This window comes from Salvelinus alpinus, chromosome 18, assembly GCF_045679555.1.
Source record: "Salvelinus alpinus chromosome 18, SLU_Salpinus.1, whole genome shotgun sequence".
NCBI classification, from domain to species: Eukaryota; Metazoa; Chordata; class Actinopteri; order Salmoniformes; family Salmonidae; genus Salvelinus; species Salvelinus alpinus.
The window spans coordinates 24,330,189-24,439,773 of record NC_092103.1 but is presented as its reverse complement, the minus strand read 5'-3'; the positions used below and the strand labels follow the sequence as shown (position 1 = coordinate 24,439,773).

Sequence of the window (109,585 nt, the reverse complement as noted above, 5' to 3'; positions counted from 1 at the left end):
CCTCCCTCCCAGCCATATGATATATGTTTCTGAATGATCCGTCCTTCTGCCTCCCTCCCAGCCATATGATATATGTTTCTGAATGATCCGTCCTTCTGCCTCCCTTCCTCCCAGCCATATGATATATGTTTCTGAATGATCCGTCCTTCTGCCTCCCTCCCAGCCATATGATATATGTTTCTGAATGATCCGTCCTTCTGCCTCCCTCCCAGCCATATGATATATGTTTCTGAATGATCCGTCCTTCTGCCTCCCTCCCTCCCAGCCATATGATATATGTTCCTGAATGATCCGTCCTTCTGCCTCCCTCCCTCCCAGCCATATGATATATGTTCCTGAATGATCCGTCCTTCTGCCTCCCTCCCTCCCAGCCATATGATATATGTTTCTGAATGATCCGTCCTTCTGCCTCCCTCCCTCCCAGCCATATGATATATGTTTCTGAATGATCCGTCCTTCTGCCTCCCTCCCAGCCATATGATATATGTTTCTGAATGATCCGTCCTTCTGCCTCCCTCCCTCCCAGCCATATGATATATGTTTCTGAATGATCCATCCTTCTGCCTCCCTTCCTCCCAGCCATATGATATATGTTTCTGAATGATCCGTCCTTCTGCCTCCCTCCCTCCCAGCCATATGATATATGTTTCTGAATGATCCGTCCTTCTGCCTCCCTCCCTCCCAGCCATATGATATATGTTTCTGAATGATCCGTCCTTCTGCCTCCCTCCCTCCCAGCCATATGATATATGTTTCTGAATGATCCGTCCTTCTGCCTCCCTCCCTCCCAGCCATATGATATATGTTTCTGAATGATCCGTCCTTCTGCCTCCCTCCCTCCCAGCCATATGATATATGTTTCTGAATGATCCGTCCTTCTGCCTCCCTCCCAGCCATATGATATATGTTTCTGAATGATCCGTCCTTCTGCCTCCCTCCCAGCCATATGATATATGTTTCTGAATGATCCGTCCTTCTGCCTCCCTCCCTCCCAGCCATATGATATATGTTTCTGAATGATCCGTCCTTCTGCCTCCCTCCCAGCCATATGATATATGTTTCTGAATGATCCGTCCTTCTGCCTCCCTCCCAGCCATATGATATATGTTTCTGAATGATCCGTCCCTCTGCCTCCCTCTCAGCCATATGATATATGTTTCTGAATGATCCGTCCTTCTGCCTCCCTTCCTCCCAGCCATATGATATATGTTTCTGAATGATCCGTCCTTCTGCCTCCCTCCCAGCCATATGATATATGTTTCTGAATGATCCGTCCTTCTGCCTCCCTCCCAGCCATATGATATATGTTTCTGAATGATCCGTCCTTCTGCCTCCCTCCCAGCCATATGTTATATGTTTCTGAATGATCCGTCCTTCTGCCTCCCTCCCAGCCATATGATATATGTTTCTGAATGATCCGTCCTTCTGCCTCCCTCCCTCCCAGCCATATGATATATGTTTCTGAATGATCCGTCCTTCTGCCTCCCTCCCTCCCAGCCATATGATATATGTTTCTGAATGATCCAACCTTCTGCCTCCCTATCAGCCATATGATATATGTTTCTGAATGATCCGTCCTTCTGCCTCCCTCTCAGCCATATGTTATATGTTTCTGAATGATCCAACCTTCTGCCTCCCTATCAGCCATATGATATATGTTTCTGAATGATCCGTCCTTCTGCCTCCCTCCCAGCCATATGATATATGTTTTTGAATGATCCGTCCTTCTGCCTCCCTCCCTCCCAGCCATATGATATATGTTTCTGAATGATCCGTCCTTCTGCCTCCCTCCCAGCCATATGATATATGTTTCTGAATGATCCGTCCTTCTGCCTCCCTCCCTCCCAGCCATATGATATATGTTTCTGAATGATCCGTCCTTCTGCCTCCCTCCCAGCCATATGTTATATGTTTCTGAATGATCCGTCCTTCTGCCTCCCTCCCTCCCAGCCATATGATATATGTTTCTGAATGATCCGTCCTTCTGCCTCCCTCCCTCCCAGCCATATGATATATGTTTCTGAATGATCCGTCCTTCTGCCTCCCTCCCTCCCAGCCATATGATATATGTTCCTGAATGATCCGTCCTTCTGCCTCCCTCCCTCCCAGCCATATGATATATGTTCCTGAATGATCCGTCCTTCTGCCTCCCTCCCTCCCAGCCATATGATATATATTTTTTGAATGATCCGTCCTTCTGCCTCCCTCCCTCCCAGCCATATGATATATGTTTCTGAATGATCCGTCCTTCTGTCTCCCTCCCTCCCAGCCATATGATATATGTTTCTGAATGATCCGTCCTTCTGCCTCCCTCCCTCCCAGCCATATGATATATGTTTCTGAATGATCTGTCCTTCTGCCTCACTCCCTCCCAGCCATATGATATATGTTTCTGAATGATCCGTCCTTCTGCCTCCCTCCCTCCCAGCCATATGTTATATGTTTCTGAATGATCCGTCCTTCTGCCTCCCTCCCTCCCAGCCATATGTTATATGTTTCTGAATGATCCGTCCTTCTGCCTCCCTCCCTCCCAGCCATATGATATATGTTTCTGAATGATCCGTCCTTCTGCCTCCCTCCCTCCCAGCCATATGATATATGTTTCTGAATGATCCAACCTTCTGCCTCCCTCTCAGCCATATGTTATATGTTTCTGAATGATCCAACCTTCTGCCTCCCTATCAGCCATATGATATATGTTTCTGAATGATCTGTCCTTCTGCCTCCCTCCCAGCCATATGATATGTGTTTCTGAATGATCCAACCTTCTGCCTCCCTATCAGCCATATGATATATGTTTCTGAATGATCTGTCCTTCTGCCTCCCTCCCAGCCATATGATATGTGTTTCTGAATGATCCGTCCTTCGGCCTCCCTCCCTCCCAGCCATATGATATATGTTTCTGAATGATCCGTCCTTCTGCCTCCCTCCCTCCCAGCCATATGTTATATGTTTCTGAATGATCCGTCCTTCTGCCTCCCTCCCTCCCAGCCATATGTTATATGTTTCTAAATGATCCAACCTTCTGCCTCCCTATCAGCCATATGATATGTTTTTCTGAATGATCCGTCTTTCTGCCTCCCTATCAGCCATATGATATGTTTTTCTGAATGATCCGTCTTTCTGCCTCCCTATCAGCCATATGATATATGTTTCTGAATGATCTGTCCTTCTGCCTCCCTCCCAGCCATATGATATGTGTTTCTGAATGATCCGTCCTTCGGCCTCCCTCCCTCCCAGCCATATGATATATGTTTCTGAATGATCCGTCCTTCTGCCTCCCTCCCTCCCAGCCATATGTTATATGTTTCTGAATGATCCGTCCTTCTGCCTCCCTCCCTCCCAGCCATATGTTATATGTTTCTAAATGATCCAACCTTCTGCCTCCCTATCAGCCATATGATATGTTTTTCTGAATGATCCGTCCTTCTGCCTCCCTCCCAGCCATATGATATATGTTTCTGAATGATCCGTCCTTCTGCCTCCCTTCCTCCCAGCCATATGATATATGTTTCTGAGTGATCCGTCCTTCTGCCTCCCTCCCTCCCAGCCATATGATATATGTTTCTGAATGATCCGTCCTTCTGCCTCCCTCCCAGCCATATGATATATGTTTCTGAATGATCCGTCCTTCTGCCTCCCTTCCTCCCAGCCATGTGATATATGTTTCTGAATGATCCGTCCTTCTGCCTCCCTCCCAGCCATATGATATATGTTTCTGAATGATCCGTCCTTCTGCCTCCCTCCCAGCCATATGATATATGTTTCTGAATGATCCGTCCTTCTGCCTCCCTCCCTCCCAGCCATATGATATATGTTCCTGAATGATCCGTCCTTCTGCCTCCCTCCCTCCCAGCCATATGATATATGTTCCTGAATGATCCGTCCTTCTGCCTCCCTCCCTCCCAGCCATATGATATATGTTTCTGAATGATCCGTCCTTCTGCCTCCCTCCCTCCCAGCCATATGATATATGTTTCTGAATGATCCGTCCTTCTGCCTCCCTCCCAGCCATATGATATATGTTTCTGAATGATCCGTCCTTCTGCCTCCCTCCCTCCCAGCCATATGATATATGTTTCTGAATGATCCGTCCTTCTGCCTCCCTTCCTCCCAGCCATATGATATATGTTTCTGAATGATCCGTCCTTCTGCCTCCCTCCCTCCCAGCCATATGATATATGTTTCTGAATGATCCGTCCTTCTGCCTCCCTCCCTCCCAGCCATATGATATATGTTTCTGAATGATCCGTCCTTCTGCCTCCCTCCCTCCCAGCCATATGATATATGTTTCTGAATGATCCGTCCTTCTGCCTCCCTCCCTCCCAGGCATATGATATATGTTTCTGAATGATCCGTCCTTCTGCCTCCCTCCCTCCCAGCCATATGATATATGTTTCTGAATGATCCGTCCTTCTGCCTCCCTCCCAGCCATATGATATATGTTTCTGAATGATCCGTCCTTCTGCCTCCCTCCCAGCCATATGATATATGTTTCTGAATGATCCGTCCTTCTGCCTCCCTCCCTCCCAGCCATATGATATATGTTTCTGAATGATCCGTCCTTCTGCCTCCCTCCCAGCCATATGATATATGTTTCTGAATGATCCGTCCTTCTGCCTCCCTCCCAGCCATATGATATATGTTTCTGAATGATCCGTCCCTCTGCCTCCCTCTCAGCCATATGATATATGTTTCTGAATGATCCGTCCTTCTGCCTCCCTTCCTCCCAGCCATATGATATATGTTTCTGAATGATCCGTCCTTCTGCCTCCCTCCCAGCCATATGATATATGTTTCTGAATGATCCGTCCTTCTGCCTCCCTCCCAGCCATATGATATATGTTTCTGAATGATCCGTCCTTCTGCCTCCCTCCCAGCCATATGTTATATGTTTCTGAATGATCCGTCCTTCTGCCTCCCTCCCAGCCATATGATATATGTTTCTGAATGATCCGTCCTTCTGCCTCCCTCCCTCCCAGCCATATGATATATGTTTCTGAATGATCCGTCCTTCTGCCTCCCTCCCTCCCAGCCATATGATATATGTTTCTGAATGATCCAACCTTCTGCCTCCCTATCAGCCATATGATATATGTTTCTGAATGATCCGTCCTTCTGCCTCCCTCTCAGCCATATGTTATATGTTTCTGAATGATCCAACCTTCTGCCTCCCTATCAGCCATATGATATATGTTTCTGAATGATCCGTCCTTCTGCCTCCCTCCCAGCCATATGATATATGTTTCTGAATGATCCGTCCTTCTGCCTCCCTCCCTCCCAGCCATATGATATATGTTTCTGAATGATCCGTCCTTCTGCCTCCCTCCCAGCCATATGATATATGTTTCTGAATGATCCGTCCTTCTGCCTCCCTCCCTCCCAGCCATATGATATATGTTTCTGAATGATCCGTCCTTCTGCCTCCCTCCCAGCCATATGTTATATGTTTCTGAATGATCCAACCTTCTGCCTCCCTCCCTCCCTCCCTCCCAGCCATATGATATATGTTTCTGAATGATCCGACCTTCTGCCTCCCTCCCTCCCTCCCTCCCAGCCATATGATATATGTTCCTGAATGATCCGTCCTTCTGCCTCCCTCCCTCCCAGCCATATGATATATGTTCCTGAATGATCCGTCCTTCTGCCTCCCTCCCTCCCAGCCATATGATATATGTTCCTGAATGATCCGTCCTTCTGCCTCCCTCCCTCCCAGCCATATGATATATGTTTCTGAATGATCTGTCCTTCTGCCTCCCTCCCTCCCAGCCATATGATATATATTTTTTGAATGATCCGTCCTTCTGCCTCCCTCCCTCCCAGCCATATGATATATGTTTCTGAATGATCCGTCCTTCTGTCTCCCTCCCTCCCAGCCATATGATATATGTTTCTGAATGATCCGTCCGTCTGCCTCCCTCCCTCCCAGCCATATGATATATGTTTCTGAATGATCTGTCCTTCTGCCTCCCTCCCTCCCAGCCATATGATATATGTTTCTGAATGATCCGTCCTTCTGCCTCCCTCCCTCCCAGCCATATGTTATATGTTTCTGAATGATCCGTCCTTCTGCCTCCCTCCCTCCCAGCCATATGTTATATGTTTCTGAATGATCCGTCCTTCTGCCTCCCTCCCTCCCAGCCATATGTTATATGTTTCTGAATGATCCGTCCTTCTGCCTCCCTCCCTCCCAGCCATATGATATGTTTTTCTGAATGATCCGTCTTTCTGCCTCCCTATCAGCCATATGATATACACTGCTCAAAAAAATAAAGGGAACACTTAAACAACACAATGTAACTCCAAGTCAATCACACTTCTGTGAAATCAAACTGTCCACTTAGGAAGCAACACTGATTGACAATAAATTTCACATGCTGTTGTGCAAATGGAATAGACAACAGGTGGAAATTATAGGCAATTAGCAATAAAGGAGTGGTTCTGCAGGTGGTGACCACAGACCACTTCTCAGTTCCTATGCTTCCTGGCTGATGTTTTGGTCACTTTTGAATGCTGGCAGTGCTTTCACTCTAGTGGTAGCATGAGACGGAGTCTACAACCCACACAAGTGGCTCAGGTAGTGCAGCTCATCCAGGATGGCACATCAATGCGACCTGTGGCAAGAAGGTTTGCTGTGTCTGTCAGCGTAGTGTCCAGAGCATGGAGGCGCTACCAGGAGACAGGCCAGTACATCAGGAGACGTGGAGGAGGCCGTAGGAGGGCAACAACCCAGCAGCAGGACCGCTACCTCCGCCTTTGTGCAACAAGGAGCAGGAGGAGCACTGCCAGAGCCCTGCAAAATGACCTCCAGCAGGCCACAAATGTGCATGTGTCTGCTCAAACGGTCAGAAACAGACTCCATGAGGGTGGTATGAGGGCCCGACGTCCACAGGTGGGGGTTGTGCTTACAGCCCAACACCGTGCAGGACGTTTGGCATTTGCCAGAGAACACCAAGATTGGCAAATTCGCCACTGGCACCCTGTGCTCTTCACAGATGAAAGCAGGTTCACACTGAGCACATGTGACAGACGTGACAGTCTGGAGACGCCGTGCAGAACGTTCTGCTGCCTGCAACATCCTCCAGCATGACCGGTTTGGCGGTGGGTCAGTCATGGTGTGGGGTGGCATTTCTTTGGGGGGCCGCACAGCCCTCCATGGGCTCACCAGAGGTAGCCTGACTGCCATTAGGTACCGAGATGAGATCCTCAGACCCCTTGTGAGACCATATGCTGGTGCGGTTGGCCCTGGGTTCCTCCTAATGCAAGACAATGCTAGACCTCATGTGGCTGGAGTGTGTCAGCAGTTCCTGCAAGAGGAAGGCATTGATGCTATGGACTGGCCCGCCCGTTCCCCAGACCTGAATCCAATTGAGCACATCTGGGACATCATGTCTCGCTCCATCCACCAACGTCACGTTGCACCACAGACTGTCCAGGAGTTGGCGGATGCTTTAGTCCAGGTCTGGGAGGAGATCCCTCAGGAGACCATCCGCCACCTCATCAGGAGCATGCCCAGGCGTTGTAGGGAGGTCATACAGGCACGTGGAGGCCACACACACTACTGAGCCTCATTTTGACTTGTTTTAAGGACATTACATCAAAGTTGGATCAGGCTGTAGTGTGGTTTTCCACTTTAATTTTGAGTGTGACTCCAAATCCAGACCTCCATGGGTTGATAAATTTGATTTCCATTGATAATTTTTGTGTGATTTTGTTGTCAGCACATTCAACTATGTAAAGAAAAAAGTATTTAATAAGAATAGTTCATTCATTCAGATCTAGGATGTGTTATTTTAGTGTTCCCTTTATTTTTTTGAGCAGTGTATGTTTCTGAATGATCCAACCTTCTGCCTCCCTCCCTCCCTCCCTCCCAGCCATATGATATATGTTTCTGAATGATCCAACCTTCTGCCTCCCTCCCTCCCTCCCTCCCAGCCATATGATATATGTTCCTGAATGATCCGTCCTTCTGCCTCCCTCCCTCCCAGCCATATGATATATGTTCCTGAATGATCCGTCCTTCTGCCTCCCTCCCTCCCAGCCATATGATATATGTTTCTGAATGATCTGTCCTTCTGCCTCCCTCCCTCCCAGCCATATGATATATGTTCCTGAATGATCCGTCCTTCTGCCTCCCTCCCTCCCAGCCATATGATATATGTTCCTGAATGATCCGTCCTTCTGCCTCCCTCCCTCCCAGCCATATGATATATGTTCCTGAATGATCCGTCCTTCTGCCTCCCTCCCTCCCAGCCATATGATATATGTTTCTGAATGATCTGTCCTTCTGCCTCCCTCCCTCCCAGCCATATGATATATATTTTTTGAATGATCCGTCCTTCTGCCTCCCTCCCTCCCAGCCATATGATATATGTTTCTGAATGATCCGTCCTTCTGTCTCCCTCCCTCCCAGCCATATGATATATGTTTCTGAATGATCCGTCCTTCTGCCTCCCTCCCTCCCAGCCATATGATATATGTTTCTGAATGATCTGTCCTTCTGCCTCCCTCCCTCCCAGCCATATGATATATATTTTTTGAATGATCCGTCCTTCTGCCTCCCTCCCTCCCAGCCATATGATATATGTTTCTGAATGATCTGTCCTTCTGCCTCCCTCCCTCCCAGCCATATGATATATGTTTCTGAATGATCCGTCCTTCTGCCTCCCTCCCTCCCAGCCATATGATATATGTTTCTGAATGATCCGTCCTTCTGCCTCCCTCCCTCCCAGCCATATGATATATGTTTCTGAATGATCCGTCCTTCTGCCTCCCTCCCTCCCAGCCATATGATATATGTTTCTGAATGATCCGTCCTTCTGCCTCCCTATCAGCCATATGATATATGTTTCTGAATGATCCGTCCTTCTGCCTCCCTCCCAGCCATATGATATATGTTTCTGAATGATCCGTCCTTCTGCCTCCCTCCCAGCCATATGATATATGTTTCTGAATGATCCGTCCTTCTGCCTCCCTCCCTCCCAGCCATATGATATATGTTTCTGAATGATCCGTCATGCTGCCTTGCATGACTATCTGTGGTGGCACAGATACTAGTTTGATTTGAGCAAGGCGTTACGCCATCACTGGTTTAGACCGGTCACGTGGCGGGCCATAGCCTGGTGAACCCCATTAATCTAACTACCCCATTGTGTGTGTACACATGCTCTGTTCTCTGGTTGGTGGGACCTGTGATTATATCTGATGGGGCAATACAGAGAGGCCTTTCTGTAAGAACTGAGTGAGGAAGAGCCCTGACTGTCAACTGAATAGCTGGATCCAGCACACCGACGTCCTCAGATTGCTGTAATGCACACCTCCCATAGTTAACCTTAAAGTCTTCCCTCACTACAGACAGGGATACAAGTGAACACCCCTCACACACACACACACACACACACACACACACACACACACACACACACACACACACACACACACACACACACACACACACACACACACACACACACACACACACACACACACACACACACACACACACACACACACACACACACACACACACACACACACACACACACACTTGCATGGTGAGTGGGCTGCCCTGTCCGTCTGGGTCCCTCCGTGATAGTGAGGGATTCACTGGGATTGGAGATGCTGCATTTCTCATCAAGTGTACTGGAAAAATATGTTATCTCCCCTGATTTGGCCTCCCCTGATTTACATTTCAAAAACACACTGAAACCACTTTATAGGTCCAATGCAGCTAATATGAAATAATTTCTGGGTAACAATTAAGTACCTTACTGTGATTGTTTTTAATTAAACTGGTCAAAAAGAAACAAACAATTTCTTAAGCAATAATTTTGCTATGACTGTCTGGGAGTGGTCTGAGTGGGGAGGGGAAACATTTAAATGAGGTTTGGAACTCTTTCTTATTGATCTATTCAGGCAGGCTAAAACTCTGTCCCACCAAAACAGGCTGAAATTTCAGGCAGCCTTTTCAAACAGCTCTTACATTAAAAGGTAATTATTCACAATTTCACAGTATTATTCCAACCTTTTATAGTGTGGAAATGTATTGAAAACACAGGAAAATCACATTTCTGACTGCACTGGGCCTTCAAGATTCAAGTAAGCGGTTTGTATTGTTCTTGTCCATTTCAGTTCTACTGATAGTATCTACTGTTGGTTGGGTAGGCATACATGATTGACAGTAGGCTCAATTTGGATCAGGCAGTTCGAGCCTTTCTTTGTCTCGATTCAGTTTTGAAATCAGTGTCTCCTATCTCTTACATCTGTAATGCAATGTAGGCTGCGATTCCATTCCTCCAGTTACAGGCTTCTTCTCCGTTTCCCTTTAGGGGGAGACATTGTGCCACATAGTGATAGTCCTGAGTGGGGGGAGGGACAGGGAGAGAGAAAGAGAACGAGATGAGGATGTGTAAAGAGCTTGTTTTTTTCCTATCATAGTGCAGGTTGGTGTAATGTGAGGATAAAACGGGCACCGCCGAGGGAGAGGTTTCACACATGTATCACATGATATCACACTGTTATTGATGTGTGGTAATGAGGTTTTTCACACTCGCCTCCCCAGGGACGAGGGGAATTTGATGAGGATCTGATGGGGAATTTGGGTCAGAAAGAAGAGAGAGGGAGGGAAAAGGGGAGGAGAAGAGATGGAGAGCAAGCAGAGCGGATGACCTAGACAGGATCAATATGTCAGAGGAAAGAAATCAGAGGGTGAAACGTGAAGGTATTAAAACAGCCAAATGAACAGTCAGTTATGGGAAAATGGGGGTTTGGGGGTCCATGATTTTTGGAAGGTCATGCTTCATGGTCATACATTTCTCTCTCACGCACAGACTTTTTGAACTGGGACACAGATGACTTAAACAGGTAGGTGGGTCACTGCTTCAGGTATTTTAATACCTCATTCTGACGCATGAAGACAAATATCGAAACACAGACCCATTCACCCTCAATCACTCACCTCCTACACAGACATTGTCACTTACAGTATGTCCATATGTTTACATGCAAGTAAACTCCCACACACCTCCTTCTCTATATTAGTCTTACTCACATAATCGCCTATGCACCATATTCTGTTCAGTTTAAACCAAACCATTTTTGTTTTGAAGGTAATTAATAGGTTTTTAATTTCAGTCTAAATGTTGGTCATTTTTCTTGGTTTAATTGTGGTGTTGATTATTTTACTATTGTGTGCTTCAATCTTTCTCGTTTAATCACAGCAATTGTTTGTGTGTAATTGGTTTTTATCTGTTCTATGTCCTACTGCAGTTCCCCTTCTCAGGAGTTTGAATGGAAAAAGTCTATTTCCTAACAAAATGAGTTTTGATTAAACAATGTGCCAATGTTCCGGCATACACGTCTGAACAGATACAGTTTGGCATAGAGGAACTATGTCACTGCCTACGTCACTGCCTTGTTTCCCACATCCCCCAGACACAAAATAGTAGCTAGCAAGATGGTGATAATGGAGGTTATTTTTAAACTGTGCATTTTGTAAGTGCCTAGTTGCATCAACTATCTTCACTTAAACCACCTCAGGTTTCACCTGCAAACTTTTTTTGAATCGTGATGTTCTGGCATGTCTGCCTCATGATTTGTAGGGGGAGTTGTCTGTCCGAAGTGGACCCCCTCCGGAAATGCTTTTCTTCCCCTTTTCGAAGTGACCAAGAAAGTCTGTCATTAATCCCAGACTCCAGTCACTGCTTTTGCCAAGAGTCTGAGTTTTCTGAAACTAGCTATCGTTAAAAGGGGAAAAATAATCTAGTGAACTAACTTGATTCTTCTTACATGTACTACTAAGGTTAAAAACATAGGCGAGAGAGAGTTTCCTTCAACCATATTTTTTGCACCAGTCACGGCACTATTGCTTTTAAATCCAAATCACATTGAGATTGACTTTATAATTTAAACCTAACCTACAGTATGACCTGACTCATCATCGTATGTATTACTGGCCCCCCAGTTGCAAGAAGTGACATCCCCAAAAAACACACAAAAAAAACACAAATGTCTCCTAGCCTCCTACGCTTTCTGTCCATAACACTAAACTAAACATGTAACTCAGTAATATAAAAATGAAACAGAAATATTTTTATGCAACTAAAACAAAATAAAAATGAGCAAATCAGGTCTAAAAACAAACTGAAACTGTCACACCCTGGTCTGTTTCACCTGTCTTTGTGCTTGTCTCCACCCCCTCCAGGTGTCGCCCATCTTCCCTATTATCCCCTGTGTATTTATACCTGTGTTCTCTGTTTTTCTGTTGCCAGTTTTTTTTTCTTCCATGAAACCTACCAGCGTTTGTTCCCCTGCTCCTGTCTGTTCTTGCTCCTGTATTCTAGTCCTTCCCAGTTTTGACCTTTCTGCATGCCCTGACCCTGAGCCTGCCTGCCGTTCTATACCTTGCCCCACCTCACTAGATTATTGATCTCTTCCTGCCCTGGCCCTGAACCTGCATGCTGTTCTATACCTTGCCCCACCTCACTAGATTATTGATCTCTTCCTGACCTGGCCCTGAACCTGCATGCCGTTCTATACCTTGCCCCACCTCACTAGATTATTGATCTCTTCCTGGCCTGGCCCTGAACCTGCCTGCCGTTCTATACCTTGCCCCACCTCACTAGATTATTGATCTCTTCCTGCCCTGGCCCTGAACCTGCCTGCCGTTCTATACCTTGCCCCACCTCACTAGATTATTGATCTCTTCCTGCCCTGGCCCTGAACCTGCCTGCCGTTCTATACCTTGCCCCACCTCACTAGATTATTGATCTCTTCCTGCCCTGGCCCTGAACCTGCCTGCCGTTCTATACCTTGCCCCACCTCACTGGATGATTGACCTCTTCCTGCCCTGGCCCTGAACCTGCCTGCCGCTCTGGACCTTTTGCACCCTCTCTGGATAACTGACCTCTGCCTGCCTTTGACCTGTCGTTTGCCTGCCCCTGTACTAGAAATAAACTTTTGTTTCTTCGACACATTTGGGTCATACCTGAAACCTGATAGAAACTAAACTGAATTTCAAAGAAAAAGAAAGAAACAAAATAGTAGAAAGAAAACATACGCCTCCCGAGTGGTGCAGCGGTCTAAGGCACTGTATCGCAGCATCACTACAGCCTGGGGTTTGATCCCAGCCGTGACCGAGAGTACCATAGGGCGGCGCACAATTGGCCCAGTGTCGTCCAGGTTAGGGGAGGGTTTGGCCGGTGGGGCTTTACTTGGCTTTACACGCTCTAGCGACTCCTAGTGGCGTGCCGGGTGCCTGCAGGCTGACCACGGTCATCAGTCGAACAGTGTTTACTCCAACACATTGGTGTAGCTGGCTTCCGGGTTAAGCGGGCGGGTGTTAAGACGCACCGCATTGCGGGTCATGTTTCGGGGGACGCATGACTTGCCCTTTGCCTCCCCCGAACCCGTTGGGGAGTTGTAGCGATGAGACAAGATCGCGATTGGAGAGAAAAAGGGGGTAAAAAAAATAGATATACATTCTAATAAATAATATAAAACCCCAAAACTATAAAAACCTTGGCGTATGCGCTTGCCTGCGCGTGTTTGTTGGCACACTTACTCAAGGGAGGATTAGATGTGACATTTCAAAAGATGCAGACTGACTTCAAGGAGCTTTGAGTGAAATTGAGCCTAGGCCCATAGTTAAGGTCGGCTGGGAAAGTCACTTCATCTCATCTGTAAGATTTAAACATTGTCCTCTGACAGTTCATCTGACAATCTGCCTGCAGACTTCTGTGCAGTAAGACTCTCTCTCCAAGTGTCTCGTTGTGTCCCAAATAGCACCCTATTCCAAAGTAGTGCACTATGCAGGGAATAGGATGCCATTTGGGACACAGCCTTATTGTCTGTATTAGTGATAACATTTACATTTACATTTAAGTCATTTAGCAGACGCTCTTATCCAGAGCGACTTACAAATTGGTGCATTCACCTTATGATATCCAGTGGAACAACCACTTTACAATAGTGCATCTAACTCTTTTAAGGGGGGGGGGGGTTAGAAGGATTACTTTATCCTATCCTAGGTATTCCTTAAAGAGGTGGGGTTTCAGGTGTCTCCGGAAGGTGGTGATTGACTCCGCTGACCTGGCGTCGTGAGGGAGTTTGTTCCACCATTGGGGTGCCAGAGCAGCGAACAGTTTTGACTGGGCTGAGCGGGAACTGTACTTCCTCAGAGGTAGGGAGGCGAGCAGGCCAGAGGTGGATGAACGCAGTGCCCTTGTTTGGGTGTAGGGCCTGATCAGAGCCTGAAGGTACGGAGGTGCCGTTCCCCTCACAGCTCCGTAGGCAAGCACCATGGTCTTGTAGCGGATGCGAGCTTCAACTGGAAGCCAGTGGAGAGAGCGGAGGAGCGGGGTGACGTGAGAGAACTTGGGAAAGTTGAACACCAGACGGGCTGCGGCGTTCTGGATGAGTTGTAGGGGTTTAATGGCACAGGCAGGGAGCCCAGCCAACAGCGAGTTGCAGTAATCCAGACGGGAGATGACAAGTGCCTGGATTAGGACCTGCGCCGCTTCCTGCGTGAGGCAGGGTCGTACTCTGCGAATGTTGTAGAGCATGAACCTACAGGAACGGGTCACCGCCTTGATGTTAGTTGAGAACGACAGGGTGTTGTCCAGAATCACGCCAAGGTTCTTAGCACTCTGGGAGGAGGACACAATGGAGTTGTCAACCGTGATGGCGAGATCATGGAACGGGCAGTCCTTCCCCGGGAGGAAGAGCAGCTCCGTCTTGCCGAGGTTCAGCTTGAGGTGGTGATCCGTCATCCACACTGATATGTCTGCCAGACATGCAGAGATGCGATTCACCACCTGGTTATCAGAGGGGGGAAAGGAGAAGATTAATTGTGTGTCGTCTGCATAGCAATGATAGGAGAGACCATGTGAGGATATGACAGAGCCAAGTGACTTGGTGTATAGCGAGAATAGGAGAGGGCCTAGAACAGAGCCCTGGGGGACACCAGTGGTGAGAGCACGTGGTGCGGAGACAGATTCTCGCCACGCCACCTGGTAGGAGCGACCAGTCAGGTAGGACGCAATCCAAGCGTGGGCCGCGCCGGAGATGCCCAGCTCGGAGAGGGTGGAGAGGAGGATCTGATGGTTCACAGTATCAAAGGCAGCCGATAGGTCTAGAAGGATGAGAGCAGAGGAGAGAGAGTTAGCTTTAGCAGTGCGGAGCGTCTCCGTGACACAGAGAAGAGCAGTCTCAGTTGAATGACTAGTCTTGAAACCTGACTGATTTGGATCAAGAAGGTCATTCTGAGAGAGATAGCAGGAGAGCTGGCCAAGGACGGCACGTTCAATAACATGACACCAATGTGACAAAAGCTGATTGCAATGTTTTCTTCTGAGAGGATGGGTGTATTGATTTGCCTGTTTGCCTCAAGACAGAGTCCATTCATCTATAATAGTGCATGGTTCTGTAGACGGGTGTAGCTTGTTCTGCTGCTGTTGAGGTTCCCATTTGTCTGCAGAGTTCAATACTTCACTTCCATTAGATGAAAATGTTGTGGAGTAGACAGCGCTTGACTTGTGGCAGGAGCTCACCGGAACTGAGTACCGGCACCTCAAATGTTCTACTGCTTGAGCTCCTGTTCATCTTAGAATATTATTTCAAAAGTATTGTGGAGCTCCTAAATATAAACAGTACTGGCACCCAAAATGATTTCCATATCCTATTTCAGTCCAAGTCAAGAACTGAGATTAGATTAGTTGGCAGTGAACATATCTGTATGTATGTATATATGTTATGCTGGTGAATGAGGACCCAAAAGCGACTTAATAGAAACAGAGTCTTTATTCCAGTCTTAAACAAAAAACGATACTCCTGGATATTATCCTAGGTAAATCCAAAACAGGAAAACTGAAATCCTCTCGTCAGTAGAGAGGAACGACTGGAGACGCGACCACAGACTGCAGGTCGCTTCGGGAAGGCACAGGCCGTAGCTGACATAGACACCTGCTCACACGCAGCATCTGAAGAAGGCAAAAACACGACAGGGCGGAACAAGGACACAGAACAGCAAACATCAAATAAGGATCCGACAAGGACAGAAGCGGAAAACAGAGGGAGAAATAGGGGACAGGTGTGAAAGAGTAAATGAGGTAGTTAGGAGAATGAGGAACAGCTGGGAGCAGGAACGGAACGATAGAGAGAGAGAGAGCGAGAGAGGGAGAGAGGGAGGGGAGAGAGAGGGATAGAAAAAGGGAAAGAACCTAATAAGACCAGCAGAGGGAAACGAATAGAAGGGAAGCACAGGGACAAGACATGATAATCAATGACAAAACATGACAGTACCCCCCCACTCACCAAGCGCCTCCTGGCGCACTCGAGGAGGAACCCTGGCGGCAACGGAGGAAATCATCAATCAACGAACGGTCCAGCACGTCCCGAGATGGAACCCAACTCCTCTCCTCAGGACCGTAACCCTCCCAATCCACTAAGTACTGGTGACCACGTCCCCGAGAACGCATGTCCATGATCTTCCGTACCTTGTAAATAGGTGCGCCCTCGACAAGGACGGGGGGGGGGGAGGGAAGACGAACGGGGGCGCGAAGAAAAGGCTTGACACAGGAGACATGGAAGACAGGGTGGACGCGACGAAGATGTCGCGGAAGAAGCAGTCGCACAGCGACAGGATTGACGACCTGAGAGACACGGAACGGACCAATGAACCGCGGAGTCAACTTGCGAGAAGCTGTCGTAAGGGGAAGGTTACGAGTGGAAAGCCACACTCTCTGACCGCGACAATACCTAGGACTCTTAATCCTACGTTTATTGGCGGCTCTCACAGTCTGCGCCCTGTAACGGCAAAGTGCAGACCTGACCCTCCTCCAGGTGCGCTCACAACGTTGGACAAAAGCCTGAGCGGAGGGAACGCTGGACTCGGCGAGCTGGGACGAGAACAGAGGAGGCTGGTACCCAAGACTACTCTGAAACGGAGATAGCCCGGTAGCAGACGAAGGAAGCGAGTTGTGAGCGTATTCTGCCCAGGGAAGCTGTTCTGCCCAAGACGCAGGGTTTCGAAAAGAAAGGCTGCGTAATATGCGACCAATCGACTGATTGGCCCTTTCTGCTTGACCGTTAGACTGGGGATGAAACCCGGAAGAGAGACTGACGGAAGCACCAATCAAACGACAGAACTCCCTCCAAAACTGTGACGTGAATTGCGGGCCTCTGTCTGAAACGGCGTCTAACGGGAGGCCATGAATTCTGAACACATTCTCAATGATGATTTGTGCCGTCTCCTTAGCGGAAGGAAGCTTAGCGAGGGGAATGAAATGTGCCGCCTTAGAGAACCTATCGACAACCGTAAGAATCACAGTCTTCCCCGCAGACGAAGGCAGACCGGTAATAAAGTCTAAGGCGATGTGAGACCATGGTCGAGAAGGAATGGGAAGCGGTCTGAGACGACCGGCAGGAGGAGAGTTACCTGACTTAGTCTGCGCGCAGTCCGAACAAGCAGCCACGAAACGGCGCGTGTCCTGAGTAGGCCACCAAAACCGCTGGCGAATAGAAGCAAGCGTACCCCGAACGCCGGGGTGGCCAGCTAACTTGGCAGAGTGAGCCCACTGAAGAACAGCCAGACGAGTAGAGACAGGAACGAACAGAAGGTTACTAGGACAAGCGCGCGGCGACGCAGTGTGAGTGAGTGCTTGCTTTACCTGTCTCTCAATTCCCCAGACAGTCAACCCGACAACACGCCCTTCAGGGAGAATCCCCTCGGGGTCGGTAGAAGCCACAGAAGAACTAAAGAGACGGGATAAGGCATCAGGCTTGGTGTTCTTATTTCCCGGACGATAAGAAATCACGAACTCGAAACGAGCGAAAAACAACGCCCAACGAGCTTGACGTGCATTAAGTCGTTTGGCAGAACGGATGTACTCAAGGTTCTTATGGTCAGTCCAAACGACAAAAGGGACGGTCGCCCCCTCCAACCACTGTCGCCATTCGCCTATGGCTAAGCGGATGGCGAGCAGTTCGCGGTTACCCACATCATAGTTGCGTTCCGATGGCGACAGGCGATGAGAAAAATAAGCGCAAGGATGGACCTTATCGTCAGAATGGAAGCGCTGGGACAGAATGGCTCCCACGCCCACCTCTGAAGCGTCAACCTCGACAATGAATTGTTTAGTGACGTCAGGAGTAACAAGGATAGGAGCGGATGTAAAACGCTTCTTGAGGAGATCAAAAGCTCCCTGGGCGGAACCGGACCACTTAAAGCACGTCTTGACAGAAGTCAGAGCTGTGAGAGGGGCAGCCACTTGACCGAAATTACGAATGAAACGCCGATAGAAATTAGCGAAACCGAGAAAGCGCTGCAACTCGACACGTGACTTAGGAACGGGCCAATCGCTGACAGCCTGGACCTTAGCGGGATCCATCTGAATGCCTTCAGCGGAAATAACAGAACCGAGAAATGTGACAGAGGAGACATGAAAGGCGCACTTCTCAGCCTTCACGTAGAGACAATTCTCTAAAAGGCGCTGGAGTACACGTCGAACGTGCTGAACATGAATCTCGAGTGACGGTGAAAAAATCAGGATATCGTCAAGGTAAACGAAAACAAAGATGTTCAGCATGTCTCTCAGTACATCATTAACTAATGCCTGAAAGACAGCTGGAGCATTAGCGAGACCGAACGGCAGAACCCGGTATTCAAAATGCCCTAACGGAGTGTTAAACGCCGTCTTCCACTCGTCCCCCTCTCTGATGCGCACGAGATGGTAAGCGTTACGAAGGTCCAACTTAGTAAAGAACCTGGCTCCCTGCAGAATCTCGAAGGCTGACGACATAAGGGGTAGCGGATAACGATTCTTAACCGTTATGTCATTCAGCCCTCGATAATCCACGCAGGGGCGCAGAGTACCGTCCTTCTTCTTAACAAAAAAAAACCCCGCTCCGGCGGGAGAGGAAGAAGGCACCACGGTACCGGCGTCGAGAGAAACAGACAGATAATCCTCGAGAGCCTTACGTTCGGGAGCCGACAGAGAGTATAGTCTACCCCGAGGGGGAGTGGTCCCCGGAAGGAGATCAATACAACAATCATACGACCGGTGAGGAGGAAGAGAGTTGGCTCTGGACCGACTGAAGACCGTGCGCAGATCATGATATTCCTCCGGCACTCCTGTCAAATCACCAGGTTCCTCCTGAGAAGAGGGGACAGAAGAAACAGGAGGGATAGCAGACATTAAACACTTCACATGACAAGAAACGTTCCAGGATAGGATAGAATTACTAGACCAATTAATAGAAGGATTATGACATACTAGCCAGGGATGACCCAAAACAACAGGTGTAAAAGGTGAACGAAAAATCAAAAAGGAAATGGTCTCACTGTGGTTACCAGATACTGTGAGGGTTAAAGGTAGTGTCTCACATCTGATACTGGGGAGAAGACTACCATCTAAGGCGAACATGGGCGTGGGCTTCCCTAACTGTCTGAGAGGAATGTCATGTTTCCGAGCCCATGCTTCGTCCATAAAACAACCCTCAGCCCCAGAGTCTATCAAGGCACTGCAGGAAGCAGCCGAACCGGTCCAGCGTAGATGGACCGACAAGGTAGTACAGGATCTTGATGGAGAGACCTGAGTAGTAGCGCTCACCAGTAGCCCTCCGCTTACTGATGAGCTCTGGCTTTTACTGGACATGACATGACAAAATGTCCAGCAGAACCGCAATAGAGGCAAAGGCGGTTGGTGATTCTCCGTTCCCTCTCCTTAGTCGAGATGCGAATACCTCCCAGCTGCATGGGCTCAGTCTCTGAGCCGGTGGGAGGAGATGGTTGAGATGCGGAGAGGGGGAACACCGTTAACGCGAGCTCTCTTCCACGAGCTCGGTGACGAAGATCTACCCGTCGTTCTATGCGGATGGCGAGTGCAATCAAAGAGTCCACGCTGGAAGGAACCTCCCGGGAGAGAATCTCATCCTTAACCTCAGCGTGGAGTCCCTCCAGAAAACGAGCGAGCAACGCCGGCTCGTTCCAGTCACTGGAGGCAGCAAGAGTGCGAAACTCTATAGAGTAATCCGTTATGGATCGATCACCTTGACATAGGGAAGCCAGGGCCCTGGAAGCCTCCTTCCCAAAAACTGAACGATCAAAAACCCGTATCATCTCCTCTTTAAAGTTCTGATAACCGTTAGAACACTCAGCCCTTGCCTCCCAGATAGCTGTGCCCCACTCCCGAGCCCGACCAGTAAGGAGTGATATGACGTAAGCGATCCGAGCTCTCTCTCTTGAGTATGTGTTGGGCTGGAGAGAGAACACAATATCACACTGGGTGAGAAAGGAGCGACACTCAGTGGGCTGCCCAGAGTAACATGGTGGGTTATTAACCCTAGGTTCCGGAGACTCGGAAGACCAGGAAGTAGCTGGTGGCACGAGACGAAGACTCTGAAACTGTCCTGAAAGGTCGGAGACCTGAGCGGCCAGGGTCTCAACGGCATGACGAGCAGCAGACAATTCCTGCTCGTGTCTGCCGAGCATTGCTCCCTGGAACTCGACGGCAGTGTTGCGAGAATCCGTAGTCGCTGGGTCCATTCTTGGTCGGATCCTTCTGTTATGCTGGTGAATGAGGACCCAAAAGCGACTTAATAGAAACAGAGTCTTTATTCCAGTCTTAAACAAAAAACGATACTCCTGGATATTATCCTAGGTAAATCCAAAACAGGAAAACTGAAATCCTCTCGTCAGTAGAGAGGAACGACTGGAGACGCGACCACAGACTGCAGGTCGCTTCGGGAAGGCACAGGCCGTAGCTGACATAGACACCTGCTCACACGCAGCATCTGAAGAAGGCAAAAACACGACAGGGCGGAACAAGGACACAGAACAGCAAACATCAAATAAGGATCCGACAAGGACAGAAGCGGAAAACAGAGGGAGAAATAGGGACTCTAATCAGAGGGCAAAATAGGGGACAGGTGTGAAAGAGTAAATGAGGTAGTTAGGAGAATGAGGAACAGCTGGGAGCAGGAACGGAACGATAGAGAGAGAGAGAGCGAGAGAGGGAGAGAGGGAGGGGGAGAGAGAGGGATAGAAAAAGGGAAAGAACCTAATAAGACCAGCAGAGGGAAACGAATAGAAGGGAAGCACAGGGACAAGACATGATAATCAATGACAAAACATGACAATATATACAGTGGGGAGAACAAGTATTTGATACACTGCCGATTTTGCAGGTTTTCCTACTTACAAAGCATGTAGAGGTCTGTAATTTCTATAATCGGTACACTTCAACTGTGAGAGACGGAATCTAAAACAAAAATCCAGAAAATCACATGGTATGATTTTTAAGTAATTAATTTGCATTTTATTGCATGACATAAGTATTTGATCACCTACCAACCAGTAAGAATTCCGGCTCTCACAGACCTGTTAGTTTTTCTTTAAGAAGCCCTCCTGTTCTCCACTCATTACCTGTATTAACTGCACCTGTTTGAACTTGTTACCTGTATAAAAGACACCTGTCCACAAACTCAATCAAACAGACTCCAACCTCTCCACAATGGCCAAGACCAGAGAGCTGTGTAAGGACATCAGGGATAAAATTGTAGACCTGCACAAAGCTGGGATGGGCTACAGGACAATAGGCAAGCAGCTTGGTGAGAAGGCAACAACTGTTGGCGCAATTATTAGAAAATGGAAGAAGTTCAAGATGACGGTCAATCACCCTCGGTCTGGGGCTCCATGCAAGATCTCACCTCGTGGGGCATCAATGATCATGAGGAAGGTGAGGGATCAGCCCAGAACTACATAGCAGGACCTGGTCAATGACCTGAAGAGAGCTGGGACCACAGTCTCAAAGAAAACCATTAGTAACACACTACGCCGTCATGGATTAAAATCCTGCAGCGCACGCAAGGTCCCCCTGCTCAAGCCAGCGCATGTCCAGGCCCATCTGAAGTTTGCCAATGACCATCTGGATGATCCAGAGGAGGAATGGGAGAAGGTCATGTGGTCTGATGAGACAAAAATAGAGCTTTTTGGTCTAAACTCCACTCGCCGTGTTTGGAGGAAGAAGAAGGATGAGTACAACCCCAAGAACACCATCCCAACCGTGAAGCATGGAGGTGGAAACATCATTCTTTGGGGATGCTTTTCTGCAAAGGGGACAGGACGACTGCACCGTATTGAGTGGAGGATGGATGGGGCCATGTATCGCGAGATCTTGGCCAACAACCTCCTTCCCTCAGTAAGAGCATTGAAGATGGGTCGTGGCTGGGTCTTCCAGCATGACAACGACCCGAAACATACAGCCAGGGCAACTAAGGAGTGGCTCCGTAAGAAGCATCTCAAGGTCCTGGAGTGGCCTAGCCAGTCTCCAGACCTGAACCCAATAGATCACCTTTGGAGGGAGCTGAAAGTCCGTATTGCCCAGCGACAGCCCCGAAACCTGAAGGATCTGGAGAAGGTCTGTATGGAGGAGTGGGCCAAAATCCCTGCTGCAGTGTGTGCAAACCTGGTCAAGAACTACAGGAAACGTATGATCTCTGTAATTGCAAACAAAGGTTTCTGTACCAAATATTAAGTTCTGCTTTTCTGATGTATCAAATACTTATGTCATGCAATAAAATGCTCATTAATTACTTTAAAATCATACAATGTGATTTTCTGGATTTTTGTTTTAGATTCCGTCTCTCACAGTTGAAGTGTACCTATGATAAAAATTACAGACCTCTACATGCTTTGTAAGTAGGAAAACCTGCAAAATCGGCAGTGTCTCAAATACTTGTTCTCCCCACTGTATATACTGTATATATATATATATATATATATTACAACGTCAGCTTTAAAATCATAACTGTTTATTTTCTCTTTCTTGAGATACAGATAGTTGTTTGCATAATTTCTTGTTTTATATTATATTTTTATAGCTTATTTTATTCATTATTATTATTTTATAGCATTATGGCCCAGGCCAAAGCACTATAAAATTTGTTACAACTTATCACCAGACTTTTGCTGTTGTCCATTATGAGGCCCAGCAGCCTGCTCTGTCTGCTCCATGGATTTGTTGTGCTGCAGGTAATTCAAATTGACTTACATTTTTGACTGGATTCAGATCTGTTCGTTAATTTACCTGAGGCTTAAATAAGCAGGATACACAGTTCAATGATGGGATGTTTTTGTGTGTGTGTGTGTGTGTGTGTGTGTGTGTGTGTGTGTGTGTGTGTGTGTGTGTGTGTGTGTGTGTGTGTGTGTGTGTGTGTGTGTGTGTGTGTGTGTGTGTGTGTGTGTGTGTGTGTGTGTGTGTGTGTGTGTGTGTGTGTGTGTGTGTGTGGCGTCAGTGTGCATGTGTGCGTGTGCTATGTGTATGTGGGCATATGTAGTATATGTGTGTTGGGATGTCACTGTAAGTACAGTATGTGTGAGTGTGTGGGTAGAGTCCAGTGTGTGTGTGCATAGAGTGAGTGCAAGAGAGTTAGTTTAAAAAAGGGTCAATGTGCATAGTCCCAACAAGTTCTTACAATCTCAAGTCAGAATTAGATGTTTCTTAAATGTCAAATTCCAAAGTGTTTAATGTTAAGTTTAGGCATTAAGTCCGCATTTTTAAGGTTAGGGTTAAGTTTAGGCATTAACGCCAAAATCTTAAAGGAAGAATTCACCCAAAACCACTCATTCCTTTAATTTGCAGTCTTAAATAACACTATGTGATAACAATATTTTTTGTGAACGAATGTTTCATAAGGTTAGTAGCAACATTGAAAATCCTTGTGGAAATACTTATGGAAATCTGTTGCAACTCAAGTCGACTACAAAATCCACAATGCAATGCTCTCTCTATGGGCTGGCTGGCGAGCTAGAGAGAGCATTGCATTGTTCGTACACAGATTAATCAATCCCAGAGCAAACCTGCCTCAGTCTGAGCTCAGAGGTGTGATTAGGTCATTACTGGACCAGTTATTAAAACATTAAGAACACCTGCTCTTTCCATAACATAGACTGACCAGGTGAATCCAGGTGAAAGCTATAATCCGTTATTGATGTCACTTGTTAAATCCACTTCAATCAGTGTAGATGAAGAGGAGGACACAGGTTAAAGAAGGATTTTTAAGCCTTGATACAATTGAGACCCGGGTTTTGTATGTGTGCCATTCAGAGGGTGAATGGGTAAGACAACAGATTTAAGTGCCTTTGCATGGGGTATGGTAGTAGCTCCCAGGCACACTGGTTTGTGTCAAGAACTGCAACGCTGCTGGGGTTTTCAGGCTCAGCAGCTTCCCGTGTATATCAAGAATGGTCCACCACCCAAAGGACATCCAGCAAACTTGACACAACAAGCATTGCAGTCAACATGGGCCAGCATCTCTGCGGAATGCTTTCGACACCTTGTAGAGTCCATGCTCCGACGAATTGTGTGTTCAATATTAGGAAGGAGTTCCCAATGTTTGGTATACTCTGGGTATATCCCTCCTCTTTCTAGATGATGTGACAGGGCACTGAGTCATCATCATAAAGTAGACCCAGAGATTCTACAGTTTGACCCTGACCTGAAGCAACTGTGCAGTAAAGCAGCCAGTGTCAGGAACCTTGACTCCCAGGTCAAGCAATCATTTCACCCTCATAAACAGCCTGTCTTATTCAACTTCTGTGTTTTTTGTCTGTCTGTACGTCAAATCCAAGTAGTAATGGTATTGCTATTGATTTATTGATCACCCATTGATGAATTGTAAAATATTTTGCAGGTCAAAGTAATATACAACGGATGACGGGTCAGTTAAGAAACTGTTTCTCTACATGGTCTGTATTTATATATTGTTTTTGCTTGAAAGGAATTCTTTCAGTAGGTTGTATACGGCCAGATGAGTGGTGAAACTATGTATTCTCGCATTTCATTTCCTCTTTATTCAGTCATCTGATTTCACCCTAGGCAATGACCAACAGTATTCAGAAAGCTAATGATGCAATGCTCTCCCTTATGGGAGTAGATTAGAAGTAAACATTTCAAAAGCAACTCTCGTTGAGTAGAGAGCGAGAAAGATAGAGGGAGAGGGGAGAGTTAGAGGGGATAAGGAGGGAGACAGATTTAGAGCCATGGAGAGTAGAGAATGACAGATTTGACCTCACAAAAACAAAGTGACTCAGCATTGAGCTCGAAATGGCTGCCTTGATCGCGTCCAGTTTGTTGTTTATGTCCATGCAGACACAATTTATAGAGGGTTATGCTGTAGTTTTTGAAACAGTACTACTCTCTATCTTCTCCTTCATGTAGTATCCCACATTATCGTTTATATAATACCACTGCATCCCCTCATGTTAGTGTTCAGTATTTTCTTTGTTAGATATGGACGACAAGTATTTCAACTGACATATCTTGAGCAAATTTTTCCGTTAACAGTGTAAACTTGATGACACTGGGATTTATTTCATGGGTCTTTGAAGGTTTCAGTACCATTTTAACCCCATTTCTGTGTGACCTCTAGTGACACTTTGATAGGTTAAATAATTTTGTACAGTTGGCTATGGCTGGTTGTATACACAGCACAGCAGTAAGCCTTATCAAACAAGTATTTTCTAAGAGAGACCTATTTCTTTTGGCATCCTTTCCAAAGTGGTTTCTTCAAATCAATGTTGCAATGAGTAATGCCTGGTCCCCTGTGGAGATGTGATGAAGACAAGTTGTCTGATGTCTCCATAGAGACCAGTAGAACACTTTGCACAGAGGTTCTGCTAACACCCATGGAGCAGTTCTGACTCCACAGAGAGTCTATAAACTTTTGGTCTTGTCGAATAACTTTCATCACCCATTTAATAGTGATGAAAGTGAAGGTGATAGGAAGGAGGAGGGAGGAAGGGAGAGAAAGAGAGTGTGAGTGTTTGGAAAATTAAAGCTAGATGAGATGAGAGTCAGAGTTACTGATTGATCCGGAATTAGAGCTGGTGGAAGAGTGTGTGGTGCTGGGAGGCTAAACTAAGCTCCTGGTTGGTTATTTCTACCCACTGGTGTTGCTGAGGTGGGTGGGAGCTCGTTCTTGTCGAAGTGCGTCACTGGGATTCAGGAGCTTCTAAATACGGAATCTCTTTCTATTACACAAAAGGCACCTTATTCCCTATATAGTGCATTACTTTTGACCAGAGCCATATGGTAAATAGGGTGCCATGTAGGACGTACTCACTGATATACACAAGCACAGACAAACATAGCATTGAACTCTGTCAGGAACACAGCATAGGCCCAGACACACACACACTGAGCCATGTGCATTAAGGCCTACACTCATCGTTTTTACTTTCTTATTTGACTTTTGCTTGCACAGCTCATGGAGTTTATTGTAAATAGCTAAAGCACTTTTCCCAGAACAATATTAAAAGGTTGATATGATTGAAGAATGAGTTCGATGTATTAATATGCATGTCTATGACATGTCATGGCCTGTATAATGCAAATAAACTACACTAATGAATATACCAAGTATGTAGTTCGACATGCCAGGTCAATATGATAACCTTTGTACAGCAGACCTGGATTCAAATACTATTTTAAATAATTTTAAATACTTTATCTGTGCTTGATTAGGCTTGCCTGGATAATGTATCAATAGAATAGTGCCAAAACCAGCAAACCCTGCCCATTTGGCTCTCCAGGCATGCTAGAGCAAACCCTGCCCATTTGGCTCTCCAGGCATGCTAGAGCAAACCCTGCCCATTTGGCACTCCAGGCATGCTAGAGCAAACCCTGCCCATTTGGCTCTCCAGGCATGCTAGAGCAAACCCTGCCCATTTGGCTCTCCAGGCATGCTAGAGCAAACCCTGCCCATTTGGCTCTCCAGGCATGCTAGAGCAAACCCTGCCCATTTGGCTCTCCAGGCATGCTAGAGCAAACCCTATTAGTATTTGAACCCAGTTCTGTTGTACAGTATGTGTCACTGTCAGACATGGCTTCCTGTAGGGAGTTGTCTCTCTCTATGCCTGTAGACAGGTACTGTATACTGTATGTCTGTGTCCCAATTGTCACCCATATTCCTATTCCCTTTGGGCCCTGGTCTAAAGCAGTGCACTATATAGGTAATAGGGTACCATCTGTGTGCAGCCAGGCCAAGCCTCAGGGTCTATGGGACTGGACAACCAGTCACCCCCAGTATCTCCCATATCTCATGCCCCTGACAGCCCAACGACCACTCATTAATCTATCTCTCTCGCTCTCTCTCTCTCTTTCATCCCTCATTTAATATGCTTCTCCATTCATCTCCACTCTGGATGGCCTGTCACCAGCCATCCCATTCCCTCCATTATTCATTTCTCTATGCTGTATATCCCGCTCTTCAGCTGACTGGACCATGTCCCTCTTTCTTTCTTTCTTACGCTTTACTTTCTCTCCTTCTCCTCGCTCTCCCACTCTACCTCTCCCATTCTACCTCTCCCTCGTGCCACTCTTTCTGTCTGCTGCTAGCTTAGAACCCATTTGAATCACAAGGGAAGAGGGAGAGAGAGACATTCGGTCAGAGGGAGTCAATGTACAGAGCGAGACACTGTAGACAGAACTGGCCTTTACCGGTGAGCGGAGCGTTGAGGCCAGGTTTAATCGGATCACCGTGCCCTTTGTCATTTCCCTGTCCTTCTTGTCCGCCCCTCTGCCTGGAGAACATATCTGGGTCAGCACAGACATGACTTCCTTTGTGCTCCTTTGGTTCTGGATCTGTCTCATAGTATGCTCCCAACAACATTATCCCCAAAAGAACATGCTGTTCTTTATGGACCCTGTACTGAGTCCCCAGTTCTATGTGCCCAGGGCAAAAAGTGTGCGTGTGTGTGTGTGTGTCTCAACACATGGAAAATCTGAGTTTTTCCATGTGAGTCAATGGGTAGCCGATATCTGATGATGTCATCAAGCTCCATTTCAGCCTTAGCTGCCAGGTACTCACACACAAGGAAATGTGTTTACTTCTGTTCCAGTCAGAGTGAATGTTTGTCTGGGTAAACAGAGACAAACAGACCATAATAAATCTATCAACATGGAAGGACAGCCAGCCAGCCACAGTCACACAGCCCCAGCAAGACTCCACACTGTGGCAGGGCCCATTCACACTGGGCAGGACCATCCAATAGCAAACTAATCACTGTCGTCCTTTACCAATTAACAGACAGGACACAGCACTGGCAGTGAAGATGCTTAGAGAGGGTTTGTCCTTATAAAGGAGAGAAATACTGGAATTAGAGAAATTATCGTTCACCTAATCTTCACCCAAACTGTTCATAGACAGCTAAATTCACTTCTCACCATCACCATCATCATCTACCCCTCCTCTCTATCTCTTTACTATGCCTCTCCATCCACAGTCCTCTCTCTCCTTCCCTCCCCTGACTGTTCCTTTTCCCTCTGGTTCACCTCTTGGAGAATCAGGCCATTTCTTCCCAGCCAACCGGTGAGCAGTAGAATCTAATAAGAGAGGGAGCGGGAATCCTCACTGGAGAGCCAATGTTGGGAGAGATTTAGTGGGAATTGAGGGAGGAGGAAGGAAGGAAGGGCGCTGCAGTGGCAAGGTGAGACAAGGTGGGGATAGGCATGGACGTCACGTATTGTGAAGGCCTCCCTCTCACACACACGCTGAACCTAAATCCTCGGCGGGAATGTCATTAATCCCAAGTGATGGCAGTAATGAGATTGGTGGACTGCCTTAGAGTTATGCTGCTAACAATGCTGTAAATGTAGCTTATTCAGATCAGGATGTTTTTATCTATGTTCACAGACCTTATAACTTATTCTACATCACAGAATATAGTGACTGAGGGCCATAAAGGAAATGCATGCATTAGAGCCATACGAATATTTTTTGTGTACTTAACTCATACAGGAAAAAATTACATTGTCACGTTCCTGACCTTGTTTTCCTTTTGTATAGTTGTGTTTAGTGGGTCAGGACGTGAGCTGGGTGGGCAGTCTGTGTTTGTTCTATGTTAAGTGTCAGGTTTAATTGACCTTGTATGGCTCTCAATCAGAGGCAGGTGTTTTACGTTTTCCTCTGATTGAGAACCATATATAGGGAGGTTGTTTCACATTGTTTGTTGTGGGTGGTTGTATCGCGTGTCTGTATTCGTTACCACACGGGACTGTTTCGTTTGTCGTTCATGTATGTAGTCTGTTCCTGTTCGTGCGTTCTTCGTCTATTGTAAGTTCTCAAGTCAGGTCTGTCTACATCGTTTATTTGTTTTGTAGTCTGTTAAAGTGTTTGTGTTTCGTCTTACTTTATTAAAACTCATGTCATCATACCTCGCTGCACATTGGTCATCTGATCCCTCTCTCCTCGTCCGAGGAGGAGGAAGAGCTAGAGAATCGTTACATACATTTATGTTGATGAAATCCGAGCACGGGTAGCATTCCAGAGAGACATCAGGGATTGCAACGTGCTCTGCTTCACGGAAACATGGCTAACTCAAGAGACGCTAACGGAGTCGGTGCAGCCAGCTGGTTTCTTCATGCATCGCGCCGACAGAAACAAACATCTTTCTGGTAAGAAGAGGGGCGGGGGGGTATGCCTTATGATTAACGAGACGTGGTGTGATCATCATAACAACACACAGGAACTCAAGTCATTCTGTTCACCTGATCTAGAACTCCTCACAATCAAATGTCGACCGCATTATCTACCAAGGGAATTCTCTTCAATCATAATCACAGCCGTATATATTCCCCCCCAAGCAGACACATCGATGGCCCTGAACGAACTTTATCTGACTCTTTGTAAACTGGAAACCACACACCCTGAGGCTGCATTCATCGTAGCTGGGGATTTTAACAAGGCTAATCTAAAAACAAAACTCCCTAAATTCTATCAGCATATCGATTGTGCTACCAGGGCTGGAAAAACCCTAGATCATTGTTATACTAATTTCCGCGACGCATATAAGGCCCTCCCCCGCCCCCCTTTCGGAAAAGCTGACCACGACTCCATTTTGTTGATTCCAGCCTACAAACAGAAACTAAAACAACAAGCTCCCGCGCTCAGGTCTGTTCAACGCTGGTCCGACCAATCTGAATCCACGCTTCAAGACTGCTTCGATCACGCGGATTGGAATATGTTCCGCATTGCGTCCAACAACAATATTGACGAATATGCTGATTCGGTGAGCGAGTTCATTAGGAAGTGCATTGACGATGTCGTACCCACAGCAACGATTAAAACATTCCCAAACCAGAAACAGTGGATTGACGGCAGCATTCGCGTGAAACTGAAAGCGCGAACCACTGCTTTTAACCAGGGCAAGGTGACCGGAAGCATGACCGAATACAAACAGTGTAGCTATTCTCTCCGCAAGGCAATCAAACAGGCTAAGTCCCAGTACAGAGACAAAATCGAGTCGCAATTCAACAGCTCAGACACAAGAGGTATGTGGCAGGGTCTACAGTCAATCACGGATTACAAAAAGAAAACCAGCCCCGTCGCGGACCAGGATGTCTTGCTCCCAGACAGGCTAAACAACTTTTTTGCCCGCTTTGAGGACAATACAGTGCCACTGACACGGCCCCCTACCAAAACCTGCGGGCTCTCCTTCACTGCAGCCGAGGTGAGTAAAACATTTAAACGTGTTAACCCTCGCAAGGCTGCAGGCCCAGACGGCATTCCCAGCCGCGTCCTCAGAGCATGCGCAGACCAGCTGGCTGGTGTGTTTACGGACATATTCAATCAATCCTTATCCCAGTCTGCTGTTCCCACATGCTTCAAGAGGGCCACCATTGTTCCTGTTCCCAAGAAAGCTAAGGTAACTGAGCTAAACGACTACCGCCCCGTAGCACTCACTTCCGTCATCATGAAGTGCTTTGAGAGACTAGTCAAGGACCATATCACCTCCACCCTACCGGACACCCTAGACCCACTCCAATTTGCTTACCGACCCAATAGGTCCACAGACGACGCAATCGCAACCACACTGCACACTGCCCTAACCCATCTGGACAAGAGGAATACCCATGTGAGAATGCTGTTCATCGATTACAGCTCAGCATTTAACACCATAGTACCCTCCAAACTCGTCATCAAGCTCGAGACCCTGGGTCTCGACCCCGCCCTGTGCAACTGGGTCCTGGACTTCCTGACGGGCCGCCCCCAGGTGGTGAGGGTAGGTAACAACATCTCCACCCCGCTGATCCTCAACACTGGGGCCCCACAAGGGTGCGTTCTGAGCCCTCTCCTGTACTCCCTGTTCACCCACGACTGCGTGGCCATGCACGCCTCCAACTCAATCATCAAGTTTGCGGATGACACTACAGTGGTAGGCTTGATTACCAACAACGACGAGACGGCCTACAGGGAGGAGGTGAGGGCCCTCGGAGTGTGGTGTCAGGAAAATAACCTCACACTCAACGTCAACAAAACAAAGGAGATGATTGTGGACTTCAGGAAACAGCAGAGGGAGCACCACCCTATCCACATCGACGGGTCAGTAGTGGAGAAGGTGGAAAGTTTTAAGTTCCTCGGTGTACACATCACGGACAAACTGAATTGGTCCACCCACACAGACAGCGTTGTGAAGAAGGCGCAGCAGCGCCTCTTCAACCTCAGGAGGCTGAAGAAATTCGGCTTGTCACCAAAAGCACTCACAAACTTCTACAGATGCACAATCGAGAGCATCCTGTCGGGCTGTATCACCGCCTGGTACGGCAACTGCTCCGCCCACAACCGTAAGGCTCTCCAGAGGGTAGTGAGGTCTGCAGAACGCATCACCGGGGGCAAACTACCTGCCCTCCAGGACACCTACACCACCCGATGTCACAGGAAGGCCATAAAGATCATCAAGGACAACAACCACCCAAGCCACTGCCTGTTCACCCCGCTATCATCCAGAAGGCGAGGTCAGTACAGGTGCATCAAAGCAGGGACCGAGAGACTGAAAAACAGCTTCTATCTCAAGGCCATCAGACTGTTAAACAGCCACCACTAACATTTAGCGGCCGCTGCCAACATACTGACTCAACTCCAGCCACTTTAAAAATGGGAATTGATGGAAATTATGTAAAAATGTACCACTAGCCACTTTAAACAATGCCACTTAATATAATGTTTACATACCCTACATTACCCATCTCATATGTATATACTGTACTCTATATCATCTACTGCATCTTGCCATCTTTATGTAATACATGTACCACTAGCCACTTTAAACTATGCCACTTTATGTTTACATACCCTACAGTACTCATCTCATATGTATATACCGTACTCTATACCATCTACTGCATCTTGCCATGCCGTTCTGTACCACCACTCATTCATATATCTTTATGTACATACTCTTTATCCCTTTACACTTGTGTGTGTGTATAAGGTAGTAGTTGTGGAATTGTTAGGTTAGATTACTTGTTGGTTATTACTGCATTGTCGGAACTAGAAGCACAAGCATTTCGCTACACTCGCATTAACATCTGCTAACCATGTGTATGTGACTAATAAAATTTGATTTGATTTGAAATATATTTTAGGATAAATTTTTTGGGGAAATACATGAAATATTAGAAATTGGCCAAATAATGTATTTTTTATTCATTTCAAAATGTATTTAAATACATGTGAAAATATACTCTAAAATAAACAAAATGATGTATTTCAGAATGTATTTTTAAAAACATTTTCCACTGCATTTAACATATATTGTGATATACATTTTACATACATTTATATAGTATATATACATGTTAAATACATTGCATAATATATGTTCGAATGTATTTATAAACTTATGTAAAACATTTTTTTTTCAGTATTACTTTAGTGCCTTGTTGCAAACAGGATGCATGTTTTGAAATATTTGTATTCTGCGGAGGCTTCCTTTTTTTCACTCTGTCAATTTGGTTAGTCACAAAATGTAGAATAAGTCAAGGGGTGTGAATATTTTCTGCATTTAAATGTATTTGTAAGAAACATTTTTTTTAAATTAAAATGTATGGCAAATATAAATATTGGCCAAATCATATTGTAAAGAAATGGTGAATGTCTTAACAATTACACTTTAGTAGGCTCTTTGGTATCACATGCTCTTATGTCAGTCTCATTAAGACTGCAGAACACGTTAACCTTTAATCACAGAACAGAACATAACACATTAACTGGTGTCACAATCAAGCCAAAAAGTAAGAAAGCCACGCCCCCAACAAGACACGCCTCCAAGTCTTCTAATAGGCTGCCGTGGCTACAATATATTTTGTCTAAATGCATTTTTATTGTGTTTGACACATACCAAAAGCACTAACATGCATTTAAATTACTACAAAAATTACTGCAAACATGATACATTATTGGTCATGTACAGTAGGGACTTGTGATATGGCACTCACAAACAAACTTGACAAGAGCATTGCAACCAACATCCAACGCGCAGAACCTAACAGGCTGACCACACCTCTCACGTCGCGTGTGCGAGCGTTGCAAAATATATTTCGAAATCTATGTTATTAAATTATTGCACCCACACTGCTCGCGTGCGCCAACGAGCGTGGGCTAAAATAGAAATCAGTTCTATTTCTGATCGCGCTGCAAGTCCTGCCTCTCCCGTCTCCTCATTGGTTTATAGAAGCAGGTATCCACGTGCCATCTTCTCATTGGTTATACCCACGTGGGTGACTGAAAGACGAACGAGGTCGGTGGCAGTAATGCACCTAATTTTTGAAAGTTGCCAATCGCAATATAAAGACAAGAGAACAAAAAGCTTGGAAGGAAGAGAGATGACTCGAAACGATTCGGTTGACCGTTTTATGTGTGGATTAATTGGCGGAGTAGAGGACCTTGTGTATTTCAGGTAAAATAACAACTCGATGTTTATATCCCAGGACAAATTAGCTAGCAACAGCAAGCTAGCTACATAGGACAAATTAGCTAGCAAGTGCAAGCTAACTAGCTAAATTGCCATAAATGCTTTATGCTTTTTGACCTGTCCCCAAATTAATATAAATGGTTCAGAGTTTGTTTTGATATTTTAACCTGCGTGTCGTGATCGTGTTTGGTGTGGGGGGACAAAATAAATTTATGCACGATGACCCACGCACGCGGCCGGTTTGGGTTCCGTGTAATGTGTACCGGGGGTGCATGTCAAAATGCTGAATTTTGGCACTTTAGCAAGTTTTTATTCATATTGAAAATTAGATTGATTAAATTCTTCATGTGGTCTATATTAAAGTGCACTTCCAATCATATAGCAGGCTTTTCTACTTAGTATATCAAAGGGACACAAAATACACTCATTACGTGACTTCTAGGAATATTTTATCTCACTAAACTCACTATTTAAGGTCAACACTGTTACATGAATTTAACTCTTGTTTTAATATGGTGAAACTATTCCTTTTAACATATTTCTTTCAAAATAAACATGAGTCTAATAGTCAAATCATAGTGTAAAAGCAGGGAGTCTGGTTCTACTTTTTTGGTATTTTTCTGGTGTTTTGTGGTGGAAAACTGAGTGGGTCGAGCATAACACATCAACCCTGTTACCCATAGATAGACAGGCTAGAAATGTTTTAACAATTCAACAATTTTTGTGAATCTTGCATTCAATTGCGCATCCCCACTGCACACAACAAGGTTCCATTCCCCCTGTCTCAAGGGATCATGGATGATTTAACTAGTAATTACCAGTTGGAGTGCCATTCAAGTGGATTTTTCCCAGATGTGGTAAATTCTCACTTCCCACTTAGTTACGAACGCACCATAATACGGCTAACTATCCACTGTAGCCATATAATACCACTCATAGATTTTTTCATTATTTAATTAGGCTGAAGAGAAAAATAGTTTTTTATGAAGTTGAACATGTGCTCTTTATCTCAATGTTAAAATTAGGTGAAATCAAAGTTGCTGTTTTTTACTCACCATCACAATTTAAAATCACTGCCAAAGTTTTGGTTTTGTGGCCCAAAAAAGTATCTCCATTGACCAATATGTAAATAATAATTTAAGTAGCTGAATTCGGAACCACTTTGGCCACCCTGTAGACTAGATTTCATAGCCATGCATTTCTGTAATATTGTCAGGCATTACATGCAATTTTAGTAAAGATGCAAATGTATTTACATGTATCTGAAATACATTTTACATGACATTAAATATATTTAAATGTATAATTTTTTTCGTATGGAAAGGGTGAGTTAACTTTTGCTATGTAGACAGGTGTGTATGTCTTGGTGATGTGAACCAAAGTTCCTCTATACAAATTTTGTGTTAATGATGTCACCTCTATTCTCATGTATGCTCATGTATGCACAGTGTCATAATTGTCTAGAAACACATACACACAGACATAAACACAGTTTTAGAACGCTATCTGTTCTGTTGAGAGATCGTATTTGATATGAGACAGAATCTAATTGTGTGTGTGTGTGATGTTATAGACAGTAGATGGGAGAAAGGCTTATTTGGTACAATGTGTGTCAATGGGAGGTGGTCATGAGTAACTATGGTAGCTAAAGATTCAATCAGCCCCTCTACCTGGCCTAGCCATACATCCAGTGTACGTCCCAAATGGCAACCTATTACCTATATAATGCTCTGCTTTTGACCAGGGCCCTATAGTCTTTGACATACTCTCAAAACATAAGGAATAGGGTGCCATTTGGAACGTAGCCCCAGTGAGTAACAGCTGATATTGTCCTGCAGGGCCTCTCCATTACTGGACCTGACACATCCACGCAATTGAACCCCTCCAAGCCCAACCACTAATCCACACACACACACACACACACACACAGAGGTATTGATAGGTGTTGTGCTGTTAATAATCTCAGGGTCTGTGTGTGAACGTGTGTGTTTCTGCCTGCCGACGTGGTGCGTTGTGCCAGTGTCTATATCACTTGATTTTGAGGCGCGGAGAAGACAGAGTGGGAATACGAGTGTTGGGGCGAGGAGAAGTCTGAGTGGGGATATGAATGTTTGACCTTACCTCAAGGAGCTTAGCCTCTACCCTGAGTTTTATCCTGTTTAAAGCAAATCCCTATTTAAAGGGATCTTAATTCTACAGTACTGTATGTGATAAAAATGGCATCCTCCAAAATGGCACCCTATTGTACCCTATTGTACCCTACTTCTGACCAGAGCCCTATGGGCTGTGCTCAAAAGTAGGCCATTATATAGGGATACAGACAAAGACAGAGTTCCAACTCGCGTGGTAAGTAGAACTCAGGTTCAGGAGGGGAATCCTGGGCTTTGTCAGTGCTCAGCAGGGCTGTGGGCTCTGTCAGTGCTCAGATGGGCTGTGGGCTTTGTCAGTGCTCAGCGGGGCTGTGGGCTTTGTCAGTGCTCAGCGGGGCTGTGGGCTTTGCTCTCTCATCATGAGAAGCAATTTAGACCTTTAACCACCCTCATCATCTCCAGGACCTCCAGCCCATCCACCACTGTCACACTGGAGAATATCACAGGGAGGCGGAAGGACAGGGGTTGTCATGACTGTCCAAGAGAATCCAAATGGGTCAGATCAGGTTTGCAATGAATAACTTCAATCAGATCCCCTCTCACCCTAGAGAGGGAAGTAAAGAACTAGTGGGGGTCAACAAATCCCACCCTGTTGTAAATCAAGGGAGAAGATTCAAGTGTGCGCTCTCATGATTCACCAAAGGAATGTGCTTGTTTCAACAGACTTTTTCCTGCTGAAACTCTAACATGTTACTGCGAATACTGGAACAATACTTCTAACATAGAACTTGGGGAATGATCAGATGCAATCTATAGAGCACTAATGTCATTTTGTTTGTTATTTTGTGATGACGTTAAAAATGTTATAAAGGAAATACTGTAACTTGGAACATATACCCACTACATGTATGAAGTTTACATACTCTGTGTTGTGCATATAAAATGAAAAATTATGAAAGGGTTTATGTTAAGAGAGGGATGTGATTTGAGAAGCTATAAGAGATAATTGTGTTACCTAACCTTGCACAGTGAGTAGTTACCGCCTGGAGTGAGGTCAGGGAGGGTGTCAGCCTGCCGGAACCGCCCCTTTTGAGCAAAATGTATAAATGATGGGTTAAGAAAAAAACACATCAGACCAGAAAGACGTGAAGCTGCAGCTCCAGGTTTACAGTGGTTTGAACTTTGAACTTTTAATCTCAACACGAGGTGGAGACGATAAACTCATCTCCAGGACGATCACTGGTATGGCTGATTAGCTGTCCTAAGTAAAGTATCTTTGAAAGGGAATTTAAGTAGCACTATCCTGTTACTCTGCTCAAACTATCGATACGGCTGGCTAGCCTATCTTCAAAGAAGAGTGAATGGAAGGAAAGTCAACTCTGTAGTTCTGTTCAGGACTACACATCAAGTCACCGGATACCGGACAACCACAAAGAAGGACAACAGTAGAAGACTTGTTGGAACCATTTCGGACAATCAGAACCTTAGAAGCGTGCCGCGAAACGGCCCAACCCCCTTTCCAAGGCTGCCCTGTTCACCGAGAGATCCCCAGCAAACCCAGGCATTTCACGTAAATACATTCATGATTTCTTACTCAAAGCAGGCGGCGGTTCGTGTGCAAAGTATATGGTTACTGTAGGTGAGAGTAGTTTCTGAATGTACCAATGCTAAGTGTCTCTGTCCCTCTCTTTCTCCCTCTCCATCTCTTTTGTAATAAGCAGCCATGTTGTTGTCATTCTGCTAGGGACCTGTTTTCAGCGTATTAAGTCTACAGTCAATAACCGGTGCAAAGTGTGTATGTTTATCCTGTGTTCCCATTTAGTTAGCTAGTAAATAAATAATTAAACCAATTTGTGTAGTACTTAATCATAAGTAAGGCTGATGCAAGGAAGTTACGACTGTTCAGAATTATGATATGATACGAGGTTATGATTAATATATTGACTGTTTATAGATGTGATAAGTAAAGACCTTTCTGAGTGTAATTCGGGAGATGGTAACTCTTTAAAGAACCGCTCTTGTGGTGCCCCAGATCCTAATGAGTTAATTGTTAGATGATTAATTTAATCGGGTAACAATTAAACATAGTTAGTTAATTAGATAAATAACAGTCTTCAGATGAATGTTAAAGTCAAGTCACGACAGGGGCGAGAGGGGGATTCCTGTTAACCCACCCAGATTTACAATTATCTGCCCACCACCGTGGCATTCTGCGTAAGAGCATGAGGGATTAAAGGAGAGGGGGAGAGGATTGCTGGGTGGAGGGTGTAGAGGGGGCGTAGGGAGATGACTCACCCAGAAGAAGGACATGGGGCTGGTGTAGGATTGGCCTGGTCAGTGTCAGTGCTTAGCCTTCTAATGAGGTGGCTGTCCATGAGTCATAAATAAATGTACCTGTCTGTCCCAATGTGGGAATCACATTCTGGCACCACATCACGACACGGCTGAATGGGGCATGTGAACAGCGGGCACACCACACACTCCTTTATCTATAAAATACCTTTCACCCCTTTAAGCATTTCTCTATTCCCTATCTTTCTTTCTACCTGTTCATCTCTCCCTCTTTCTCCACCTGTCTCGATTTCAGTCGGTCCCATAGAGATAGTTAGAGGTTGGCAATTTACTACCACCTGCAGTTATAGAATGTTTGCTCACAAGTATAATTCATAGGCTGATCCCTCCTGATAACCTGGATGGAATTAAGCCATAGGAAGTCCCACCCAATTGACTACTTCAAAATAGTTACAGTCCTAAATGGCACTGCCCATGCTAAACGGGCTTTTGGGCAGTAGAGTCTTCTATCTATCTCCATGATTGGTCACTCTCTCTCCCTCTTTCACTTCCAGTTATCCTCTCTTTTGATCTCTTTCTTTTATTCTGTTCTTTTTCCATGTCTTGGGTTCAACTATCTTGTCCTAATTGTGGCTCAGTAGTCCAGCAGGATTGTACTCTGCTAACCTCTCTAAGAGTCAAAGCCTGATCCGCAGTTCCACATGGTCAGGTCAGCTGAGGCTATGGCAGGCCTATCTATCGTTGATGAGTAGGTCACCCCAGCATTAGTATTCATCATAAAAAAACATCACAGTTAAATGATTTCCACCTGAGAGAAGGCATCTCCATCCCAATCCAAATCCAATGACAAAATCGAAATAAACTACTGACTGACACATTCAATTAAATCAAAAGCTTGTCTCGATGACATTAACATAATTGCCAATTATTTGCTTATGCAAATCAAACGGTTCATTGGGGTTATTGGCAGCTTGTCTGACTCAGTTGGTAGAGTAAATACTAGAAGGTTGACATCTGGTCCAGCCCAGAGAAAGACAGAGCACTGAGAGACATTGTGATACTGGCAGATTATGCTGCATAAAACCACATCAGCGCTTCTGGATGTGCTCATAGCAGTTGATTATCTACACTATGCCTGGGCACTGTAATTACATTCACAGCAGCCTTATTACAGTGAGATTGATGCCATGGCTAGGCCATGCTATCAGGGGAAGTGGATGATCCTGTGTTCAGGCTATTGGCTGACCTGGTTTAGCTGTTTGTTTTCTCTAGCAGCTTTGGCACGATGGAGAGGAGAGCAGGCATAGCCAGGGAGATGAGACCAGCCAACCAGCCCTGTCTCCTCTACATTCACCAATGCCTTCTCATATTACAGAATACAGATGGAAAGTGTCTGTGTGTGCACGTGCGTGCTTCCGTGTGTGTTTCTGCATGTCATTCCCTTGTACTTTTGACTGTTGATTGAGGAAGTAGAGCAAACATACTTGAACAGATGACAGGCCAACTGGAAGCATAGAATTATGGCTCCATACACACACACACACACACACACACATACAGTGCATTCGGAAAGTATTCAGACCCCTTCTATTTTTCTACATTTTGTTACGTTACAGCCTTATTCTAAAATTTGATTAAATAAAAAAAGCCACATCAATCTACACACAATACCCCATAATGACAAAACGAAAACAGGTTTTTAGACATTTTTGCAAATTTGTGAAAAATAAAATACAGAAATACCTTATTTACATAAGTATTCAGACCCTTTCTATGAGACTCGAAATGAAGCTCAGGTGCATCCTGTTTCCATTGATCATCCTTGAGATGTTTCTATAACTTCATTGCAGTCCACGTGTTAAATTCAATTGATTGGACATGATTTGGAAAGGCACCCACCTGTCTATATAAGGTCCCACAGTTGACAGTGCATATCAGAACACTAACCAAAATAATTGTCCGTAGAGTTCAGAGAGGATTGTGTCAAGGCACAGATCTGGGGAAGGGTACCAAAACATTTCTGCAGAATTGAAAGTCCCCAAGAACACAGTGGCCTCCATCATTCTAAAATGTAAGAAGTTTGGAACCTTCAAGACTCTTCCTAGAGCTGGCCGCCCGGCCAAACTGAGCAATTGGGGAAGAAAGGCCTTGGTCAGGGAGGTGACCAATAACCCGATGGTCACTCTGACAGAGCTCCAGAGTTCCTCTGTGGAGATGGGAGAACCTTCCAGAAGGACAGCCATCTCTGCAGCACTCCATCAATCAGGCCTTTATGGTAGAGTGGCCAGATGGACGCCACTCCTCAGTAAAAGGCACATGACAGCCCACTTGGAGTTTGTCAAAAGGCACATAAAGGACAATCAGACCATGAGAAACAAGATTCTCTGGTCTGATGAAACCAAGATTGAACTCTTTGGCCTGAATACCAAGTGTCACGCCTGGAGGAAACCTGGCACCATCTCTACGGTGAAGCATGGTGGTGGCAGCATCATGCTGTGGGGATGTTTTTCAGCGGCAGGGACTGGGAGACTAGTCTGGATAGTCAGAGATCCTTGATGAAAACCTGCTCTAGATTACTCAGGACCTCACACTGAGGCAAAGGTTCAACTTCCAACAGGACAATGACCCTAAGCACACAGCCAAGACAACCCAGGAGTGGCTTCGGGACAAGTCTCTGTCCTTGAGTGGCTCAGTCAGAGCCCGGACTTGAACCCGATCGAACATCTCTGGAGAGACCTTAAAATAGCTGTGCAGCAACGCTCCCAATCCAACCTGACAGAGCGTGAGAGGATCTGCAGAGAATAATGGGAGAAACTCCCCAAATACAGGTGTGCCAAGCTTGTAGCATCATACCCAACAAGACTCGAGGCTGTAATCACTGTCAAAGGTGCTTCAACAAAGTACTGAGTAAAGGGTCTGAATACTTATGTAAATGTGATATTTGTGTTGTATTTGTTTTACATTTGCAAAAATGTGTATGTTTTTTTTTTTGCTTTGTCATTATGGGGTATTGTGTGTAAATTGATGAAGTAAAAAACTATTTAATCAATTTCAGAATAAGGCTGCAACGTAACAAAATGTGGAAAAAGTCCAGGGGTCTGAATACTTTCCGAATGCACTGTGTACACACGCACAAAATCACTTTCTCACTCCCTGCCCGCCAATTGCACTATCCATCATGTCTGAGAAAATCTTCCCTCCTTGGGCACACTTCGTTTTTATCTCATCCCTCCTTTTCTGTAATTTTACCTGCTGCCATCTATCTCCTCTGGCCATCCCCTCTCTCTTTCCCCTGTCAGGTGATCTCTGCCCTCTGAGAGAAATACATCCATAGTTCTCTTTTATCTTGCTGAAGGACCATTTAACTGCATTCTACCTCATTTATGATGATGTAGATTTCTTCATTTGCATCCTTTATTTCTTTCTTTGTGATATTTCTTATAAGAAGAAATAGCAGAACAGAGGAATTGAACAATAAACAAAACCAGACAAGCCATCAACAAGGTAGACAGCCTCCCGGGTGGCGCAGTGGTCTAGAGCACTGCATCGCAGTGCTAGCTGCGCCACCAGAGTCTCTGGGTTCGCGCCCAGGCTCTGTCGCAGCCGGCCGTGACCGGGAGGTCCGTGGGGCGACGCACAATTGGCATAGCGTCGTCCGGGTTAAGGAGGGTTTGGCCGGTAGGGATATCCTTGTCTCATCGCGCTCCAGCGACTCCTGTGGCGGGCCGGGCGCAGTGCGCGCTAACCGAGGGGGGCGGGTGTTTCCTCCGACACATTGGTGAGGCTGGCTTCCGGGTTGGAGGCGCGCTGTGTTAAGAAGCAGCTTGGTTGGGTTGTGCTTCGGAGGACGCATGGCTTTCGACCTTTGTCTCTCCCGAGCCCGTACGGGAGTTGTAGCGATGAGACAAGATAGTAAGTACTAGCGATTGGATACCACGAAAATTGGGGAGAAAAGGGGATAAAATTTAAAAGAAAAAAAGTTTTAAAAAATCAACAAGGTAGACATATATCCTGTTTCTCTCCAACACTCCCACAGGACCTCAGAGATTTGAACTCTAACTTATGCTGGTAAGCATGGCAGTTCATAATTAATGTCACACTCTCTGGCACATGCTTCTTTACACCACAGTCTGTCTTTTGAGTCTTTTTCTCAGTCTTTTCTAATTCCATACACCTCTTTATTACCTTCATTTAAAAAATACCCTCTTTTACAACTTCTGCTGATACTGTCCTAATATGAGCACATACTCTTCAGAGACTGTCCTAATATGTAAACCATACTCTTCAGAGACTGTCCTAATATGGACACAATACTCTAGAGGATCGCTTTGTTAGCAACTAAAGGACAAGAACCTTAATGTGCATGAGCAGTTCCTCTGAGTGAAATAGAGTGGTGGCGCTCTGGTGCTCCTAACCTATTAAAACTGCCAGGAGATCAAGGTTGTCCTTGTTCAGTCCTGTGGGACTCATGCCACTGTCTGTCAGAACACCGTGTGGCAGGCATGCACTGACAGTAGAGTAGCTATCAACATGCACTGACAGTAGAGTAGCTATCAACATGCACTGACAGTAGAGTAGCTATCAACATGCACTGACAGTAGAGTAGCTATCAACATGCACTGACAGTAGAGTAGCTATCAACATGCACTGACAGTAGAGTAGCTATCAACATGCACTGACAGTAGAGTAGCTATCAACATGCACTGACAGTAGAGAAGCTATCAACATGCACTGACAGTAGAGTAGCTATCAACATGCACTGACAGTAGAGTAGCTATCAACATGCACTGACAGTAGAGTAGCTATCAGCATGCACTTACAGTAGAGTAGCTATCAGACCTGTGTGTATTGTTTCAGCACTACGGAGAGCAACAACTTTTCTCCTAGTATTACGTTTGAACTTTGATGTTTCAGGACCATGGAAAGAGTGCCACATGTTCTCCTAGTGGCACATCTGAACTGATGTTTCAGGACCATGGAGAGAAAAACACATTTTCTCCTGGTGGTACATCTGAACTGATGTTTCGGGACCGCAGAGAGCGACATACATTCTTTCCCCAAGTCAGTTAGACCTGTTGTTTCAGCACCATGGAGAGTGACAGCAAATGCTGTGAGACTGGAAGTAGGGCTGTCTGGATTTTGTTGGGAAATTGTCTTATACTTTCTTTCTTCCAGTCTCACAGCATTTGATCAAGTAAAGAAATGCATCTGCTCTTTCTTTTCAGGACCGCGGAGAGCAACATATAATTTCTTACTGGCAATGAGATCATCTCAGCTCTCCCAAATCTAATTAATATGGATGGTTGAGAGCAAGATTTTCCCCATAATTTCTGATCATGTTAGATCTGAGATCGCCTTGGCTGAAGGAGGAAGGATGGATGTCATTTCAAAGTTCTCAATGGGGCAGAGTAAAGTGAGAGCGACACTCCAGCCATGCACTAGGCTGGTAGAACTACTCGACACAGACTCCAATATTGATCAGCAATTGCTTCAGTCAAACACTGAGTGGTTTTGGTGCCAAAGGATATACATATATCTCTGGCAGACACATACATGTCTGCTTTTAGTGAAAGGTGTGGTGTCGGTCAATGGTTGAGGCCAATACAGTAACTGTCTCCTCTTTTCCTTTTCTCACATCTTTCTTTTCTTTCCTCCATTTGTCTTTTCTCCACACACGCACACACACACACACACACTCCGCACACACACACACACACACACACACACACACACTATCTATTTTCTGCTCGCACTTGTCAGAGCCACACCCCTGACTTTAGACTGTCTTTCCCCTTCAGTCATCTCTCCTATTTCCTCCCTCATCTGCTGCTCCTCTCTTTAGTGTGTGGAGCCTTTTCTTCATTCATCCCTCCGTTCCCACCTTCATCTGCAGTCGGTCCACATGCTGCCGGCCAGGCTCCTCACAGCTGCCTCACATTATTTACTGCCTAACTGCCTTCAGAGCACACTGATCTGGGGTGCCTTGATCGAGTGATTGATTTATTTCTATCCCTTTTGTCTCAGTGTGAGTGTGTGTGAATGCATGTGTGCGCGTGTGTGTGTAACAATGACTGAAATTCAATCAACTCCCAAGGACGAGGACGTCCAGTGCCTTCATGTGTTTCGCTAGCAGGTTGATTTGTGGATTGATTGATTGATTCGTTTTAGAAGGCTGATGGCCCGTTACTTGCTGCTTTGTCTGGTGGCTATGTTTGCTGTGTCTGCCAGTGGAGTGTGTGTTTAGACAACCACAATTCCCCAGTGTATCCTTCCCTGTGGGTTAACAATTTGTATGTCATGTCAATCTCTCACTTTGTGCTAGCTAGAAAGCCACTCAACTAAGCACAAAAACATATACTTACAGGACTTGTGCAGACCTTATATCTTGACTTTAGACACCTTAGAATTTCACTCAAATGTACCAATTAAAATGCAGTCCTCTAGGGACAATGCACTTGCACACACCTGTATGTGTGTACATACATGCTTATTCCTAAGGAATTCACTGTGTGTTGTGGGGGGTGACAACTCCTTATATGGCTCTGCTCAGTTTCCTGTCTACTGCCGCCACCCCTGCCCCTCCTGGACACACACACACACACACACACCTGATGATGACAAGCAGGAGTCCAACCCCCTCCCACCCCATTTTCTCAGTTTTTATCAAGGAAGAGAGAGAGCACTGTTGGCCGCTTGTCTGTGTATTCTTTCAGTACTGGGTTACCTCACACATGCACTCTTTAGACACAGTAGGGAGAAGAAGCGCTGAATCTATTGTTTTCTTTCTGAGAGAGCGCTCTGCAGACCGTAAAACACAAAGATTCCTGCCGTAGTGGAATGCCTGTGTCTGTCCTGGATTTCCTTTAACGTTCTAGTGTTTTCTCGCCGAATTTCTCCATCCTTGGTTTTTCTGGAATGAGCTGTTTCCTGCCTGCGTCGTTTCCATGCCAGCATGGGAACTGTCGTGTCTAAAAGGAAGAATTTAAGAAACGATGCGATATCTTCCGTGGCAGCAAAAGTTAGGTGAGTGTCCTGCCCTCTTTCCCGATCGACCACCCACCAACAGACTAGCCTATCAGTATTGCCGTCCTACTGTAGCAGAGATCTGCTATGCTACCAAGTTACTGAACATAGTGTGACATAATAGTGACATTTAGGATTTGTCAACGAATTTGTGTAATTGCGCGTTTATAAACGCCTCAATCTATTCATGGTGGGTCCTCCAGAATTCTTCCACGTAACATCGTCCGTGCAGGACAGGCAGGCTACAGCTTATAACCATCGTGGAGCAACATCAACCCGTCGCTGCGTTTGCAGCTTGCTCGACATGACTTGGTTGCACAAATAGCGTGGAAGAATCACACAATTTACCGCTTTTGATGCCCAAAGTTGTCTTTGTTCTTATCATTGACGCAAGCAAGTCTCCAAGTGTGCATCATGACGGTGAATATTTCACTGATCCTGCAGAGCTGTGTGGTGCAGTGCAATTTAAATGCTCTGTCTGGATCTTGTTTACAGACAAAAGTTACATTACCACTATAGCATAACCTCTTGAAGGTAGCCTATTGGTTATTGTGCCAAATTCAAACATGATATGCAAAAGATGGCAACATCGCCTAACCCATGTAGGTTACTGTAGCCTGTGTCCCACTGCCCTGGTGACTTGTTTCTACAAATATAGGCTCCAACTGGATGGATTAGATATGAAGGACACATTTACCGATATCTTTATAGAGAAACAATATTTTAACATATCACACAAATTGCAAAATGCTATGATACGAATTCATAACATATCTCACGAAATGGTTGACGTAGTACACAATTGGATGACGTAGTACAGAACAAATGGGGACCTGTTTTGGCTCGTGAGCACCACTTTCAAAAGTACTGGCTGAAATGATAGAAAAGTTAGAGAGTGCTACCGTTCTTGGATGCACTGGTGTTGCATCCTGCGGGCAAATGATTGCGCTATCAATTTATCAATCAGCCGCAATTGACTCGGACACCTTCGGTGATCAGCCATCACAGTGAGTGATTGCACCGGTCGGAGCAGGGCAACAGAATGCCTATAAACGCCACCGTTAAGTTATTCAGCAAAGGAAGCAAAACTAATCGTTACTTCTCATGTCCCGTAAACACAGGTCGTTAATCTTGGAGATTTCTGACACCCCCTCACCCAGGCTATAATGTCAAACAGCACCGCAATAACATTTGTTCTTAAATTGGCTATGCGCAGGTTTTCTGTGTTCACTGTCTGGGTCTATCGAGCGGAAGAACCCACAGTTTTCTCAATGCATGTCGTCTGCTTATGGATTCCCAAGAGATGGATAGGTCTGGACTCGATTTGGCCAATAGTGTAATCAATGTGATGGCTCCCTTGTACGTCATGGCTGCTGCTGCACCTTGGTGAGATTAAATGAACCGTACAGCAGGTGGACATTATTTAGGAGAGTAGTTCACAGAGATCAATATGCAGTATCTGATTGGTCATACATGAGTTTTCACACAGTAGTCTTCTCTTAACGGAGGTCGCGGAATGACCTTGCAGATGCTGGGTTTACTCCACAGACAGATGTGGGATGGCATTGGCATGGTTACATAATTCTGTGAGTATGCGTGCGTGCGTACGTGTGTGTACGTGTGTGTATGGATATGTGTGTTTGTTTGTGTGAGCCCTCTCTTTAACAAGTAATCTAACAATTTCAGAACAACTACCTTATACACACAAGTGTAAAGGAATGAATAAGAATATGTACATATAAATATATGGATGAGCGATGGCCGAACGGCATAGGCAAGATGCAGTAGATGGTATAGAGTACAGTATATACATATGAGATGAGTAATGTAGGGTATGTAAACATTATATAAAGTGGCATTGTTTAAAGTGACTAGTGATACATTTATTACATCCAATTTTTAATTATTAAGTGGCTAGAGATTTGAGTCAGTATGTTGGCAGCAGCCACTCAATGTTAGTGATGGCTGTTTAACAGTCTGATGGCCTTGAGATAGGCATTATCTCAACCAGCTCCAAGAGGTAGTCACTTGGAATGCATTTCAATTAACAGGTGTGCCTTGTTGAAAGTTAATTTGTGGAATTTCTTTCCTTCTTAATGTGTTTGAGCCAGTCAGATGTATTTGTATTTAATATGGATCCCCCAGCAGCTACTCTTCCTGGGGTCCAGCAAAATTAAGTTTATACCATTTTAAAACATTACAATACATTCACAGATTTCACAACACACCGTGTGCCCTCAGGCCCCTACTCCACCACTACCATATATCTACAGTACTAAATCCATGTGTATGTATAGTGTGTGTGTGTGTGTGTGTGTGTGTGTGTGTGTGTGTGTGTGTGTGTGTGTGCATGTGTCTGTGCCAATGTTTGTGCTGCTTCACAGTCCATAAGGTGTTTTTTAAATCTGTTTTTAAGTGTAATTCTACTGCTTGCGTCTGTTACTTGATGTGGAATAGAGTTCCATGTAGTCAAGGATCTATGTAGTACTGTGTGCCTCCCATAGTCTGTTCTGGACTTGAAGACTGTGAAGAGACAGTTGTGTTGTGACAAGGTAGGGGTGGTATACAGAAGATAGCCCTATTTGGTAAAAGACCAGGTCCATATTATGGCAAGAACAGCTCAAATAAGCAAAGAGAAACAACAGTCCATCATTACTTTAAGACATGAAGGTCAGTCAATACGGAAAATGTCAAGAACTTTGAAAGTTTCTTCAAGTGCAGTCACAAAAACCATCAAGCGCTATGATGAAACTGGCTCTCATGAGGACCGCCACTGGAAAGGAAGACCCAGAGTCACCAGTATGTCTCTCTCATACACAAAACCATACTTTCATGTCTGTGTTATACAGGAGGAGCTGGCCTATATTCTTGGTATTCACAGTCAGGCCTTTGCTCCGCGACATTGTGACTAGAGAAAGCTATTAAAAGGGTGTCAGGGTCTGTGGGCTCAACACACATGAGCTCCAAAGGTGGTCTTGCTTTCACACACATGCATACACGTACACACACACATACACACATACGCACACACACACACATTCACGCACACAAACAGACATACGCACATGCACGCACATACATACACACACACCAAACAATCATTATTTCCTCTACACACACACACACACACACACAGACCTGCTGGTACACAGAGTCCTACCCTCCTATTCGATGCACCCCGTCCTACTTTCCTCTCCACTGTCTGAAGGGCAGGCAGGGCTCTGCAGCTCTGCAAGCTGCTCCTCATATCAAAGCTTTCTTTCTGCAGTGCCTCTTCTCCTGCTCTATCCCACTGAGCTTTGCCCTTTGCCTTCTCTCTTCTCTCCCTCTGTGTTCCAGAAAAAACCCTCTGTCCCTGCTGGATCACAACACACTCTGTACCATGTTCCCTCTTCATCTTGGCTACCTACTTAAATGCACTTCATGTGACCTTCCCCTTCCCTCTCTGTATCCCATCTATTGATTCAGTGCAATGCTTTGTCTTTCCTTTCGTCTTTCTTTAGCCCACTTCAACCACACTCACCTCTGAGGCTGTGAGCCTGAAGCAGTGAAACAGAAAGTCTCAGGTGAACGTGTGTGTCCTGTGTTAGTGGGACATATGGCTGAGCTCCGTGGCTCCTCTGTGCTCCTGTAGGCTGGTGTCTGTGTGATGGATGCCAGCTGTGCTCATCCACAGTGGCGAGGCCTCTGTCCGACTCTTCCGTTCCCAGTGTTAGCATCAGGAAACACAGTGTCACTCTGTGGAGGGAGGGGCTCATTGAATAGCTCCGCCAGGTGACATAGCCAATGACTGGAGGTCACACACACCTCAGCCTGCGGGCGTCCAGACAGCCGGTGTGTGTCCGGTCTCTGAGTCATCAGTCATTACTGTTTACCGGTACTTTTAAACACTCTTGTTAGAATATACCGTCTGGTGAAGAGTGATGCTTCACCTCTTTACAGCACACAGTGCTTATCGTATAGAGGTGGGTGGGGTCGGACAGTTAATCCCATCCCACAGCCACTCTAAATGTTGATTGGACAGTGCAGGCAGTGTGTTAGACTGACGCAGAGAAGATGCAGAGACACCTGCCTTTTTCCAAGGTGTGTATACCTGATAGCATTACAGATCACACAAACTACTGAAACGTTCAAACCGCTGAAGCTAGAGCAATAGCTAGCTCACCCTGGCCTGCAGCCTTTTGGATAATGTTTGAAAATCTGTCATCAGGAAAGTCCCCAAATCCTTGATCTGTGTATCCTTAAGGAGCGTCATACGACTGATCAGTTGAAGGGCATTGGACTACTAGAGCTCTGAAACATGTGGGACTCACACTTCTCACATTCAGACAAAATATTTTGGGTTTCTTTCAAAGAAATGGCAGGCAGGTTGAAGGAGTAACAGTAGAATGAGTCATTTCTATGGCCAGGGCATTGTCTGTGGTGATGCAGGGTAGCAGATAGACCACGGCCTCAAACTATGTGCTCCCTCACTTCTCACATAATAGTTTTCTCCCTCTCTTATTTATTCCTTTACTACCCTTTAATCTGTTGCTTTTTCTGAGCTGAACTATCCTAAACGAAGTATACTCAAGTGTAAAATGAGCCAGCGAGCTCCTGTGTTCTCTGTCCCTTTCCCTCCCTCTCATTCCCTCTCTTCCTCCCTCTTTATTAGAGGCTATTACAGTGCTTGCTGTAATTACGGTAATTGGGTGAGATGATACCAATTTCGAAGTGACTCTGACACATGGCAATAAGGCCTGTGACACTGCTGTCATGTTGGGTGCTGCTTATGTGTGTGGTTGTGTGTGTGCGTGTGCTTATGTGTGTGTGTGTTTGATGAGCTGCATCGTGGGCAAGTGAGAATTCGCTGCATCACTCAGCGTTTAGGAGGCTGATGTGGCACCTACTCTCTGACGAGGTGACATTTTCATCGGTGCTCTGATCAAGTGCTGGGCCCCTATGCCCTATAAAACACCCCTACAAGAGCCTGCAATTAGAGAGCCAAACCACTCACAATTCTCACGTGGATTTGAACTCAGGGAGATGTGTTATGCAGCTGGTTAGAGAAAACCAATTCAATTAGTGAAACGGTGAGAAGATTTGATTAGCCAACATTTAGAGATCTTGCTGGCCAGCCTATTTTTTATCCATGAGAGTGGAAAGGCTGGGGAATTGGTCTGCAGGTAGACTACTGGTAATCCTGCCAGTCAACTGATGGTCGTCTTCAGGCATTAGTTGTTTGTCCTCTAAATGATATTGGAGTATGTTGTTTCACTGCATTAAGACACAAAGAGAAATGAAAGGGAAGAGATTGTGAGTTGATAGAGAAAAAGGAACTTGCATTTAGTCTGCGTTTACACAAAAAAGAGCTGATCTGATTTATCAAAAGACCAATTAGTGGAAAAAAAGATCAGAACTGTGCTGCCTGTGTAAACTCAGCCAATGTGGACTATTTGTTTTTGGTATCTACAGTGTGATGAAGTGGTGTGTAGAACTCTATATTGGCCCAATTAGTGCCTCATGATCAGAGGTAAAACGGTGCCCCCTATTGGCAATCTGCAACAGAGCAGGAGCCAACAGAACAGATCCTATTATTGACCTATACAGACTCAGAAAATACTCTATACCGTGGATTTGTCTCTAACGTGTTCTCTTGTACAATGAGACTCTTCTGTGTAGTTTTGACGTGAGTGTGTTGCATGTGCCTCTGCACATCTGGATGCAGTATCATATTTTCTTTTGTCCTCTTAATCTCATGATAATACCTCTATACTTACACAGAGTTCAAACTCTATACTATAGTAGGATTCTCACCATGACCTTAGTGTAGCTAAAGCCTCAGTGTCTTGGGCTACAGGCATAGCCACTTTTCACCTCCATTTCCTCTATCTCTGCTGTCCCTCTGGTTTTCTTTCCACATCCTGCTCTCCCTCCTCTTCTTTCCCTCTTTCATCTTTAATATGCCCCTTCTCTTCCTCTCAGCTGTAATCTTCCTCCCCTCCTTCCTCCTCCCTACCCCAAATCCACTACCTCGTCGCTCTCCTCTCCACTCACATGTCTGGTAGCATGCACACACCCTCCCCCCTTCTTTCTCTCTCACTAATATGCAGTCTCACTATCCCTAGTGTTCCCTCCCTTCATCATAACTATATACAGTTAAGTATTTCCCAGATGTGCTTTATCCAGAGAGAGAGAGAGAGCTATGAATGGTCTGTGAGACAAGGCAAGAAGGGCCTTCTATGCCATCAAAAGGAACATAAAATTCGACATACCAATTAGGATCTGGCAAAAAATACTTGAATCAGTTATAGAACCCATTGCCCTTTATGGTTGTGAGGTCTGGGGACCGCTCACCAACCAAGAATTCACAAAATGCGACAAACACCAAATGTAGGCAGAATTCTGCAAAAAAATATCCTCTGTATACAACTTAAAACACCAAATAATGCATGCAGAGCAAAATTAGGCCGATACCCACTAATGATCAAAATCCAAAAAAGAGCCGTTAAATTCTACAACTACCTAAAAGGAAGCGATTCTCAAACCTTCCATAACAAAGCCATCACCTACAGAGAAATGAACATGGAGAAGAGCTCCCTAAGCAAGCTGGTCCTGGGGCTCTGTTCAAACACAAACACACCCCACAGAGGCCAGGAAAGCAACACAATTAGACCCAACCAAATCATGAGAAAACAAAAAGATAATTACTTGACACATTGGAAAGACTTTACAAAAAAACTGAGCAAACTAGAATGCTATTTGGCCCTAAACAGAGTACACAGAGGTAGAATACCTGACCACTGTGACTGACCCAAAATTAAGAAATCTTTGACTATGTACAGACTCAGTGAGCATAGCCTTGCTATTGAGAAAGGCTGCAGAAGGCAGACCTGGCTCTCAAGAGAAGACATTCTGCCCACAAAATGAGGTGGAAACTGAGCTGCGCTTCCTAACCTCCTCCCAAATGTATGACCATATTAGAGACACATATTCCCCTCAGATTAAAAACAAATCCAATTTTGATAAACTCCCATATCTATTGGGTGAAATACCACATTGTGCCATCACAGTAGCAATATTTGTGACCTGTTGCCACAAGAAAAGGGCAACCAGTGAAGAACAAACACCATTGTAAATACAACCTTTATTTATGTTTATTTATTTTCCCTTTTGTACTTTAAATATTTGCACATCATTACAACACATAGCCATAATATGACATGTTTTGGAACATTTGGTAATGTAATGTTTACTGTAAATGTGTTATTGTTTATTTCACTTTTGTTTATTATCTATTTCACTTGCTTTGACAATGTAAACATCTGTTTCCCGTGCTAATAAAGCCCCTTAAATTAAAATTTAATTGAGAGAGAGAGAGAGATTATTTTTGCTGACTCCAGAGTCATGATTTGTTTTTCTGAGTGACTCGTTCATTTGACCTGCTAGAGCTGGCTGCAATGAGTCCTACAGCAGGATTAATACACGCTCCTCTGGCTCAACGGCCCCAGAGACGTGCTTCAGCATAGGCATGCAGGAAATAGATAATGAGCATTGATAAGAAAAATACATCTTTAGAACTGATATACTGAACGGGTATGAACGGGTATGGTGCAAGAGTGAATGCAATTAATTGATTATTGAATGTTATGATGGACACAGCTTTGTAGAACCTTAACATATAATGCCTCTGCTCAACAAACTGGAATTCGAGAACAAATCAAGATGGTGCCGAAGAACATGGCTGATGTTTTACATTCTCCCAACCAATTGTGCTATTTTGTTCATTTTTTTGCGTTTTGTATAACTTATTTTTTAACTTATTGTGTACATAATGTTGCCGCTACTGTCTATTACGACCGAAAATAACTTCTGGATATCAGAACTGGGAAACTTTTTCCTTTAATGAGTTCGATGAGAAGGATATCCTGCTTTCACTGGAACAGGCCCAGATCCACACCTTTTGCGTGAAGAAAAGAAGCAGGAAAAGGAGCCGCAGATCGAGCATCCTTCTGAAAATCCGGAGGCGAGCGAGTAAACTCCCACTGCCGTCCGTTCTTCTTGCTAACGTGCAATCATTGGAAAATAAAATTGATGACCTACGATTAAGATTATCCTACCAACGGGACATCAAAAACTGTAACATCTTATGTTTCACCGAGACGTGGATGAACAACGATACGGACAATATAGAGCAAGCAGGATTTTCCATGCACCGGCAGAACAGAGACGCTACTTCTGGTAAGACGAGGGGTGGGGGTGTGTGTCTATTTGTCAATAACAGCTGGTGCGTGATGTCTAATATTAAAGAAGTCTCGAGGTATTGCCCGCCTGAGGTAGAGTACCTTATGATAAGCTGTAGACCACACTATCTACCAAGAGAGTTCTCGTCTATATTATTTGTAGCCGTCTATTTACCACCACAGAACAAAGCTGGCACAAAGACCGCTCTTAACCAACTCTATCGTGGACAACAGGAAAAGGCGGGCCGAACAGGCCCCCATTAACATCGACGGGGCTGTAGTGGAGCTGGTCGAGAGTTTCAAGTTCCTTGGTGTCCACATCACCAACGAACTATCATGGTCCAAACATACCAAGACTGTCGTGAAGAGGGCACGACAAAACCTTTTCCCCCTCAGGAGACTGAAAAGATTTGGCATGGGTCTCCAGATCCTCAAAAGGTTATACAGTTGCACCATCGAGAGCATCCTGACCGGTTGCATCGCCGCCTGGTATGGCAACTGCTCGGCATCTGACCGTAAGGAGCTACAGAGGGTGGTGCGAACGGCCCAGTACATCACTGGGGCCAAACTCCCTGCCTTCCAGGACCTATACAAAAGGTGGTGTCAGAGGAAATCCCATAAAATTGTCAGAGACTGTAGTCACCCAAGTTATAGACTGTTTTCTCCGCACGACAAGCGGTACCGGTGCACCAAGTCTAGGACCAAAAGGCTCGTCAACAGCTTCTACCCCCAAGCCATAAGACTGATGAACAATTAATAAAATCGCCACAGGACAATTTACATTGGCCCCCCCCTCCCTTTTGTACACTGCTGCTACTCGCAGTTTATTATTAATGCATAGTCACTTCGCCCCCACCCACATATACAGATTACCTCAACTAGCCTGTACCCCCTAACACTGACTCGGTACCGTGCCCCCTGTATATGGCCGAGTTCTTGTTATTCTTATTGTGTTACTTTTTATTTTAGTCTACTTGGTAAATATTTTCTTAACTCTTCTTGAACTGCACTGTTGGTTAAGGGCTTGTAAGTAAGCATTTCACGGTGAAGTCTACACTTGTTGTATTCGGCGCATGTGACAACTAAAGTTTGATTTGGGTTGATTTGAAATCATTAGGGGGCTGCAGTTCGCAAATGACATTGCGCTTATCACCCTCACATGCTGACTAAACCGGTTTGTGCGTCTGCGTGCGCCATCGTGTGCATCTTGATTTTGTCTATCCCCACCAGATGTGTTCATGAAACACAGGTTAAGTGGAGAAAGAGATGGATGGAGAGAGAGAGAGAGAGACAGACAGAGAGAGACAGAGACGGTGAGGTGGTTTGCTCTCTCTGTCTCCTCTGTTTTTTTCTCATGTTTTATGGATGATGTGTATCTCCCAGGCCACTGTGTGTATCCTGTTGTTGATTTTAATCAAAGCTCCGAGCTGCTGAATAATAAAAAAGGGTAAAATGAAAAAGTATTCAGAAGCTTCAGAAGGGAAGGAGTAATTACCCATTACATCAGACCAGTTTTATTCACACTGGACAAAGAGAGAGAGCTCCCAGCAGGCCTGACTAATCACACCATGACGAAGTGTACTCGCTCACACACACGCGCATGTGAATGGGCACATACACACACGCATCCACAAACATAGACATAGACACACAAACAGCATTCCAGGGAGGATGCTACTGTTTAGCCAGAGAGGAAGGAGGAAAGTGCAGTGACAGAATCACATTGACACATGCTTGCAGGGTTATTTTTACATGTGCACGGGAGCCGTTAGGCAGTGCACATGTCGAGCCACTCCTTTACTGGTGACACCCCCAAACCCAGAGAACCAGACTGTTACTGTGACTGTTGTGTGGAAGAGCTTAAAGCAGTATGACATCTACAGTACCACAGAGGGGCTCTGAAGTGGATCCTTTTGACTGATGAAATACTAAGGGGGAGAGAAAGGGAAGAGAGAAGAGGGAGCTTTTCTCTCTCTGTCTCTCATACTTAAGGCTTCAAGGCAGTCCTAGGGAATTTCTGTAGGAGATCTCCCGGTATTCCCGCTGAAACCGGAAGTGCTATTTAAAAGCATATAATACCAGCGGAAAAAATCTGACATGATTATGCCATTGTAATTGTAGAAATTTAGGCTACACATGAATCTGATGTTTTATTTTTGTATTTGTTTAAATTTAATCAACTCAAAGTTACCACACTATTTTGTTGATGTAGCCTAGTTTTAAGGTAGCCTAGGTCTATGAATCACTGTTGGCCGACTGGTCAAATATTATGAGGTCTAATGAAAATTACATTCGTTTTAGCCTACCTTTGGAAAATGTCAGGTGGCTTTTCTCTCCCCTTGCACCTGGCTATTGTTGGAAATTGGGAAGGTTATGACAGTTTTTCCTTCATGATAAACCGCTTATTGTGGTGATAGTAACAGGGAACATCAAATTCTCCACTAAACAAACAGACCTAGGCAGAGATTCAGCACCATGGATAGCGCAGTTGATCAATTGCCCCCGAATCTGACCAGTAGCCCATTGTGCGCCCGCTTTTGTTACCCTAACATCATGAAACAATGACCACGTTTACATGTACACAGTATTCCGGATAGTAGCTCATATTCCGCTTAAGATCTTATCGGGATAAGCTGTTTACATGCACCTTTGATATCCCGCTCATGAGTATCCCTGTATCCATGAATAAACTGAATATTTATAATTTAAGTAGGCTACATGGGTAAAATCGAATAGTAACTGAAATATGGACACTGACTGTAGGCCTATATCCTCTCACATGTAGTGTAATATAATATTAACTCCTGCAGAATTATGCATTTCTTGCAGTGCAATTATTCAACACATTTTAATTTTGTCTTGGGAACAGTGTGGAGTGGCGAAATAGGATTTCTTTCTTTCAGCATCTCTTGAGAAAATGTGAATGAGCTTGTAATGTGTTATCTTTGACACTGTTATGCAGACACTATGCATAACACTATCTACAGTGATCATCAGCTATCTACAGTGATCATCAGCTATCTACAGTGATCATCAGCTATCTACAGTGATCATCAGCTATCTACAGTGATCATCAGCTATCTACAGTGATCATCAGCTATCTACAGTGATCATCAGCTATCTACAGTGATTATCAGCTATCTACAGTGATCATCAGCTATCTACAGTGATCATCAGCTATCTACAGTGATCATCAGCTATCTACAGTAATCCTGGCCGAATTACCGACCGGCCACGCAGGACGTGCCCTGACCTCCAGGGTACCCCCATGGATTTTGTTAGTCACTCTCACAGACATCATATTAACATGCCATAAGTCATGTAAAATGTGTAGAATTGCAGGAAATTAGCTTTAAACTGCCAACACTTCTCACCACCCCCATGGCAATTACAATTGAAGGAAATTAGCTGTAAAACTGCAAAACAAAATTGTTCTGTTAACCAAAGTTATTTATTTACCTTTTGATAATAAAATACTTTTTCTGCTAATAGGTCCCTCTGTAAGTATTAAATTATAGTTTTAAATCCTGGTGCTGAGTTAATGTGAGTTAGTGTGTAGCAGCTAATAAGTGATGTGTTAGTACAGGGGTTGCCAAACCTTTTGCATTTTATTAATTTAGCAAATGTTCTTATCCAGAGCTACTTACAGTAGTAAGTGCATACATTTAATTATTTTTTCCCCTCTATACTGGTTCCCCGTTGGAATCGAATCTACAACCCTGGCATTGCAAGCACCATGCTCTAGCAACTGAGCCACTCGGGGACCCCCTTCCAGCATTGTGGAACATCCGGTGCCATCCCTAGGCGCATGCACAACGTCTATTTCTATGGGCACAAGCACTGTTCATGACACAAACTGTTCACACCCCTCTTGTTGGTGGAGAGAATTTTGGAGAGAATTTTGCACATTTAAGGCTTATTTTCTCCAATTCTACATATATTGTTATGGGGTGCAAAGAAAATGTGGCAGTTTTTAAGCAAATTTTCTTGTCATGTCTAATGTGTATTTATGTGATATTTGAGTGACAAAAAAATTACAACAATATCTATGGGCTAAAACACCTAAACAAATATATATATATATATATATACAGTGGGGAGAACAAGTATTTGATACACTGCCGATTTTGCAGGTTTTCCTACTTACAAAGCATGTAGAGGTCTGTCATTTTTATCATAGGTACACTTCAACTGTGAGAGACGGAATCTAAAACAAAAATCCAGAAAATCACATTGTATGATTTTTAAATAATTAATTTGCATTTTATTGCATGACATAAGTATTTGATCACCTACCAACCAGTAAGAATTCCGGCTCTCACAGACCTGTTAGTTTTTCTTTAAGAAGCCCTCCTGTTCTCCACTCATTACCTGTATTAACTGCACCTGTTTGAACTCGTTACCTGTATAAAAGACACCTGTCCACACACTCAATCAAACAGATTCCAACCTCTCCACAATGGCCAAGACCAGAGAGCTGTGTAAGGACATCAGGGATAAAATTGTAGACCTGCACAAGGCTGGGATGGGCTACAGGACAATAGGCAAGCAGCTTGGTGAGAAGGAAACAACTGTTGGCGCAATTATTAGAAGACCCAGCCACGACCCATCTTCAATGCTCTTACTGAGGGAAGGAGGTTGTTGGCCAAGATCTCGCGATACATGGCCCCATCCATCCTCCCCTCAATACGGTGCAGTCGTCCTGTCCCCTTTGCAGAAAAGCATCCCCAAAGAATGATGTTTCCCCCTCCATGCTTCACGGTTGGGATGGTGTTCTTGGGGTTGTACTCATCTTTCTTCTTCCTCCAAACACGGCGAGTGGAGTTTAGACCAAAAAGCTCTATTTTTGTCTCATCAGACCACATGACCTTCTCCCATTCCTCCTCTGGATCATCCAGATGGTCATTGGCAAACTTCAGACGGGCCTGGACATGCGCTGGCTTGAGCAGGGGGACCTTGCGTGCGCTGCAGGATTTTAATCCATGACGGCGTAGTGTGTTACTAATGGTTTTCTTTGAGACTGTGGTCCCAGCTCTCTTCAGGTCATTGACCAGGTCCTGCCGTGTAGTTCTGGGCTGATCCCTCACCTTCCTCATGATCATTGATGCCCCACAAGGTGAGATCTTGCATTGAGCCCCAGACCGAGGGTGATTGACCGTCATCTTGAACTTCTTCCATTTTCTAATAATTGCGCCAACAGTTGTTGCCTTCTCACCAAGCTGCTTGCCTATTGCCCTGTAGCCCATCCCAGCCTTGTGCATGTCTACAATTTTATCCCTGATGTCCTTACACAGCTCTCTGGTCTTGGCCATTGTGGAGAGGTTGGAGTCTGTTTGATTGAGTGTGTGGACAGGTGTCTTTTATACAGGTAACGAGTTCAAACAGGTGCAGTTAATACAGGTAATGAGTGGAGAACAGGAGGGCTTCTTAAAGAAAAACTAACAGGTCTGTGAGAGCCGGAATTCTTACTGGTTGGTAGGTGATCAAATACTTATGTCATGCAATAAAATGAAAATGAATTACTTAAAAATCATACAATGTGATTTTCTGGATTTCTGTTTTAGATTCCGTCTCTCACAGTTGAAGTGTACCTATGATAAAAATTACAGACCTCTACATGCTTTGTAAGTAGGAAAACCTGCAAAATCGGCAGTGTATCAAATACTTGTTCTCCCCACTGTATATATTTTTAAACCTGCATATTTAGTTAATATTGCCTGCTAACATGAATTTCTTTTAACTAGGGAAATTGTGTCACTTCTCTTGCGTTCTGTGCAAGCAGAGTCAGGGTAGTTTGGGCCGCCTGGCAGTTTGGGCCGCCTGGCTCGTTGCGAACTGTGTGAAGACCATTTCTTCCTAACAAAGACCATAATTAATTTGCCAGAATTGTACATAATTATGACATAACATTGAAGGTTGTGCAATGTAACAGCAATATTTAGACTTAGGGATGCCACCCGTTAGATAAAATACGGAATGGTTCCGTATTTCACTGAAAGAATAAACATTTTGTTTTCGAAATTATAGTTTCCAGATTTGACCATATTACTGACTTAAGGCTCGTATTTCTTTGTGTTATTATATTATAATTAAGTCTATGATTTGATAGAGCAGTCTGACTGAGTGGTGGTAGGCAGCAGCAGGCTCGTAAGCATTCATTCAAACAGCACTTTCCTGCATTTGCCAGCAGCTCTTCGCTGTGCTTCAAGCATTGCGCTTTTTATGACTCCAAGCCTATCAACTCCCGAGATTAGGCTGGCTACAACTAAAGTACCTATTAGAACATCCAATAGTCAAAGGTATATGAAATGCAAATGGTATAGAGAGAAATAGTCCTATAATAACTACAACCTAAAACTTCTTACCTGGGAATATTGAAGACTCATGTTAAAAGGAACCACCAGCTTTCATATGTTCTCATGTTCTGGGCAAGGAACTTAAACGTTAGCTTTTTTACATGGCACATATTGCACTTTTACTTTCTTCTCCAACACTTTGTTTTTGCATTATTTAAACCAAATTGAACATGTTTCATTATTTATTTGAGACTAAATTGATTTTATTGATGTATTATATTAAGTTACAATAAGTGTTCATTGAGTATTGTTGTAATTGTCATTATTACAAATATATATATAAAAATCGTCCGATTAATTGGTTTTGGCTTTTTTTGGTCCTCCAATAATCGGTATCGGTATCGGCGTTGAAAAATCATAATCGGTCGACCTCTAATAAAAACTAGATGCCCATGATGCCTGCTGTTGAAAAGATGAAATGATGACTTCCTGAATGGAACGCCCGGGTTCTAAACTAAATCATGCTTTTCTCTCTCACTGTTTGATTCCCGAGCAACTCCTGTTGCTGCAGTTTCCCTCCAGCTTGAGCTATGACATGGATATTTACAGGACTTACTGATATCTACGTCTTTTTGCGCTCTTTTCCTTTATTTACTCCCTCCTTTCATACCCACTGATGAATAGAGTCACGTCATCAGAGTCATTCTATCAATATGAGGATTTCTTTTCAGAATCTCCCAGTTTCTATGTATGAATGAGTGCGTTTGTCTGTAAGTGGTTTATATTTTTTGTATTTTCAGCTATGTTGTCACAGCCATTTCTCAGGTGCTAGGTATGCATTGATGCAAACTAAGACACAGGAGGTCTGTGGGTGGCACAAACCTATAAAGCAGGCGATTAAGTAAACAATTCCCTCTCTCTTCTTATCTTTCTCTCTCCCTGTCACTCATGTGTTGACATCAGCGTGTGTCATGTGTGTGTGTCTCTACAGAGCAGCGCGAGCATTTGGAGAGTACCTGTCCCACACACACCCTGAGAACCGAAACGGATCAGGTCAGCATCCCTCCCTAACTGCCACCGTTTGTTCTCCCTCCATTTTTCTGTTCATTTTCCTCATGTGCTTTTCTCTCTTTTCTTTTGGAACAGCATATTTACTCCATCCTCTAATTGATATGTAAATCACTGATGGAGGGTAATGTTCCACTCTCCTATTCTCTGTCCTATCTGCTCTCTATTTCTATTTGTCTCATTCTGTAACTCCTCCATCTCTCTCTCTCCTTCTGCTTCACCTTGCAGCCCATCTCCTGTCTGACACGTTTGTGGGCCCAGACTCTGACTCCTCTGGTGGTGTCCGTCACCACAACAACAACCATCCATACCCCCACAGGGGTTCTCCAACCCCCCCTGAGTCCAGCCTGGTGAAATCTCCGCTGGGCCACCTCCAGCCCCCGCCCCCCTCCATCACCACCACCAAGGCCCGTCTGTCTCTAGAGCGCAGCTTCTCGGCCGAAGAGGACCAGCAGAAGTGTGTGGAGTGTGCCCTGCAGCCTGCCCGTGTCTACACCATCACCGGAGAGCACAGTATGCTGGGTAGCAACCGGGGCAGCAAGGAGAGCCTGGAGCTGGAAGTGCTGAAGGGGGCGTCGACCCTGGTCCAGCCCTCCACCTCCCCCTCATCCACCTCCTCCCCCACCCAGCACCACCTTCGCCACGGACACCGTGGCAACACTCATCGGGATGATGGGAGCCATCGTCACGGCAACCCTGTTGCCGGCGGCAGCAGTGGCAACCACCACACTCTGGCTGTTACCGGCGGGGGTGCTGCCCACCATGGTCACCATGGCAGCCACCACCACCTGTCCCAGCAGCCCCTGTCAAGCTCGGTCAGCGCCCACAACATCCGCAGCTGGGGTGAGGGGGGAAAGGGGGGCTCACGGGAGGACTGCAGCCTCAACATGGCCTTGGACTCTAGCGGGGCTCCATCCCGTAGCCAGGGATCCCTGGATCTAGAGAGCTCCCGCGAGGCAGGCAAGCAACACAGACGCCTTGAGAGGATGTGGAGTGTGGACCGGATGACTGGGCTGGAGAGAGGTGAGCCGGGGGAGACAGAGAGGGAGAGGCGCTGAAATCCAAAGGGGGTTGTGTGGTGAAGGGGGGGGTCGATGTTAGTTGGATGGTCTGTATTTCTGACTCTTCGTCTCTCCTCTGCTCTCTCTCCCTGTGTGTCTCCCTCTCTCCCTCTGTGGAGTGAACTGGTGCTGTGTCCTTTGAGGTTTCTTATCGTTGCTATAAAGAGTTTAAAAACATACACACTATGTGGCTGGCTGCTACTGTAACTTCCATTCATTATCTCTCTCGCCACAGAGGACAACAACTGGTACCCAAAAGAAAATATGTTCAGCTTCCAGACTGCTTCTACCACCATGCAGGCGTGAGTACCCAGGCCTCACACACATACACAGAAGCACACACACACACACACATGCACATATACAAACATATAATATTATCAAACAAACATACCATGTAGAGGACCAAACAGTTAGACACACACATATGTACATAGACTAGTGCACACCCACACACATTCACATACATAATATCTCCCACAACAAGCCACAGTTGTCTACAGTAAGCTAGTTACAGTGAATCAGTGTGACCTTAGGGACATATGCTTGTGCAGGTGCTAGTCCTGCTAACAACTGAACACCTGTCTCTCTGGGAACACACTGACATCCCAGCTAGCACATTTGGTTCCTTGGAAGATGTGGGAACGTACATTTTTCATTTCCCATTGGCTCTGGGAACTACGTTTCCTGTATATTAAAACTGAACGTTTTTTAAACCTTCTGAGAACGGAAGTGAAAATTTTGCCTGATCTGAGAACGGAAATGTTAATGGTAGGTTCTGAGAATGTTTCACTATGGTGTAATGGCTTTCCTCCATCTCTTCATCCGAAGAGGAGTAGCAAGGATTGGACCAAAGTGCAGCGTGGCTAGTGTTCAACATGTTTAATAAAGAACAAGTGAAAACACTACAAACAACATACAAAATAACAAAATGTGCAAAAACCGAGACAGACCTATCTGGTGCAGACAATCACAGAGACAGGAAACAAACACCCACAAAATCCCAACACAAAACAAGCCTCCTATATATGATTCTCAATCAGGGACAACGATTACCATCTGCCTCTGATTGAGAACCATATTAGGCTGGACATAGAAACAGACAAACTAGACACACAACATAGAATTCCCACCCAGCTCACGTCCTGACCAACTAAACACATACAAAACAACAGAAAACAGGTCAGGAACGTGACAGAACCCCCCCCTCAAGGTGCGAACTCCGGGCGCACCCCTAAAACTCAAGGGGAGGGTCTGGGTGGGCATCTGTCCGCGGTGGCGGCTCCGGCGCAGGACGAGGACACCACTCCACCACTGTCTTTGTCCCCCTCCTTAGCGTCCTTTGAGTGGCGACCCTCGCCCACGACCTTGGCCTAAGAATCCTCCCCAAGGCCCCCACATGATTTAGGAGGTAGCTCAGGACAGAGAGGTAGCTCAGGACAGAGAGGTAGCTCAGGACAGAGGTAGCTCAGGACAGAGAGGTAGCTCAGGACAGAGGGGTAGCTCAGGACAGAGGGGTAGCTCAGGACAGAGAGGTAGCTCAGGACAGAGAGGTAGCTCAGGACAGAGAGGTAGCTCAGGACAGAGAGGCAGCTCCGGACTGAGTGGCAGCTCCGGACTGAGTGGCAGCTCCGGACTGGGTGGCCGCTCCGGACTGGGTGGCAGCTCCGGACTGGGTGGCAGCTCCGGACTGGGTGGCAGCTCCGGACTGGGTGGCAGCTCCGGACTGGGTGGCAGCTCCGGACTGGAGGGCAGCTCCGGACTGGGTGGCAGCTCATGACTGGAGGGCAGCTCATGACTGGAGGGCAGCTCATGACTGGAGGGCAGCTCATGACTGGAGGGCAGCTCATGACTGGAGGGCAGCTCATGACTGGAGGGCAGCTCATGACTGGCTGACGGCTCTGGACGCTCATGGCAGCTCATGACTGGCTGACGGCTCTGGACGCTCATGGCTGACTGACGACTCCGGCAGATCCTGTCTGGTTGGCGGCTCCGGCAGATCCTGACTGACGAATAGCTCTAGCGGCTCCTGACTGACGAACGGCTCTAACGGCTCGGGACAGACGGACGGCTCAGACGGCGCTGGGGAGACGGATGGCTCAGACGGCGCTGGGGAGACGGATGGCTCAGACGGCGCTGGGGAGACGGATGGCTCAGACGGCGCTGGGGAGACGGATGGCTCAGACGGCGCTGGGGAGACGGATGGCTCAGACGGCGCTGGGGAGACGGATGGCTCAGACGGCGCTGGGGAGACGGATGGCTCAGACGGCGCTGGGGAGACGGATGGCTCAGATGGCGCTGGGGAGACGGCCAGCTCTGACGGCGTTGAGCAGACGGACAGTTCAGACGGCGTTGAGCAGACGGACAGTTCAGACGGCAATGAGCAGACGGACAGTTCAGACGGCGTTGGGCAGACGGGCAGTTCAGGCGCCGCTGGGCAGACGGGCAGTGCAGGCACCGCTGGGCAGACGGCAGACTCTGGCCGGCTGAGACGCACTATAGGCCTGATGCGTGGTGCCGGAACTGGAGGTACCGGGCTGAGGGCACGCACCTCAGGGCGAGTGCGGGGAGGAGGAACAGGGCTCTGGAGATGCACTGGAAGCCTGGTGCGTGGTGTAGGCACTGGTGGTACTGGGCTGGGGCGGGAAGGTGGCGCCGGATATACCGGACCGTGAAGGAGGACACGCGCTCTTGAGCACCGAGCCTCTCCAACCTTACCAGGTTGAATGGTCCCCGTAGCCCTGCCAGTGCGGCGAGGTGGAATAGCCCGCACTGGGCTATGCAGGCGAACCGGGGACACCACCTGTAAGGCTGGTGCCATGTACGCCGGCCCGAGGAGACGTACTGGAGGCCAGATATGTTGGGCCGGCTTCATGGCACCCGGCTCGATGCCCAACCTAGCCCTACCAGTGCGGCAAGGTGGAATAGCCCGCACTGGGCTAAGCACGCGTACTGGGGACACCGTGCGCTCCACCGCATAACACAGTGTCTGACCAGTACGACGCCCTCTCACTCCACGGTAAGCCCGGGGAGTTGGCTCAGGTATCCAACCCGGCTTCGCCACACTCCCCTTTAGCCCCCCCCCCCCCCCCAATAAATTTTTGGGTGAGCCTCTCGGGCTTCCAGCCTCTCTTACGTGCTGCCTCCTCAATCCACCGCTCCTGGGCTGTGGCTGCCTCCTTCTCCTCCCGAGAGCGGCGATTCTCTCCAACCTTAGCCCAGGGTCCTTCTCCGTTGAATATTTGCTCCCAAGACCATTCCTCCTGGTACCGCTGCTTCTGTTGCTGCTGCCCATTTCCATGCTGCTTGGTCCGGGTTTGGTGGGTGTTTCTGTAACGGCTTTCCTCCATCTCTTCATCCGAAGAGGAGTAGCAAGGATTGAACCAAAGTGCAGCGCGGCTAGTGTTCAACATGTTTAATAAAGAACAAGTGAAAACACTACAAACAACATACAAAATAACAAAATGTGCAAAAACCGAGACAGACCTATCTGGTGCAGACAATCACAGAGACAGGAAACAAACACCCACAAAATCCCAACACAAAACAAGCCTCCTATATATGATTCTCAATCAGGGACAACGATTACCATCTGCCTCTGATTGAGAACCATATTAGGCTGGACATAGAAACAGACAAACTAGACACACAACATAGAATTCCCACCCAGCTCACGTCCTGACCAACTAAACACATACAAAACAACAGAAAACAGGTCAGGAACGTGACATATGGTTCCCTGACAGTTTTCCTGGGAGGTTTTATTAATGTTCTGAGAACATGTTAGCTTAGTTTGGGTTAATTGTTTTAAACTCCAAGCACAGATAGGACCCATGGAAATGTATTTGCTTAGGCGTTAATTATGCAAACACATTTCTTTTTTTTATTGTGACACAGCATCAGTAAGTTTCAAACCTATGCTCTTCTGTTCTCTATCCTTGGAATTAGTCCACTGCGCCACCAGGATGGAGCTAGCATGCCATCATAAAAATCTGTTTATTTTAGTCTATTCAAATAGACCCCATTTCAAAGGAAACAAGCCCTCATTAAGATCAGGTGTGGCCAATTAGTGGGCGCTGCCAACACACCTGAACACACTTAACAAGATAGAGGATAGAGAGAGTTTTGTTATTTTAACGTTACGAATACTTTCTTGTGTTTTTGTTCTTTAAATAAAACCATGAGGAAACCTGCAGACAAACATTATGCTGATTTTAATCAAAAAACACTCTCTGTTTGTCATAGAGGGACAATATTAATATCAGATGAAAGGCAAGTTCCTAACACGCTAGAGCTCTGTGAGACGTCCACAGTAATAGGGGCATACGTTTTGATCAAGAGAGACATTTTGAAAATATGTACATTTTCAATAACGCTAAACATACAAATATGTATTTTACAGTTATAAGGTGAAATCTTATAGTTAGTTGTTTTATAATTTGATTATAAAAAGCATTTAAGTATTTAGAAAGCATATAAGTAATTTGAAGCCTTATAAAGTTTTGTTGAATAGGAAATACATCATCAAATATTTCATATTTTAATCATATTTGTACTGGGTACTTGAGCTTGTATCCTCAAAAGGGACTACATCTCAGCAATGTATTCCAAAAAAATACCAGAAAGGTGAGATTTGAACTTTTCTTGGCGTATGCAGCATTACTACTTATTGTTTATGGCCCTCTCATGATAACTAATTACTTTTGGGGATGATGTAGATTACATTTTAGATTACATTCAGTTACATTTAACTGGTTTTAAATAGAACACTGAAGAAAGCTGTAGGAAACGTTATGCTGAAGTACTGAAATTCCAACAGAAGAATGTTGTTTCTTAACATTCTCTGAACTGTCTTGTTTTGCACACTTTGTACAAAATAATAAAATGCAGTACTACAGGATATTTCTTAACGTAGCTCTTTATTAGCTAGCTATAACTGGCATGTTCACGTATCGCCAACCAGGATCAAACTGACCATGACCTAACCATTTGGGTGGTCTTAACCAATCATAGCACAGTATGATATGGCGGTAAAATGCATCCAATTATAATTCAGTATGTTTACACATATGAATATTACATTAATGATTTGAGAATATTCCCAATTTCAAACCAAAACATTACCAAAACTGAAATGTAACCATGTTTGAACTTTTAGGAAATGTCCTGTTAAAAGTAATGAAATACCTAAAAAATATCAAACAATTGTCAAGATCCTTAAATGTGCTGAGAATTTTCCAAGGTCAAGCAACTATCCTGCATGTTTCCCAGAATGTTGTGGGAAGGTTGTATGCAAAATAACCATAGTAACCACGCTCTCACCAAGATCTAAGAAACATATGGTTCTCAGAACATTATGTGCTAGATGGGATGTCACTGGGACTCAACATCCAGCAAAAAGCAAAAAATAATCTCTCTCTCTCTTTCTATCTCTGTATCCCGTCTCTGTGTCTCTTTCTCTCTGATAATGCTTCCTCTCTCCTTTAATACACACACGTTGTAATAGTCATGACCTATAGGATGTTAATGTTTTTCTCTCTCTTTCTCTTTCATGCACTTCTTTCTCTGCCCCACTGCAGGATATCGTGAGTATCTTTGACATGTTGAATCTAGCTTCTCTCCTGCTCCTAAACCCCCTTGACCCTTAACCCTATGACCTTTAACTCCATGACCTGTAACCCTTCCCTAGGCTGAGTGTTTCCCTGGGCTGAGTGTTTCCCTGGGCTGAGTGTTTCCCTGGGCTGAGTGTTTCCCTGGGCTGAGTGTTTCCCTGGGCTGAGTGCTCTACCAACAGTGAAACCATGTCCTAACCCACTACAACCCAGACATAGCCGTTGTAGTTAGCTGAACCCCTATGCAAAACAAACCCATACCACTGACTGAACCCTTCACTAATCCACTGCAACTGACTGCAACTGAGCCTTTAGCCAACCCCAAAACCAAGCCATGGAAAAGGGCCTCTGTGCGCTGAGCCGTCCTGAGCCCTGTCACTGCAGCTAAACTTAGCTCTAATCCACACTGCAAGAAGACCCTGGGGCGACTGGCACAGACAGACAGCTAATAACCCATACCCAGTCGCAAGATGCAGACTGATCTGGCTGCAGCACTGTTCTCCCTCACCTCTGGCTGCTTGATACCTCCAACTAACCCACATGATCAACTCTTCAGCTAAACCCCAGCTGGCCCTAACTTCTGATGCTAACCTCCTTAACTAACTCAAACAAAGAGACAGCATCCCAAATCCCGATGATGCAAACCTAGCCGTTACAGCAACATCCCCCAGAGTACTGTAGCTAAACCCTGCCAATACCCCCGCCTCCCCTCCTCTTCCTCCTGCGCTATATCTCTCACCTCGTGCTAAGCCAGCATTCTCCCTCTCATCCTTTCATTCTGTGCCACGTCCCGGCAGGGCTTTCCGGGGATTTGTGCAGAGAAAGAGGAGAGAGAGGGAGCTGGATTCGGCTGAAGTCATCCAGAGGTACCTACTGTGTTCCTGGCTGGTCAGGGTGTGCTGCTCCAGTACTCTCTGACTCTCCCCATCCATTATCCATAGAATAGATTTAGACTCCCAGGAGGGGTAGAAAATAGCATGAGGCACCATGACGTTATTACTATAAGTGAGAGAAAAAAGTATCTAAATTGTAATATTGGGATGCAGACTCTATGTAATACATTTAAACTCTATATCTGCCAGGGTATTGTTTATTTTTCTTAAGCTCATAACCATGTGTGTATGGTGTATATTTTTGTTTCAAAGTAGATTTGTTTAGCACTACCTAGAAACACTCTGTGTGACCCTGATTTAGCCCACTGCAGTAAAAGGTTAACCCTAATTTGCTCCAAAGGCATTGAATACATTTCACTGCACCTATCCAGTGTATGTGACAATGAAACATATCTCTCATTTATTCCATTCCAGCCATTACAATGAGCCCATCCTCCTACAGCTCCTCACTCCAACCTCCTCTGGTGAGGTCGTACAATAGTATGGAACCTAGCTAGCTCAGCGCTAACGTAGCTAAAACTTACGATGAGCTTGGCTACTGTATATGAGGCATAGTTAGCGATGCAAACCAGGCTAACTGGACAGGTGACTTTGGGAGTGAACCCATTACCCTGGCAGAGTCAGTCAGATGGGCAGACGGATGAACGGACAGATGTTTTCCCACAATGCCAGGTTGCTGCAGTAAAAGGTCACTGTGGCACAAAGCTGATTAATGGAGGAGCAACACACCCCCATCCCCTCTGTCTGGACATGGAGAGGTGGAGAGAGAGAGAGAGGAGGAGAGGTAGAGAGAGAGGGAGGAGGAGCAGAGAGGAGATGGGGAAGAGAGGGGGGATACGAGATAGGGAGACAGAGGGAACGTGAGGTGAGGAGAGTGGAGAGATGGGAAAAGAGAGGGAGGGCCAGGGTGCATTGGAGCAGCCTACAGCACACAAGACTCCCAATCAGAGTATATACAGAGGGAGAGAGAATGAGGGAGAAAAAGGATAGATAGCGCCGGAGGAGCATCGGATCGGCCCTCAGCGCCTGAGCAGCATAGAGAGATAGACGAAGGGAGATAAAAAGGGAACAGAGGTAGAGAGAGGACAATGGAGAGAGAGGGAGTAAATGAGAGGTAGGAAGAGAGAGAGAGGAGAGCCGGTGACTCATCCCCAGCTGGCTGAGTGGGCGGAGGGGTGTTTTCTCCTTCTCTTTCATCCTCTCATTAGCCGACGACCTGCTGCATGTCCCCTCTGTGGGCATGCAGGGAAAAAGAGGAGAGGAGAGCTGGTCCCTGTTCTCCATTCTATCAGCTCACACTCACGCCATCCGTCACGCAACGATAGTGATGAGGCTTGCTCTTTTTTAGGGTTGAGGGGTTAGGGAGGGGTTAGGGAATGTTTGAAAAAGCACTGTTTTAATCACGATATAAAACGAGTCTGATCCCTCTCTCTCTCTCTCACTCTCTCTCTCTCTCTCTCTCTCTGTCATCCTCATGTCTCACACTTCTCCACCCATACGCGGTAGCTATGTTTGACCCTGTCTTCATTAGACGTATTGTTGCCCTGGTGAACAATCACAAGGCATGCTGAAGAGATGAAGGGAGGAGAGGAAATGTTTATTTATTAGAAAATAGCTATTATACAGAATGAATGGCATGAATAAGGAACGACAGGCAGGCAGTTAAGAGGGGGAAACAGACCGAGCACACAATGATATTGGTTGTTAATGAAATGTCACTCAAAGCTATGAAGAGGCGTAACACTTTAAGCTGGTCCATGAAGAAGGCTTCTGTATTTTTCTCTTTGATCTGGGCCAGGTATTCCCCAAACTGGGGTACGCATCGGGGGTACGCCAAATAAGAATGTGATTCATGTCCTTTTTTTTATACAACATTATTTCTTCACATTTTCCAACAGTCCATTTAGTAAGGCCCGCGTCCATAGAGACACATACCAGCTCTACTGGTAGTACTGTTACTACCAGCAGTACTACACCTGCACCTGTCGACGACACAAGTTGTTCTGCTTCCACGAGCACATCCAACGCTAACATCAGTAATTCTACATTTGTTGTTAGCCCAGCTAGCATGGACACTGATAGTTGTGAATCTGATGCAGCCAAAGAGCTACTGCCCCCTTACCTGGGAAAGCACCGAACAACAGACAGGGACGTTGGACCATCGAAGAGACGCAAATACGATGAGACCTACATTGATTTGGGGTTCACTTATATTGGGAGTAGTGCCTTTCCTCAGCCACAGTGTGTTATATGTGTGGCAGGCTTACAATGATGGCAAAAAACAACATTTGAAAGTGCGCTGACCTTGGTGCTAGAGGGGGTACGCAGCTGGAGGTTGAATATTTGAAGGGGTACGGCACTATAACAAGTTTGGAAACCACTGATCTAGGCTACTGGTTCAAACATCTCTAGTCAGAAACATCTGACAAAGGGCAGTGGTGTTACATGTAGCAACAGGTACATACAGTGGGGAGAACAAGTATTTGATACACTGCCGATTTTGCAGGTTTTCCTACTTACAAAGCATGTAGAGGTCTGTAATGTTTATCATAGGTACACTTCAACTGTGAGAGACGGAATCTAAAACAAAAATCCAGAAAATCACATTGTATGATTTTTAAATAATTAATTTGCATTTTATTGCATGACATAAGTATTTGATCACCTACCAACCAGTAAGAATTCCGGCTCTCACAGACCTGTTAGTTTTTCTTTAAGAAGCCCTCCTGTTCTCCACTCATTACCTGTATTAACTGCACCTGTTTGAACTCGTTACCTGTATAAAAGACACCTGTCCACACACAATCAAACAGATTCCAACCTCTCCACAATGGCCAAGACCAGAGAGCTGTGTAAGGACATCAGGGATAAAATTGTAGACCTGCACAAGGCTGGGATGGGCTACAGGACAATAGGCAAGCAGCTTGGTGAGAAGGAAACAACTGTTGGCGCAATTATTAGAAAATGGAAGAAGTTCAAGATGACGGTCAATCACCCTCGGTCTGGGGCTCCATGCAAGATTTCACCTCGTGGGGCATCAATGATCATGAGGAAGGTGAGGGATCAGCCCAGAACTACACGGCAGGACCTGGTCAATGACCTGAAGAGAGCTGGGACCACAGTCTCAAAGAAAACCATTAGTAACACACTACGCCGTCATGGATTAAAATCCTGCAGCGCACGCAAGGTCCCCCTGCTTAAGCCAGTGCATGTCCAGGCCTGTCTGAAGTTTGCCAATGACCATCTGGATGATCCAGAGGAGGAATGGGAGAAGGTCATGTGGTCTGATGAGACAAAAATAGAGCTTTTTGGTCTAACTCCACTCGCCGTGTTTGGAGGAAGAAGAAGTATGAGTACAACCCCAAGAACACCATCCCAACCGTGAAGCATGGAGGTGGAAACATCATTCTTTGGGGATGCTTTTCTGCAAAGGGGACAGGACGACTGCACCGTATTGAGGGGAGGATGGATGGGGCCATGTATCGCGAGATCTTGGCCAACAACCTCCTTCCCTCAGTAAGAGCATTGAAGATGGGTCGTGGCTGGGTCTTCCAGCATGACAACGACACGAAGCACACAGCCATGGCAACTAAGGAGTGGCTCCGTAAGAAGCATCTCAAGGTCCTGGAGTGGCCTAGCCAGTCTCCAGACCTGAACCCAATAGAAAATCTTTGGAGGGAGCTGAAAGTCCGTATTGCCCAGCGACAGCCCCGAAACCTGAAGGATCTGGAGAAGATCTGTAGGGAGGAGTGGGCCAAAATCCCTGCTGCAGTGTGTGCAAACCTAGTCAAGAACTACAGGACACGTATGATCTCTGTAATTGCAAACAAAGGTTTCTGTACCAAATATTAAGTTCTGCTTTTCTGATGTATCAAATACTTATGTCATGCAATAAAATGCAAATTAATTACTTAAATATCATACAATGTGATTTTCTGGATTTTTGTTTTAGATTCCGTCTCTCATAGTTGAAGTGTACCTATGATAAAAATTACAGACCTCTACATGCTTTGTAAGTAGGAAAACCTGCAAAATCGGCAGTGTATCAAATACTTGTTCTCCCCACTGTATATACGGTTATGTAGTAGTGGGTACATATATACGGTTATGTAGCAGCAGGTACATATATACGGTTATGTAGTAGCAGGTACATATATACGGTTATGTAGTAGCAGGTACATATATACGGTTATGTAGTAGCAGGTACATATATACGGTTATGTAGCAGCAGGTACATATATACGGTTATGTAGTAGCAGGTACATATATACGGTTATGTAGCAGCAGGTACATATATACGGTTATGTAGTAGCAGGTACATATATACGGTTATGTAGTAGCAGGTACATATATACGGTTATGTAGTAGCAGGTAGATATATACGGTTATGTAGCAGCAGGTACATATTTACGGTTATGTAGTAGCAGGTACATATATACGGTTATGTAGTAGCAGGTACATATATACGGTTATGTAGTAGCAGGTACATATATACGGTTATGTAGTAGCAGGTACATATATACGGTTATGTAGTAGCAGGTAGATATATACGGTTATGTAGCAGCAGGTACATATATACGGTTATGTAGTAGCAGGTACATATATACGGTTATGTAGTAGCAGGTACATATATACGGTTATGTAGTAGCAGGTACATATATACGGTTATGTAGTAGCAGGTACATATATACGGTTATGTAGCAGCAGGTACATATATACGGTTATGTAGCAGCAGGTAGATATATACGGTTATGTAGCAGCAGGTACATATATACGGTTATGTAGTAGCAGGTACATATATACGGTTATGTAGTAGCAGGTACATATATACGGTTATGTAGTAGCAGGTACATATATACGGTTATGTAGTAGCAGGTACATATATACGGTTATGTAGCAGCAGGTACATATATACGGTTATGTAGTAGCAGGTACATATATACGGTTATGTAGCAGCAGGTACATATATACGGTTATGTAGTAGCAGGTACATATATACGGTTATGTAGTAGCAGGTACATATATACGGTTATGTAGCAGCAGGTACATATATACAGTTATGTAGTAGCAGGTACATATATACGGTTATGTAGTAGCAGGTACATATATACGGTTATGTAGTAGCAGGTACATATATATATACGGTTATGTAGTAGCAGGTACATATATATACGGTTATGTAGTAGCAGGTACATATATACGGTTATGTAGTAGCAGGTACATATATACGGTTATGTAGCAGCAGGTACATATATACGGTTATGTAGTAGCAGGTACATATATACGGTTATCTAGTAGCAGGTACATATATACGGTTATGTAGTAGCAGGCACATATATACGGTTATGTAGTAGCAGGTACATATATATATACGGTTATGTAGCAGCAGTTGAATGGTCCAATGTTACTTAAAACACTCATCTTAAATCTTTAATAAAAAAAATGTTGTGCACGTCTCTGTCACACTTTTTATCTTGTTGGTTACATCACAAATGGCACCCTATTCCCTACGTATATACTGCACTACTTTCCACAGTGCTCTGGTCAAAAGAAGTACACTATGTAGGGTGCCATTTGGGTCACATACACTCTCTTTCCCTTATTAACTCACTTCCTCCTCTAAATGATTCTTCCCTTCTTTTCTTCCTCCTCCTCCTCCTCCTCCCTCTCTCCCCATCTCCATCTCCTCATGCCCAATCTGCCCACAGGAACTTCCGGAAGCATCTTAGAATGGTGGGCAGTAGGAGAATGAAGGCACAGAGTGAGTCACAGTGTTACTGTGTGCTGTGTGTTCTCCCAACATGTCCTCCCCCCATCAGTGGTTTTGTGTTTTGTTGTCTTTGTGTTTATGCATGGCCCTGTGTGTGATGTGCCCTATCTCTATGTATATTGGTGTGTGGCATGCCGTTGTGCACCGATGAATGTGTGTGTGTTGGCACACGTTTGATGAACCTACAGTGTGTGTGTTATTGCTGGTGTTGAGGCGTAGTCGATGCTGGATATGCTAATCGTTAAGCTAACGAATGAAATATCTCCCCAGTCTCTCATTGGTGAGGCTGGGTTTGTTGCACCTAGCCAAAACTCATCCACCCAGTGTGTCCTCTGGAGAGGAGTTGACGTTTTCGGGGATGGTACCTGTGTGTGTGTGTGCGTGTGCGTGTGAGCATACGTGTGCGTACATGATTGTGTGTGTGTGTACAATGAACCGTGTGTTGGGTGTTCGGTGTGTGTGTGTTCAGGGTGTATGTGTTCAGGGTGTATGTGTTCAGGGTGTATGTGTTCAGGGTGTGTGTGTTCAGGGTGTGTGTGTTCAGGGTGTGTGTGTTCAGGGTGTATGTGTTCAGGGTGTATGTGTTCAGGGTGTATGTGTTCAGGGTGTATGTGTTCAGGGTGTGTGTGTTCAGGGTGTGTCTGTTCAGGGTGTGTCTGTTCAGGGTGTGTGTGTTCAGGGTGTGTGTGTTCAGGGTGTGTGTGTTCAGGGTGTGTGTGTTCAGGGTGTGTGTATGGTGCGTGGGTGTGTGACTCTCTCTCCCCACCTTCACTAGCATTTGCCGAGCGTAGAGCGAAGAGTTTCAACCGCTCCTGGAGTGACCCCACCCCTGTCAAGAATGACTCTTCACATGACCCCAGAGACAGTGAGTCAATACAGTCACACACATTAATAGACACACTCACTAAGACACACACAAACAGGCACAAACATTACTATACATTCCAGCCATTCAGGGGATGCAAACTAGTCACCTTTCGGCAAAATTCGCCGTTTTGAATCCAAAATAGGTGACCTATGTCATTCGTGTAGATCTGATGAGAAGGTTTTGAAAAGTCTTTCTCACTTTTTCAATACAGTGGATAAAAGGGGTATGCCAGGTGTACACTCTGCCTGAAAGAGATCAATTATGCCTACAAAGGGTATCATGCTCTGCTGGCACATTGTAGAACAGATGTCCACGGCAGAAAGTGTACAATGTAATAATGTGCAGTGTAACCCAAATATATTGTTTTTGTTGTGTTGAACTTGACAGTAATAGATATGTGTGAGTGAGGGTGATTGTCATTATTTTTACTCATTGAACGTTATTTTTGTACACATGTAGCCTTGTGCACTTGATCGATGTCTACTATAGTGGCCACTATAATAGAGCAAACATAGAATGCCTGTTTGTTTCATTCTATTTCTACTTAAAGATGTTTTTTCCCCCAAGTGCAATATTTATATTTGTGTGTTCACAAGCTTTCTTTTATAAAGGCTGTCATGGTAACAAGCGTTCTATTATAAAGGCTGTCATGGTAACAAGCGTTATATTATAAAGGCTGTCATGGTAACAAGCGTTCTATTATAAAGGCTGTCATGGTAACAGAAGTTCTATTATAAAGGCTGTCATGGTAACAAGCGTTCTATTATAAAGGCTGTCATGGTAACAAGCGTTCTATTATAAAGGCTGTCATGGTAACAAGCGTTCTATTATAAAGGCTGTCATGGTAACAAGCGTTCTATTATAAAGGCTGTTATGGTAACAAGCGTTCTATTATAAAGGCTGTCATGGCAACAAGTGTTCTATTATAATGGCTGTCATGGTAACAAGCGTTCTATTATAAAGGCCGTCATGGTAACAAGCGTTCTATTATAAAGGCTGTCATGGTAACAAGCGTTCTATTATAAAGGCTGTCATGGTGATAAAATAATTTATAAGGTTACAGATAATGATTAAATAATTCTACCCGGAAACATAACCATTAGGGAGTATAGGTTATGGAGCATATATAAGGAATAATACAAATATTAAACATAAGTCCAACTAGGTTGGACTGGGGAAGAGAGGAATGTAAGTGTGTGCCTAAAGAAAACACAGAGGACAATTAAACTGTGTTTCAACCAACCCGGCTAGAACTCTGAGAAATTGTGATAGGACAGGGAGTACCCCTCCAGGTTTCCCTAATCTGGGGGAATGGAACTCTCGGCTGGGTAGTGATAAACTGTGGTGAGAACTCTGGAGAAGAAGATAGCTCTCCTAATGTTAGCGTGCATGTGTGTGCGTAAGTGAGAAGAATGGTATAAAAGGAATGTCTTTGTATATTAACTGCAGAGCTCTCGTGAATAAACATTGATTTGACTATTGTGAGCTGGGAATTCTGTCTGTTTCATTTAAACCAGAACTTTACAAACTCTGGTTTGCAGACCGATTAGAATAATTGAAATGTATGAACATTGATAATAAAATTCCATATCACATGGTAACAAGCGTTCTATTATAAATGCTGTCATGGCTAACTGCAATATTAGTGGGGGGGTTTCTCAAGATTTGAGTGTAGTAAAGTCTAGGCAACAATTAACATTGGATTGCTTTCTTTACATTTTTTAGCTTTGAGTTAGGTTCACATGAACCACTTTTTATTTTACACACAGAGACTGATCATGTAGATCATATTCTTTGTTGTTTAATTAGTTAAAACCTGCATTTCCTCCTAGCAGGGATTTATTGCATTTTTCAGTGCAACAAAAAAAAAGTGTCACCTTTTTGGACCCTCAGCAGTTTGCATCCCTGGCCATTACAATGAGCCCTTCCTCCTTTAGCTCCTCCCAGCAGACTCCACTGATACACACAGACACACACACTCACATACAGACAAACACACTTATACACTCACACACTAATCGGCTGTCCCTGCTGTTGACTCTGACCCTGTCTGTCTGTCTCCTTCTGACCGTGGGTCTGTCTCCAAATTTGTGATGCTCTCTCTCTTTCTCTGTGAGTATTTGTCTCAAATGGTGTGGGAGTGTGTCAAGCGCCGGTCTGGGAGTGTGTGTGTATACACACTGTATGTTTATATGTCTGCATGTCTTTTTCTCTGTAGTCTCTTGAATGTTTTTCAATGTTTGTGTGTTTGTTTCTGTTTTTCCATCTACTTTGTGCCTCTGCGTCTCTCACGGTCTGATGATAGAGGTTACTGTTTATGACACTGAAATGGCACCAGGTATAATTGTGTCTTGAAACGTTCTTCTTCTCTGACAGCCCAGTGTGTTTTTTTCCTAATGATTGGCACAAGCTGTTGATCTACCCTGTCACCTTTCCCATTCTCTTTCTTACCTCTGCTTTCCTCTTTGACTAGACTATTTTCCTTTCTTTTTTTCTTCATTTTCTTCCAACTATTCCTCTGGATGGTTGTTATCCTCTGTCACTTCACCTCTGTCTTTCTTTGTCCCTCACTGTCACTTTCTACTACCACCTTTCTCACTCCCTGCCACTCTCTCTCCCTCCATCTGCCTTTCTTGTTCTTTCTCTATTATTCCATTGCTTGCTTTCTCTCTGTCCATCTCTTCCCCTCCTCTCCCTCCCCCCTCTCTTACGCCATGTCTCCCGTCTTCTCATCCAATCTTTCTCCCGTCTCCTCCCCAGCTCTCTCTCTAACGGTGTGCCTGCTCTCTTTGTTGGGGGATAGGTGGGGACCTGCCAGCCTCGTGTGGGACTCTGGATGAGGGGGAGCGTGAGGACCTAGACTGGGAGGAGGAGAGGGAGATGGAGAGACTGGCCTGTGAGGGAGATGACTTCATCCCACCCAAAATTATGGTGAGGGACTAGGGTTGAACAATTCTTCTAACTTTCTAAGTTCGCAGGTTTACCCAATGAGGACTGGCTGCATGTGAGCATGTTTACTGTGTTGGAATGTCACGGCAGTCGTGATTCTTTAAGATATGAATGAAAATAGGAGATTGACAAGAAGCTAACAGCCTACAGGAGAGGCAGCAGAATCTAGAGGATGCTCATCTTCTGTCAGGTGATACAGGGAGAAAGTTGAGAGAGAAAGAAAGAGGAAGAGAGAGAGATGACAATGATTATGAAATAACAAAAGAAAATGTGTTTTATGCTGAATTCTGTAATTCCCAGTGGAAAGATTAGTGACATAACAACATATCATATCAATTAGTGACATAACTCTGGAGGTCGAGGAGATAATTGTGTTTTTCTCTCAATGGAATCCTGCCATGTTATGTGAGTGCCAAGTAGTACTCAAATGTACTCAAAAGACCTTATATAAATCAATGGGCTACTTTTTGATCCTTAACTGATTGAAATAAAATGGAATTTAATTCAAGTGGAATCCTGTTTGATACCAGTACACACGCTGAGTGTACAAAATATTGCGAACATCTGCTCTTTTCATGACATAGACTGACCAGGTGAATCAAGGTGAAATCTATGATCATTGATGTCACTTGTTAAATCCATTTCAATCAGTGTAGATGAAGTGGAGGAGACAGGTTCAAGGAGTTTTAGGCCTTGAGACAATTGAGACATGGATTGTGTATGTGTGGCATTCAGAGGGTGAATAGGCAAGACAACATTTTTAAGTGCACACCGGTCTGAGTGTGTCAAGAACTGCAATGCTGCTGGGGTTTTCACGCTCAACAGTTTCCTGTGTGTATCAAGAATGGTCCACCCCCCAAAGGACATCCAGCCAACTTGACACAACTGTGGGAAGCATTGGAGGCAACATGGGACAGCATCCCTGTGGAACGCTCTTGACACCTTGTAGAGTCCATGCTCTAATGAATTGAGGCTGTTCTGAGGGCAAAAAGGGGTGCAACTTAATATTAGGAAGGTGTTCCTAATGTTTTATACACTCAGTGTACAATGCATCTTGGCTACGCAGACAGACTAGTGTGAATAATGAATGTTCAGGTCCCTACAGGCACTGGTTGACAGACAGAACACAGCAGAGTGAATGGGACACTCCTCTCTCTTCGTCTCTCTTCTTTCTCCATCTCTCACTCTCAGCTGATCTCCTCCAAAGTCCCCAAGGCAGAGTACGTTCCCACCATCATCCGCAGGGATGACCCCTCAATCATCCCCATCCTCTATGTGAGTGGCTTTCTCTCGCACGCACACACCGTCACCCTGTTCTCTATGTGTCTGTATGCACAGGTGATAATACATCAGTTATTTACATTTACATTTAAGTCATTTAGCAGACGCTCTTATCCAGAGCGACTTACAAATTGGTGCATTCACCTTATGACATCCAGTGGAACAACCACTTTACAATAGTGCATCTAAATCTTTTAAGGGGGGGGGGGGGGTCAGAAGGATTACTTTATCCTATCCTAGGTATTCCTAGTTATCATGTATAATATTCAGTGAAGGATATTGACTTTATAATCTCTGTCTCCAGGACCATGAACATGCTACGTTTGATGATATCCTCGGTAGGTAAACTGCCCTTTATGTGACTTTGTCTGTTAGTTCTGTTAAAATCTTCATCCCAAATGGCAGTATATTCCCTATATAGCGCACTACTTTTGACCAGTCCTATAGGCCCTGATCAAAAGTAGCGCACTATTTCGTTTTTTTATTTTATTGAATCTTTATTTAACTCGGGAAGTCAGTAAAGAACTTATTCTTATTTACAATGACGACCTACCCCGGCCAAAACCTAACCCAGGACGACGCTGGGCTAATTATGCGCCGCCCTATGGGACTCCCAATCACGGCCGGTTGTGATTTAGCCTGGAATCGAACCAGGGTCTGTAGTGACGCCTCTAGCACTGAGATGCATTACCTTAGACCGTTGGGCCACTCAGGAGTAGTGTGCCATTTGGGACGCAAACATGTTTGTGGAGTGGGACACATTATGCAGTGAGAATAATGCAGTGTTCCATATAGCTGTCTTTTAGTGTGGGGAAATCTATTTTTACTGTACTGCTTGTTGCTCTCATTCTAACCCCTCTCTTTTTCTTTCGCTTTCTCTCTAACCCCTCTCTTTTTCTCTCTCTTTCTCTCTCTCTAACCCCTCTCTCTCTCTTTCTCTCATTCTAACCCCTCTCTTTTTCTCTCTCTTTCTCTCTCTCTAACCCCTCTCTCTCTCTTTCTCTCATTCTAACCCCTCTCTTTTTCTCTCTCTTTCGCTTTCTCTAACCCCTCTCTCTCTCTTTCTCTCATTCTAACCCCTCTCTTTTTCTCTCTCTTTCTCTCTCTCTAACCCCTCTCTCTCTCTTTCTCTCATTCTAACCCCTCTCTTTTTCTCTCTCTTTCGCTTTCTCTCTAACCCCTCTCTTTTTCTCTCACTTTCTCTCTCTCTAACCCCTCTCTCTCTCTTTCTCTCATTCTAACCCCTCTCTGTTTCTCTCTCTTTCTCTCTCTCTAACCCCTCTCTCTCTCTTTCTCTCATTCTAACCCCTCTCTCTCTCTTTCTCTCATTCTAACCCTTCTCTGTTTCTCTCTCTCTAACCCCTCTCTGTTTCTCTCTCTTTCTCTCTCTCTAACCCCTCTCTCTCTGTTTCTCTCTCTCTAACCCCTCTCTGTTTCTCTCTCTTTCTCTCTCTCTAACCCCTCTCTCTCTGTTTCTCTCATTCTAACCCCTCTCTGTTTCTCTCTCTTTCTCTCTCTCTAACCCCTCTCTCTCTGTTTCTCTCATTCTAACCCCTCTCTGTTTCTCTCTCTTTCTCTCTCTCTAACCCCTCTCTCTCTGTTTCTCTCTCTCTAACCCCTCTCTGTTTCTCTCTCTTTCTCTCTCTCTAACCCCTCTCTCTCTGTTTCTCTCATTCTAACCCCTCTCTGTTTCTCTCTCTTTCTCTCTCTCTAACCCCTCTCTCTCTGTTTCTCTCATTCTAACCCCTCTCTTTTTCTCTCTCTTTCTCTCTCTCTAACCCCTCTCTCTCTGTTTCTCTCTCTCTAACCCCTCTCTGTTTCTCTCTCTCTAACCCCTCTCTCTCTGTTTCTCTCTCTCTAACCCCTCTCTCTCTGTTTCTCTCTCTCTAACCCCTCTCTGTTTCTCTCTCTCTAACCCCTCTCTCTCTGTTTCTCTCTCTCTAACCCCTCTCTGTTTCTCTCTCTAACCCCTCTCTGTTTCTCTCTCTCTAACCCTCTCTCTGTTTCTCTCTCTCTCTAACCCCTCTGTTTCTCTCTCTTCACAGAGGAGATTGACAAGAAGCTAACAGCCTACAGGAGAGGCAGCAGAATCTGGAGGATGCTCATCTTCTGTCAGGTGATACAGGGAGAAAGTTGAGAGAGAAAGAAAGGGGAAGAGAGAGAGATGACAATGATTATGAAAGAACAAAAGAAAATGTGTTTTATGCTGAATTCTGTAATTCCCAGTGGAAAAATAGATTACACCTCAATTAGTGACATAACTCTGGAGGTCGAGGAGATAATTGTGTTTTTCTCTCAATGGAATCCTGCCATGTTATGTGAGTAGCGGTGTAGTGGTGTAGAGGTGTTGGTTTTAATCTTGGCTGGGAACTTGAAAAGCTACATCTCTGTGAGGTTTTAGGGAGGTCCAGGGCATCTGTACCTGTTGAAGAATAAAGTGGCCACATTCGCCAAGGTGGAGAAAGAGGAGGACATGAGTCAGTGAGTGTCATCAGTCTTACTCTTCATACAGCAGCCATACTTCTTATGTGTCCCAAATGGCACACGGCACTACTTTTGACCAAAGCCTTATGGGCCCTATGGGCCCTGGCGAATAGTAGTGCACTGCATAGGGAATAGGGTACCATTTGGGATGCAGACACAGTTCCTGTCTCTGTGTTAGTACTGTTCGAGTAGCAGGATTGTTGTAACTGAACCATGTCCTACAACAGGTTCTGGAGGAGGCTGAGTCGGTTTATGAGCAAAGTGAACCCTGAACCCAACCTCATCCACATTATGGGCTGCTACGTCCTGGGAAACCCCAATGGAGAGAAGGTACACTACATCTCTCACATGTTAAAACACACACATACCAGGTTACTTTAGAAAAATTGGTGTTGACTGATCAGATCAAATGATGACATAAAGAGCATTGTGTTGAACGCTGTGCGATGTTTAACAGTGAGAATCGCAGAATGGTGAACTTACCAAATGACTAGAGTTGACTGTGTGATATTAGGTTGCTTCTTGTGTAAATATTTTCAGTCTGGATTTTAATGACACACACACATACACACACTCCTTACTTTATGTGACTCAGTATGGTGCCTTGCTAATATATGGAGAGAGTTGAGAATCGCTGTCTTTCTTTCTCTCCCTCCTCACTCTCTACTTCTCCTCTCTCTCTACTTCTCTCTCTACTTCTCTCCCTCCTCTCTCTCTACTTCTCCTCTCTCTCTACTTCTCTCTCTACTTCTCTCCCTCCTCTCTCTCTACTTCTCCTCTCTCCCTCTTCTCTCTCTACTTCTCTCCCTCCTCTCTCTCTACTTCTCTCCCTCTTCTCTCTCTACTTCTCTCCCTCCTCTCTCTCTACTTCTCTCCCTCCTCTCTCTCTACTTCTATCCCTCCTCTCTCTCTACTTCTCTCCCTCCTCTCTCTCTACTTCTCTCCCTCCTCTCTCTCTACTTCTATCCCTCCTCTCTCTCTACTTCTCTCCCTCCTCTCTCTCTACTTCTCTCCCTCCTCTCTCTACTTCTCTCTCTCTACTTCTCTCCCTCCTCTCTCTACTTCTCTCCCTCCTCTCTCTCTACTTCTCTCCCTCCTCTCTCTACTTCTCTCCCTCCTCTCTCTCTACTTCTCTCCCTCCTCTCTCTCTACTTCTCTCCCTCCTCTCTCTCTACTTCTCTCCCTCCCCTCTCTCTACTTCTCTCCCTCCTCTCTCTCTACTTCTCTCCCTCCTCTCTCTCTACTTCTCTCCCTCCTCTCTCTCTACTTCTCTCCCTCCTCTCTCTCTACTTCTCTCCCTCCTCTCTCTCTACTTCTCTCCCTCCTCTCTCTCTACTTCTCCTCTCTCTCTACTTCTCCTCTCTCTCTACTTCTCCTCTCTCTCTACTTCTCTCCCTCCTCTCTCTCTACTTCTCTCCCTCCTCTCTCTCTACTTCTCTCCCTCCTCTCTCTCTACTTCTATCCCTCCTCTCTCTCTACTTCTATCCCTCCTCTCTCTCTACTTCTATCCCTCCTCTCTCTCTACTTCTATCCCTCCTCTCTCTCTACTTCTCTCCCTCCTCTCTCTCTACTTCTATCCCTCCTCTCTCTCTACTTCTCTCCCTCCTCTCTCTCTACTTCTCTCCCTCCTCTCTCTCTACTTCTCTCCCTCCTCTCTCTCTACTTCTCTCCCTCCTCTCTCTCTCTACTTCTTTCCCTCTCAAGAGCCCATCCCTCCCATAAGAGCCCATTATCTCATCCTGAGTCATGTTTCTGGATTTAGCAGAGAGGCACAGGGACCAAGTGACTGTGACAGGGGATAGGCTGCTACACCATTCTCCACTTAAAGCCGCACGCACGCACGCACGCACGCACGCACGCACGCACGCACGCACGCACGCACGCACACACACACACACACACACACACACACACACACACACACACACACATAAACAGAGTGTGTACACACACATAGACACACTCTCTGCTAAAGTGCTTGGCGTTGTTAGTTACATAATGTGAAGTGCTCTCTGGCATCTCTGTTGTGAAGCTGTTAAGGGGAGTATACAGTACAGTAAAATGCTGGGGCCAAGATAGCTGTCTGGTTAAGCACTATAAACAACCCTCTAGTCCCCAGGCTCTGCTCTGCCGTCCTCTCTGCTGTCTCCTCTCTCATTATTTGTCTGACTGTGGATCTAGAGACCACGGAAACAGACATGTGATGTCAAAGGTTATGAAAGTGATTGTGTACATCTTATCTATGATGGGGGTAAAGACCGTATGTATATATGTGACCTTAGTTTCTGCATCAGTGTCTGTCTGAAGGTTTGAGCATGAATATGTGTGCATAGGAGGTGTATGTAGCGTGCGTGAGTGAGTGAGTGAGTGAATGACTGAGTGAGTGAGTGAGTGAGCGTGTGTCTCTGCCTGGCTGCCTGCCTGCATAGATGAGCGTTTGCTTGTGCATGCGTGTGTGTGAGACAGATGCAGGGCAAATGTCCACTCCTCCTCTCCACTCCTCCTCTCCTTCTCTCTACCTTTCAGAGTTATAGTCAGGTCATGGTTCCTGGTCCACTGAACACCCTCTAAAAAAATCTAAAAGCCTTCTCAGAATGCAGCTAACCAACCGTTTCCTGCTCAGCAGTAGACTTTTATCACATATTGACTGTGTGATATGTCATCATTTACAGTTCCAACAAGTACTCCTCCTATACTCAGAATTCTGGATCTGGGGATCTGACTCTCTCCTTCTTGACCTTGACTCAATACCCCAGTGCATTATCATTCTATTTGTATTGGCCTTGACTCAATACCCCAGCGCATTATCATTCTATTTGTATTGGCCTTGACTCAATACCCCGGCGCATTATCATTCTATTTGTATTGGCCTTGACTCAATACCACCAGCGCATTATCATTCTATTTGTATTGACCTTGACTCAATACCCCAGCGCATTATCATTCTATTTGTATTGGCATTGACTCAATACCCAGGGTGCATTATCATTCTATTTGTATTGACCTTGACTCAATACCCCAGCGCATTATCATTCTATTTGTATTGGCATTGACTCAATACCCCGGGTGCATTATCATTCTATTTGTATTGGCCTTGACTCAATACCCCATTGCATTATCATTCTATTTGTATTGGCCTTGACTCAATACCCCAGCACATTATCATTATATTTGTATTGGCATTGACTCAATACCCCCAGTGCATTATCATTATATTTGTATAGGCCTTGACTCAATACCACCAGCGCATTATCATTCTATTTGTATTGGCCTTGACTCAATACCCCAGCGCATTATCATTCTATTTGTATTGGCCTTGACTCAATACCCCAGCGCATTATCATTCTATTTGTATTGGCCTTGACTCAATACCCCAGCGCATTATCATTGTATTTGTATTGGCCTTGACTCAATACCCCAGCGCATAATCATTCTATTTGTATTGGCATTGACTCAATACCCCGGGTGCATTATCATTATATTTGTATTGGCATTGACTCAATACACCGGGTGCATTATCATTATATTTTTAAAGGCCTTGACTCAATACCCCCAGCGCATAATCATTCTATTTGTATTGGCCTTGACTCAATACCCCAGCGCATTATCATTCTATTTGTATTGGCCTTGACTCAATACCCCAGCGCATTATCATTCTATTTGTATTGGCCTTGACTCAATACCCCAGCGCATTATCATTCTATTTGTATTGGCCTTGACTCAATACCCCAGCGCATTATCATTCTATTTGTATTGGTGACTCAATACCCCAGTGCATTATCATTGTATTTGTATTGGCCTTGACTCAATACCCCAGCGCATAATCATTCTATTTGTATTGGCATTGACTCAATACCCCGGGTGCATTATCATTATATTTGTATTGGCATTGACTCAATACACCGGGTGCATTATCATTATATTTTTAAAGGCCTTGACTCAATACCCCCAGCGCATAATCATTCTATTTGTATTGGCATTGACTCAATACCCAGGGTGCATTATCATTCTATTTGTATTGACCTTGACTCAATACCCCAGCGCATTATCATTCTATTTGTATTGGCATTGACTCAATACCCCGGGTGCATTATCGTTCTATTTGTATTGGCCTTGACTCAATACCCCATTGCATTATCATTCTATTTGTATTGGCCTTGACTCAATACCCCAGCGCATTATCATTATATTTATATTGGCCTTGACTCAATACCCCAGCACATTATCATTATATTTGTATTGGCATTGACTCAATACCCCCAGTGCATTATCATTATATTTGTATAGGCCTTGACTCAATACCACCAGCGCATTATCATTCTATTTGTATTGGCCTTGACTCAATACCCCGGGTGCATTATCATTATATTTGTATTGGCCTTGACTCAATACCCCCAGCGCATAATCATTCTATTTGTATTGGCGCGGTGTTTTGACTTGAGGACACAGGTTGGCAGATCAGAAGAACAGCTCGGATGGGCTTCCTGCTAAGTGAAGACAGTTGTGCTCCCTGAAGAGAAATCAAGCTTCAATAAAACACTAAAGCAAAGGCTCCTGGAATGAGAGTTATCAGCCAGTATGTCTAGATCCATTAAATTACAGATGAGCTAATTCTTTGATTCTCCTTGAGGGCAAGTCTCCAGAGGTGAGTATGGAGAGGTGTTCCTCAGAGCAGGCGGTGTCATCACAGAGTAGAGAAAAAGGAACACACATAGACTGGCAATCACTGGGTGCCTTTGAAACATTTCCTTCTACACACGCGCTTTCTCTCTCTCTCTCTTTCGCCCTCCCTGTCACCCATCTTAGATGAATGCGCAGTTTTCCGCAGCCATAAAGCTTGGAGCTGGAGGCTCACTGTGGCGGGTGCTAGGTCCAGGCTGGAGGACCCCGTCAGGACCTAGCAGGAGGAAGAGCCAGGCTCTAAGGCCAGGCTGGAGGATTAATTGGTGTCTGTTCTTATTGTTGGCCAACAGCTGTTCCAGAAGCTAAAGAACCTGATGAGGCCTTACTCAATCGAATTTGAGTCACCACTGGAGCTGTCCGCACAGGGTGAGGACTGTCAGACACACACACACACACACACACACACACACACACACACACACACACACATACATACATACATACATACATACATACATACATACATACATACATACATACATACATACATACATACATACATACATACATACATACATACATACATACATGTATTTCAAAGTAAGTATTTATTGATGGACTTGTTCCCTCAATTAAAAGTGTTATTATTTCTCCTTCTTACACTCTCTCTCTGTCCCTCACATTTTTCATTTATCCCTGTTGCCCATTCGTCCTGTTTCTGCTCTCTGTCTCTGCAACTGTTTTTTTATATTTTTATAATTAAAACAATATATATATATTTTTTGTATTTTACCCCCTTTTCCCCCCAATTTCATGGTATCCAATTGTTTTAGTAGTTACTATCTTGTCTCATCACTACAACTCCCATACGGGCTCGGGAGAGACGAAGGTCGAAAGCCATGCGTCCTCCGAAACACAACCCAACCAAGCCGCACTGCTTCTTAACACAGCGCGCATCCAACCCGGAAGCCAGCCGCACCAATGTGTCGGAGGAAACACCGTACACCTAGTGACCTGGTCAGCGTACACTGCGCCCGGCCTGCCACAGGAGTCGCTAGTGCGCGATGAGACAAGGATATCCCTACCGGCCAAACCCTCCCTAACCCGGACGACGCTAGGCCAATTGTGCGTCGCCCCACAGACCTCTCGGGCGCGGCCAGCTGTGACAGAGCCTGGGCGCGAACCCAGAGTCTCTGGTGACACAGCTAGCACTGCGATGCAGTGCCCTAGACCACTGCGCCACCCGGGAGGCCCGGAAGGAGTCTCTGCTACTGTTATCTCTCTCTACTACTGCTCTCTGTCTCTGCTACTGCTCTCTCTCTCTCTCTCTGCTCCTGCTCTCTCTCTCTGCTACTGCTCTCTCTCTGCTACTGCTCTCTCTCTCTGCTACTGCTCTCTCTCTCTGCTACTGCTCTCTCTCTCTGCTACTGCTCTCTCTCTCTGCTACTGCTCTCTCTCTCTGCTACTGCTCTCTCGCTCTGCTACTGCTCTCTCTCTGCTACTGCTCTCTGTCTCTGCTCCTGCTCTCTCTCTCTGCTCCTGCTCTCTCTCTCTCTGCTCCTGCTCTCTGTCTCTGCTCCTGCTCTCTCTCTCTGCTACTGCTCTCTGTCTCTGCTACTGCTCTCTGTCTCTGCTCCTGCTCGCTGTCTCTGCTATTGCTCTCTCTCTCTGCTATTGCTCTCTGTCTCTGCTACTGCTCTCTGTCTCTACTACTGCTCTCTCTCTCTACTACTGCTCTCTCTCTCTGCTACTGCTCTCTGTCTCTGCTACTGCTCTCTGTCTCTGCTACTGGTCTCTGTCTCTGCTACTGCTCTCTGTCTCTGCTACTGCTCTCTCTCTCTGCTCCTGCTCTCTGTCTCTGCTACTGCTCTCTCTCTCTCTGCTACTGCTCTCTCTCTCTCTGCTCCTGCTCTCTGTCTCTGCTACCTCTCTTTCTCAATTTGCTCTCATTTTGATTTCTTCCTCTGTCACTCCTATGGGTCCATTCACTGTAACTGGAACATCTTGTCTCTCTCTTTCCCTCTCTCCCTCCCTCCCTCCCTCCCTCCCTCCCTCCCTCCCTCCCTCCCTCCCTCCCTCCCTCCCACCCTCCCTCTTTTACACACGCTGGATGATTATGTGATATTTTGTTGTGAGTTAGATAAGGTCAGGAAGGTTAATGGCAGACAGTGACTCACTGTGAGAGAGGGTCAAACCAGTCTGCTCCCTGAATAGTGAATGACGTCTCCCATAGCGGCAACACACAATGATAGAAAGTTGAACCATCCATTGTAAATGATATTGTTCTTGAGAATAACCAGTCAAATGTTAAAGAGATTATTTTCATATTCATATTCAATATCTGTGTGTAACACACACAGTATATTAAGGGTGGGTTGCACCAACATGGTAAAATTCATCTTAGGTTAGACCTAATCTAGACTTTATAAATCTAGGATTATATTTAATCAGAGATGTGTTGCACCACTTGAATTAATCTGGTTTAATAAAGGTTAGATCTTTAAACTATGATTAGTGACATGTCATAATGGATTCACCAAAACAATGATGTTCTAATTCCATTTCTATGGAAGCAGACCATCACTGCACATCGCTAGCAAGCAAAGGGAGTTTTCACTTCAGACTAAATTATTGAATTAATTGTGCTTTTTGTCAAATTAGTTAGCTGGCTAGTTTACTTTTACAAACATGATAAACCAAAGTAACATAACTGTTAATCGCACCAAAAATACAGCAGATACACTGGCTTGTTAAACCTCCTCCAGCGGTAGTTTTAGAATGAACACCTGGTCAATGGAGCGACAGGATTCAATTTGATCTGGGTTTAAAGAATAATTACATTTAACTAGGATACATTTTAAACTAAGCTTTGTGCAACATGATTAATAGATAAACCTGGATTTCAACCAGTTTAAGAGTTAATCCATGTTGGTGCAACACAACCTAGTATATTAAGGTGGACTCGCTTGAGGGGAACATCTAAACTAGCTCAGTCCTTGTATTTGTAACTAGATAAGGTGCCCTGTAGAGGAACATATCATTGAATGTTTACTTCTTTTATCTAGGAAAAGAGATTATTGAGATGTACTTTGACTTCCGTCTCTTCCGTCTGTGGAAAACCCGCCAGCACTCCAAACTCCTGGACTACGAAGATCTTTTGTGACGGGGCTCCAAGTGAAGTCCACCCTGTAGCATACATACAGTCTATACTGGGGCAGGAGGACCCACTGAACACCACTGCTCAACTCAACCCTACTGCTCAACACAACTGTAACACCCATCATACCTGCTTTCATCCAGGAGAGGACTGGGAGAGGTGGAAGAGGAGAAGAGGGAGAGGAGTGATAGAGAGGAGGAAGAGGAGGAGGATGAAGGGTGACATAGCAGCTTTCACTGCGCTGTGTGCCTAACCCATTATTTATTTCAACTCTCCTCTTCACCTCCTACACAACCACAAAGGTCAGGGGTTAAAAAGAGAGAAACCAAGTCAAAGGAATGCTAGAAGGACAAGGAGACCTGAAGATTGGAGAGAAGGAGTGATGGAGTATAAACGGAGAGACAGAGGGATGAAGCGATCTTCTGTGCTCTCTCTTTCTCTCCCTCTGGAAAGGTGTCTGAGGTGCTCTCTCTTTCTCTCCCTCTGGAAAGGTGTCTGAGGTGCTCTCTCTTTCTCTCCCTCTGGAAAGGTGTCTGAGGTGCTCTCTCTTTCTCTCCCTCTGGAAAGGTGTCTGAGGTGCTCTCTCTTTCTCTCCCTCTGGAAAGGTGTCTGAGGTGCTCTCTCTTTCTCTCCCTCTGGAAAGGTGTCTGAGGTGCTCTCTCTTTCTCTCCCTCTGGAAAGGTGTCTGAGGTGCTCTCTCTTTCTCTCCCTCTGGAAAGGTGTCTGAGGTGCTCTCTCTTTCTCTCCCTCTGGAAAGGTGTCTGAGGTGCTCTCTCTTTCTCTCCCTCTGGAAAGGTGTCTGAGGTGCTTATAGCAATTTTCTGGTTCTGTAGTTGTTGGTTCTTTCAGATAATCTGGATTGGAGAAGCATAAATAAATGTATATACATCCCATGAATATAGTCTAGCTCTAGTCATGCAAATACTCTATATATGAGAATATGATATTTTTGATGTGTATCATTGTGGTGTTTCTTATGGACTGTTTTCAATAACTCAGGTTTTAGCCATGAAATAATCTCTGTTTGTTTGATCCCCTACTCTATCAGATGTTGTTATCATCATTGCCATTGCTTGGGATGAATGTATATCTCAGAGACATTTATCTTCTATCTATTTCAACTGATTCAGCTCCAGATCCGAAAGTGTAGGGATGATGTGACCACAAATACAGCGTGCGTGGGCGTGTGTGTGCGTGTCCGTGTCCGTGTTCCCTCTGTGATATAGCCAAGCTGAACCATTAAATTTCTCACCACAGAGTGAAGTCACTGACACACACTTCCAGCAGATGACTTGTGATGTCAGGTCTGGTGTCATCGCCAACAGCTCAAGCAAAGCTCCTATTAGTGTTACCCAGTAACAGTAAATGATCAGGGGACGTCTACAAGGAACAGCTGCTCTGCTTACTGTTGGAAAAGAGAAAGACATAACTCCACACTAGTCAAAGCCAGCCTGCTTACGCACACAGCATTATTCCCTGCCAAGGTATTCTCTGTCAGCGCCAAATCAACACAACATAACACAAACACATTTGTCTTCCTTTGTGTGGCTGTTCTGTCGGCCTGTGTCATGCTCTTGAAAAATGTACTGTGTCTGAGGGGAACTAACGGGTGAAGAGTTGAGGGGTAGATATCGATGTCATCCCTCAGATGTAGCAATAGATGTGGTGGTGTGTTGGCACTTGAACAATACTTGTACATGGGGACCTTGACCCACCTCCGAAAGCTCTAACTGTTAGAGACCCAGACTCTGACTCAGCGCTCTGAAAGCAGTTCTATATGTACTCTTCCGTTCAGCCTTCGATGCTACATCTAAAGATGCAAACACCCATACTGTGTATCTCTCTGTCCACCCGTATCTGATCATTTATGTAACATCAATCTCTATGACTGTACTGTTACCTTTTAAATATTTTAAAAAGTGTGAGTGAAAACATAAGAGCGGATTGAAAAGAAATGTATCAAAAATACATTTGGATTTGTTTTACTTCGAGTTGAAGTGGGAAGTTTACATACACCTGAGCCAAATACATTTCAACTCAGTTCTTCCCAATTCCTGACATTTAATCCTAGTAAACATTCCCTGTTTAGGTCAGTTAGGATCACCGCTTTATTTTAAGAATGTGAATAATAGTAGAGAGAATGATTTATTTCAGCTTTAATTTCTTTCATCACATTCCCAGTGGGTCAGAAGTTTACATACACTCAATTAGTATTTGGTAGCATTGCCTTTAAATTGTTTAACTTGGGTCAAACATTTCGGGTAGCCTTCCACAAGCTTCCCACAATAAGTTGGGTGAATTTTGGCCCATTCCTCCTGACAGAGCTGGTGTAACTGAGTCAGGTTTGTAGGCCTCCTTGCTCGCACACACTTTTTCAGTTCTGCCCACAAATGTTCTATGGCATGGGTGTCAAACTCTGGCCCGCGGGCCAAATTTGGCCCGCGGGGTAATTATATTTGGCCCGCGAGACAATACCAAATTACTACTAGAGCTGGCCCGCCGGTATTATACAGCGCATTCACCGCTAATACTACGAATCCCATAATGCTCTGCTGTTGTTTTCGCGCGCCAATCAGGACAGGACCCAGAAACGCCCTCTCCTCTGTGACAGTAGTCATAGCAACATAGACGCTACAACTGTCAGCGCGCTATCCCTTCCCAAAAATGGCGAAAAGAAAGGCAGAAAACAGGAGCTTTCTGGACAAGTGGGAGGCAGAATATCTTTCTCTGTGACATCTCGAGCCATCTCGATGCGCTGAACCTGCAGCTTCAGGGGCGGGGGCGCATCATCACAGACATGTACGCTGCAGTGAGGGCCTTTAAAACTAAACTGTGCCTGTGGGAGAATCAGATGCTGCAAGGAAACCATTGCCATTTTCCCTGCTGCCAAACCATAAAAGCGCAGATCTCTACCGCCGTGTTCCCATGCGCACAGTTTGCTGAAAAACTCAGTGTTCTCGCCGCTGAGTTTAGCCGGCGATTTGCCGACTTCGATGTCCAGAAATGTAGGTTTGAACTGCTTAGTAATCCCTTCGCAGTTGATGTGGAAAATGCACCAACCAACATCCAAATGGAGCTGATTGAACTCCAGTGCAACGACACGCTGAAGTCAAAGTATGATGCTGTGGGCGCCGCACACTTTCCACGGTTCATCCCTGACACAATGCCTCAGCTCCGCACCCAAGCTGCTCAGATGCTCTCCATGTTCGGCAGCACTTATCTATGCGAGCAACTTTTCTCCTCGATGAAGATGACCAAAACAACTCACAGGAGACGTCTGACTGATGAACACCTTCGCTCGATACTGAGGATTTCTTCAGCTCAGAGCCTGAGCCCAGACATTGATGAACTAGCATCCAAGAAGAGATGCCAGGTATCTGGCTTGGGCACATCAGATTAGATCAGTGTGCAATAATTAACGTTTTCTTTGTGCACTTTTTCTTGCTACAAGGCATGGGCTTGAATGGTTGATTGATTTATTATCATTTTATTTGTAAAAAAAAATATTTTGGTATTTAAATCAGAAGGCTGCAAATAGAAAAGAGGCATACGATTTTTATTTACATTTCATTTATTTAATAAATGAATGCCATTGATGTGTTTTTTCATTTGAAATTCGATTTTGCATGTCTCCACTATTAAATTATATATTGTATGGTAATAAGCGATGCTTGTTCCATATTCAATGTTAAAGCAAAACTTGTTTGGGTCCATATTAAAAGGTTCATTTGTTCAATGTTGGCCCGCGACTTTGTTCAGGTTTTACATTTTGGCCCACTGGGTATTTGAGTTTGACACCCCTGTTCTATGGGATTGAGGTCAGGGCTTTGTGATGACCACTCCAATACCTTGACTTTGTTTTCCTTAAGCCATTTTGCCACAACTTTGGAAGTATGCTTGGGGTCGTTGTCCATTTGGAAGACCCATTTCCGACCAAGCTTTAACTTCCTGACTGATGTCTTGAGATGTTGCTTCAATATATCCACATTATTTTCCTGCCTCATGATGCCACCTATTTTGTGAAGTGCACAAGTCCCTCCTGCAGCAAAGCACCCTCACAACATGATGCTTCCAACCCTGTGCTTCACGGTTGGGATGGTGTTCTTCGGCTTGCAAGCCTCCCCCTTTTTCCTCCAAACATAACAATGGTCATTATGGCCAAAGAGTTCAATTTTTGTTTCATCAGACCAGAGGACATTTCTCCAAAAAGTACGATCTTTGTCCCCATGTGCAGTTGTAAACCGTAGTCTGGCTTTTTTATGGCGGTTTTGGAGCAGTGGCTTCTCCCTTGCTGAGCGGCCTTTCAGGTTATGTCGACATAGGACTCATTTTACTGTGGATATAGATACTTTTGTACCCGTTTCCTCCAGCATCTTCACAAGCTCCTTTGTTGTTGTTCTGGGATTGATTTGCACTTTTCGCACCAAAGTACATTCATCTCTAGGAGACAGAACGCGTCTCCTTCCTGAGCGGTATGACGGCTGCGTGGTCCCATGGTGTTTATACTTGTTTACTATTGTTTGTACAGATTAACATGGTACCTTCAGGCGTTTGGAAATTGCTCCCAAGGATGAACCAGACTTGTGGAGGTCTACAATTTTTTTTCTGAGGTCTTGGCTGATTTCTTTTGATTTTCCCATGATGTCAAGCAAAGAGGCACTGAGTTTGAAGATAGTCCTTGAAATACATCCACGGGTACACCTCCAATTGACTCAAATTATGTCAATTAGCCTATCAGAAGCTTCTAAAGCCATGACATCATTTTCTGGAATCGTCCAAGCTGTTTAAAGGCACAGTCAATTTAGTGTATGTAAACTTCTGACCCACTGGAATTGGGATATAGTGAATTATAAGTTAAATAATCTGTCTGTAAACAATTGTTGGAAAAACTAATTGTGTCAGGCACAAAGTAGATGACCTAACCGACTTGCCAAAACTATAGTTTGTTAACAAGAAATTTGTGAAGTGGTTGAAAAACGAGGTTTAATGACTCCAACCTAAGTGTTTGTAAACTTCCGACATCAACTGTACTTATTTGAGCTATTTGCTTCTTGCCTCTATCCAGGTTACTGTGTATGCTATGGTATATAGCGCACCGAGTGAGAATCCACAGACATGATCTGTGGTTTGTAGCAGCTACATGGTAGAGATGGGAGGAAAGTAAGAAAGTTGAAAATGCCCGAAAATTGACTTTCTCACTCTTTTTGATACTCTCTCTTGCTAACAACAGGGCTTTATGTGCAGCGACTCACTGTACTGTACGCTTCAGAGTTGTGGAGCACTGAGGAAGAATAAAAACAAAACACTTGTTCATGTCTCATAGGAACTCAGACAGAGAATGATGCTGTTTTTAATGTCTGCCTATAGGCCCTGCTCAAAAGTAGTGCACTATAAAGGGAATAGGGTGCATTTGGGACAAAGCCTAGGAGATCTTCTCTTTAGCCACGTCTTTCCTCCTCTCCTCTTCTGCATCCTCCCATCACTCCTCTCTTGGCTGCCCACTGAGAGATGGCGGGTGGCTGGCTCAGCTGGAAGATGATTGGCTTTGTTAGAGGATGATTGATCGATGACACACTGAATAGGCATACAGCCCGCCCACTTGGTGGATTGTGGCCGCGTTCCTGGCTGACTACATTGAAGACTCATGTATTTCAGATTTCACAACGCCTGGATAGGTGTTTAACATATCATCAAACCAAATCATATAATACAGAAATCTGATGCTTGACTGTGCAGTCGATGACCTGGCACACAACCATTGGTTGATGCAATGCGATGTCTGAAGTTCCATTTTTAACCGGTGAATGCCCCATGATTGATATTTAGTGCCATTAAGAAATCCACAGGCTTTTGTATGTCTGTTTTATTCTATAGCAAGTAGTCTACACTGAATTATACTCTATGAATCATTTAAGACATGAGGGGAGTGTGAAACAATGTGATCATTTATTTTGGAGTGCTCTGATTCTCAATGTGTTTTTAGATCAATATAGATAACAATAAAATACACACTGTATATCTCTACTGGTGATAATTATCATTTGAAATGACCAACCTCGAAAGCAAATCAGTGTTGTGAGCATTTCATTGTATTTTACCATCATGTTATTGAGAGGGATAAAATCTGTGTTAAGGGCATCTATTAAATCTACTGAGAGAAACTATGTACACAATTGGCACACAATCGCATGCATAATGGTTTTTGAAACATATTTTCCAGTAAAATAGTCTGTGGAAATGGAGACCAGAGTTTGCCTCTTTTTTTCATTGATGTCTTGTCATTTCATTAAAGCAAGTATTAACGGTGTTGTGCTGGAAGAGCCGTGTTTCAGAGTGCTACAGCTGGGTTCTTTGACCCTGAAAGGCCATGTCCTACTCTGCTATCTGCCTCACACTCCGCTCCTAATGAGTCCATTGGAGAAATGAAGAATTCCAGTGACCCTGTGTCACATCCCTAGCAGGGTCAGTGAACAGGTCAATTTAACATCATTGAGTGATTACTTGTAAAGAAAGTCCGCACTGACTACACACTATGCAGACTGAGCACTATATAAAGCAATGGGAGTCTACAGAGATAAGCATTGATTCAGACTGAGGAGCAAAGGATTTCTTCAACAACATATCTTTGTCGTTGGATATTCTCTGAGAAAACTGATCGTGCCTTGCAGTATCATTTCATCTGTTGGGCTGATGATGTGTGCTCCTTTATCTAACATTGGCGTTATGTCCTTACACTCTGTTTGTCCTCTTCTGAACTAAAATGGAACAAGAGGGATGGAGAGAAGGCAGACAAAAACAAGCTCTAGCCTGAAACATACTTTAGAGGAGTATATTTTCACTAGCTTAACAGATAAAGGGATTGATGCAGTGTTAAACATACTTTACAGGAGTATATTTTCACTAGCTTAACAGATAAAGGGATTGATGCAGTGTTAAACATACTTTACAGGAATATATTTTCACTAGCTTAACAGATAAAGGGATTGATGCAGTGTTGGGGCGAGATTCTTTTGTTTTTTTTGGGGGGGGGGGTAGATCAGCTTTAATATTGCAGATAGATTGTAGCTTCCATCAATGTAATTATCTGCATCACTTCCAATGGAGTGAGTATTTATCCTGGTTTTTGGCACATTTATCCATAATCTCCACCCCTCCACCTTGAGTGAGCAATTCTATGTACACCCATCCCTCTCTCTCGCTCTCTCTTTATGCCTGTTGCAGGGTAAATACACAGATTTAAATCTAAAGAATGTTTGCCAAGACTTACCTAGGGGGAGAAGTTGGAATTCTGGAGAACAGCCTACACTCGTTTTAGGTACTAGATAGCACCTTTTTCTTCAAAGAGTGTATAGGAGGGGTCAGATAAAGTTTTATGGGCTTATCTGATAAGGGTAGGATAAAAATGGTCTGCATGGAAGGATTCAGTCAGATGCTATCTGATCCTGAATCTACAGTCCCTTAATTTGACTCAATACTCACTGTTGATCTACCATCTGGGTTAGTGTTGGGGTCATCTCAGAAACCCAGAAGTCAAATCTGCCGTAATTGCATTAGATGCTTGATTAAATTCTAGCGGCAAACGTGTTAGAATGAGGAGTGAAAGCAGGGCGGTGGATCCACGCCCCTTTCTTTGCAAGTATGTGCCAAATGTATGGGCCCCTACACTTCAGAAATTTCCAAACTCTAGCCTCAACTACAATCCTAACCCTAGCTTCATTCCCACATCCTGGTTCAACTCTAACCCTAGCCTCGATCATAACCCTAACCCTAGTTTTATGTCCACACCCCGTTTCAACCCTAACCGTATAGCCTCAACCACAACCCTAACCCTAACTACAGCTCCAACCCTAATTCTCCCACCACCATCCACCTCCGAATTGCCATTTTAACCCCTTGTCACAACAGAATAATAATCACTGGAGAATGTTCAGAAGTGAATCTCAACCTAGCTCTCAAAAGTTGAAAAGACATGAAAAGGAGACTCAAGAAGCAAGGTCAGAAATTGAGCTCCAGTCCCGTTCTGTCAGAAACTCTCCTGTCCTCCATGTAGGTGGTGGAGGATCAGCAGCTCGTGAAAGTGAGCGGCGTGGCAAAGCGATCAATCTCTCCGTGGCTCAATGGCCCTAGCCAGCGAGCGTCGAGAAGACATAATTTTCCTGCCTCAGTCCTAAGAGTCAGATTCAGAGTGTTTAATAGTCACATGTACAGGGTTGCAAGTGTGATTGCAGGGTACAGTAAAATCTCAGGCTTTGAGCAGCACTAAGTGAAATAAAACAATGAAAATGGTCATAAAAAACCACAATAGAAATAGCAGTATATACAGTACCAGTCAAAAGTGTGGACACACCTACTCATTCAAGGTTTTTTCTTTATTGTTACTATTTTCTACATTGTAGAATAATAGGGAAGACCTCAAAACTATGAAATAACACATATGGAATCGTGTAGTAACCAAGAAAGTCCATAGGGGGAGCCGCAGGGGGAGGGGGAACGACTAGCTGATTAGTGATTAAAGCGAGGAGAACAGGGCATGGCTTCTTGGTGTCCTGTAGGGCAGACAGTGTGCACCCAATGGTGCGTTCGGCTGCATGTATCACCGTCTGAAGAGTGGCGGTGGAGTTGCCGTACCCGGCTGTGATGCAGCCCAACAGTATGCTCTCAATGGTGCTCGTGTAGAACACTGAGGGCACGTGGGGACAGGCCGCATTTCTTCAGCATCCTGAGGTTGAAGAGTCGCCGTCATGCCTTCACTACGGTGTCCGTAGTTATTAACCGGCTCCAAGGCGGCCCCATTAATGAAGATGGGGACGTGTCCAGCCTGGTTCCTCCTGAAGTCCACAATCAGCTCCTTTGTGTTGCTAACGTTGAGGGAGAGGTTGTTTACCTGGCACCATGTCCTCATAGTGCCTACCTCCTCTCTGTAGGCTGTCTCGTCATTGTTGGTAATCAGGCCTATTACTGTTGTGTCGTCAGCGAACTTGATGATGGAGTATAAACTGTGTGAGGCCACGCAGTCGTGGGTATATAGGAAATACAGGAAGGGCTGAGGCGCACCCTTGTGTCACCCTGTGTTGATGATTCGTGTCGAGGAGGTAATGTTGCCTACCTTCACCACCTGGAGGCTGCCCGTCAGGAAGTTCAGGACCCAGTTGCATAGGGAAAAGTTCTGACCCAGGGCTGTGAGCTTTGTAATGAGCTGTAGGGCACTATGGTATTGAAGGCCGAGCTGTAGTCAATGAACAGTATCCTCACATATGCATTTCTTTTGTCCAGGTGGGTAAGGACAGTGCGCAGTGCAATGGCGATTGCGTCGTCTGTGGATCTGTCTGGGTGGTAGGCGAATTGGAATGTCGAGTGTGTCGGGGGGGAGGAGGTGATATGGTCTTTGACTAGCCTCTCGAAGTACTTCATGATGACGGAAGTGAGTGCTACTGGTCGGTAGTAAGTTATTTCCCTTTCTTGGGCACGGGGATAATAGTGGATATCTTGAAGCAGGTGGGTATAGAGGCCTGGACTAGGGAGAGATTAAATAGATTAGATTGTCAGAGAACACAACAGCCAGCTGGTCTGCACATCAAATCAAATGTTATTGGTCACATACACGTGATTAGCAGGTGTTATTGCGGGTGTAGCGAAATGCTTGTGCTTCTCGCCCCAAAAGTGCAGTAATATCTAACAAGTAACATTACACAAATTACACAACATATACCCAATACACACAAATCTAAGTAGGAATGAATTAAGACTATATAAACTCAGCAAAAAAAGAAACATCCCCTTTTCAGGACCCTGTCTTTCAAAGATAATTCGTAAAAATCCAAATAACTTCACAGATCGTTATTGTAAAGGGTTGAAACACTGTTTTCCATGCTTGTACAATGACCCATAAACAATTAATGAACATGCACCTGTGGAACGGTCGTTAAGAAACACTAACAGCTTACAGACGGTAGGCAATTAAGGTCACAGTTATGAAAACGTACTGACTACGAAAAAAACCAGAAGAAAGATGCCCAGGGTCCCTGCTCATCTGCGTGAACGTGCCTTAGGCATGCTGCAAGGAGGCATGAGGACTGCAGATGTTGCCAGGGCAATAAATTGCAATGTCCATACTGTGAGACACCTAAGACAGCGCTACAGGGAGACAGGACGGACAGCTGATCGTCCTCGCAGTGGCAGACCACGTGTAACAACACCTGCACAGGATCGGTACATCTGAACATCACACCTGCGGGACAGGTACAAGATGGCAACAAGAACTGCCCGAGTTACACCAGGAACGCCCAATCCCTCCATCAGTGCTCACACTGTCTGCAATAGGCTGAGAGAGGCTGGACTGAGGGCTTGTAGGCCTGTTGTAAGGCAGGTCCTCACTAGACATCACCGGCAACAACGTCGCCTATGGGCACAAACCCACCATTGCTAGACCAGACAGGACTGGCAAAAAGTGCTCTTCACTGACGAGTCGTGGTTTTGTCTCACCAGGAGTGATGGTGGGATTCGCGTTTATCATCAAAGGAATGAGCGTTACACCGAAGCCTGTACTCTGAAGGGGGACTGATTTGGAGGTGGAGGGTCCGTCATGGTCTAGGTTGGTGTGTCACAGCATCATCAGACTGAGCTTGTTGTCATTGCAGGCTATCTCAACACTGGTCGTTACAGGGAAGACCTCCTACTCCCTCATGTGGTACCCTTCCTGCAGGCTCATCCTGACATGACCCTCCAGCATGACAATGCCACCAGCCATACTGCTCGTTCTGTGCGGGATTTCCTGCAAGACAGGAATGTCAGTGTTCTGCCATGGCCAGCGAAGAGCCCGGATCTCAATCCCATTGAGCACGTCTGGGACCTGTTGGATCGGAGGGTGAGGGCTAGGGCCATTCCCCCCAGAAATGTCCGGGAACTTGCAGGTGCCTTGGTGGAAGAGTGGGGTAACATCTCACAGTAAGAACTGGCAAATCTGGTGCAGTCCATGAGGAGGAGATGCACTGCAATACTTAATGCAGCTGGTGACCAGATACTGACTGTTACTTTTGATTTTGACCCCCCCTTTGTTCAGGGACACATTATTCCATTTCTGTTAGTCACATGTCTGTGGAACTTGTTCAGTTTATGTCTCAGTTGTTGAATCTTGTTATGTTCATACAAATACTTACACATGTTAAGTTTGCTGAAAATAAATGCGGTTGACACTGAGAGGATGTTTCTTTTTTTGCTGAGATTACATATGAACAAGCGATGTCAGAGGGGAACGGATTAAGATACAGTACAGTGACTTGCAAAAGTATTCATCCCTCTTGGCATTTTTCCTATTTTGTTGCCTTACAACCTGGAATTAAAATATATTTTTTTGGGGGGGGTTTGTATCATTTGATTTACACAACATGCCTACCTCTTTGAAGATGCAAAATATTTTGTTTTGTGCTACAAACAAGAAATAAGACGAAAAAAAACTGAAAACTTGAGCGTGCATAACTATTCACCCCCCAAAGTCAATACTTTGTAGAGCCACCTTTTGCAGCAATTACAGCTGCAAGTCTCTTGGGGTATGTCTCTATAAGCTTGGCACATCTAGCCAATGGGATTTTTGCCCATACTTCAAGGCAAAACTGCTCCAGCTTCTTCAAATTGGATGGGTTCCGCTGGTGTACAGCAATCTTTAAGTCATAACATAGATTCTCAATTGGATTGAGGTCTGGGCTTTAACTAGGCCATTCCAAGACATTGAAATGTTTCCCCTTAAACCACTCAAGTGTTGCTTCAGCAGTATGCTTAGGGTCATTGTCCTGCTGGAAGGTGAACCTCCATCCCAGTCTCAAATCTCTGGAAGACTGAAACAGGTTTCCCTCAAGAATTTCCCTGTATTTAGCACCATCCATCATTCCTTCAATTCTAACCAGTTTCCCAGTCACAGCCGATGAAAAACATCCCCACAGCATGATGCTGCCACCACCATGCTTCACTGTGGGGATGATGTTCTCGGGGTGATGAGAGGTGTTGGGTTTGCGCCAGACATAGCGTTTTCCTTGATGGCCAAAAAGCTACATTTTTGTGTCATCTGACCAGAGTACCTTCTTCCATATGTTTGGGGAGTCTCCCACATGCCTTTTGGTTAACACCAAACGTGTTTGCTTATTTTTTTATTGAAACAATGGCTTTTTTCTGACCACTCTTCCGTAAAGTCCAGCTCTGTGGAGTGTACGGCTTAAAGTGGTCCTATGGACAGATACTCCACTCTCCGCTGTAGAACTTTGCAGCTCCTTCAGGGTTATCTTTAGTCTCTTTGTTGCCTCTCTGATTAATGCCCTCCTTGCCTGGTCCATGAGTTTTGGTGGGCGGCCCTCTCTTTGCAGGTTTGTTGTGGTGCCATATAATAATGGGTTTAATGGTGCTCCGTGGGATGTTTAAAGTTTCTGGTATTTTTTTATAACCCAACCCTGATCTGTATTTCTCCACAACGTTGTCCCTAACCTGTTTGGAGAGCTCCTTGGTCTTCATGGTGCCGCTTGCTTGGTGGTGCCCCTTGCTTAGTGGTGTTGCAGACTCTGGGGCATTTCAGAACAGGTGTATATATACTGAGATCATGTGACAGATCATGTGACACTTGGATTGCACACATGTGGACTTTATTTAACTAATTATGTGACTTCTGAAGGTAACTGGTTGCACCAGATCTTATTTAGGGGATTCATAGCAAAGGGGTGAATACATATGCATGCACCACTTTTCAGTTTTTAATTTAGTATAATTTTTTTAAACAAGTTATTTTTTAATGTCACTTCACCAATTTGAACTATTTTGTGTATGTCCATTACTTGAAGTCCAAATAAAAATACATTTAAATTCCAGGTTGTAATGCAACAAAATAGGAAAAACACCAAGGGGGATGAATACTTTTTTAAGGCTCTGTATAGAATACAGTTTATACATATGAGATGAGTAATGCAAGATATGTAAATATTATTAAGTGAATGAGATACTGAGGAATAGTATTTGTCTATTTGAATTTTTTAAATATATTTTACCAGGCAAGTCAGTTAAGAACACATTCTTATTTACAATGACGGCCTACTGGGGAACAGTGGGTTAACTGCCTTGTTCAGGGGTAGAAGGATTTTTTACCTTGTCAACTCAGGGATTCGATACAGCAACCTTTCAGTTACTGTCCCAACGCTCTAACCACTAGGCTACCTGCCACCCCAAAATATACTGTATAGAAAACAGTATATACAGTGGGGCAAAAAAGTATTTAGTCAGCCACCAATTGTGCAAGTTCTCCCACTTAAAAAGATGAGAGAGGCCTGTAATTTTCATCATAGGTACACTTCAACTATGACAGACAAAATGAGGAAAAAAAATCCAGAAAATCACAGTGTAGGATTTTTTATGAATTTATCTGCAAATTATGGTGGAAAATAAGTATTTGGTCAATAACAAAAGTTTATCTCAATACTTTGTTATATACCCTTTGTTGGCAATGACAGAGGTCAAACGTTTTCTGTAAGTCTTCACAAGGTTTTCACACACTGTAGCTGGTATTTTGGCCCATTCCTCCATGCAGATCTCCTCTAGAGCAGTGATGTTTTGAGGCTGTTGCTGGGCAACACAGACTTTCAACCCCCTCCAAAGATTTTCTATGGGGTTGAGGTCTGGAGACTGGCTAGGCCACTCCAGGACCTTGAAATGCTTCTTACGAAGCCACTCCTTCGTTGCCCGGGCGGTGTGTTTGGGATCATTGTCATGCTGAAAGACCCAGCCACGTTTCATCTTCAATGCCATTGCTGATGGAAGGAGGTTTTCACTCAAAATCTCACGATACATGGCCCCATTCATTCTTTCCTTTACACGGATCAGTCATCCTGGTCCCTTTGCAGACAAACAGCCCCAAAGCATGATGTTTCCACCCCCATGCTTCACAGTAGGTATGGTGTTCTTCGGATGCAACTCAGCATTCTTTGTCCTCCAAACACGACGAGTTGAGTTTTTACCAAAAAGTTCTATTTTGGTTTCATCTGACCATATGACATTCTCCCAATCTTCTTCTGGATCATCCAAATGCTCTCTAGCAAACTTCAGACGGGCCTGGACATGTACTGGCTTAAGCAGGGGGACACGTCTGGCACTGCAGGATTTGAGTCCCTGGCGGCGTAGTGTGTTACTGATGGTGGCTTTGTTACTTTGGTCCCAGCTCTCTGCAGGTCATTCACTAGGTCCCCCCGTGTGGTTCTGGGATTTTTGCTCACCGTTCTTGTGATCATTTTGACCCCACGGGGTGAGATCTTGCGTGGAGCCCCAGATCGAGGGAGATTATCAGTGGTCTTGTATGTCTTCCATTTCCTAATAATTGCTCCCACAGTTGATTTCTTCAAACCAAGCTGCTTACCTATTGCAGATTCAGTCTTCCCAGCCTGGTGCAGGTCTACAATTTTGTTTCTGGTGTCCTTTGACAGCTCTTTGGTCTTGGCCATAGTGGAGTTTGGAGTGTGACTGTTTGAGGTTGTGGACAGGTGTCTTTTATACTGATAACAAGTTCAAACAGGTGCCATTAATACAGGTAACGAGTGGAGGACAGAGGAGCCTCTTAAAGAATAAGTTACAGGTCTGTGAGAGCCAGAAATCTTGCTTGTTTGTAGGTGACCAAATACTTATTTTCCACCATAATTTGCAAATAAATTCATAAAAAATCCTACAATGTGATTTTCTGGATTTTTTTTTCTCATTTTGTCTGTCATAATTGAAGTGTACCTATGATGAAAATGACAGGCCTCTCTCATATTTTTAAGTGGGAGAACTTGCACAATTGGTGGCTGACTAAATACTTTTTTGCCCCACTGTACATATGAAATGAGTAATGCCAGATATGTAAACATTAAGTGACTTAGATACTATAGAATGGTATAGAATACAGCATATACAGATGAGATAAGTAATGCAAGATATGTAAACATTATTAAATTGACTAGTGTTCCATTCATTAAAGTGGCCAGTGATTCCTAGTCTATGATTATAGGCAGCAGCCTCTAATGTGCTAGTGACGGCTGTTTAACACTCTGATGGCCTTGAGATAGAAGCTACTTTTCAGGCTCTCGGGCCCAGCTTTTATGCACCTGTACTGACCTCGCCTGACCTTGATGATAGCGGGGTGAACAGGCAGTGGCTCGGGTGGTTGATGTCCTTGATGATCTTTTTGGCCTTCCTATGACATCGGGTGCTGTAGGTGTCCTGGAGGGTGGGTAGTTTGCACCCAGTAATGCGTTGGGCAGTTGCCATACCAAGCGGTGATACAGCCCGACAGATGCTTTGAGTGCACGGCTAGAGATACCATCTGGGCCAGCAGCCTTGCGAGGGTTAACACATTTGAATGACTTACATACGTCCTCAGTGGAGACTGTGAGTGTGTGGCCCAGGTTGTCATCGGGGGCTCTCCTCGACAGCTCAGGGTCATTGTTCTCGAATCTTGAGGAAAAAGGTGTTTAGCTCGTCTGATAGGGTGGCGTTGGTGACAGGGATGTGGCTGGCTTTCTTTTTGTAATCCGTGATCGTTAGGAGCCCCTGCCACACATGCCTTTTGTCCAACCCGGTGAATTGCTCCTCCACTTTGTCTCTATACTTGTGTTTCGACATCTTGATTGATCTGTGTAAATCATATCTGTACTATTTAACCAAACTATTGTCCCAGTCACCTTGCCCTGTTCATAAGCAGCATCTCTCTTTCAGTTTTCCTACAAGGCTGCTATCAATCCACTGTTTTTGATTCGGGTACATTTTTGAAAGATACTATCGGTACCACATAATGCACAGAGTCGGCATATTCATTGAGATTATCTCCAGAGGCAACCTGGAACATATTCCAGTCCATGTGATCAAAACAGTCTTGGAGCGTGATTTCTGATTGGTCAGGTCTGTACAGCGTTGGTCTGACCACCAGAGCTTCCCTCAAGTCTTTGTTTGTAGGCAGGGAGAAGCAAGATGGAGTCATGGTTGGATTTTCCAAAGGGAGGACAGGATAAGGCCTTATACCCATGTCGAAAAGGTGTGTAGCAGTGGTCAAGAGTAGAATTTCCGCGAGTTAGACAGTCAATGTGTTGGTAATAATTTGGGAGTACTGTTCTCAAATTACTTTTGTTAAAGTGTGTGCATCAAGGTCAATGTCACCTCAATGGTCCATCTAGCGCTGAGTGCAAACAGCAGGCTGTGGCTGGTTAACATGCACATGTAGGCAGACATATTCTAGTCAATTCTTACATGTCCAGGTTGATTCTAAGTACAAGTGTCTCACAGGTTGAAACAAGACTAACCTAAATCAGACAATAATGGCAACAATCAGGGATTTTTCTCTGGTAAGTCTTGGCCACCTGTGATTCTCATAAGTAGGCCTACTTATGTCACATTAGACCATCATTGATGGTGAAGATAAGGGGGAATTGAGCATTCATTCTTTCATCTCTCACTAACCCAGTTTGCCTCCCTCTCTCTCTCTCTCTCCTGCCCCTTGACGCTTCACTGTGCTTGAACTCAGAAAAAGAGCATAGCCTAATGCTCTAAACATGCCATCTATCCCCATTTGGAACAGAGGAAACAGGAGTGTGTTCAGGTGTGTGTGTGTGTGCTTAGCAACTACTTAGCAACTACACACTTGTATTGTTGTTGCAAAAACAACAATAGGTTCTGTACTGAAACCACAAGGCAGAGCAATAGCTCAAATGAATGTACCAAATGCTCTGTCAAGGTCTCAGTCACTGTGGATGGAGGAGCCACGGCTGCCTACTGTTTGTTCTTCTTTGTCTATCAATTATTCAGCTCCTCCCTTTATGCCATGCACTGTCTATGTGTTATTGAGTAGGATGGTAAGTTAGGCCTTTAGCCTAATTTTCGGCATTCAGAAAAACAGCATACATTTTGATCCAGGATATAGCAACCTACAAGGCCCTTTTCCTAAAATACTCCATTTCAATTTGTTTCAGTAGAAAGACAACATTTTCTTCAATTCCAAAACAAGGGCTTTTGTTTAGCTCAAACTCAAGTAGCAGAGCATATCCAGTGGTGTGTATTCATGGATGCCAAGAGAAACCAGGCTTCCGCAAAAAATGTACCAATAAAAAATAGATAATAATAAAATAGTTTATCTTTTGTCTCTCCGTGTTTCATAATTTTCTTTCAATTCGCAAGAGGCTGAATGTATCTCACTGGAGAAAGCATCCGAGCGAGCGAAACAGCGCCCCTCTGTCTCTGTTTGTGTAGCGTATCTGTCTGATTCTGTCTGGTCAAAAAGAGTATGACATTGTTGCCGCCCGTAGCACTGAATGCAAGGGAAGTCAGCGAGCATTTGGCTTCCCTTGATTAAAAAAAATATACAATAATAGCCACTAACCTGAGTGAGCTCAACTGTGAATGGTCCTACCACACCAAAAAAAAGTGTCAAGGGAAGCAAGTTTGGATTTGGCTTCGCACCAATCACATCACATCAAGCCAAACATCATTGACAGAAAAAAATTGTTAAATTGTGGCATCTTGTTGTGTTGTTGTCCTCTGGTGGGTAGCTAGCTAAAATTGTCTCTTTCCTAAATTCTCCATGGACGGAGATAGAGATTCGGACGTGTGGTTTTACTTAATTCTCCGTACTGGCCAATGATTATAACGGCGATTTTGATCCAATCATAAATGTATACATTCTGCATCTGGCCTGAGAGGATGGAAGTTCAATATGTAGCTCGATGTAGTAGGCTAATGTTAACTAGCTCACTAATCATTGCCCATGAAAGGAAGTTAAGCTAGTGAGCAACCATTTTAGTCTACTTACGCACACACACACACACACACACACACACACACACACAAGCAGAGAAATCTTAACCATGGACAGCCACATGATATTTAGCTTAGATTGACTAGACTAAATTGTTTTGGGAATCTTTTAGTTGTCACTGTATTAGACTAAGGATAGGTGATTTGATGATGTTGAAGTTGAAATGGTGCTGGAATAGTGGAGGCAGCTCCTGTTTTTTTTGCGACTTGCAGTAACTGTCTGTGGTTCTAAATCGGAAACATTAACTTGATTGTCCATGCTGTAGGTCATGTGACTGTTTATTAGCAGTAATATGCTTTGTGGACTTCACCAGACAGAGGTTGCTCTCTGGTTTTGTGATGAAACACAGATGTGGTTGAATTTATTATGCTACTGTGTCTTCTTATTGTCTCGGCCTTTAGGCCTAAATATTACGGTGTCAAGGCATATGAACTAACAGATCATAGAGCAAACAACGCAATGATCACAACACCCCCCCCCCCCCGGCTTTGCTTCCCCAGTTATTTTCCCCACACACCGCTACTGAGCATATCAGAGCTACAGTATGTGATGTGCAGGAGGGAGTGGGGAGGGGGAGGGCTAGGTACTGAAATGTCTGGTAGTTAGTGAAAGAACTACAGCTTGAAGTTTGAGCTTGTTGGGCTCATGAGCCAACACGTGAGACGTCTGCTGAGGACAGCAGTTGACAGTACATCTCATTCTGAAATCAGAGCAGTGTGAATTTCCAGAAAGAGTTGGTTACTGAACATTTGAACATTTGTCTGAGTTGCAACACGTTATAATTTCAGTATTCTGTATAGAGGTTAAAGGGTGTGTAAGTGAGTGCGTGTGCACGTTGGTATGTGTTTGTTCATGATTGGCACGTTCAAAGACTTGGTAGTTTGTTTTGTTCTTCAACCAAGGCGATTGTTTGTTCTCTTCATTGTGGAGCACTTTGGGGGATTGGAATTAATAATGTATGGAATTAGACATTTTACATTCACAGTAGCATCTCTGATGTCCCTAGCCAAAACATATTCAGGAAATGGATGTCTTTTCATCCGACAGTAATGCTAGAGTACCATTAGAGTTTCTCTTACATTTAATCATTTATTTACTTTATCTGAATACTTTATACAGACTGCGATTAACCATCTTTCTACACTAAAACAGGTCCCTCTAATTCAAAAATGATCTCTTTACAGAAGATTTCTTTCCCTCCCCCCCATCAGCTGCTTTGTCAGATCCCTCCTCTTTAGAGGCCAAACATGCCATTTCTCCAAACGAGGAGACCATGGAAGGCCTGGGGGAAACAAGAGGAGGGGAGGAACCAGAGAGGAACCAGAGAGGAACCAGAGGATCCAAAAAAACAGCACACCTGCAGAAGTGTGCAATTCTAAGACTGCTGACTTAGGACCTCCCCCCTCATGGACTCTAGGGAACAACCACCCCCTGAAGGTCGCCACCCCCTCCCCAGATAGCATATGAACAGGTCAGGCTATGACATAAATGTTTACAATTACACAAAATGTGCTTTAAAAATGTTAAATTAGAATAGCATGAGATTACCCATGGCAAGCTCAGACCTTGCTCGCGAAACTGTGGTACGCCACTGTTCCAATCCCTCCACATCCTTTCCTTACTATTACACAAACTACTAGAGGTAATCATTTGTAATGTATCACCTTTCCTCCCTCTGCGCTCCCCGGCGCCAAATAGATTTTTGATCGTGTTCATAAATGAATGGATGAATGGCCCATCCGTGGTGTCAGAGCTGTAAATGCAGGTCCTCGGAGCTCCCTCAATTACAGAAAAAAGAGCGGCGAGGCTGCAGTGTAGTAAGCGAGGCTTTTGCGAATGCTAATGTTCATGTCAGACGTGTAGAGAGAGACACAGGAAGGCCTCACAGGAATACTAAACAGGGGTGACCCTAGCATGTGCCTCACCTACCAAACCTACTACAGCCTGCCCATGGTTTGCCTCCCCTCAATGTGTCATTATCACATCAGAATTCTCTCGCAAATCGCGAGCCATTGAATTCTGATAAACTACTATACTTCCACCCTTCTTAATAGCAGCATGTAATCTCTAGATCAGAAGCCATTGAATTCTAATATAGTGTATATCGCTCTCTCGGAGCAGGATAGCTGCAGAGTGCTGTCAAATTCATATAGAGGTTAGTGGTGGAGAAAATAGTTCTTTCCAATGCAAGTGATTTTCTTGACTTTTTTCTTGCCTTTGACAATGTCCTATTGATTGGTACACATGATGGTAAAAAAGCAAACCTTTTTAAACCATTACATGCCGTTCACCCTCAGGAAACAACTGTTAAGATGTTTTCCATTTGTTTTGCTTTCACA

At 44.9% G+C, this 109,585-nt stretch overlaps 1 protein-coding gene across 1 annotated transcript; it reads left to right on the top strand.

The window, feature by feature from the left end:
- The first annotated feature begins 44,780 nt into the window (after positions 1 to 44,780).
- Positions 44,781 to 95,682, top strand: LOC139544040 (NMDA receptor synaptonuclear signaling and neuronal migration factor-like). Its single transcript, XM_071350723.1, has 16 exons — positions 44,781 to 45,156; positions 60,666 to 60,727; positions 60,971 to 61,765; positions 62,039 to 62,105; positions 67,383 to 67,388; positions 68,213 to 68,281; positions 74,017 to 74,069; positions 74,854 to 74,943; positions 77,750 to 77,877; positions 79,087 to 79,170; positions 79,481 to 79,514; positions 81,222 to 81,292; positions 81,578 to 81,657; positions 81,888 to 81,990; positions 86,634 to 86,709; positions 89,349 to 95,682. The coding sequence occupies exons 1-16, from the start codon at positions 45,086 to 45,088 to the stop codon at positions 89,444 to 89,446; spliced, it is 1,887 nt and encodes a 628-aa protein (XP_071206824.1). The 5' UTR covers positions 44,781 to 45,085; the 3' UTR covers positions 89,447 to 95,682.
- Positions 95,683 to 109,585: the final 13,903 nt, after the last annotated feature.

Coding starts and splice junctions, on each gene's coding strand:
- LOC139544040 (XM_071350723.1), top strand. CDS start 45,086: ATGGGAACTGTCGTGTCTAAAAGGAAGAATTTAAGAAACGATGCGATA. Junction 45,157..60,665: donor TCCGTGGCAGCAAAAGTTAG/GTGAGTGTCCTG, acceptor GTGTCTCTACAG/AGCAGCGCGAGCATTTGGAG. Junction 61,766..62,038: donor GATGACTGGGCTGGAGAGAG/GTGAGCCGGGGG, acceptor CTCTCGCCACAG/AGGACAACAACTGGTACCCA.